This window comes from Bos mutus, chromosome 1 (assembly GCF_027580195.1).
Source record: "Bos mutus isolate GX-2022 chromosome 1, NWIPB_WYAK_1.1, whole genome shotgun sequence".
NCBI lineage: Eukaryota > Metazoa > Chordata > Mammalia > Artiodactyla > Bovidae > Bos > Bos mutus.
Genome location: NC_091617.1, coordinates 12,377,031 through 12,521,209, shown reverse-complemented (window position 1 = coordinate 12,521,209; position 144,179 = coordinate 12,377,031).

Genomic DNA, 144,179 nt, shown 5'->3' with positions numbered 1-144,179 from the left:
GAGATCAAATTGCCAACATTCACTGGATCATAGAGAAAGCAAGGGAATTCCAGGAAAAAAAAATCTACCTCTGTTTCATCAACTATGCTAAAGCCTTTGACTATGTGGATCATAACAAACTGTGGAAAGTTCTTAAAGAGATGGTAATATTCCCTGTCTCCTGGGATTTCCTAATAGCTCAGTTGGTAAAGAATCTGCCTGTAATGCAGGAGACTCCAGTTCAATTCCTGGATCGGGGAGATCTGCTGGAGAAAGGATAGGCAACCCACTCCAGTATTCTTGGGCTTCCCTTGTGGCTCAACTGGTAAAGAATCTACCTGCAATGCAGGAGACCTGGGTTTGATCCCTGGGTTGGGACAATCCCCTGGAGAAGGGAAAGGCTACCACTCCAGTATTTTGGCCTGGAGAATTCCATGGGGTGTATAGTCCATGGGGTCAGAAAAAGCTGGACACTATTCAGCGACTTTCACTTTCATTTCTTACCTATCTCCTGAGAAACCTGTATTTCGGTCAAGAAGCAACAGTCAGAACCCTGTATGAAACAAATGATTGGTTCAGGATTGAGAAAGGAGTGTGACGGGACTGTTTGTTGTCACCATGTTTGTTTAATTTATGTTGATTACATCATGAGTAATGCCTGGCTGGATGAGTTACAAGCTGAAATATAGGTTGCTGGGAGAAATATCAACAACCTTAAATATGCCAATCATACCACTCTAATGGCAGAAAATGAAGAGGAACTAAAGAACCTCTTGATGGGGGTGAAGGAGGAGAGTGAAAAAGCCATCTTAAAACTTTTAAAAACAAAACAAAAAAAACTAACATCATGGCACCTGTTCCCTTTACTTCATGGCAAACAGAAGGGGGAAAAGTTGGAAGCAGGGACAGATTTCCTTTTCTTGAGCCCTAAAACCACTGCAAATGGTAACTGAAGCCATGGGATCAGAAGATGATTACTTCTTGGCAGGAAAGCTATGACAAATCTAGCAGTGTGTTGAAAAGCACAGGCATCACTCTGCCAACATCCATCCATATAGTCAAGGCTGTGGTAGTCACAATGGTCATGTAGGGTTGTGAGAGTTGGACAGTAAAGAAGGCACAGCACCGAAGAATTGATGCCTTTGAGCTACGGTGCTGGAGAAGTCTCCTGAGAGTCTATTGGCCAGAGAGGAGATCAACCAGCCAGTCTTAAAGGAAATTAACCCTGATACTCATTAAAAGGAAGCTCCAATATTTTGGTCACCAGATGCGAACAACCAACTCATTGGAAAAGTCCTTGATGCTGGTAAAGATTGAGGGCAGAAGGAGGAAAGGATGTCAGAGGATGACAGATGGCATCACCCATGCATGGACATGAACTTGGGCAAACTTTGGGAGATGTTCAGGGACAGGGAAGCCTGGTGTGCTGCAGTCCACAGGGTTGCAAAGAGTCAGACACGACTAGGCAACAACATATAGTAGTATGGAGTTCAGTTCAGTTCAGTCACTCAGTCGTGTCTGACTCTTTGCGACCCCATGGACTGTAGCACACCAAGCCTCCCAGGCCATCACCAACTCCTGGAGCTTGCTCAAACTCATATCCATCAAGTCAGTGATGCCATCCAACTATCTCATCCTCTGTCATCACCTTTTCCTCCTGCCTTCAATCTTTCCCAGCATCAGGGTCTTTTCCAATGAGTCAGTTCTTCACATCAGGCAGCCAAAGTATTGGAGCTTCAGCTTCAGCATTATCCCTTCCAGTGAATATTCATGACTGATTTCCTTTAGGATTGTCTGTTTGATCTCCTTTCAGTCCTTGCATACTCCTTGCAGTATGGAGTAAAAAATAGTAACTCACTCCAGTTTTCTTGCCTGGAAAATCCCGTGGACAGAGGAGCCTGGTGGGATATAGTCCAGAGGGTCATAAAGAGTCCTACCTGACTAGCACATTAATCAGGTAAGCAAAAATCTTTATATTCCAAAGATGTGTCTATTGATTTCTAGTTATTGTAAAATCATTTATTTACAAACTGATAACATATTAAAATACTACATTGTTAATGGGTTGACGTTCATGTTGCTCTATGAAATTAAGACTTGATATCCACCTGAAACATTAATAGTTCAGGATACATCTTTCTTATGTATGTGCAGGGTAGAATAATATTGAAGACCAGACACTTTGGAGTTATGTAGAATCTAACCGGAATTCTGACCCTTCCATTGCCTGGTCTTGAGACCTTGCTGCTGCTGCTAAATCGCTTCAGTCATTTCCGACTGTGTGTGACCCCATGGACTGTAGCCCACCGGTCTCCTCCATCCATGGGATTTTCCAGGCAAGAGTACTGGAGTGGGGTGCCATTGCCTTCTCTGCTTGAGACCTTAGGTCTGTGTTTATCTTTTCTAAATTGAAAGCTTCCTCAGTATTGTGATGGTTAGTACAATGTGTCTTTGTGGTACACAGCTGCTCCCAGAGTCTGCTCCCAGAGTCTATCAATTTCCAAATACATTTATGTTTTTTAAAACAAACAAAAAATCCCTACTGATAAAAAAAGAAAAAACTTGAAATATTTAAAATTATAAATGCTAAAAAAAAAAAAAAAAAAACTACTCCTTCCAATGGAGGTAACCCTTCCTTTAGTTATAACTGCTTTCTTTTCAGTCCTTCTGTTAATGCTGTGGTACAGACTTAGAGGCACAGAACACATAGAAAGGTTAATGTTTGTATCACACTTTTTTAGAAATATTACAAATGTTTCATGATAATTAGAACTAATTGTGACAACAGTTATTTTTAAGGAAGAGCAAATGCAAAAAATCATGCCTGATTATAATTATGCAATTCATATGTTTGTCTTTCACTTGCCAATAAAATCATTTATAATCTTCTGAGGATTTAAAATGTATCTATATGAATAAATTTTATATTGGAATTCATGATAAGAAAAATTCTACAAGTCAAACAAAACATATATTAGTGTTTAGTATAGGAACAAAATAAAAGTTTGATTCTATAGAAACTTAGAAAATGTTGAGAATTATTACTATTTTCTAAATAAGCACAATGTCTTAACATAAATGCAATTTCATTTTTATTTATTTGATTTTTAAGTAATGGATCAAAAAATTTAAATAAGATTATTATGCTATATTGTTTCAGCTTGGTTGAGCATTGAGTAATAAGCTGTGATAAGCACGTGGGTTTTTCCATACTTATTGTCAGAAAAGTCATTTTTAGTTGAATGCTTAATAAACATATTCTTGAAATACATCTTTGCTCTTCCTCCTGTTCTACCTCCCTTGCAGCCCCCAGGGTAATTTTAGAGTCCAAGTACGTCTGGGATGCTGACAAAAATCTGCAACTCTAACACACCCATTATCCAAAAGGTGTGGTTTATTCTGAGTATAAATTCACAGTTTTTCCATCTTTGGAATATTTTAATTTTAAAAGGTTCTGAATTTTCTATATTTGGGGATTTTCACTTAAATTATTCTCTCTTATTTAATTTTAACTCAAGCCAGTAAAATAATTATTGGTGCTTATTTATAACCCTTTCATTAAAAATGGAGCACATTATTCATAAGATAAGAACAGGTAGATAAATACAAATATAGATCTATTTTAGAGAATTCCTACAAATCTTTCATAGATTAATTTCCCAGAAAATATTGTTTTAAACACTCCAAATTTAAGTGGAAGTATTATGAAACTATACATATATACATGTTATATAGATAGATATAGATTAGATTTATATATCTGGTTTTGGGTCAATGTTTATGGGTAAAAGCACATATATTTAACCATACATTTTTATTAAAATGATGTGTAAGAAAAAAATCAATAGTGACATTTTTAATATATATATATACTATATATATACACACACACACACACACACACAAAACAGCTCATTTAATAGAAACTTGGTTGTTTGAATGAAAACATTAAATCTAACATAAGTCTAGGCTGAATTGTCCCATCTACCTTATTTACATTTTTATTGTAATTCAATATTCATACTTGATCTATGAGAAGACTTTTTGCTTCATAGTCATACATTTAATAATCTCTAAGCTCTGCCCTACATATGTTAATAGCTATACTTACAGCAGGCTTGGCTTACAAAGGCAATAAATGCAATGATCTACTTTCAAATAAAATGGCATCTATTTTTTGAAAACTACTGCAATTCTACTGAGTATCACGTCAATGAATGTTCAGATGGCAAAAGGAATTGTATTTAAGGAGATGAGAACAGAGGGCAATGTCATTACAACTGTCAAGTGATGATAACCACTGCATAAATTATTTTCATATTCCTTGCTGAGTTTTTTATCCTAGAAACCACTTATAGACTATAAAATTCATCATCCTGTTTCCTAGTGTACATCTCAGTACATCGTAAAAAATTTAAAAAGAAATCTCAAATAAATAGAGTTGGAAGTCCCAAAGAGGAAATGTCTCATACCCTAAGACAGTGGGGACTAACAGAAAGAGAAAGACCTCTTCTTTCCTGGCAAATCTCAGCTAATGAAAAGCCATGGACTATGTTTAAGAGAGCTCACCCAACTTTTCTTCTTTATTAAACTGTTCTTCCCTTGTTCAGGAATTTGCATTTGCTCACCACAGTTGCAAACTCTGAATTGCAACTCTCCTCATCCTGAAGAAACTCATCTTTACTGGAGAAACATATAGCATTTTTTTTTTTTTTTTAATTTAAGTTTATTTATTTTAATTGGAGGGAAGTTAATTTACAATATTGTATTGGTTTTGCCATACATCAACATGAATCTGCCACGGGTGTACACGTGTTCCCCATCCTGAACCCCCCTCCCACCTCCCTCCCCGTACAGCATTCTATTTCTTCAGGTAAACAACATGAACACACACATACAGGTTGGAAATGCTTATTAGGACGGGGATAGCTTAATTTTTTTAAATAGGGCTTTATAACAGACAGGAGGAAACCCAATGTGGTTTCTTTTATACTGACTTCAATTTGGACTGAAAAAGTGAGAGATGATGCTTCTGGCACTTTTTAATTGTGTAATCATTTCCACTGTAATTTTATGAAAATTTATATTATTGTAACAACTAAACACAAGTTATTTAATATACCATATTTTCTTAGTTGTAATAGAACCATATCACATTTTATGTGTACCCGTTTCCTCAGCCAGGGATAAAGACAACATTGTTTTTCTACTTTATTAAAGAATGCTCTAGATTCTTTGGAAACCAAGAGTACATATAGTTAAAAGAACCTTGATTAAAAATAGAGGAAATAGCTTGCCAATTGGAAGAGGTATCACAAAAGTTCAGAAAGTTTAACTCTGAGGAAATTATCAAATGAATTTGCAAGTTTTTACATAGAGTGAGGGCTTCTCTGATAGTGCTACTGGTAAAGAACCCGCCTGCCTAATCAGGAGATATAAGAGACGCAGTTTCAGTCCCTAGGTCAGGAAGATCCCCTGAAGGAGGACATGGCAATCCACTCCAATATTCTTGGCTAGAGAATCCCATGGACAGAGGAGCCTGGTGGACTACAATCCATAGGGTCACAAAAAGTCGGATACAACCGAAGCAACTTAGCATGCATGTATACATGCACATAGAGAGACATATGTGTTATTTTGCCAAGGTTTGATCATACTGTTTTCAGGGTGAATACATAGTTAGTTTCTTTCTTTCTTTTTATTGGAGTATACTTTTGGAATTTCCCTGGTGGCTCAGATGGTAAAGAATCTGCTGCAATGCGGGAGACCCAGGTTCAACCCCTAGGTTGGGAAGATTCCTTGGAGAAGGGAACGGCAACACACTCCAATATTCTTGCCTGAAAAATTCCATGGACAGAGGAGCCTGGTGGGCTACATACAGTCCATGGGGTCGAAAACAGTCAGTGTATTGCTGATCCTACTGGTCATGCCAATTGTTTTGCTGTTCACACTGCTTGCACTGTTCACTGAACCCAAATAGACAAGGCACAAGCTAAGAGGCTAGAAGACTCTGAGGATCCATAAACTGCAGACATGTTTATTCTCTCCTGACTAGTGCAGCAGCTGTGACAGCAGACATACATTACCAAAGACAACACAACCTCTCTCCTGGCTGACGCAGCAGCTGTAGCAGTAGACATGCTATATTCTCTCCTCTCCTGGGTGACCCAACAGACACAGCAGTGATGCAGCAGTAATGCAGCCACTTCTTCAGGTGGAGCTCACATATGGATACCATACACAACCTGAGACCAAGTGAATAGCTCGTGACTTGCATGCACAGTGCTATAAATGACCTCAGCTGTTACATAGTCATTATTTACAAAATGTGGTGCTAGAGGGCCTGGATACACCATCTTGGCTGATTTCCTCTCTCTCCACAGTCCAGTATGACTGAGCAACTAACACATACTTGCTTTACAATGTTGTGTTAGTTTCTGCTATACAGCAAAGTGAATCCTCTCTATGGATATATATACCCTCTCACACTTGAGTGCCCTCTCATCAATTCCACCCCACTAGATCATCAAGGAGCACTGAACTGAACAACCTGTGCTAGCTATATAGCAACTTTGGTAGAAATATAGTTTCTTACCATAAACAGGTGCAACACAGGTGCTTAGGAAAAAATTACTCTTAATGACACAATAAATGGTAATTATATTTAGCCACTAGCAATTAACTATTCTTTTTCCTTGTTGCAAAGGCTCCAAAAGTTAGAGTCTAGATTAATTCAATCTTCTATGCTCAGAAAACTGTCCGTGGATCTGGCATTTAACCTTTTCTCATCAATTAAATATTGTATGTCTCAAACACTGGTGCTTGGATATATTTTAATTTCAATTAGCCAATTCTTACCAAAGATCTTGCATTTTTCAGTTACACAGGAGACTAAGTTTTTCACATAGCAGTGCAATAGTATATTTTATAACTCTTTTACAACTTTAACACATTATTTTATATACATTGTTCTTTTAAATGTGTCCCTGATAGCTCAGTTGGTAAAGAACTTGCCTGCAGTGCAGGAGATCCCAGTTCAATTCCTGGGTGGGGAATATCTGCTGAAGAAGGGATAGGCTACCTACTCCAGTATTCTCAGGCTTCCCTCATGGCTTAGCTGCTAAAGAATCCAGCTGCAATGCGGGAGACCGGGGATTGATACCCTGGAGAAGGGAACCGCTATCCACTCAAGTATTCTGGCCTGGAGATTTCCATGGACTATATATAGTCATGGGGTCGTGAAGAATCAGATAAGAATGAGTGACTTTAACTTTCATTCACTTTCACTCCTTTAAATATTTAAAATAACTCCAATTCATGGGAATTCTTGTAAATGTTTAAAACTTATTGTTAAGTGAGTATACTCATGTCTACTCTGGGCAAGTAAGTATTATTTTTATCATACTCTAGAGAGTCCGTCTCTCTCACAACAAATTTTCTCAGAATACTTCCCTCATTACTTAAGAAAGGTGCAGATGTTTATTTATTTATTTTACATTACAATACTGTGGTGGTTTTTGCCATACATTGACATGAATCAGCCATGGATGCACATGTGTCCCCCTTCCTGAACCCCCTTCCCTTCTCATCCCTCTGGGTTGTCCCAGTGCACAGGCTTTGCGTGCCCTGTTTCATTCATCAAACTTGGACTGGTCATCTATTTCACATATGGTAATATACATGTTTTATTGTTATTCTTTCAAATCATCCCACCCTCACCTTCTCCCATAGAGTCCAAAAGTTTGTTCTTTATATCTATGTCTCTTTTGCTGTCTCGCATATAGGGTCATCATTACCATCTTTCTAAATTCCATATATATGCATTAATATCCTGTACTGGTGTTTTTCTTTCTGACTTACTTCACTCTGTGGAATAGGCTCCAGTTTTCATCTACCTCATTAGAACTGATTCAAATGTGTTCTTTTTAATAGATGAGTAATATTCCATTATGTATATGTACTACAACTTTTCCCATTCATCTACCAAAGAACATCTAGGTTGCTTTCATGTACTAGCTTTTGTAAACAGTCCTGCAATGAGCACTGAGATACATGTGTCTCTTTCAGTTCTGGTTTTCTCCATCTGTATACCCAGCAGTGGGATTGCTAGGTTGTATGGCAGTTCTATTTCCAGTTTTTTTAATGAATCTCCACACTGTTCTCCATAGTGGCTGTACTAGTTTACATTCCTACCAGCAGTGTAAGAGGGTTCCCTTTTCTTGGCACCCTCTCCAGCATTGATTGTTTCTAGACCTTTTGATAGCAGCCATCTTGCTGGCGTGAAATGGTATCTCATTGTGCTTTTGATTTGCATGTCTCTGATAATGAGTAATATTGAGCATCTTTTCATGTGTTTGTTAGCCATCTGTATGTCTTTTTTGGAGAAATGCCTGTTTAGTTTTTTGGCCCATTTCTTGAATGGGTCGTTTATTTTTCTGGTCTTGAGCTGTAGAAGTCACTTGTTTATTTTTGAGATTAATTCTTTGTCAGTTGCTTCATTTGCTATTAGATTGTCTTTTCATCTTGATTATAGCTTCTTTTGTTGTGTAAAAGCTTTTAAGTTTAATTAGCTCCCATTTGTTTATTTTGCTTTTATTTCCAGTACTCTGGGAGGTAGGTCATAGAGGATGTTGCTGTGATTTATGTCAGAGAGTGTTTTGCCTATGTTTTCCTCTAGGAGTTTTATAGTTTCCAGTTTTATATTTAGATCTTTAATCCATTTTGAGGTTATTTTTTGTGTATGGTGTTAGAAAGTGTTCTAGTTTTATTCTTTTGCAGGTGGTTGACCAGTTTTCCCAGCAGCACTTGTTAAAGAGATTATCTTTTCTCCATTGTATATTTTTGCCTCCTTTGTCAAAGATAAGGTGTCCATAGGTGAGTGGATTTATCTCTGGGCTTTCTATTTTGTTCCATTGATCTATATTTCTATCTTTGTGCCAGTACCATATTGTCTTGATGACTGTAGCTTTATAGGATAGTCTGAAGTCATCCAAGTTGATTCCTCCAGTTCTATTCTTCTTTCTCAAAATTGCTTTGGCTATTTGAGGGTTTTTTTTTTTTTTTTTTTTGTATTTCCATATAAATTGTGAAATTATTTGTTCTAGCTCTGTGAAAAATACCGTTGGTAGCTTGATAGGGATTGCATTGAATCTATAGATTGTTTTGTGTGAAAGAAAGAAAGTGAAGTAACTCAGTCATGTCTGACTCTTTGCGACCCCGTGGACTATAGCCCACTAGACTCCTCCATCCATGGGATTCTCCAGGCAAGAATACTTGAGTGGGTTGCCATTTCCTTCTCCAGGGGATCTTCCCAACCCAGGGATCGAACCCAAGTCTCCTGCGAGCCACCAGGAAGATTGCTTTGTGTAGTATACTCATTTTCACTATATTGATTCTTCCAATCCATGAACATGTTATTGAAAGCCACCATCACCAAAATCAGACAAAGATGCCACAAAAAAAGAAAATGACAAGTCAGTATCACTGATGAACATAGATGCAAAAATCCTCAACAAAATTCTAGCAAACAGAATTCAATAACATGTTAAAAAAGATCATACATCATGACTTGGGCTTTATCCCAGTGATACAAGGATTCTTCAACATTCACAAATCAGTTAATGTGATACACTACATTAATGAGTTGAAAGATAAAAACCATACAATTATCTCAATAGATGCAGAGAAAGCCTTTGACAAAATTCAACACCCATTTTTGATAAAAATTCTCCAGTCACCAGGCATAGAAGGAATATACCTCAACATGATAAAAGCCATATATGATAAACCCACATAAAACATTCTCCTCAATGGCAAATGCATTTCCCCTAAAGTCAGGAACAACACAAGAGTGCCCAGTCTCACCACTACAATTCAACATAGTTTTGGAAGTTTTAGCCACAGCAATCAGAAAAGAAAAAGAAATAAAAGGAGCCCAGATTGAGTCAGAAGTTTATTTTTTAATGATTAAAAAACTTACTGAAAAAGTGAAATATATTCACATACATATTATATACAATATAACTTATTATACCTTAAGCACATATATGATTAACTGAGATATCTACCACTGAGTTTATTACAGTGGGATAATTGTGCTGTTGTTATTATTCCTTAAGAGTTTATTAATCATTTTTAGCAACTTTTAAAAATCGATTACCAGCTTGAAATAAATTGTGGTGGGATTATAATCTATACACATAGAAATATGCAAATTCTACAAATCAATTTTCTATTTTTTTCCCTGAATTTTCAGTTTTTAAACATTTACCAGCTCACCAGTGGGTTATTCTCTCAACTTACAGAACTTTCTTCATTCTTTCTGGAGTTATTTCTCCACTGATCTCTAGTAGCATATTGGGCACCTACCAACCTGGTGAGTTCATCTTTCAGTGTCTTATCTTTTTGCCTTTTCATACTGTTCATGGGGTTCTCAAGGCAAGAATATTGAAATGGTTTGCCATTCCCTTCTCCAGGGGACCACGTTTTGTCAGAACTCTCCACAATGACCCGTCTGCCTTGGGTGGCCCTACTCAGCATGGCTCATAGTTTCATTGGGTTAAACAAGGCTGTGGACCATATGATCAGATTGATTAGTTTTCTGTGATTGTGGTTTTTAGTCCATGGTTTTAATCTGCCCACTGATGGGAAGGGCAAGAGGCTTATGGAAGATTCCTGATGGGAGAGACTGACTGAGGGATAAACTGGGTCTTGTTTTGATGAGTGGGGCCATGCTCAGTAAATCTTCAATCCAATTTTCTGTTGAAGGGTGGGGCTGTGTTCCCTCCCTGTTATTTGACCTGAGGTCAAACTATGGTGGAGGTAATGAAGATAATGTTGACCTCCTTCAAAAGGTCCCATGCATGCTCTGCTACACTCAGTGCTCCCAACCCTGCAGTAGGCCACTGCCAACCCCTAGTTCTACCAGAGACTCCTATCCACTCACTGGCAAGTCTGGGACAGTCTCTTATGGAGTCACTGCTCCTTTTTCCTGGGTCCTGGTGAGCACAAGGTTCTGTTTGTACCATCCCATAATCTGTTTTCCCAGTCCTGTGTAAGTTCTGGTGGCTCTATGGTGGGTTAATGGTGACCTCCTCTAAGAGGGCTTATACCATAACCAGGTCTACTGCACCCAGAGCCTCTGCCCAGACAGCAGTCCACTGCTAACTCATACCTCCTCAGGAGACACCCAAACACAGTTCTGTCTCAGTCTCTGTCAGGTTTCTGGGTCCTGGTGCACACAAGGTATGTCTGAGCCCTCTGAGCATCTCTGACAGGTATGGGGTTTGATTCTATCTCACATGCTAACAAATTAATACTCAAAATTCTCCAATTCAGGCTTCAACAATATGTGAACCATGAACTTTCAGACGTTTAGGCTGAATTTAGAAAAGGCAGAGGAACCAGAAATTAAACTGCCAACATCCACTGGATCATTGAAAAAGCAAGAGAGCTCCGGAGAATCATCTACTTCTGCTTTACTGACTAGGCCAAAGCCTTTGACTGCATGGATCACAACAAATTGTGGAAAATTCTTCAAGAGATGAGAATGCCACACCACCTGACTGGCCTCCTGAGAAATCAATACACAGGTCAAGAAGCAACAGTTAGAACTGGACATGGAACAATGGACTGGTTCTAAATCGGGAAAGGAGTATGTCAAGGCTGTATATTGTCACCCTGCTTACTTAACTTATATGCAGAGAACATAATGAGAAATGCTGGATTGGATGAAGCACAAGATGGAATCAAGATTGCTGGGAGAAACTTATAAATAACCTCAGATAAGCAGATGTCACCACACTTAAGGTAGAAAGTAAAGAACTAAACACACTCGTGTTGAATGTGAAAGGAGAGTGAAAAATTTGGTTTAAAACTCAACATTCAGAAAACTAAAATCATGGCATCTGGTCCCATCACTTCATGGCAAATAGATAGGGAAACAGTGGAAACAGTGACAGACTTTATTTTTGGGGGCTCCAAAATCACTGTGGATGGTGACTGCAGCCATGAAATTAAAAGATGCTTGCTCCTTGGAAGAAAAGCCATGACCAAACTAGATAGCTTATTAAAAAGCAAAGACACTGCTTTGCCAAGAAATGTTGGTCTCGTCAGTGCTATGGTTTTCCCAGTAGTCATGTATGGATGTGATAATTGAACTATAAAGAAAGCTGAGTGCCAAATAATTGATGCTTTTGAAATGTGGTGTTGGAGAAGACTCTTGAGAGTCCCTTGGACTGCAAGGAGATCCAATCAATCTAACCAAAAGGAAATCAGTCCTAAATATTCATTGGAAGGACTGATGCTGAGGCTGAAACTTCAATACTTTGGCCACCTGATGTGAAGAATTGACTCAGTGGAAAAGACACTGATGCTGAAAAAGATTGAAGGCAGGAGGAGAAGGGGATGACAGAGGATGAGATGGTTGGATGGCATCACCGACTCAATGGACATGAGTTTGAGTAAAGTCCAGGAGTTGTTGATGAACAGGGAGGCCTGGCATGCTTCAGTCCATGGAGTCACAAAGAGTCAGACATGACTGAGCTACTGAACTGATTCCTGTGGAAGAAATCACCGGAAAGAGTAAATATCCATTTCTTCTAATTTTCTTTACTTCTTGCCTTGAATACAGTATGCATTCACTATTCATCTGACTACGGATATTATTACCAAAAATGTACTCTATTTTGTACTTTTTGGAAAAGAGAGTTAATAATTTTGTCAATTATCACATACTTTTGGTATCTATATATCCAAACATGCCAGTAACAACTTTATCAAGTTTCTGAGATATATCCTGAAATCTAATTTTCCTTCATCATTCAATCTTCTACTTCCTTCCTTGCCCTCCCTCTTTGTTCTTTTCTTCTTATTTTTCTTCCTCTCCTCTCCCCTTTCATTTTCAAGTTATAATTTCCAATCTTAGTTATGTAACCCACTACTGTGGATTTGCTGAAAATCTCTGTAGAGATGATTTCTACTTCAGCTCCAGCATTTATTCTGAACCTTTAAATTCATGTTTCAAATTTGCTGCCAAGTATTAGTGAACATATTCTGCTAGACTATAATTCAATCTGTTAAAAATTAAATATATCTCTATATAATTTATCCTTTCACTTTTGAATGTCCAATATTTTCCAATGAGACTTCAACTTGATTCATTATGTCACCATCTTCCAGAGTATTTTAGCTAAAACAAGAACAAAAACAAACAAAAAAAAAAAACACTTGTCATTCCCTAGCCATTTCTCCTCTACAACATTCTTATTTTCTCAATCACAAGGATATATTATTCTCTCTGATATGTCACATTAATCCCAGGCTATTTACTGCCTTATTACAAATGTTGAAAATTCTACATGTCTTCAGCTTTCCTCATTTGGGTAATTGCAATAATGTCTTATTTTCTCTATTTTCCTGAAAACTAGGCTAATTCTTAACACTGATGGAAAGATAGAAATAGCTCACTTGCATATTTGAAATATCTATTCACTTTCACTTTTCACTTTCATGCACTGGAGAAGTAAACGGCAACCCACTCCAATGTTCTTGCCTGGAGAATCCCAGGGACGGTGGAGCCTGGTGGGCTGCCGTCTCTGGGGTCTCACAGAGTCAGACACGACTGAAGCGACTTAGCAGCAGCAGCAGCATGGAGTATAGCTTACATTTTAATACAAGTCATTCCACTGTTGGCCAAAATTGCTACTGTCTATATGTGAAGATCGTGGCATCCAGTCCCATCATTTCATGGCAAATAGATGGGGAAACAGTGTCTGACTTTATTTTTCTGGGCTCTAAAATCACTGCAGATAGTGATTGCAGACATGAAATTAAAAGATGCTTGTTCCTTGGAAGGAAAGTTATGACCAACCTAGACAGCATATGAAAAAGCAGAGACATTACTGTGTCAACAAAGGTCCGTCTGGTCAAAGCTATGGCTTTTCCAGTGATCATGTATGGATGTTGGACTATAAAGAAAGCTGAGTGCCGAAGAATTGACATTTTTGAACTGTGGTGTTGGAGAAGACTCTTGAGAGTCCCTTGGACTGCAAGGAGATCCGACCAGTCCATCCTAAAGAAGATCAGTCCTGGGTGTTCATCGGAAGGACTGATGTTGAAGCTGAAACTCCAATACTTTGGCCACCTGATGTGAAGAGCTGACTCATTTAAAAGACCCTGATGCTGGGAAAAATTGAGGGCAAGAGGATAAGGGACGACAGAGGATGAGATGGTTGGATGGCATCACCGACTCAGTGGACACGGTTTTGGGTGAACTCCAGGAGTTGGTGATGGACAGGGAGGCCTGGCATGCTGCTATTCATGGGGTCGCAAAGAGTCGGACACAACTGAGTGACTGAACTCAACTGACTGATATGTGAAGTATATTTCTCAATAGCTTATGAATGTATTTTTTTTAATTTTTGATATTTGTGTATTCTATGTTATGTGTAAATATTTATATAAAATAAATATTAGTTTCATATATATTATGAACTGAATGTTTATGATTCCTCAAATGCATATATTAAAACATAATCCCCAATGGTATTTGGAGATGGAATACTTGGGAAATCATGAGACCATGAGGGTACAACCTTCATTCGTGCCCTTGTAAATGAGATCCCAGAGAGCTCTTGCATTTTTTCTGCCATGTGAGATCTCAGTGAAAAGATAGGCTATGAACCAGGAAACAGGCTCTTTCCTGACACTGAATTTGTGGGTGCCTTGTTCTTAGACTTCCCAGCCTCTATAACTATGAGAAATACATTTTTGTTGCGTGTAAATCACTCATCCTATGATTTCTGTTATAACAACCTGAATTAATAGACAATCTGAATAAGACAACATATGATACTTTCTTATATCTAGGCAAATTCTCAAGTTTCCATAAATCCCATTGTAAAGTTGAAATCAGAATTTTTAAAATCAGTTCATAATTCAATGCTTTAAAAGATTTTACTAAACTACAAACATGAGCCCTGATCTTTTTCAATTAAAAAAAAATACTTTTTCAAGATTAAAATGGACATGAGCACCTCCATTCTAAGCTTGTGTGTGCTCAAATATAAATTTATTGTAGATCCAGGCAACAAACTTAAAAGAATGTTACTACAAGATGGCTATAACTGGTGAGGAACTTTGGGAATTTTAATTCTGGTTCTGTCAAAAACCTGCTGTATGACCTTGGCAAGATGACCTATGTCTGTGTATTTTTTATAGAAAAGATCACTGTTTTACCTAAGCACTTTGATAAACCTGTCTTCACTGTACAGTGTAATATATAAGGAAAATCACAGATTTACTGAATATATGGCTCAAAAGAGAACATAAGGGATTGTTCTGTTTATGCTTAAAATCTCAAACTGTGCTGACTATAAACCACTAGTTACAGCATGGTAGATTCAATGTCCATTGTGGATGGAGTCTCAGGAAAGTGGTATCTCTTTTACAATTTAGATATAAAAATTCAAAAAAAATTATTTCCTGCACATTTTGATCATTAGGAAGAATGGTAACAAACTATATATGATATTGTTTGCTCATTTTTCTTCTATTTTTATATACTATTTTACATGTATCCAGCATATTGTTTATTACATTTTTGAAGATGGATTATTGAAAGCATAGTCATGAACTTTTTCTTTAAAGTCAGATTTCACATTTTATCTGTCTTTATATTTATTTCTAACAATATTTGAGACCTTGCCTCCATTTACACTAGAATCTCAACCACAAGCACATTGACTTAAAAGTTCAATAAAACTTAGATTTTGCTCTCAGGCATGAAAGTATTGAAGAATTTAAATCTTAAGGTAATCTTACTTAACTTACATTCACAGAACCTTATTAAGCATGCAGTATTCTTAAAAGGGTGGCTTTAATCAAGTAATGTATCTTTTCAGTAACTTCCATATGTATATTTTCATTATAATTGTGCATCATGTACCCTTAGGTAAAATATTTTAAACATTCATTTGAGTATAAGAAATATTTTGGTTCAGCAGAATTAGTTAATTTTGAGAAAAGTGTTAAGCGAACATGGGGGAAAAATCTGTTCTGGGCATTAAACTCACTTCAGTTCAGTTCAGTCGCTCAGTCGTGTCCGACTCTTTGCGACCCCATGAAATGCAGCACGCCATGCCTCCCTGTCCATCACCAACTCCCGGAGTTCACCCAGATTCACGTCCATTGAGTCAGTGATACCATGCAGCCATCTCATCCTCTGTCATCCCCTTCTCCTCCTGCCCGCAATCCCTTCCAGCATCAGAGTCTTTTCCAATAAGTCAACTCTTCACATGAGGTGGGCAAAGTACTGGAGTTTCAGCTTTAGCATCATTCCTTCCAAAGAAATCCCAGGGCTCATCTCCTTCAGAATGGACTGGTTAGAACTCCTTGCAGTCCAAGGGACTCTCAAGAGTCTTCTCCAACACCACAGTTCAAAAGCATCAATTCTTCGGCGCTCAGCCTTCTTCACAGTCCAACTCTCACATACAAATGTGACCACAGGAAACCATAGCCTTGACTAGACGAACCCTTGTTGGCAAAGTAATGTCTCTGCTTTTGAACATCCTATATAGGTTGGTCATAACTTTCCTTCCAAGGAGTAAGTGTTTTTTAATTTCATGGCTGCAGTCACCATCTGCAGTGATTTTGGAGCCCAGAAAAAGAAAGTCTGACACTGTTTCCACTGTTTCCCCATCTATTTCCCATGAAGTGATGGGACCGGATGCCATGATCTTCGTTTTCTGAATGTTGAGCTTTAAGCCAGCTTTTTCACTCTCCACTTTCACTTTCATCAAGAGGCTTTTTAGTTCCTCTTCACTTTCTGCCATAAGGATGGTGTCATCTGCATATCTGAGGTTATTGATATTTCTCGGCAATCTTGATTCCAGCTTGTGTTTCTTCCAGTCCAGCGTTTCTCATGATGTACTCTGCATATAAGTTAAATAAGCAGGGTGACAATATACAGCCTTGACGTACTCCTTTTCCTATTTGGAACCAGTCTGTTGTTCCATGTCCAGTTCTAACTGTTGCTTCCTGACCTGCATATAGATTTCTCAAAAGGCAGATCAGGTGGTCTGGTATTCCCATCTCTTTTAGAATTTTCCATAGTTTATTGTGATCCACACAGTCAAAGGCTTTGGCATATTCAATAAAGCAGAAATACATGCTTTTCTGAAACTCTCTTGCTTTTTCCATGATCCAGTGGACGTTGGCAATTTGATCTCTGGTTCCTCTGCCTGTTCTAAAACCAGCTTGAACATCAGGAAGTTCATGGTTCACATATTGCTGAAGCCTGGTTTGGAGAATTTTGAGCATTACTTTATTAGCATGTGAGATGAGTGCAATTGTGCGGTAGTTTGAGCATTCTTTGGCATTGCCTCTCTTTGAGATTGGAATGAAAACTAACCTTTTCCAATCCTGTGGCCACTGCTGAGTTTTTGAAATTTGCTGGCATATTGAGTTCAGCACTTTCACAGCATCATCTTTCAGGATTTGAAACAGCTCAACTGGAATTCCATCACCTCCACTAGCTTTGTTCGTAGTGATGCTTTCTAAGGCCAACTTGACTTCACATTCCAGGATGTCTGGCTCTAGATCAGTGATTACACCATCATGATTATCTGGGTCATGAAGATCTTTTTTGTACAGTTCTGTGTATTCTTGCCACCTCTTCTTAATATCTTCTGCTTCTGTTAGGTCCATACCATTTCTGTCCTTTATCAAGCCCATCTTTGCATGAAATGTTCCCCGGTATCTCTAATTTTCATGAAGAGATCTCTGGTCTTTCCCATTCTGTTGTTTTCCTCTATTTCTTTGCATCGATCACTGAAGAAGGCTTTCTTATCCCTTCTCGCTATTTTTTGGAACTCTGCATTCAGATGCTTATATCTTTCCTTTGCTCTATGAAGACTTACATGACCTTTTAGAACTAACAACCAAAGAAGATGTCCTTTTCATTATAGGGCACTGGAATGCAAAAGTAGGAAGTCAAGAAACACCTGGAGTAACAGGCAAATTTGGCCTTGGAATACAGAATGAAGCAGGGCAAAGACTAATAGAGTTTTGCCAAGAAAATGCACTGATCAAAGCAAACACCCTCTTCCCACAACACAAGAGAAGACTCTACACATGGACGTCACCAGATGGTCAACAATGAAATTAGACTGGTTATATTCTTTGCAGCCCAAAATGGAGAAGCTCTATACAGTCAGCAAAAACAAGACCAGGAGCTGACTGTGGCTCAGATCATGAACTCCTTATTGCCAAATTCAGACTTAAATTGAAGAAAGTAGGGAAAATCACTAGACCATTCAGGTACGACCTAAATCAAATCCCTTATGATTATACAGTGGAAGTGAGAAATAGATTTAAGGGCCTAGGTCTGATAGATAGAGTGCCTGATGAACTATGGAATGAGGCCGTGACATTGTACAGAAGACAGAGATCAAGACCATCCCCGTGGAAAAGAAATGCAAAAAAGCAAAATGGCTGTCTGGGGATGCCTTACAAATAAACTCACTTAATCCCTGCTAAATATTTTTGACATGTGAAAATCAAAGATTACACAAATTTATTGAAAAGAGAATTAGTATCTGTAGTAATTCTGGCTTAAAGGCTGCCTTCACTTATTTATGAAACATATATCAGATCAGATCAGATCAGTCACTCAGTCGTGTCTGACTCTTTGTGACCCCATGAATTGCAGCACGCCAGGCCTCCCTGTCCATCACCAACTATGTGAATTTAAAGAAATATATTAAATCACCAACCCTTAGCTCTGAAGATCTTTTAATGAAATTCTTGGTATTGTATTGTTTGGGTACTTCATATTACTACTTACTCATCCATTCACACACTCCTTTTAAAATCAATTTATTGAGGTATAATATATATGTAATGAGCTTCTCAGGTGGCACTAGTGGTAAAGAACATGCCTGTCAATGAAGGAAACTTAAGAGATGCAGGTTCAATCCCTAGGTCCAGAAGATCCAGTGGAGGAGGGCACGACAACCTGCTCCAGTATCCTTGCCAGGAGAATCCAATGGACAGAGGAGGCTGGTGGGCTATTGTCCATAGGTTAGCAAAGAGTCAGACACAACTGAGGTGACTTAGCACACAAACATATATGTAATAAGATGTATCTATTTTAAAGTGATTAGTCTTTAAGTTTTGACAAATGTATTTACTTGCATGGATATTACTCCCATAATGTTTCAGAATATTTTAATTGACTTGAAAATTCTCTCCTTCTCTATTATAGTCATTGTTTCACACACCCTTTGTTCTAGGCAAGCACTGATCTGTTTTCTGTCAGTCTAGATTATTTTTGTCTCTGTTAGAATTTGTTCAGCTTGTTGAATCTGTGAGTTTGTGATTTTTACCTAATCAAGAATTTTAACTGTCAACTGTGCCAGTAATCATTAGTTTCATCATAACTTTCATTTTACTGATGAAGATATTAAGCCACCAAATGATTAGATGGCTTGGCTTCAATTCCATGACTGGCTAGAATCACAGTCACTCTCAATAACCAATTCTTGTAACTCCTTGACCAGAGATTTCTCATCTTTATTAATCTGTATACACCACAAGAATGAAAGTCATAATATGATGAAAATTTCCAAGTAATGATTTCCTCTTATATTATGCTGAATATTATAAAATAAACTCTTCTCAACTTCATATCTTTAAAGGATTTTCTTTGTAAATTGAACTTGCATTTCAATAGAGGCTGGACTTTTAAATATTAATCATAAACTTTTTATTTTACCAACTTGGACTGAATTTGGGGTTGAAATGAAAAGTGAAAGTGTTAGTTGCTCAGTTGTACCTAACTCATTGGGATCCCATCAACGGTAGCATGCCAGGTTTCTTTGTCCAGGAAATTCTCCAGGCAAGAATACTGGAATGGGTATCCATTCCTTTCTCCAGGGATCTTCCCAACTCAAGGACTGAACCTATGTCTCTTCAAATTCTTTACAATCCGAACCACTAGAGAAGCTCTGTGACTACAGTTAGTTATCATAAACATGAAAAATGTCTTCAATGATGCTATGATAACAGCCACCAATCTATTTTCATTTAAAAAGTGACATATTTAAAATCAGACAAAGGATACTGCCTTTTGTTTATGTTTTCAAAATATTTAAAATGTTAACATTTGGTTTCTTTGCCAAATTTACTCTTTTTATGTAACTAAGTTACTGAAAAGTATGTGAAAGTGTTAGTCACTCAGTTGTGTCTGACTCTTTGTGACCCCATGGGCTGTAGCCTGCCAAGCTTCTCTGTCCATTGAATTATCCAGGCAAGAATACTGGAGTGGGTAGCTATTCCCTTCTCCAGGGGAATCTTCCAGAACCAGGGCTCAAACCCAGGACTCCCACATTGCAGGCAGACTCTTTACTATCTGAGCCACCAGGGAAGCCCCAACTAAATTACTAGCTCTCTAAGTCTCTCTTAGTTATCAGAATAATGGCCAAGAAGACAATTCTGGATAAAGCCAACTTGATTCTAAAACTCTGTCTCTTAAAATTAGAATATATTCTGACAACTTTCCTAGTGGCTCAGGAAGTAAAGAATCTGCCTGCAAAGAAGGAGAACTGGCTTCAATCCGTGGGTTGGAAAGATCCCCTGGAGGAGAGCATGGCCACCCACTCCATTATTGAGAATCCGCATGGAGAGAGGAGCCTACTGGGCTACAGTCAATGGGGTCACAAAGAGTCAGACATGAGTGAGCGACTAAGCACATTCTGACAACAAAGTATTTTACAGTATATTAAAACTGAAAATAATAAATAGCAAAGGAAATTATAAGTGTGACAATGAGCAAAAAATATATGCTAAATCATATGTGTACTACTGTGTAAAGTAATAATATATGACATTGAAATAGAGACAATGAAATAATTGAAACAAAGGACAATGAAATAAAGACAAAAATATGTTAAGCTTGTATGTTGTAACACTTTTGTTAAGAAGCATAATGAATTTTTCTTCACTGATTTTTTTTTTACATTGATAATCATTCCCTTCTGACTCTTTCTTCATCTAGAAACTAAAATTGAGTTTACAATAAAAAATATTTTAACTTTAAAAGTACTTACCAAGACCCTAAACTGTCCCATGGCATGTGCTGGGCCTGGTGTATAGCCAGGGAATGTATCTTCTGGAGGAAACATACAGAATACTCACCTAAAAATAAATAATCAAACTATATTTCTTGACAGGAGGAGTAGAAATCTGAGACCTAAAAGTTGAGTGAATTAGGCAGGTAGAGAATGGAGATGAGTACATTCCAGGTAGTAACTTCCCCCAAACCTACATCCCCAGAAGTCAAGCTCCCACTTTTCTCAGAAAAACGGTCATCCATGTAGAAATGACAATCACAAATGAACATCCTTATCTGGAACCTACAGAAGAGATTCATGGGGGAAAAGATAGGAATCTGGGAATTACTTTCAGATTAATTCTGTACTGAATTCTGTACTGTGATGAAATGACAGCATGATGGGACTGTCAGAAATGAAGAGATGGCTGGAAACATGAGATTTTAGCATTTGAAGCAGAAAATACCAAGTCGTAATTCCTAAGGAACTTAACCAGTTAGGACAGATATAGGAAGAGAGACCAGTAAAGGCTTCTGAGAAGAGATGCCAGAGGTGAAGGAGGAGGTAGCAGTGTGAGAGGGTAAAAACAAAAGAATAAAAATGTGTTTTAAAGAGTTATGAAATAATGCCATTTGCCGCAACATAGACAGAACTAGACAGAACCAGATATTATCATACTAAGGGAATCCAGTCAGACAAAAATATCACATCATTTATATATGAAATCTAAAAAAATGATATAGATAAACTTACTTACAAAACAGAACTACAGTCACAGACATAGAAAACAACACAATTTCTAAAGGGGAACACAAGGGATAGAAGAGGGATAAATTAGGAATTTTGGATTAACACATACACACCATACATACATAACAGATACACATATGCCATAACACATACACTATATATATATATATATTTATATATATATAAATAATCAACAAGGACTTACTGTATAGCACATGTGACCACATTCAATATATTCAATATATTCTAATAAACAATAATGGAAAATAATCTGAAAAAGAACATATATATGTGTGCATGTGTATAGATATGTGTATATACATATATACACATATTATATGTATATATAACTGAATCACTTTGCAGTATACCTGAAACTAATTCAACATTGTAAATTAACAACAATTTTAAAAAAAGTAGGATTAATCAACTCTGTAGAATTTTGTGGGAGGTAAAGTGAGAGAAGAAGAGAAAAACAAAGATGAGACTTCAAAATTTGGAATGTTAGAAAGTTATATAGCACTTCTCTTCAGGAGCTATGTACGTATCAAAATATGATTGGAATTGACTGAGAGGTAGAAGCAAGGCGGCAAAGTAGAGAAACCACAGTATATCACTCTCTGGGGAAGTTTGTTGTTCTAGGGAATAAACTTACTGACAGGAGCTAGAAATAGGGTCAGGACAGCTTTAGTTTGCTTTATGAGGACAGACAGTATAACTTGTCCACAAGCTCATAGAACGATCCCACTGGAGAAAGGGTTCAATGTGTAAGAGCAGGAAGGAATAATTAATGAAAGCCACTGGAGAAGGAAATGGCAACCCACTCCAGTATTCTTGCCTGGAAAATCCCATGGATGGAGGATCCTGGTTGGCTACCATCCATGGGGTCGCAAAGAGTCAGACACGACTGAGCGACTTCACTTCACTTCACTATTCCTAAAAAGGGAGAAAGAGCACAATGGAGCTTTTGATCTTGTATAACAGGAGGAAAGAAGTAGCAAAGAACAGACAAAATTGTAGATTTGATGGTGGAGTAAATAGTGATTCTGTGAGAGTGAAGTGTGTAAAGAATCTGTCTGCAATGAAGGAAACACAAGGGATATGAGTTTGAGCCCTGGGTTGGCAGGATCTTCTGGAGGAAGAAATGGCAACTCACTCCAGTATCTTTGCTAAGAAAGCTGTATAAAATCAACACACAGAAATCCCTTGCATTCCTATACACTAATAATGAGAAAATAGAAAGAGAAATTAAGGAAACAATTCCATTCACCATTGCAACGGAAAGAATAAAATACTTAGGAATATATCTACCTAAAGAAACTAAAGACCTATATATAGAAAACTATAAAACACTGGTGAAAGAAATCAAAGAGGACACTAATAGATGGAGAAATATACCATGTTCATGGATTGGAAGAATCAATATAGTGAAAATGAGTATACTACCCAAAGCAATTTATAGATTCAACGCAATCCCTATCAAGCTACCAACAGTATTCTTCACAGAGCTAGAACAAATAATTTCACAATTTGTATGGAAATACAAAAAACCTCGAATAGCCAAAGCGATCTTGAGAAAGAAGAATGGAACTGGAGGAATCAACCTACCTGACTTCAGGCTCTACTACAAAGCCACAGTTATCAAGACAGTATGGTACTGGCACAAAGACAGAAATATAGATCAATGGAACAAAATAGAAAGCCCAGAGATAAATCCACGCACATATGGACACCTTATCTTTGACAAAGGAGGCAAGAATATACAATGGATTAAAGACAATCTCGTTAACAAGTGGTGCTGGGAAATCTGGTCAACCACTTGTGAAAGAATGAAACTAGACCACTTTCTAACACCATACAACAAAATAAACTCAAAATGGATTAAAGATCTAAACATAAGACCAGAAACTATAAAACTCCTAGAGGAGAACATAGGCAAAACACTCTCTGACATACACCACAGCAGGATCCTCTATGACCCACCTCCCAGAATATTGGAAATAAAAGCAAAAATAAACAAATGGGACCTAATTAAACTTAAAAGCTTCTGCACATCAAAGGAAACTATTAGCAAGGTGAAAAGACAGCCTTCAGAATGGGAGAAAATAATAGCAAATGAAGCAACCGACAAACAACTAATCTCAAAAATATACAAGCAACTCCTACAGCTCAACTCCAGAAAAATAAACAACCCAATCAAAAAATGGGCCAAAGAACTAAATAGACATTTCTCCAAAGAAGACATACAGATGGCTAACAAACACATGAAAAGATGCTCAACATCACTCATTATCAGAGAAATGCAAATCAAAACCACTATGAGATACCATTTCACACCAGTCAGAATGGCTGAGATTCAAAAGTCTACAAATAATAAATGCTGGAGAGGGTGTGGAGAAAAGGGAACCCTCTTACACTGTTGGTGGGAATGCAAACTAGTACAGGCACTATGGAGAACAGTGTGGAGATTCCTTAAAAAACTGGAAATAGAACTGCCTTATGATCCAGCAATCCCACTGCTGGGCATACACACTGAGGAAACCAGAAGGGAAAGAGACACATGTACCCCAATGTTCATCGCAGCACTGTTTATAATAGCCAGGACATGGAAGCAACCTAGATGTCCATCAGCAGATGAATGGATAAGAAAGCAGTGGTACATATACACAATGGAGTACTACTCAGCCATTAAAAAGAATACATTTGAATCAGTTCTAATGAGGTGGATGAAACTGGAGCCTATTATACAGAGTGAAGTAAGCCAGAAGGAAAAACACCAATACAGTATACTAACACATATATATGGAATTTAGAAAGATGATAACAATAACCCTGTGTACGAAACAGCAAAAGAGACACTGATGTATGGAACAGTCTTATGGACTCTGTGGGAGAGGGAGAGGGTGGGAAGATTTGGGAGAATGGCATTGAAACATGTAAAATATCGTGTATGAAACGAGATGCCAGTCCAGGTTCAATGCACGATACTGGATGCTTAGGGTTGGTGCACTGGGATGACCCAGAGGGATGGTATGGGGAGGGAGGAGGGAGGAGGGTTCAGGATGGGGAGCACATGTGTACCTGTGATGGATTCATTTTGATACTTGGCAAAACTAATACAATTATGTAAAGTTTAAAAATAAAATAAAATTAAAAAAAAAATCCCATGGACAGAGGAGCCTGGTGGGCATGAACAAGTAGTGATTATTGTTTGATGAATGATATTTACTCTATGAAACATGAGACAAGGTCATTAATTGAAGATGAAGTAAAATTAGCAATTTCCATAGACTGCAGAGGGCATTTTTTTTTTCTTTTTCTTCTTCCTATTCAGCTATGCTAAAACCTGAGACTTTAAATTTCAGACACTAAGAGCAGCCCATTATTTTGGCCTTGAATATGATATAGGAATAGAAAGAAACTGAAGAGAATGTTGGGGATAACTTTAGTGTTATATTCTCTCACACAAAGCCAAATTACACTAGAAGCATTGAATTCAATCTAGTAGCTTCTGTCTGATTCTTTTTTTCATTTGCTTTGCCATTCTGCTTCCAAAAAAAATTGTGTTTCGGTGTACACGTGTGCACACACACAATGTAAGACCATTGCATATAAGCAAGAATATTTCGGTAAGACTAGTTATTTATGCAGAGTTGGGCAGAGGGTTATTCCAAACCAAGAACAATCATAAAGATAATGTTATGTTAAATACCTATTACTCACGTAGTCATCGTTTTCAAAGTGATTTTTAGGTGCTACATTTTTTCACACCCACATTATCATGCCTTTTCAATAGACACAGTCACTTTTTGAAAAACAGGACATCATGTTGTACTTTGTAATATACCATTGGCACCCGGGGTATGTTTCATCAACTGTTCACCATTGGCCTTTTATATGGATATTTTTGGCCTAAAAATAGTGAACAGGTGGCACGGAGGTAAGAAGCCATGTGGGTGTTAATGTGGCATCAATTTCTACAGAACAAGAGGAAGCTTTTCAGAATCTCAGACTGCCAATCTACTTAGTTGGCAACTGTAGTCTAAACTGGAACACCATTTTGAGAGCAGGCATGTTGCCATCTTAACAGATGGCTGTAAGTATTGACAGCCAAGTGATCATGTATGTACATCAGTTGTGGGTGTTGAAAGCAAGCTGTTCATTTAAGAAGGTCAAACAGCAGTCTGTCCAAAGTTCCACAAATAACATTAAGAGTGATAGCTGTCTATTTCTTATATTAGATTAATTTTCTTCTTATTTATGTTCTCATACAATTAGATTATTCAGCTTGAGAATCTTATATTGCAATCAATGGCATTGAAATCAATGGCATAGGACTTAGTGGCATAGCAGATTCCCTCAATATGGAATAAGTAAAATAATTAACTTTGATAGCCAAAAAAAGTAGGTGGGGGGGTTCTTAAGTGTGACATAAAGTGAGTGGGAGTTGAAAGTAAATTACATGAGATATAATTTTCAAGTAAGATGCTTCATTTGGTTAATTTATTTTCAAACAGCCCTCAAGGTTCCACTAAACTGACTAGGCTTAGTATTTATTAATTTTGTAAAATCAGCACATTATAGATGCTGTGAAAGTTCTATAGAGCATTGTTACTACCAGATTTTTATCCCTAAATAGGCTCAATTCACATACTACCAATCTACAATGGCATAATTAGTCATCCAATTTTAAATGAATAATCAAAAATATCACAAAACATACTAAAAATTTCCTCTTGCAAATTACATTCAAGTTTGTTAAGCCAACAATATTTTTGTCAATGAATAAATAAATGCAAACCAATAAGTGGGCCAGGCAGATTCTAAAAATTTTCCCCCTCTAATTACTTCTGAACCTTGAATCCAAGACCTTATGGAATTTCCTCCATTTGAGTACTGGCAAGACTTGTGATCAGTGGAATATGACAAAGGTGATATCATATGATTTCCATTATTTCATTATATAACTTGTAACTTCCATCTTGCTAGTGGGCTCACTTCATTGTCTTTATGGTTTAAATGTTTTGAGGAAGCAAATGGCCATCATGGAGAAGCCCATGTGTTAAAGAATTGAAGATCCAAAAAGCCAGCTAGGAGGTAAGGGGGACCTCTGACAGATAACTAGAAAAAAGAAAAGAAACAAAAGCAAGCAAACAAACACAAATATAAGTCTCCAGAATAGTACAAGTAACTGAGTCCTACAAACAGCGCTGTGAGGTTTGAGCCGGGTCTTCCTCCAGTCAAGCCTTAGATGAACTGCCAACGAATCTGACTGTTGGGAGACTACAGATTTATGAGAAATTTTGAAGCAACATCTTACATTCTAAGTCATTTCACTTGTGTCAGACTTTTTGTTACCCCATGGACTGTAGCCTGCCAGGCTACTCTGTCCATGAGATTATTCAGGCAAGAATACTGGAATGGGTTGCCATTTCCTCCTCCAGGGGATCTGCTGGCCCAGGGATCAAACCCACATCTCTTATGTTTCCTGCATTAGCAGGTGGTTCTTTACTACTAGTGCCACCTAGGAAGCTCAAGGATTCCTGACTCACAGAAATTTAAATAAAAAATTGTGTGTTGATTGAGAACACTTAGTTTGTGGTAATTTGTTAAAGACAAATTCATACTGCTACTGCTGCTAAGTTGCTTCAGTTGTGTCTGACTCTGCGACCCCATAGACGGCAGCCCACCAGGCTCCCCTGTCCCTGGGAATCTCCAGGAAAGAACACTGGAGTGGGTTGCCATTTCCTCCTCCAATGCATGAAAGTGAAAAGTGAAAGTGAAGTCACTCAGTTGCATCTGACTCTTAGCAACCCCATGGACTGTAGCCCATCAGGCTCCTCCGTCCATGGGATTTTCCAGGCAAGAGTACTGGAGTGGAGTGCCATTGCCTTCTCTGAGTTACATAATGTTTATTCATAAATGAATGAAAAATGCAGTGAATGAAGGAATCTGTAGAACTACAAGGGTTAGGAGAATTTTACAGAGGAGATTTTCTTTGAAATGATGCAATAGTTGTTGTCTGCATTACTAGAAGACAGAGAGAGCTATGTTCTATTAAGAAAATACCATGAATATTAGAAATAACATTAAATGATATGGAGATAAAAATGAAAATTGGTACCCCAAATGATACCACACTTTTGCTAACTTTCTTTTTTATATTTGAATCTCATCAAGTTTTGGAGTTATTGGTATGTAGTAGATCCTCAGTATGTTTTCCATATAATTGCAAAAGATGAAAAATTGGAAGAATTGTTTGTGGATGATAGAAAAGAATAATACTGACATGCTAGATAAAAGATGATTTTTTGAATACTTTATTAAATAAGACAATACTTTTGGATAATACTTACCGCAAAAATAACTGACAATTTCTTGATATTTCCTATGAGTGATAGGTAAGTGATTTATATGCATTATATATATATATATATATATATACTATATATATGCATTTTATATGTATATATATATATATATATATATATTGATTAGCATGGTACAAAGATGTTAAACTAATAGTGCAATATCTTTTACTATTGAAAGAAGATGAGCTGAGGTTTAATCACAGAGTTTCTGACCTCAAAAATAAACTTCTTTACCAATAGAAAAGCTACACAAATGATGAAAAAATAGAAAGCATGGATAATAGAGTTTTGAATGAGCAATTGAAGAAAAATAAAAATAATCTTAAAAATACACATTTGTGTTATAATCATAGCTCTTTCACTATAGAATGATGTAATTAAAATTCCTTTCATCTTTAGAATAAGAATGGTTTAATAAATACCTTAAATTTTCTATTCTAAAATTCCATAATTTTAGAAAAACATGTGAGGCTTTTTTGAGATCTGTGAGTTATGAATTTAAACATATTATATATATGTGTATGTAATTTCTACTTTTTTAAAGATTTTGAGTTAACTTTTACCAGAGGTTACATTATTTTATATTGCACTTTTATTTCATTTCCACCTGTTATTTCATTTGACAGACAGTTTTTTAAAATAGTGTGTTTTGAGTACAGTAGAAATGAGGTATTTCATGTCCTAGGAAATCAGGAGAAAATGACTATAAATGTTCCCTAAAGGGATATGAGGAAGGTAAAGAACCGTGCAGAGGGAAGGACTGTGTTTTAAACAGAGGGATGCCTGTCTTCTTACAGAAGGAATAGGAGGAGAGATACAATTATGAATTCAAGTGCCAGAATTTTGTAGAGCTACTATATTATAGCTTTTATTTGTCATATGAAGTAAATATATTGGTTTATAGGGAGAAAAGGAAAGAAAAAATAAAATAAAACTTTGTCTGAAATGACCTAATCATGAACAGTGGATAAGGAATCAAGTTCCTTGAGGATCATTTAAAAAGAATATCTTAGATTAAGAACTAGCTTTCATTACTATCTGAATGTATAGCATAATGGAACCTATTTGATTTTATCCATCAACATTTAGTTGGATAGGAGCAGGTTTAGAGAAATTACATGAAGAGATTTTATACATGAATAGGTATTGCTTGGGAAGTTACAAAATGATAGAGGGACAAATAAGTTAACTGAAAAAGAAATGATCCATGAATTTCAGTTATAGATAATAATAATAATAAAAAGATATATCCCATGATGGCAAAAGGCTATCACTGGAGATTAGGATATTTGGCACAATAACTTTAAGAATGTTTTAGTTCCTAATAATCTAAATGTGACCATAGGATAGGTGACAAAAATGTAATGGGCAAATTTATTTATAGGGGATTTTTTTTAATTGAGAATATTAAACCATTCTAATGGATTAGAGAGGGAAATAGGAAGACAATGGGTGAATAAAGATAATAACCACAAGATAGTATGATTGCACAATGAAAAACTATAGACAGAAGTATGAGCTTCCCAGGTGGCTCAGTGATAATGGATTTACCTCCCAATGCAGGACACATGGGTTCAATCCCAGGGTCAAGAAGATCCCCTGGAGAAGAAAATGGCAACCCATTTCTGTATTCTTGCCTGGAAAATCCCATGGACAGAGGAAACTGGCAGGCTACAGTCCATGGGGTTGCAAAAGAGTCAGACACAACTTACCAATTAAACAACAACATCAACAGAGAGAGTACATCAAAGTGGTACAGTCACCAAAGAACAGTGAATTTTGCAATGATGGAGGATAAATAGTTTGGGAATAAAGAGCAGAGTGATCTTGTATCCCAGTATGAAGTCTATGGAGCATGAAGAATGAAAAGCCTCTTTTTACATGAACTGAAAAGAAAGCAGCATGCTCAGTTAAGAAATAGAGTTGGAAGGAACGTTTGGACCAGAAAGAGTCCAAACTTAAGAGTTTAAGTTTAAACTTAAGAGTACAATTTAAGATATTGACACTGAGCAGAAGATATAGTGTTGATAGTAGCAGCATTAAAGAACTGGGGGGATGGAGAGAAAACTCCACCATGAAAAAAGGAACTTTAAAAAGTTACTAGATATATAAGAATAAAGTACAAGATGGATGTTCCAAGAAACTGATACGTTGAGCCTTGACCAAAACAATAGTGATAAGTGGTTAGTCTTGATGTTTTCTTGAAGAACAGAGAAGACCTTTAGGCCTAGTGAAACAGAGCAGAAGCCTTGTAGTGACAGGCCAGAAATTATGGTATGGAGCTGGGCATTACTTTTCCTGAGATAGTACAGCAAGGCTGTCACCAAGACTCGAATATCTTGCAGACATGAGAAGACAGTGGCTCCATCTGGCCATTACTCACCTCATCCTTGTTGGGGAAGCATTCTGCGGGGTTGGATATATGGATTCACCTGGTTTGTCATTTGGTCAGGGTCCTGCTTTATCTGCAAGAGATGCTTCAGTGATTACAAAATTTTCATTCTGTAAAGTAATCGCCACAATAGTTATCTCAGTGAGTAAGAGAGAATTGCAAAAATATACAGGAAAGCAGGCTGAGGAAAGATTTGTATACCATATCCTTCTACTACCTGATTAGTGTTGCAAATTCAGTTGTAGTAGTCAAACCACAAATGGACACATGATCAGTTAAAGGATCCATGGCATGCAGAAGGAAAGCAGAAACATTAAGCATTCTACCCCCCCTCATTTTTAAAGAAAAAAATATATTCTTTTGATATTAAGAACTGAGAAAATGTTCAGTTCCTAAGAAATGAGCTCTCTTTAGAAAAAAGATGATGGAAAAATGAAAAAAATATTCTCTAATTCATCCCTACAAATGTTAGGAGAAATATTTTGAAAATATATGCATAATATCCTTCTCCATGCACCAATTTGTCATTAAAAATGGAATTACAGATAGTATACAGTAATACTTCATGTGATAATTAAATGAGGCCTTTTTAACTAGCTAGGCATTGAGCAATATATGTACTTTAGCAATCAGCAAGGCACAGGGGCTTCCCTGGTAGCTCAGTCTATAAAGAAACTGCCTGCAGTGCAGGAGACCCAGGTTCAATCCCTGGGTCAGGAAGATCCCCTGGAGAAGGAAATGGCAACCCATTCCAGCATTCTTGCTTGGAGAACTGCGTGGACAGAGGAGACTGGTGGGCTACAGTCCATGGAGTCACAAGAGTAGGACACAGATTAGTGACTAAACCACCAAGGCACGGGGAAGGGTCAAGTTATTTTGGAAAAATGATAAGATCTGAACAAAAGACCTAGTAAAGTTATTAGGGCAGAATGGAAGTATACCCAAGTGTAAGATCTTACCTTCTTCAGGAAACAAATCTATTCCAATAATATAATTAATGAATAGTCATGGTACCAAAATGCTATGCCATGGTGATTGTATGTAGCATTTTAGCTCAGAAAATATTCAAATAATGACCCAGTACACATATATATATATATATATATATTTTTTTTTAATCAATTAAATTCTCACAGAGTCTCATTTAACAATATGGTTATGTTAAAGCCTTCAAAATGAAGGCTGTAAGTTGGACCCTCACATAATGATTGTGTTGGAGTTTTGGAAGATATATAATGAAATGCTTGAAAAGAATTGAATGGTTTTGCTTTTAGAACAAGTAATGATAATCTCGGTTTCAGACAACAGTTAGAGATCAATAATAGGAGTCTGTTGAAGCTACCCTGAAGCCACCCTGGTGTGGGAAATAACACCATATAATTGGAATAAAGACAAATATCCGTTGTCCTAATTGTAATAGTAAGGGTCTTTGAGTTTGGCATTTTCAGAATTAGAATTACTTTGAAACAATTTTTACAGTTTAGAATGGAGAGTTATAGTACAAATTTAAAACTGCATTCTTGTGTATTTCTAGGGAAAAATGTGTCTGATTTTTGAAAGGCAGCATTTTATATGATGATTTGGAGAATGGAGGTTCTGGTCACAGAGACAGGCTATATGACCATTGCATTCATTCCACATTGAGATGAGATGGCCTGAACAGGTGTGATGGAATTGGCATAGAGAACAATGGATGAAGTTGAAATGTACATCACAGAAATTCAGGACAGACATTTGTAACCTGATATCAGAAATCCTGGGGTAGAGGAAGTAGGCAGTGCCAAGTTATAACTTTAAATTTTAGTGCACATATACATCTCTATTGTTATTAGCAGTGGCATCCACTGCATGCATTTGCATGTGTAGACAGAAGATAAGCTTTAAACAACCGTTCAGCTGAATTTAAAATGCTGTTCCACTGAATCTGAAATATCCCAATGTTACTTTAAAAAAAATAGTTGTTATGCATATATATATTCTTCTTTTTTGGAAAAACCAAAGCTTCCTTGGATGGGAAATGGACATAGCTGTGGCAGAGCTCTCCTCTCCTGAGACGCACACACATTGTCTGTCCCTGGCTGCATTCCATTGGAGCTCTTCTTAGAGTCATAGGTTGCTTTTGCTGGTTCCTATGAGATTCCTGCCACACATAATTGAGCATGGATTTTGCACAATTATTCCTCTTGGAGCTACTTATTTCTTGAGGAATACTAGGTCAGCAATCTGGGGAATATTTACTAGGTGAACGGGTAATATATTTGTGGACTAATAAGCCTAGACTCCTAAATACTATGATAATTATGACAACAGAACCACAGTGTACCCCCTAGTCAATGACACTACTACAAATATGGAAAGCAACTCTCGACATAAACACAAGAGCTGATTAGTCTTTGAGTACTAATGATGTTGCACAGATTTGTTGAGGAATAATGCACACAACAAAACTTGCAGAAATACAGAATCATATTCATATTTTGGTACTTAGCTAGTGAAGTTTAAACCAAATACAGACCTCATTGCTTTGCTTTTTTGCTTTAGTTAAATTTATTTCAAATATATAACACTATAACACTATAATAATTAATGTTAGTATGACTTAAAATGTATTCTTGCATTATTCTGGGCTTCCCTGATAACTCAGTTGGTAAAGAATCGGCCTGCAATCCAGGAAACCCCAGTTCGATTCCTGGGTGGGAAAGATCCACTGGAGAAGGAATAGCCTACCCACTCCAGTATTCTTGGGCTTCCCTTGTGGCTCCCCTGAAGAAGGGAAAGGCTACCCACTCCAGTATTCTGGCCCGGAGAATTCCATGGACTGTATCGTCCATGGGATTGCAAACAGTCAGACACGACTGAACGATTTTTCACTTTGCTGCACTATTTTATGCTCAAATGATCCAGCTGAGAGCATCATATAGTATGAATTCCTTCAAAGTGACAAAAATCACTCAGCATTTGCTAAATAGCATTTTTTCCATTGAAGAATAAATTCCATTTCTCTATCTTGGTCTTTTTTTTCTTAGGACTAATTGTGTTGATAACATTCCATGATGAAAATACAATATTTGTTTCTCATAGAATTTTCTTCTTCCAATTTTTAATCATAATAAATCTTTAACCATCTCTAATTGTTAGGAGAGATTAGGAGAACTACTTCAGTAAAGCAAGATAGAATATAGCAGAATAAAGTAAGGAAACCAGAAACATTTATAATAGTCGACAATACAGTCACCAGGATAGAGTCATACAGATTTGTCTTGCAATAGATAATCAAGCCCACATGATATGTAGGAAAAATCCTCAGTATCACTTGATTTAGAATGCTCATTTGATCAGCACTTGTCAATAACAGAGCTAAATTTCAAATCACAATAATATTTCAAATATTAATGATATCAAACTAGGTAAATTTGTGGAGTACTTATGGTCATAAACATTTTGTTCACATGATGAAGTATGCCTTATAGTTCTGCCTGTTTTGATATAAATAAAATGAGACACAAAATCTTAAATGACTTACTCATCCTTATGCATCAAGTGCTCTAATTTCTAAATAAATGTGTTTTTAAAATCTTTTAAATGTCCAAAGGAATAATAAAGCATGATGTAAAATGGTAAAACTTCTTGTGCAGCTTCTAATTCAACTTTTAAGAAAAAAAATGGAACACTAACCATACATTTTAATTCTTTTTTTAAATTTTATTTTATTTTTAAACTTTACATAATTGTATTAGTTTTGCCAAATATCAAAATGAATCTGCCACAGGTATACATGTGTTCCCCATCCTGAACCCTCCTCCCTCCTTCCTCCCCATACCATCCCTCTGGGTTGTCCCAGTGCACTAGCCCCAAGCATCCAGTATCGTGCATCGAACCTGGACTGGCATCTAGACATTCCTCTAAAAATTGGTCTTAGATGCTCTTTTAGAATTTTAGTATTTACAGTGGAGAGATTAGGGCATTTAATAAAAATTTTTATTTTAGAAATGAAAAAATATGCACAAGAAAGCAAAATCTACATACTTAGTTATTAGCATATTTATGATTGAAATGCCTGTCATTAACTGTACAAATTTTTACATGTTTATTTGTGTGTTTAGTTATATGCTCAAATGTTTAACTTATCCAGGAGATTTCCAATGTTTGTAACTAAGAACCCTGATTAACAGGTTTAGAAAACAGGAAAAAATATCCTTTGATCCCAGAATTACCTGAAGCTTTTATTTCATTTACAATAAAGCAACTTAAAAATATTATCTACACTTCCATTCAATTATCTTGATTTTTAATTTCTAATTTAACCAAATTTAGACTCCTATCTTTAAATGCTGGCCATATTTTCCCCTCCCTACAAGGAAATTCAAAGCAGAGTTTTTGATACTATCCAATCCATTACACCCTACTTCTCTTTCTCCATTTATTTTATTTTCCTTAGTAGGTTGTGCCACTAATTACTCAGGTAATCAGGCAAACCTCCTAGATATCATTCTTAGCTCTTTGTTTTCCTTTAACCAACAACCAATTCATTATTGTCCTAGGCAAACCTTCCAAAACTATTTAAGAATCTTAATCACTTTTATCTTGCCAGCTACATTGCTATCAACCTACTTCAAGCCTCATCTCCTCCGACCTGTATTGCATTATTACAACAGTCTGGTAACTGATCTTCCTGAGAGTATCCTTTGCTTTTGACATGGGGGCCAGGGTTATATTATTACATCTAACTTGGAGTCATTAATTTATAAAGAATATTTAAAGCCATAGGATGAAACAAAGAGCTCTTAAGAAATAATTATAATGTAAGTGAAGAGGGATTAAAAAGTTAACACAGATTAACTCTAAGGCATCCTAACATTTAGAGGACAAGAAGAGGATAAGAGACAGAAAAGAGTTCAGAAATAACCAGTGACATAACAGGAAAACCAGGATAGTTGGACTCTTCTAGACGCTCAGATGGTAAAGAATCTGCCTGCAATGCCAGAGAACCAGGTTTGATCCCTGGGTTGGGGTGGTCCTCTGGAGAAGGGAATGGCTATCCACTCCAGTATTCTTGTCTGGGGAATCCCATGGACAAAGGAAACTAGCAGGCTACTGTCCATGGGGTCGCAAAGAGTCAGACACAACTGAGCAACTAACATATCTCCAAGAAACATTAACAAAAGTTTTCCTAAAATCAGAGTATGTTCATTTCTGTCATGTGGTGCTGCATTTTCCAAGGAGATAACTGATATACCTGGATGTGGGAAAAAAAAAAAAAAAACAAGTATATTGGTAACAAACTTTTGTCAAGTTACCAACAAATTTATTTTTTTGTTGTTGTTTATCATCAATGAAATAGTAAGGACAAGAATATTTGTGGTGAAGAATTACTGACAACAAATAGAAACCATATCTATGAGGATTTTGTTTTTATGAAAGGATCACAGAATTGCAGTGGCAGCTGAAAAGAGAGTAGGGTCTTGGGGGGATTTCTGTTTGTCTTCTAAGAAAGGTGCTATTTTGGTGTATTTGTATGCCAATCACACTTGTCAGGTAGGGAGAAAGAAATCAGTGATATAGGAGAGAGAAATAATTTGTACAAAAGCACAATCCTTTATTAGTTGAGACGTGAAAAGGCTCAGGGCATAAGTGGAGAGATAAGCCTGGGGTATGAGCAGGGATTGGTCATCTTTTATAGCAGCATAAATATTTGTGTAGATATTATAGTTACTTGAGAAATAGAAGGAAAAAATAGTGTCATCAGGTGAAAGAAGATTTCAATTAGAGTAAGAAAGGGAACACAAGGTGGAGAGAAGAGATAGAGTAGGTACATAGTAGAATTTTTTGAAGATGGTCTATAAATCCTTGTGAATACAATGAAGAATGTCTGGCAGGGCTCCTGGAGGAGGCATTCACGAAGGAGCTGGGAGAATCCTAATAGCTCACTGTCTGTCTGTGTGCCCAACAGATACTTAGCACAAGAGAAGCAGATACATTGAAATTCTGAGAACAGTAGATAGCCTTCTTCACAGTGTTTCTGCCTCTGAATTAGAAATATAAAATCAAAAATGAAGGAAAACTGGACACCATAAAGAAGAGATGAATAGAAGTAGACTCCTAAAGAATAAAATTCATGAATGATCCTACAAAAAGAAAGAAAAAATTCTGAAAGGAAGTGATTATGTTCATCATAAACTGGCTCTGTGGCCCAACGGATAGCTCATTGGACTTCTAGCTGGCCTGGTTGTGGTTATTCATGTTCAAGATAATTTGCAAAACATTGAAATACAGATACACATTGATTTTAAACTCTCATATAATTAGATGTTTTACCATTTGATTTGTTTTATATATAAGACAGAGGATAAGATGGCTGAACAGCAACACACATGCAATGGACATGAGCTAAAGCAAACACTGTGAGATGGTGAGCGACAGGGAGGCCTGGCATGTTGCAGTCCATGGTGTCACAAAGAGTTGGACATGACTGGGTGACTGGAAAGCAATAATATATATCAAAAACTACCATAAAATTCTTATGAATAAATTAAAAATTATAAGAGATTTCAGTAGAAAATGAAAAAAGCATGAAAATTGTAAGAGAGGTAACCAGTATAAACCGTGGAGGAATAAAATTTGCTAAAACCAGGGATACACAGAATTTACTCCAGCTCCAGTGAATCTATATCTTTGAATGTAGGTAAGCTATATACTGAAAAAGATGGGAATACCAGACCACCTGACCTGCCTCTTGAGAAACCTATATGCAGGTCAGGAAGCAACACTTAGAACAGGACACTGAACAACAGACTGGTTCCAAATAGGAAAAGGAGTACGTCAAGGCTATATATTGTCACCCTGCTTATTTAACTCCCTGGAGAAGGAAATGGTAACCCACTCCAGTATTCTTGCCTGGAGAATCCCATGGACAGAGAAGCCTGGTAGGCTACCAGCCACGCGGTCACAAAGAGTCAGACATGACTGAGCGACTTCACTTTCACTTTATTTAACTGATATGCAGAGCACATCATGAGAAATGCTGGGCTGGAAGAAGCATAGCTGGAATTAAGATTGCCGGGAGAAATATCAATAACTTCAGATATGCAAATGACACAACCCTTATGGCAGAAAGTGAAGAGGAACTAAAAAACCTCTTGATAAAAGTGAAAGTGGAGAGTGAAAAAGTTGGCTTAAAGCTCAGCATTCAGAAAATGAAGATCATGGCATCTGGTCCCATCACTTCATGAGAAATAGATGGGGAAACAGTGGAAACAGTGTCAGACTTTCTTTTTCTGGGCTCCAAAATCACTACAGATGGTGACTGCAGCCATTAAATTAAAAGACGCTTACTCCTTGGAAGGAAAGTTATAACCAACCCAGATAGCATTATTCAAAAGCAGAGACATTACTTTGCCAACAAAGGTCCGTCTAGTCAAGGCTATGGTTTTTCCAGTGGTCATGTATGGATGTGAGAGTTGGACTGTGAAGAAAGCTGAGCAGTGAAGAATTGATGCTTTTGAACTGTGGTGTTGGAGAAGACTCTTGAAAGTCCCTTGGACTGCAAGGAGATCCAACCTGTCCATTCTAAAGGGATGGTGTGGGGAGGGAGGAGGGAGGAGGGTTCAGGATGGGGAACACATGTATGCCTGTGGCGGATTCATTTTGATATTTGGCAAAACTAATACAATTATGTAAAGTTTAAAAATAAAATAAAATTAAAAAAAAGAAGAGAAGTGAAAAGCAAAGGAGAAAAGGAAAGATATACCCATTTGAATGCAGAGTTGCAAAGAATAGCAAGGAGAGATAAGAAAGCCTTCCTCAGCGATCAATGCAAAGAAATAAAGGAAAATAATAGAATGGGAAAGGCTAGAGATCTCTTCAAGAAAATGAGAGATACCAAAGGAATATTTCATGCAAAGATGGACTCAATAAAGGACAGATATGGTATGGACCTAACAGAAGCAAAAGATATTAAGAAGAGGTGGCAAGAATACACAGAAGAACTGTACAAAAAAGATTTTCATGACCCAGATAAATCGATGGTATGATCACTCACCTAGAGCCAGACATCCTGGAATGTGAAGTGAAGTGAGCCTTAGCAAGCATCACTGTGAACAAAGCTAGTGGAGGTGATGGAATTCCAGTTGAGCTATTTCAGATCCTAAAAGATGATGCTGTGAAAGTGCTGCACTCAATATGCCAGCAAATTTGGAAAACTCAGCAGCGGCCATGGGACTGGAAAAGGTCAGTTTTCATTCCAATCCCATCACTTCATGGCAAATAGATGGAGAAACAATGGAAACAGTGACAGACTTTATTTTCTTGGGCTCCAAAATCACTGTAGATGTTGATTGCAGCCATAAAATTAAAAGACGCTTGCTCCTTGGAAGAAAAGCTATGACCAACCTAGACAGCATAGTAAAAAGCAGAGACATTCCTTTGCCAATAAAGGTCTGTCTAGTCAAAGATATGGTTTATAGTTAGTATGGGTGTGAGAGTTGGACCATAAAGAAGGCTGAACACTGAAAAATTGATGCTTTTGAGCTGTGGTGTTGGAGAAGACTCTTGAGAGTACCTTGGACTGCAAGGAGATCCAACCAGTCAATCCTAAAGGAAATCCATCTTGAATATTCATTGGAAGGACTGATGCTGAAGCTGAAACTCCACTACTTTGGCCACCTGATGTGAAGAACTGACTCATTGGAAAAGACCCTGATTTTGGGAATGATTGAAGGCAGGAGAAAAAGGGGACGACAGAGGACGAGATGGTTGGGTGGCATCACTGACTCGATGGACATGCATTTGAGCAAGCTCCAGGAGTTGGTGATGGACAGGGAAGCTTGGCGTGCTGCAGTCCATGGGGTCGCAAAGAGTCGGACAGGACTGAGAACTAAACCGAATGTTCCATTGTATATATGTACTACGTCTTTATCCATTCTTCTGTCAACGGATATCTTAAACACAAAAATAAAGCATTTTAATCTTATAGTACAGTAAAAAAATAAATAAATAAAGGAGATCAGTCCTGGGTGCTCATTGGAAGGACTGATGCTAATGCTGAAACTCCAATACTTTGGCCACCTCATGAGAAGAGTTGACTCATTGGAGGGATTGGGGGCAGGAGGAGAAGGGGACAACAGAGGATGAGATGGCTGGATGACATCACCAACTCAATGGACATGGTTTTGGGTGAACTCCGGGAGTTGGTGATGGACAAGGAGGCCTGGCATGCTGTGATTTATGGGGTTGCAAAGAGTCGGACATGACTGAGCTCTGAACTGGAGCTATATACATGTTTGAACATCCCCAGATAATTTTTCCCAATGACTTGCTTGAATAACTACTGGGTTAAGAAATTTAAAAATATTATTAATAAGACTTGGTGTGAAAAATCTTAGAATTGCTGAAGAATGAAGTATTATTTGAGCTTTGTATTTAAACTGAATTATTTCATCATTGTCAGAAGCATTGTTGTTATTATATTGAGATTAATGATGTAACTTTAGTTATACAGTTAGAGTATCTTAGAGGATAATCTGTCCAACTAGCAAGTGGGGCCATGATTCATCATATTCATTGTTACTTTATCTTTCATTTGTTAAAATAGAGTTGTTGCTATTATTCAATTGAAAAATTTGATGTCCTTTCAAGGGACTCTCAACAGTCTTCTCCACCACCACGATTTGAAAACATCTTTTTTTGGCACTCAGTCTTCTTTTAAGTCCAACTCTTACATCCATACATGACTATTGGAAAAACCATAGCTTTGACTCTATGGACCTTTGTTATCATAGTGATGTCTCTGTTTTTTAAATATGCTGTCTAGCTTTGCCATAGATTTCCTTCCAAAGTGCATATGTACTTTTTTTTTTTTTTTAATTTCATGGTTGAAGTCACCATCCACAGTGATTTTGGAGTCCAAGAAAATAAAATCTCCCATGGTTTCCAACTTTTCATCATCTTTTTGCCATGAAATGATGATACTGGATGCTATGATCTTAATTTTTTGAATGTTGAGGTTTAAGCTAATTTTTTCACTCTCCTCTTTCTCTTTCATCAAGAGGCTCTTTAGTCCCTCTTCACTTTCTGTCATTAGAGTGGTATTTTCTACATATCTGAGGCTGTTGATATTTCCCTCTGTAGTATTGCTTCCAACTTGTGATTCATCCAACCCAGCATTTTGCATGATGTACTCTGCATATAAATTAAATAAGCAGGGTAACAATATACAGCCTCGACATACTCCTGTCCCAATTTTGAACCGATCTGTTGTTCAATGTCCAGTTCCAACTGTTGGTTCTTGACCTGCATACAGATTTCTCAGGAGGCAGGTCAGGTGGTCTGGTATTCCTATCTCTTTAAGAATTTTCCACAGTTTGTTGTGTTCCACACAATCAAATGTTTTAGGGTAGTCAGTGAAGCAGAAGTAGATATTTAACTGCAATTCTATTGCTTTTTCTTTGATCCAATGGATGTTGGCAATTTAATCTCTGGTCCTCTCCCTTTTCTAAATCCAATATGTATATCTGGAAGTTTCGGGTCACTACTGCTGTTATCTTGAAGGTCTTTGATCACTACTTTGACCACATGTGAAATAAGAGCAATTGTGTGGCAGTTTGAATATTCTTTGGCATGGCTTTTCTTTGGGATTGGAATGAAAATTGACCTTTTCCAGTTCTGTGGCCACTGCTGAGTTTTGCAAATTGCTGGCATATAGACTGCAGCACTTCAACAGCATCATCTTTTAGAATCTGACATAGCTCATCTGGAATTTCATCACCTCCACTAGCTTTGTTCATAGTAATGATTCCTAAGGCCCACTTGACTTAACATTCCAGAATGTCTGGCTCTAGGTAAGTGACCACACCATTGTGGTTATCTGAGTCACTAAGACCTTTTCTTGTAGAGTTCTGTGTATTCTTGCCATCTCTTCTTAATCTCTCTGCTTCTGTTATGTCCCTACCAATTCTGTCGTTTATTATGCCCATCTTTGCATGAGTTATTCTCTTGGTATCTCCAATTTCCCTGAAGAGATCTCTAGTCATTCCCATTTAATTGTTTTCCTCTATTTCCTTGTTTTTTCACTTAAGAAGTCTTTCTTATCTCTCTTTGCTATTCTTTGGAACTCTGGATTCAGCTGGGTATATCTCTCCCTTTTTCCTTTGTGTTTTGCTACAGGGCTTCAACATAATTGTAGTAAACAGCCTCCCTCTTGGATCTATTGTGGTTTTTAAAAAAGTGCCTATAACCTTTTCTATGCAATTTACATAAGAACAAATATAAATTTTGTATTTATCTTATTTCAAATTAGCATACATTCATTTCTTTAGTTTATGCTAAGTGAGTTAACCAATTTTCTATTTTTTTTTGAAAGTATAAAAAATATTTCAAAAGTATTTTCTAAAAATTAAAATAATTCCTAAGGTCATTTAATGATATTTCAAAATATATATTTTTATTAACATGTCCAAATTCACTATTAGTAAAAGTGAGATCATTTTAATGTGTAATAATAACCCATCTAATCCTTTGAACTTCACAAGGTAGGTAATGCTATTATCAAAAATTTAGAGGGAGAGAGTGACTTGCTGAAGATCACAATTATCATCATCAGACCAGCTAGAATATGAATACAGGTAGTTTGATGTCAGTGTCCCTGAGACTAAACATCTCATTCTAAATGTGTTGAAAGATTAAAAACAAAATTACATCAAATCTATGTCATTGAGTGTATCAAGAATGAAAATTTACATGTACTCAGAGTGAAAATATAGTATGGATAATAACCACTGGGGAATCTATATGTAAAGCACAAAACTATAAAATTTATAGAAGGTAATGTAGGAGAAACTAATTAATTTGAACTGTGGTGATAACTTTTCAAAGCACCAACAAAAGAATAATACCTGAATGAAGTAATTGATAAGTTGAGCTTCACTAAAATTAAAAACATGTAATCTGAGGAAATAATGTCAAGAGAATGAGAAGATAAGCATAGAGAGGGATAAAATATCTGCAAAAGGCATATATGATATAGGACTATTCTCTAAATATCTGAAGAATCTTTAAAATTCAACAATAAGACACCAAAATAATTTGATTAAAAAACGGTCAAAGATTTTTGAGACACCTCACCAAAGAAGACACACAGATGACAAATCAGCATATGAAAAGATTTTCCACATCATAGGTCAATGGGGAATGCAAATTAATACAATGTTATACTACTGTATACAGTATCCAATGAAGTACTTGGATGCAATCTCAAAAAAGACAGAATGATCTTGGTTCATTTCCAAAGCAAACCATTCAGTAATCCAAGTTTATGCCCTGACCAGTAATGCTGAAGAAGCTGAAATTGAACGGTTCTATGAAGACCTACAAGAACTTCTAGAACTAACACCCAAAAAAGATGTCCTTTTCATGATAGGGTACTGGAATGCAAAAGTAGTAAGTCAAGAGATACCTGGAGTAACAGACAAATTTGGCCTTGGAGTACAAAACAAAGCAGGGCAAAGGCTAACAGAATTTTTCCAAGAGAACGCACTGGGCATAGCAAACACCCTCTTCTAACAATACAAGAGAAGACTCTACACATGGACATCACCAGATGGTCAGGACTGAAATCAGATTGATTATATTCTTTGCAGCCAAAGTTGGAGAAGCTCTATACAGTCAGCAAAAACAAGACCAAGAGCTGACTGTGGGTCAGATCATGAACACCTCATTGCCAAATTCAGACTTAAATTGAAGAAAGTAGGGAAAAACACTAGATCATTCAGGTATGACCTAAATCAAATACCTTACCATTATACAATGGAAGTAAGAAATAGACTCAAGGGGTTAGATCTGATAGACAGAGTACGTAGAGAACTATGGACAGAGGTTGGTGACACTGTACAGGAGTCAGTGATCAAGACCATCCCCAAGAAAAATAAATGAAAAAAAGCAAAAGAGTTTTCTGAGAAGGCCTTAAAAATAGCTGAGAAAAGAAGCCATGTTAAAGGCAAAGGAGAAAAGGAGAGCTATATCCATTTGAATGCAGAGTTCCAAGGAATAGCAAGGAGAGATAAGAAAGACTTACTCAGTGATCAATGCAAAGAAACAGAGGAAAACAATAGAATGGGAAAGACTAGAGATCACTTCAAGAAAATTAGAGATACCAAGGGAACATTTCATGTGAAGATGGGCACAATAAAGGAAAGAAATAGTATGGATCTAACAGAAGCAAAAGATATTTAGAAAAGGTGGCAAGAGTACATAGAAGAACTATACAAAAAAGATTTTTGTGGCCCAGATAAACACAATGGTGTGATCACTCACCCAGAACCAGACATCCTGGAATGTGAAGTCTAGTGGGCCTTAGGAAACATCACTATGAACAAAACTACTGGAGGTGATGGAATTCTAGTTGAGCTATTTTAAATCTTAAAGGATGATGCTGTGAAAGTGCTGCACTCAATATGCCAACAAATTTGGAAAACTCAACAGTGGCCACAGGACTGGAAAAAGTCAGTTTTCATTTCAATCCCTAAGAAAGGCAATACCAAAGAATGCTCAAACTACAGCAAAATTGCACTCATTTCACACACTAGCAAAGTAATACTCAAAATTCTCAAAGCCAGGCTTCAACAGTACGTGAACCGTGAACTTCCAGGTATACAAGCTGGATTTAGAAAAGGCAGAGGAACCAGACATCAAATTGCCAAGATCCATTGGATCATCAAAAAAGCAAAACAATTCCAGAAAAACATTTACTTCAGCTTTATTGACTACGTCAAAGCCTTTGACTGTGTGGATCACAACAAACTGTGGAAAATTCTCAAAGAGATGGGAGTACCAGACCACCTCACCTGTCTCCTGATAAATCTGTATGCAGGTCAAGAAGCTACAGTTAGAACTACACATGGAACTATAGACTGGTTCCAAACTGGGAAAGGATTATATCATGGCTGCATATGGTCACTCTGCTTATTTAACTTATATGCAGAGTACATCATGCAAAATACAGGGATGGATAAAGCACAAGCTGGAACTAAGACTGCTGGGAGAAATATCAATAACTTCAGATATTCAAATGACACCACCCTTATGGTAAAAAACAAAGAAAAACTAAGGAGCCTCAGGATGAATGTGAATGAAGCGAGTGAAAAAGTTGGCTTAAAATTCAAGATTCATTTTAATGGCTGAGTAATACTCCATTGTGTATATGTACCACAGCTTTCTTATCCATTCATCTGCTGATGGGCATCTAGGTTGCTTCCATGTCCTGGCTATTATAAACAGTGCTGCGATGAACATTGGGGTACACGTGTCTCTTTCCCTTCTGGTTTCCTCAGTGTGTATGCCCAGCAGTGGGATTTCTGGATTGCTGGAACCTATTATACAGAGTGAAGTAAGCCAGAAAGAAAAACACCAATACAGTATACTAACACATATATATGGAATTTAGAAAGATGGTAACAATAACCCTGTGTACAAGACAGCAAAAGAGACACTGATGTGTAGATCAGTCTTATGGACTCTGTGGGAGAGGGAGAGGGAGAGGGTGGGGAGATTTGGGAGAATGGCATTGAAACATGTATAATATCATGTATGAAATGAGTCGTCAGTCCAGGTTCGATGCACGATACCGGATGCTTGGGGCTGGTGCACTGGGACGACCCAGAGGGAGGGTATGGGGAGGAAGGAGGGAGGAGGGTTCAGGATGGGGAACGCGGGTATACCTGTGGCGGATTCATTTCGATATTCGGCAAAACTAATACAATATTGTAAAGTTTAAAAATAAAATAAAAATTAAAAAAAAAATTCAAGATTCAGAAAACTATGATATTGGCATCTGGTCCAATCACTTCATGGCAAATAGATAGGGAGACAATGGAAACACTGAGACTTTATTTTTTTGGAGCCCCAAAATCATTGCAGATGGTGACTGTAGCCATCAAATTAAGAGACATTTGCTCCTTGGAAGAAAAGCTATGATCAACCTGCTGCTAAGTCACTTCAGTCGTGTCTGACTCTGTGTGACCCCACAGACGGCAGCCTACCAGGCTCTTCTGTCCCTGAGATTCTCCAGTCAAGAACGCTGGATTGGGTTGCCATTTCCTTCTCCAATGATCAACCTAGATCATGTATTAAAAAGCAAAGACATTACTTTGCCTACAAAGGTCCATCTAGTAAAATCTACGGTTTTTACAGTGGTCATGTATGGATGTGAGAGTTGAAGTATAAAGAAAGCTGAGCACCGAAGAACTGATACTTTTGAATTGTGTGTTGGATAAGACTTGAGATCCCTTGGGCTGAAAGGAGATCAAACTAGTCTATCTTAAAGGAGATGAGTCCTGAATGTTCATAGGAAGGACTGTTACTGAAGCTGAAACTCCAATACTTTGGCCACCTGATGCAAAGAACTGACTCACTGGAAAACTCTGATGCTGGAAAAGATTGAAGGCAGGAGGAGAAGAGGCCAACAGAGGATAAGATAGTTGGATGGCATCACTGACTCCATGGATTTGAGTTTGAATAAGCTCTGGGAGTTGGTGGTGGACACGGAGGCCTGGCATGTTGCAGTGCATGAGGTTGCAAAGAGTCAGACACAACTGAATGACTGAACTGAACTGAACCTATTCAGATCAGATTAGATCAGTTCAGTCGCTCAGTCATGTCCGACCCTTTGCCACCCCATGAATCGCAGCACACCAGGCCTTCCTGTCCGTCACCAACTCGCGGAGTTCACTGAGACTCAAGTCCTTTGAGTCAGTGATGCCATCCAGCCATCTCATCCTCTATCGTCCCCTTCTCTTCTTGGCTTCAATCCCTCTCGGCATCAGAGTCTTTTCCAATGAGTCAACTCTTCGCATGAGGTGGACAAAGTACTGGAGTTTCAGCTTTAGCATCATTCCTTCCAAAGAAATCCCAGGGCTGATCTCCTTCAGAATGGACTGGTTGGATCTCCTTGCAGTCCAAGGGACTCTCAAGAGTCTTCTCCAACAACACAGTTCAAAAGCATCAATTCTTCGACTCTCAGCCTTCTTCACAGTCCAACTCTCACATCCATACATGACCACAGGAAACACCATAGCCTTGACTAGACTAATCTTTGTTGGCAAAGTAATGTCTCTGCTTTTGAATATGCCATCTAGGTTGGTCATAACTTTCCTTCCAAGGAGTAAGCATCTTTTAATTTCATGGCTGCAGTCACCATCTGCAGTGATTTTGGAGCCCAGAAAAAGAAAGTCTGACACTGTTTCCACTTTTTCCCCATCTATTTCCCATGATGTGATGGGACCGGATGCCATGATCTTTGTTTTCTGAATGTTGAGCTTTAAGCCAACTTTTTCACTCTCCACTTTCAATTTCATTAAGAAGCTTTTTAGTTCCTCTTCACTTTCTGCCATAAGCCTGGTGTCATCTGTATATCTGAGGTTATTGATATTTCTCCCGGCAATCTTGATTCCAGCTTGTGCTTCTTCCAGTCCAGCATTTCTCATGATGTACTCTGCATATAAGTTAAATAAACAGGGTGACAATATACAACCTTGACGTACTCCTTTTCCTATTTGGAACCAGTTTGTTGTTCCATGTCCAGTTCTAACTGTTGCTTCCTGACCTGCATACAGATTTCTCAAGAGGCGGATCAGGTGGTCTGGTACTCCCATCTCTTTCAGAATTTTCCACAGTTTATTGTGATCCACACAGTCAAAGGCTTTGGCATAGTCAATAAAGCAGAAATAGATGTTTTTCTGAAACTCTCTTGCTTTTTCCATGATCCAGCGGATGTTGGCAATTTGATCTCTTGTTCCTCTGCCTTTTCTAAAACCAGCTTGGACATCAGGAAGTTCTCAGTTCATATATTGCTGAAGCCTGGCTTGGAGAATTTTGAGCATTACTGTACTAGCATGTGAGATGAGTGCAATTGTGCGATAGTTTGAGCATTCTTTGGCATTACCTTTCTTTGGGATTGGAATGAATACTGACCTTTTCCAGGCCTGTGGCCACTGCTGAGTTTTCCAAATTTGCTGGCATATTGAGTGCAGCATTTTCACAGCATCATCTTTCAGGATTCAGAATAGCTCAACTAGAATTCTATCACCTCCACTAGCTTTGTTAGTAGTGATGCTTTCTAACACCCACTTGACTTCACATTCCAGGATGTCTGGCTCTAGGTCAGTGATCACACCATCATGATTATCTGGGTCGTGAACATCTTTTTTGTACAGTTCTTCTGTGTATTCTTGCCACCTCTTCTTAACATCTTCTGCTTCTGTTAGGTCCATACCATTTCTGTCCTTTATCAAGCCCATCTTTGCATGAAATGTTCCTCTGGTATCTCTGATTTTCTTGAAGAGATCTCTAGTCTTTCCCATTCTGTTGTTTTCCTCTATTTCTTTGCATCGATCACTGAAGAAGGCTTTCTTATCTCTTCTTGCTATTCTTTGGAACTCTGCATTCAGATGTTTATATCTTTCCTTTGCTCCTTTGCTGTTCGCTTCTCTTCTTTCCACAGCTATTTGTAAGGCCCCCCCGACAGCCATTTTGCTTTTTTGCATTTCTTTTCCATGGGGATGGTCTTGATCCCTGTCTCTTGTACAATGGAACGAACCTCATTCCATAGTTCATCAGGCAGTCTATCTATCAGATCTAGGCCCTTAAATCTATTTCTCACTTCCACTGTATAATCATAAGGGATTTGATTTAGGTCATACCTGAATGGTCTAGTGGTTTTCCCTACTTTCTTCAATTTAAGTCTGAATTTGGCAATAAAGAGTTCATGGTCTGAGCCACAGTCAGCTCCTGGTCTTGTTTTTGCTAAGACCCAAATCCAGAACATTGACAACACCAAATACTGGCAAAAATGTGGAGCAAAAGGAAATCTCCTTCATTCTTAGGGGAAATATAAATGCATATGGTTAATTTAGAGAGTTTTGAAGTCTCATATAAAACTAAACTTGTTCTTGCCAGACAATCTAGCAATCTAGTATTTACCTCAAAGAGTTAGTATTTAGATGATATAGTATTTACCTCAAAGAGTTAAAAATTTATGCCCCCAAAGGACCCTTACATGGATTTATGGATGATTTATTCATAATTGCCTAAACCTTAAAGCAACTACGATTTCATTCAATAGGTGAGAGACACATCTAGACAGTGAAATATTATTCAGGACATAAAATAAATGAACTTTGAAATTATGATAATACATGTTTTAAGCCAAACAACAGGGAATAAGCTTAAATGCCTATAATTTAGTACAAGAAGTCAATGTGAAAACAGTATATGCTGTATAATTTCAACTTTATAATATTTGGGGACAGGAAAACTATGGAGACAGTAAAAAGGTAAATGGTTGTCAGATATTCAGGCAGGGAATCAGCTCAGTTCAGTCATGTCTGACTCTGTGACTCCAGGCACTATAGCACACCAGGCTTCCCTGTCCATCACCAACTCCCAGAACTTACTCAAACCCATGTCCATTGACATGAGTAAAAGCACTTTTATTTGTCTCTCTACAGTTAGCATAACCGAAAGATAATCAAATTTTCATAGCTTATTATGAGTCATAATTTGGTTCAAAATCAAACATATATATTATTTTTAGAATCGAATGCTGTTGGAATATATGACCAGATTTAAGAAAACAAATTAAAATGTTTTTAATAGAATGCTATTATTGTATTTTTCTGATAATTCTGATACAGATTTTTAATACCAAAGTTATTGCAGAGTAGAAATAAGTAAATGAAAACCCATTACCATAATCTTGTATAAAAAAATGAAAGACAGAGCTCATTTCATTTCTGTACATAATGAAATTTTATTAACAATATTGTTTTTCTGTGAGGGGGCAGAATTAATAATTATAATCTAAATTAGATTAATACAAAAGCTTAATAGTAAATTTAAAAATATAATATAAAAACTATGAGACTCAAATGATTACAAATACATAGACTTACATACCTTTTACAAAATATAAGCACATGTATGAGCGGTTATATGTATAAATGCAAACATTTATACATACTCTATATCAGTCAGTTCAGTTCAGTCACTCAGTCATGTCCCACTCTTTGTGACCCTATGGCCTGCAGCACGCCAGGGCTCCCTGTCCATCACCAACTCCTGGAGTTTACTCAAACTCATGTCCATTGAGTCGGTGATGCCATCCAACCATCTCATCCTCTGTCGTCCCCTTCTTTTCCTGCCTTCAATCTTTCCCAGCATCAGGATCATTTCAAATGAGTCAGCTCTTAACATCAGGTGACCAAAGTTTTGGAGTGTCAGCTTCAACATCAGTCCTTCCAATGAACATTTAGGACTGATTTCCTTTAGGAAGGACTGGTTGGATCTCTTGGCAATCCAAGGGACTCTTGAGAGTCTTCTCCAACACCACAGTTCAAAAGCATCAATTCTTTGGCCCTCAGCTTTCTTTATAGTCCAACTCTCACATCCGTGCATGACTACTGGAAAAATCATAGCCTTGAGTAGAGGACCTTTTTTGGCAAAGTAATGTCTCTGCTTTTTAATATTCTGTCTAGGTTGGTCATAACTTTTCTTCCAAGGAGTAAGTGTCCTTTTATTTCAAGGCAACAGTCACCATCTGCAGTGATTTTGGAGCCCAAAAAAAGTCTGACACTGTTTCCACTGTCTTGCCATCTATTTGCCATGGAGTATAGGGACCAGATACCATGATCTTTGTTTTCTGAATGTTGAGCTTTAAGCCAAAATTTTCACTCTCCTCCTTCACTTTCATCAACAGGCTCTTTAGTTCTTCTTCACTTTCTGCCATAAGGATGGTGTCATCTGCATATCTGAGGTTACTGATATTTGTCCCAGCAATTTTGATTCTAGCTTGTGCTTCATCCAGCCCAGCATTTCTCATGATGTTCTCAGCATATAAGTTAAATAAGCAGGGTGACAATATACAGCCTTGATGTACTCCTTTTCGAATTTGGAACCAGTCTGTTGTTCCATGTCCAGTTCTAACTGTTGCTTCCTGACCTGCATATAGATTTCTCAAGAGGCAGATCAGGTGGTCTGGTACTCCCATCTCTTTCAGAATTTTCCACAGTTTATTGTGATCCACACAGTCAAAGGCTTTGGCATAGTCAATAAAGCAGAAATAGATGTTTTTCTGAAACTCTTTTGCTTTTTTGATGATCCAGCAGATGTTGGCAATTTGATGTCTGGTTCCTCTGCCTTTTCTAAAACCAGCTTGAACATCTGGAAGTTCACAGTTCACATATTGTTGAAGCCTGGCTTGGAGAATTTTAAGCATTAGTTTGCTAGCGAGTGAGATGAATGCAATTGTGCAGTAATTTGAGCATTCTTTGGCATTGCCTTTCTTTGGGACTGGAATGAAAACTGACCTTTTCCATTCCTGTGGCCACAGCTGAGTTTTCCAAATTTGCTGGCATATTGAGTGCAGCACTTTCACAGCATCATCTTTCAGGATATGAAATAGCTCAACTGGAATTCCATCACCTCCACTAGCTTTGTTCGTAGTGATGTTTTCTAAGGCCCACTTGACTTCACATTCCAGGATGTTTGACTCTAGGTGAGTGATCACACCATTGTGATTATCTGGGTCATGAAGATCTTTTTGTACAATTCTTCTGTGTATTCTTGCCATCTCTTCTTAATATCTTCTGCTTCTGTTAGGTCCATATCGTTTCTATCCTTTATTGAGCCCATCTTCACATGAAATGTTCCCTTGGTATCTCTAATTTTCTTGAAGAGATCTCTAGTCTTTCCCATTCTATTGTTTTCCTCTGTTTCTTTTCATTGATCACTGAGGAAGGCTTTCTTATCTCTCCTTGCTATTCTTTGGAACTCTGCATTCAAATGGGTATATCTTTGCTTTTCTCCTTTTCTTTTGGCTTCTCTTCACTTCACAGCTATTTGTAAGGCCTCCTCAGACAGCCGTTTTGCTTTTTTGCATTTCTTTTTCTTGAGGACTTCCCTGGTGGATCAGACATTAAAGCATCTGTCTACAATGCGGGAGACCCAGGTTCGATCCCTGCGTTGGGAAGATCCCCTGTAGATGGAAAAGGCAATCCACTCCAGTACTATTTGCCTGGAAATCCCATGGATGGAGGAGCCTGGTAGGCTACAGTCCATGGGGTCGCAGAGTCAGACACAACTGAGTGACTTCACTTTCACCTTCTTGTGGATGGTCTTGCTCCCTGTCTTCTGTACAATGTCATGAACTTCTGTCCATAGTTCATCAGTCACTCTATCAGATCTAGTCCCTTAAATCTATTTCTCACTTCCACTGTATAATCGTTAGGGATTTGATTTACGTCGTACCTGAGTGGTCTAGTGTTTTTCCATACTTTCTTCAACGTAAGTCTGAATTAGCTAATAAGGAGTTCATGATCTGAGCCATGATCTGAGTATATATATATATACTCTATATATCTCCCTCTATATACCTGAATTTATAAACACAATCTTTATCAGTATCAGTAATAAAATTATAACTATATATTTTCAAATATGTGTATTTATATAAATCATGTGAATATCCATAAACCTATATGTAGCACATATTTTAATATACACACTAATATATAGTGTATAAATAATACATATATAATATTTATTTTCCTAGATTTACCAACACTTTTATGTGTTCATTTTTGTAGCATTAAATTTCAAGTAAATGTTATTGCCTTCATTATATATGCCAGATTTTTCTAAATTTTCTACAATAATTGTGTACTACATTTATTATTCAAAATATTTTTTGTCATTTCCTAAACACCACTTTCAAAGATCAATATAGGTGAAGATGAAATCTTTGACCACATCATGGTGGTTCTGTATGAATTTTGATATGTATGACATGATTAAAATTCATTTGGCAGGTATTATTTATTTTAAAAAAGAAGAGAGAGACAGACACATGGGGACAAGAGACAGAGAGTTGGAAGCAAAATGTAATTCATAGATCTCAGTGCTGGGAGAACTCTTAATTTATCCTGCTATGTGCCTAATTCTCACATTATAAAACTTAAAACTACTTTAATTAATTTCAAACTTTTGTAAAATCAATAGGAATTCTTTATCCTGTTTATATAAGTGTAAATATAAGTTGAAAAAAAATTTTAGGGAAGAGATTTGCTCCATTCCCTTTTCCTTGAGCATTTACCTCAGAAAACCAGTAATTGTAATTATTTCCCTATCTTCATAAAAAAAGTGTGATAATTTACAGGGATCTAAAATGAAATATCATTTTCCTTTTCCTTATTAGCTAGACAATAGTGATTTGTGATAACTTTTTCTCTAAATTTGCTTTTCTTAGTCCTTATTAATAATCAGTGCGTGCAGTTAGCCAAGGCAGCAAATATGATGTCCTCCTAAACCACAGTGACATCACTTGAGACATGACTTTCAGTTGTCATTATTTGTCAATTCTCATTATGTTTGAGACAATATTATGGTGTTTAAAATTAATATTCACAGACAAAGGGGTCATAGTAGCAGAGTTATTTAGAACAGAAAAATAAAAGATTATAGTCACAGAAGTCAGGATATTAATTAAATGTGAAAGCTAAAAGCATTTTGCTATGATCAAAAAGAGTTTGAAAATTGCATAATTAGAACTTCATGGATTAAAAACATACTCCTCATTTATATAATTCATGCACACATAACAATTCATAAAATATGTGCAAATGATCAATATTATTTTCCATGTGTGAATGAAACATATGAGTAAAACCTTATTAATAGCTAGAACAGTAATATTACCAAATCAATCCCATTCTTTTCTCTGTAATAAATAATTGAATATTAAAGGAAAGACTTGTCCAATCGTAGTTCTTGCCCTCTAAATCACTATGTTTATCTTTAAACATATTGATCAAACAAGTTATTTAGAATCAAGGAGAATGTTTTAATGGGCATTTCTTTTCACAACCTTTTAAAAATGTTTTATATATTGTTGAAATAGCTAAATATGGCTGTATAATAATGCCTTAATGAATATTTATTCACTAAATACATTTGTTACCTGAGCTGTACCTGCTATTGATGTCTACAGTTTGTTGGTCATTAATATTCATAAACAAATCAAAGTTAAAATTTATTTAAAAAACTGAACATATTAAGCATGCATTTGTTAATTTGAATTTGTGAACTTTTACCATGCGGTTAGTGACATAATCTTGAAGTGAATCAATTCTGACAAAACAATAAATGGATTAAATAGGTGGTAAACATAATAAATAGCAATAATTAAATCAACTAAATTTCTGAAGGAGATCATAAATAGTGACACTCAATAAAAGGAGGAAATGTTTAGTTACACATTCTTCCTTTCAGAAACAAATTACTGAATGAAATAGTTTGTAATTGATATAGTCATTGTCTTAATTATGACCCAATTTTTGCTGATTAAAATGGACCCAAAATATGAGTGACTTAAACATGATATTTGTGTTATCTCATTTAGCAATCTAGATATAGAGATTTCAAGACTTGTATGAAAGTTCCACTGCAAGGCTATGCAGGGACCTGCATTTCTGCTGTGGTTTTTCTCTGCCATCCTTTTCATGTTTCCTTCATCTGCTGGGTTAATGTTATCTCATTTGCATGTCTCATGTAGTAAGGAAGAGGAAGACTAGAGGAACCATTCCTTCTTTAGGAAAATATCACCAAGTAAACCACCCTTATGGCAGAAAGTGAAGAAGAACTAAAAAGCCTTTTGATGAAAGTGAAAGTGGAGAGTGAAAAAGTTGGCTTAACGCTCAACATTCAGAAAACGAAGATCATGGCATCCGGTCCCATTACTTCATGGAAAATAGATGGGGAAAAATTGGAAACAGTGTCAGACTTTATTTTTTTGGGCTCCAAAATCACTGCAGATGGTGACTGCAGCCATGAAATTAAAAGACGCTTACTCCTTGGAAGGAAAGTTATGACCAATGTAGACGGCATATTAAAAAGCAGAGACATTACCTTGCCAACAAAGGTCCATCTAGTCAAGGCTATGGTTTTTCCTGTGGTCATGTATGGATGTGAGAATTGGACTGTGAAGAAGGCTGAGTGCTGAAGAATTGATGTTTTTCAACTGTGGTGTTGGAGAAGACTCTTGAGAGTCCCTTAGACTGCAAGAAGATCCAACCAGTCCATTCTGAAGGAGATCAGCCCTGGGATTTCTTTGGAAGGAATGATGCTGAAGCTGAAACTCCAGTACTTTGGCCACCTCATGCGAAGAGTTGACTCATTGGAAAAGACTCTGATGCTGGGAGGGATTGGGGGCAAGAGGAGAAGGGGACGACAGAGGATGAGATGGCTGGATGGCATCACTGACTCAATGGATGTGAGTCTGAGTGAACTCCAGGAGTTGGTGATGGACAGGGAGGCCTGGCATGCTGTAATTCATGGGGTCGCAAAGAGTCGGACACGACTGAGTGACTGAACTGAACTGAGCTGAAACCACAGTATTATTCCTTCTGTATAATTCACTGGTCCTAGCCACATTGTCACATCCAACATCTAATGCAGGTACAGAGCAGGAGCTTACTTTTATAGAAAAGACTATGGTCAGCACTTCCCACTCCAAATTTAAAAAACTCCCCAGTTGCTCAGATGGTAAAGAATCTGCCTGCAATCCAGGAGACCTGAGTTCAATCTCTGGTTGGGGAAAATACCCTGGAGAAGGGAATGGCAGCCCACTTCAGTATTCTTGTCTGGAGAATCCCATGGACAGAGAAGCTTTGTAGGCAATAGTCCATGAGGTCACAAAGAGTCAGACACCACTGAGCAAATGGCACTTTCACTTTTTTCAAGATAATATAAAAGAAAGAAAAAAGAAGGAAAGAAAATCAAACAAAAAGACCCACAAAACTGAAAAATGTAACCCCCAAACACAGGCTTCTCAATACAAAGAGGAAAAGGAGATAAAAATAAAATTGAGGGAAAATTAGCAATCTCTGGGACCATCCCCAAAATAAGGAGAGAGAATACTAAAATAGGTTACTTGTAATTCATGTGAAAATTCAATAAGATTAGTTTAATACACTGTAGTGACTTACTTTAAATACCAATACATTTTTTTTTCCAATCAAAAAACAGGCAGTCAATTGATTTTAAGATTTGAACACTGAAAGTAATTCTAACAGGCAATGGTATTTTAGAAATTAAAAATACTCTGAAACTGAATAGTAAGTATAACATGGATCAGAGGATAAAATATGCAGAGGGGAATATTTTACATATCATAATTCAGGGTGACACATGACACATTATGAAAGATCCTCAGTGATGAAAACTTTCTTTAAACTTTTACCTAAGAAAAATGACTGAAATAGAGTACAATTATTCTTTATTGTATGAAATGTTTCAAAATACAGAATTAAGTGATTTTGATGTAAGGGCATTATGGTATAAAATTTTCAAAGTAATATCTAAAGTAAAATTCTATATAATACATTCACATCTAATCAACATTGTAGTAAAATTTTAACTTTCATATCTCTTGAGGATATATGATCAAAAAAATACCCACATGCACAGCCTGATTCTCCACCATCGTCTGATTCCTCACCACAGCACAGGGGAAGATAACATTATAATTCCCATTCTCAGTTCTAAATTGTTATATCATGGTTATTGCCACATCAAGGGAACTCTCCTTCTGATGGTTTTTGAAAAGGCAAAAGGAAATCTTTAGGGTGAAATGTTATGTGTCTTGACATGAGGTAGATTACATGGTTTTATACATTCTTCAAAACTAATTACACTATACAAAATTTAACTTTTCATTTTATTTTATGCAAATGAAAAGTCAATGAAATAATTAATTCCAAAGTGTGTAAGGGGTGAGGGGTAAAGGATATGATTTATGAATAAGTAATTTTCTATCTCAATATATAGATTTAGTTTAACTATATGTTGAAGCTTTGAGGCACTTTTCTTTTGAATGGTATTACTTAAAAGACAATAATACCTTCATGATACTTAAATTATATTTAATTTAACTTTATTATACAATAATTTAAAATTTATTATAAAAGAGATAATAGACTATGAAAGTTCTTAAAATGAAACATTACTACTACTTAATAGTATTCAAAGTGTTATTGTCCATTCTAATAAAATTATTATTATAACAATAAAATCATCTCAAATATTTAAGCATAAGTGAATAAATGGCTTGTTTCCTAGCATTACTGACCAACAAACAAGCTCATGTGATGATCATTATATGAAGTTCTTCTCAAATATCTCAAATATCCCAAGATACCAAATTTATAATACTCACACAGCAGAGATGTATTTGAAAAGTAGATTTATAAAGTAGAGAAATCTTTAAAAGTAATATTTTACACTTACAATTTTGCTGACTAAAAAATGAGTTTAAAATAATATAAAAATTTAATAAAACTTTGCCATACATGATACTATAAAGAATTGCAAAGTAATGACCTTTCCATTGAATAATTATATATAATTTTATTGAATCAATAATTCTTTAAATTTTTAAAATTGCATTTCCTTGATTTTAATATTTATTAGTGAATATAATGAAAATAATATTTTATAAACTAGACCCCTTAAAATCCTTTCTCTAGAGTTTATTTCATTTCCTTGATTTTAATATTTATTAGTGAATATAATGAAAATAATATTTTATAAACTAGACCCCTTAAAATCCTTTGTCTAGAGTTTATTTCAGGGGCTTACCATATAGAAGAAGATAAACTATAATGAGATCCTTTGATCATTTCTGGAGCTAATTCTCTCTGGTGAGCCATAAAATAAACTGACCTTATAGATAAATATTCTCTAAATTGCATTCCATTTTAACACTATTATATATCCACACCCACAAGAGTCATACCATATGAAAAGAAAACATCAATATTTTAGACCCCTAATAATCTTCTGCTTTACATAAGTCAATATGTTTCAGATGTACACTGGTCACTCTGGGAAGAAACACAGATTTAAACTTACATCAAATTAACACTAAGTATTGTATATCTTGGGCTTCCCAGGTAGCACTAGTAAAGAACCCACCTGCCAATGAAGAAGACTTAAGAGACATGGGTTTGATCCCTGTATCAAGAAGATCCCTTGAAGGAGGGCATGGCAACCCACTCCAGTATTCTTGCCTGGAGAATCTCATGGACCGAGCATCCTCGAGGACTTCAGTCCATAGGGTTGAAAAGAGTCGAACATGACTGAAGCGACTTAGCATGCAAGCACTGTGTATTTTATTTACATATTCAAAATATTTAATGAGCTTACTGAGTCAGTCAATGTTTTCAGTGTTGTGAACAGACCATAAAACAAAAGTATAGTCCCTGTTTTCATAGTTTATGCATGTTTGAGAGGGATAACCTGGAAATAAAAAGAAAATAATAAGTATGCAATATGTCAGGTATGTAAGTGCTATGGATCTGCCTGCTATGCGGGAGACCCAGGTTCGATCCCTAGGTGATCTCCTGGAGAAGGAAATGGCAACCCACTCCAATATTCTTTCCTGGAGAATTCCATGCACAGAGGAGCCTGGCAGGTAACAGTTCATGGGATCGCAAAGAGTCAGACATGATTATGAAACTAACACAATGAAAGAAAATCAAAATGGTTAAAACATGTGTGAAAGAGGTAGAGGTATTATTTGTGAAAATTTATTTGATTAAAATGAGAAAACCGGCATACAGATGTCTGGTTTACAACAAAAACATATTCTTATACTCACAGGTCTGCTGTTATCTGTGAGGGTCAGCTGACCTAGCTGACCCTAGCTTAACCGCTAGCAGACTGGGAGTTCTACTTTAGGAGGGGAGCGGGGTGGCTTTAGCTTATAACGCGATCTCCTTCATTAGTCCGTGTTTGGACCTGCAGGTGAAGCATGTTCCTCAAGGGCCAAATGACGGATGGAAAGTCAGACCATGGTAACCTGTTTTAGGCATCTCTTCATGTCAAATATGTTCACATTCCACCAGCCAAAGCAGGTCATGTGGCCAAGTCTAACAGCGTTTGAGAGACATATATATATATATATTTTTTTTTTTTTTGACTTTCACTGGATGCATTTTATTTATTTATTTATTTTTGGTATAAATGTAGTTTTTTAAATTTTATTTTATTTTTAAACTTTACATAATTGTATTAGTTTTGACAAATAGCCTATTATACAGAGTGAAGTAAGCCAGAAGGAAAAACATCAATACAGTATACTAACGCATGTATATGGAATTTAGAAAGATGGTAACAATAACCCAGTGTATGAGACAGCAAAAGAGACACTGATGTATAGAACAGTCTTATGGACTCTGTGGGAGAGACATATATTTAACCCACAATGAAAGAGCATTGTAAAGCCACTTGACAAAGGATTTGGGTCAGTTATCCCATTACACAAGTGAAAAGTATAGAACTGATCCTTCAGTATCCTGTCATTCAGAAAGTACAGGATATTTTGAGCGCAGTAAAGACTATTTTTCATTCTGAGTGAGATTTCTAGGCTTCTAATTACAACATCTAAGTTAACCCTCCTTTTTCACAAGAAGTGGCATGTGTGTATATATCAGGATATTTTTTCTTTTTTTTTTTCATTATTTTGTTTGCTTATAGAAGTGCATGGGTCAAAAATAATATTAATTTATATTGTCTATTTCCTTTTCACTGCAAGTTGATGTGATCCTTTTAAAAATGTATCAGTTTATAAACCACTCCATAGATAACACTCACACCCCCAAATCTCATCAATAGTATCCCCTTTTGATTTGGTCTCTCAGTGATACTACTGAGAGAAAATTCTTAGAAATCCCTTTATTTAACAGAAAAGACCTGTGTTACTACCTTGTGATTTTTAGAGGGATTTCTGTCTATCTGGAAGGTTGTGTGAAGTATCATCTTAAATCTTTTAAGGTCTTAACATAGGAAGCTATGGTTCTACCATGGATTGAATCCTTGCCTGAAAGCTATTTCTTAATTGGAGAATGATTTGTCATCTGGAAAATTTGGCAACAAGATACAGTTTTAATTTAGAATTCTACAAACTCTGACTTTTAAAATATGTAACAGTTCATTCTTTATTTAAATTTTATTTAAAGCAGAGAGAAAAGGCCAGGTGGCATCTTCAACAATCTGCCTGGAGATCTCTTTATGTGATTAAGTTAATTAGATATGATTTCTATTTTGCACATTCAGGCAAACATATTGCCAAATTCCCTGGAACTATATGGCAAGTCCCCTTTCCTCTAGTGCCCAATGCCACTTCCCTTAATCTCCTTTAAGCCTTTTACCAACAGACTCCTCCAGGCCATTTAGGCTGCACCTATACTATTTTAATACTATTCTAAAAACCTTTTAGGCTTTAATTATTAGTAATCTCAAGACTTAAAACCAATTTCATATGAATTAAATTTTGATTATGACAGATACTACTTGCAGTTTGCATTTATTTACAAGTGCATATCATATCACCCCAAAATTCTATTCTTTAAACAATCGTATTATTATGATTACCCATACTTTGTGTCAACAATTCAGAAAAAAAAGAATTTCCATCTGCTCAATAATTTCAGAAGCTACCCCTGTGAGACCTCAATTTCTGGGCAAAAGAATTGTGTGAAGGCATTTTCACTCATGTCTAGGATTGATGCTGGCAGTAATTAGGTATTTCTACTGGTTCTGTCAGCCAGAACACTATTTCACATATTTTGGGCTTCCTTATACCTTGGTAGTTTTGGATTTGTTACATTATCACTCAGGATTCTAAAGTTCTCCAGTTTCCTTATATGAACCAGCCTCCTTGGTGGCTCAGATGGTAAAGAATCTGCCTGCAATGAGGGAGACCTGGGTTTGATCCCTGGGTTAGGAAGATCCCCTGGAGAAGGGCATGGCAACCCACTCCAGTATTCTTGCCTGGGGAATCCCCATGGATAGAGGAACCTGCTGGACTACAGTCCATGGGGTCACATAGAGTCAGACAGGACTGAGTGACTAAGCACAACAGACCAGCTATAATCGAAAGTGTACCACTCAGATTCACAGGAAGAATTATAGACCCTCATCTTTTGATTGAAAGAATGTAGTTACATTGTAAGAAGCACATGCAAGATAGGAGATATTCCTATGAATATCTATAGAACACAAAATCTACCCAGTTCAATCTTCTCACAGAGATTACATCACTTAAGCAAAGGCAGCAGAAATTATTGTGTATTGAGCATGTATATTAGGGAGAGCATTTTCCTTGTTTTGCAACATTAATCTGGTGTTATCTATCATTGACTAGAGGGCTTCCCTGATGGCTCAGTGGGTAGAGAATATGCCTGCAATGCGGGAAACACAGGAGACGCAGGTTCAATCCCTGAATTGTGAAGATTCCCTGGACAAGGAAATGGCAACCCACTCTAGTATTCTTGACTGGAAAATCTCATGTTTAGAGGAGCCTGGCAGGCTACAGACCATGGGATCACAAAGAGTCAGATACAACTGAGCAACTAAGCACATGCACACACACACACACACACACACACATACACATACACATACACATATCGTTGAGTAGAAGTTACAGGGGTGCAAAGTACAAAGAGTATCATATCACATAGAACACCAAACCCCTGATGCATTTTCAGTGTTGATTTCTGAATTATGTCTTTGATACCACAGTTCAATTGATACCAATACAATTGATCAATTCCCTCAGTCTTATAGATATAATGATTTATGTGTCAATTTGACTGGGCCATAGAGTGTCCAGACATTTGATCAAGCTTTATGTGTCTGAAATGGTGTTTCTAAATGAGATTAACATTTGAATTCATAGAATGAGTAGAGTGGGTTGCCTTCTTTAAGGAGGGTGGTTCTCATCCAGTCATTTGAAAACCAGGATAGAATAAAAAGGCTATCAGAGAACTTTTGTGACTTGAACTGAGACATCTGTCTTCTACTGACCTTGGACAATGAATCACAGTGTAGACTCATAGTTTTCAAGTCTTCCAATTCGGATGAACTTAAACTATCAGCTATCTTGGGTCCAATTCTTGGGCTACCTGATGCAAACAGCTGACTTATTGGGAAAGACCCTGATGCTGGGAAAGATTGAAAGCAGAAGGAGAAGGGGATGACAAAGGACAAGACAATTGGATGGCATCACCAACAGACATGAAGTGGGACAAACTCCAGGAGATGGAGAGAGATAGGGAAGCTTGGAGTGCTGCAAAACATGGGGTTGCAGAGTCGGACACAACTTGGCAACTGAACAACAACAAACCCTGGGTCCCTTACTTACTGACTGAAGTTTTGGGATTTAGTCATGTGCACAAATTCCTTGTAATTAATCTCTCTCTTTCTCGCAAGATAGATGGATGATGGATGGATGAAGAGATAGATCTCCTACTGGTTGTGTTTTCTTTGGATAATCCTAACTAATATCATAATGTAATTAAATTCTATAATTCTGGAAGGAAAAATGAAAATTTTAAAACATAAATTATAATAACTGTATGTTTAAAGTCATGAACAAAAATAGCACATTTTTAGTTGTCTTAAGGGAAATAAAATCCCACTTCACACAAACTGAAAAAAATATTTCACTCCTGCTAATGTAGAACTTTTTTATTTGTTAAGCCATAATAGACTAATATTGACTTTTCAGTATTGAAAAAAAGTGGCATTCACTTTTCATGTTTCTACCTTGGGAATATTACACAAATTACACAAATAAATTGAGGAGTAAATTTATAAATGTACATGATTTATGTCTGTTGGCCTCATTTTGTAAGAGAATATTTTCAGACTATCTTACTAACAGATAACTTACTCATTTCACAAATGATTAATAATAGTTGAAAGTTTTCAGTATATGATTATGATCACCAAATAAGATTTTATCAGAATTAGACAAGTTTGCAACATATAGATGAAGAACCAAATTTAGGAAATGGTGAGAATAGTTTTTAAATTATTATAATAAACCAAAGTTATAGAACTGAGAAATATGTATTATAAATATCATATAAATATAAATTATGTACTGTTATATATCAATGGGACTTTGTTAGGGCTTCCCTGGTAGCTCAGAGAGTAAAGAATTCATCTGCAATGAGGTAGACCTGAGTTTGATCCCTGGGTTGGGAAGATCCACTGGAGGAGGGCATGGCAACTCACTCCAGTCTTCTTGCCTAGGAAATTCCCATGGACAGAGGTGCCTGGTGGGCTACATTCCATGGGGTCGCAAAGAATCAGACATGACTGAGGGACTAAGCACAGCAGAGCACAGCATAAGCGCAGGACTTTGTTAAGCTCTTTACAAAACTAAAATCATTTAACTGTTATCATCACTCAGTGTTACAAGCGTTATTAGTATATATATTATATATACTTATATATTTTATATAATATAAAATATATATATACTTAATATAATCTAAAATATATATAAATATATATTTTATATAACTAATATATATAAAAATATATTTTATATAACTAATATATATAATATATATTTTATATAACTAATATATATAATATATATTTTATATACTAATATGTGTATTAGTATATAAAATTAGTATATATTTTACAGACAGAAAACTGCCACATAGAGAGTGCCCAAAAGACCAAAGATAATAAAAGCATTTTATTGTAAGTGCCCAGTATACGCTGTGTTGTTATTCATTGGATGACAGTATTGATACATTTCTAGGATAAATTTTTTTTTTTTTTTTAAACTTGGCTGGTGTATAGTTGTTTTGCAATGTTTTGTTAGTTTCTGCTGTACAGCGAAGTGAATCAGCTATATGTGTACATATATCACCTCCTTCTTGGGGTTCCCTCCTAACTTCTCACCCATCTCATTCATCCAGGCCACCACAAAGAATGGAGCTAAGCTTCCTGTATATAGCAGGATGACTTTTATTTCTAACAATTGAAAAGAAATGCTTTTGAAACCTTATCATGGCACCTACTTCTTGTCGCTTTTTAGTGAATCCCCATTGCTAACGATGTATGACAAGGCCTGGGTCCTGCTTCTATTCCTACTCACCAGTATCTTTCCATATGCTCCCTTGCCATCTCTCCCTACTTGGGTACCTCACTCTTTTATCATCTTTTTGTCCACTGTGGCAATGTATTATTTAGCCTCAAAATCTAATAAAAGTAAAATAAATGCATGAATAAATGAACTAAGTAACACATCAAATGAAGATACTCTCTTACAAAGAGAAATCCAGGTTTCCAGAGGTGACTAAAATGATCAAATCTCATTATATGATTCAAATGTCCCTTTCCACTAACACATTCTTTGGGTAGCAGCAAGAATGCTAACCAGTATGACTACAGCAGGTTTGTTAGGAGGGTAGCAGATGATGAGGTCAGGAAGAGATTGAGAACTTTTGATGTTGGAAATATGGTTTACTATTGCAAAAAGTAGTTTCTCTGCAGAAAAAAATAAACTACTGGGACATTTTGATCAGAGGATATGTAATAGCTGATTTTAAACATGATTTCTGGCCACTGAATTGAAGAGAGACTGAAGAGGATCATGGATACAAGTAAGAAGAGTTTTAGACAGATACCCTAGTAATTCCAGGTGGCTTCGGACAGGTTGATAGAGTCAGCAGAGGTGGGAATGATTTTGGACATGTTCAAAGGGATTAATGAGATAATAGTCTCTAACAGAGTCCCTGTGAGTTACCAGGTGAAATAATAAGAGAATTTAGCACTGCTTGGCAAATAACATGATATTAGTGAATATGGGTGAGTGCTGGTTAGTCATTATGGACTTGGTGAATTTATAATGAAACTAAGGAAGCTTATACTTCAGAACCTTCACTTATGAAGGTCACTTTTATGGCACTCATGTTTACACATTGGAATGATGCTAAAGCTGAAACTCCAGTACTTTGGCCACCTCATGCGAAGAGTTGACTCATTGGAAAAGACTCTGATGCTGGGAGGGATTGGGGGCAAGAAGAGAAGGGGACAACAGAGGATGAGATGGCTGGATGGCATCGCTGACTCGATGGACATGAGTCTCAGTGAACTCCAGGAGTTGGTGATAGACAGGGAGGCCTGGCGTGCTGCGATTCACGGGGTCGCAAAGAGTCGGACACGACTGAGCGACTGATCTGATCTGATCTGATGATTTTTCTTAACGAGGTTCCTCAAATTTATACAAGCTTTAGGCCACAAAATTTGAATTGCCTCAGTAAAAATATTAGAAGGATAAAAAGAGAAGGAGAAGGTGGAAAAGAGTAATACTTACAAAACTAAGGATTGGGAGAATGAACTGGAAAACTGCATCAGAGTGAAGTTTTTAAAGCCTCAAGTAAGATACATGAATTACAAATGTAAATATACATATTTTTAGCCTATCAAACTTTTAAAATATAGCCATTTTATAAATAAGGCACTGGAATGGATTAAATGACTTTCCCAAACTCTTGAGAAAGAATATGAAAAAGCCAGGAAAAGACACAATTGCAAAAATTATAATCGCGTATCCTTTTTAATAGATGATTCTTTTCTTTGAACTCATTGCCCTTTTTCTTTCTGTCTTTAAGATGATTCTTTTTCGTGTACTTAGCCATTTTTCTCTGTTTTTACTGACACAGTGATCTGTGCTTTCCTGAGGGGTTATTTTATACCGGAGTATGACAGCTCCTTTCAAAAGATGTTTAATCAAATTGTGACAGTCATTGATAATTATTTAGCACCTGTGTCTGTCTTGGAATCCAGTGACTTCATAGAATGTATATAAATTCTGGGTCCTTTAAGTTTTTGCATCATTTAACATTTCAGTGAGAAAAGGTCTCATTTAGTCACTTTTAAAGACTTTGGGCAGTCTTCCTTTATTCTTGGACACAGAAAACATAGGGTTAAACCAACAAGAAATTTAACATTTCTCCTTTCTAACATTTTCCACATTTTGGCTTCTTTGAATCTGCTGAATTAAGGATCAGGGATACAAACATTATCACTGAGAGTTAAATAACTTCTGAAAAATCAGTATTACAGATAATCAAAAGGATTTTGCACATTTGAAGCAGAGAAATTTAGCTCTGCCTGAAGTTGCAGTTTGTTCTTTTATCTAGACTGTATTTGTAGTGAAACACAAAAGTGTGTATTGATGGCTGAGTTTGAATTTTTGGAAAATAATAGCTTGTGCTTACATAAAAATAAATAGTTTATATAATTTTATTCTCATTTATCACAGTGTAAATGGTATATATAGTAAATCAAATAATTATTCAAGTATCTAAATAAAATAAAAGTGGGTACTAGTAACCAACACTTGTAGCATTTATTGATGCAGGTGGTATTTTTAGTGTTATATGTTACTTAAACTTCTCAACAATCTGTTGAAGTACACAGAATTATTATCTCAATTTGCAGATGAGCAAATTAGGTATATAGAATTTAGCTGCCTGCCCAAAAGTTACATCACTGCCAGGTGCTAACAGACAGAATTCATTTCAGGCTCTTTGGTTCCAGAGTCTACACAGTATCCAGCTGTGTGCTATTCTTCACCAAGGTGCCTTTCACAGCAGAGCTCAGATGAAATGAAACTGACGGGTGAAAGTAGCAGATATTTCAGAAGGTTAAAAAAAAGAGAGAAAGAGACACAGATATTTACTGTCAGATGGAATCAACTATATCATTATTCAGATGAGAATTAAATAAAGGTAAATATTTGAATGTCAACAGGGTTAAATTGATCATAGTTGTTAAAATGTCATTGTAGTATTATGGAATAATTTTCAATAACATAATATTGGATAATATAATCTCAAAAAAATTTTTTTCTCCCTTACTGTCTTAGTAAAGCTGTGCCCATTTTGAATAATAAGAAAAAAAAAACCTTTTCATAAACAATGTTTTTTTTTTTTTTCTGAATGTTTCTACTCCTTGAAGTATGTTCATTATAAGTCTAGACTAGAAAGATTGATTAGAATATTCACAGATATATTCCTATCAAATGCTGTCTACATGTCATAATTTTCTTTGCAGTTTCCTAAACATGATCAATTCTTTCCTTATCCATTTGAAGTGTCTTGATCATTGTCTCAACAGGCTCACAGATCCTGCTATACTTGTTTGTGTCTATTCAGAATAGTTCTAGAAACAAGACGGAGGTTCTATTTCTACTCTGTTTGTTTAATAGAACTTATAGTATTACTAACCATAACCCTCAAGACCAATATCTATGAAGTAAAGCTGACAGTAGTACGATACCATTAAGACAGCAGGATTAAGTGTGGGATGGAATGTGAAATTAGTGTACACGAGAGGAGGGCACATTTGCAGGACTGGTAAACATACAGCAAAAGATCCCATAAGAACCCTGCTTGTAATTTAGAGCCATTATAGCCTGCGGTCTGTTCTCTCTGTCCATCCCACTATCGCTTCTCAGCCATCTGGCTAAGATCCAGTGAAGCATCTGTTCACTCTAACACCTCTCCCACCTGGCGCTCATTCCACTAGGCCTGGTACTTCTCCTGGCATTTGTGTTTTAGACTCACCAAGAATCCTTTTGCATTGTTTCCCAAACTTTACTATGCCATGTTCAAAGGATATATATATATATATATATATATATATACACCTTCCTGGTGGCTCAGATGGTAAAGCGTCTGCCTACAATGTGGGAGACCTGGGTTCAATCCCTGGGTCAGGAAGATCCTCTGGAGAAGGAAATGGAAACCCACTTCAGTACCCTTGCCTGAAAAACCCATGGACGGAGGAGTGTGTAAACTACAGTCCATGGGGCTGCAAAGAGTCAGACATAACTGAGCGACTTCACTTTCACTTCATATATATATATATATATATATATATATATAAATTATATATAAATTATCACCACACCATGCAGAACTTAGCTCCGTGCCTTTAAGAGAAAGGGTGGAGTTCTAACCATAAGACCAGTAGGGAATTTTTCAATTGATATTTTAATGCCATAATTTAGACAAATACAACATTATCAAATAAAATATGAACATGAATGCTATTTTCCTTGTGGAAACGAAGTTGATTAGCCAAGAAAGACTAAAGGAATGCAAATAAATTAAAATTTTAAGGTTTTAAAAAAAGGCATGGACAACAAAATGTAAATATTGCAAATAAGGGGTAAACTTTTGAATGAATCTTGACTTCAGATTCCTGTGCCACTGACAAAATTTTCAGGATACTTTAAAGAAATGGAAACTCACAGATCTTTTTTGAAAATGTGTTACTGGTGAGGTGTATAGGAACAATATGTGTTTGAACCCCAATCAGTTGAACCCATATTAAAAAAAAATCCCTTTACAACATTAAAGAAATGTCTCTCTACTAAAAAAGATATTAACTTTAAATCATCCCAAAACCATAGACATCTCATAACTCATTACTGGACATTTCATTGCACTCCAGAGAGAAGAAATACAGCTCCACCCACCAGAACACCGACACAAGCTTCCCTAACCAAGAAAACTTGACAAGCCACCTATACAAACCCACACACAGCGAGGAAACGCCACAATAAAGAGAACTCCACAAACTGCCAGAATACAGAAAGGACACCCCAAACTCAGCAATTTAAACAAGATGAAGAGACAGAGGAATACCCAGCAGATAAAGGAACAGGATAAATGCCCACCAAACCAAACAAAACAGGAAGAGATAGGGAATCTACCTGATAAAGAATTCCAAATAATGATAGTGAAATTGATCCAAAATCTTGAAATCAAAATGGAATCACAGATAAATAGCCTGGAGACAAGGATTGAAAAGATGCAAGAAAGGTTTAACAAGGACCTAGAAGAAATAAAAAAGAGTCAATATATAATGAATAATGCAATACATGAAATTAAAAACACTCTGGAAGCAACAAATAGTAGAATAACAGAGGCAGAAGATAGGATTAGTGAAATAGAAGATAGAATGGTAGAAATAAATGAATCAGAGAGGATAAAAGAAAAATGAATTAAAAGAAATGAGGACAATCTCAGAGACCTCCAGGACAATATTAAACTCTACAAAATTTGAATCATAGGGGTTCCAGAAGAAGAAGACACAAAGAAAGACCACGAGAAAATACTTGAGGAGATAATAGTTGAAAACTTCCCTAAAATGGGGAAGGAAATAATCACCCAAGTTCAAGAAACCCAGAGAGTCCCAAACAGGATAAACCCAAGGCGAAACACCCCAAGACACATATTAATCAAATTAACAATGATCAAACACAAAGAACAAATATTAAAAGCAGCAAGGGAAAAACAACAAATAACACACAAGGGAATTCCCATAAGGATAACAGCTGATCTTTCAATAGAAACTCTTCAAGCCAGGAGAGAATGGCAAGCATACTTAAAATGATGAAAGAAAATAATCTGCAGCCCAGATTATTGTACCCAGCAAGGATTTCATTCAAGTATGAAGGAGAAATCAAAACCTTTTCAGACAAGCAAAAGCTGAGAGAATTCTGCACCACCAAACCAGCTCTCCAACAAATACTAAAGGATATTCTCTAGACAGGAAACACAAAAAGGGTGTATAAATTCGAACCCAAAACAATAAAGTAAATGGCAACGGGATCATACTTATCAGTAATTACCTTAAATGTAAATGGGTTGAATGCCCCAACCAAAAGACAAAGACTGGCTGAATGGATACAAAAACAAGACCCCTACATATGTTGTCTACAAGAGACCCACCTCAAAACAGGGGACACATACAGACTGAAAGTGAAGGGCTGGAAAAAGATTTTCCATGCAAACAGGGACCAAAAAAAAGCAGGAGTAGCAATACTCATATCAGATAAAATAGACTTTAAAACAAAGGCTGTGAAAAGAGACAAAGAAGGTCACTACATAATGATCAAAGGATCAATCTAAGAAGAAGATATAACAATTATAAATATATATGCACCCAACATGGGAGCACCACAATATGCAAGACAAATGCTAACAAGTATGAAAGGAGAAATTAACAATAACACAATAATAGTGGGAGACTTTAATACCCCACGTACACCTATGGATAGATCAACTAAACAAAAAATTAACAAGGAAACACAAACTTTAAATGATACAATAGACCAGTTAGACCTAATTGATATCTATAGGACATTTCATCCCAAAACAATGAATTTCACCTTTTTCTCAAGCGCACATGGAACCTTCTCCAGGATAGATCACATCCTGGGCCATAAAGCTAGCCTTGGTAAATTCAAAAAATAGAAATCATTCCAAGCATCTTTTCTGACCACAATGCAGTAAGATTAGATCTCAATTACAGGAGAAAAACTATTAAAAACTCCAACAAATGGAGGCTGAACAACACGCTTCTGAATAACCAACAAATCACAGAAGAAATCAAAAGAAATCAAAATTTTCATAGAAATGAATGAAAATGAAAACACAACAACCCAAAACCTGTGGGACATGGTAAAAGCAGTCCTAAGGGGAAAGTTCATAGCAATACAGGCACACCTCAAGAAACAAGAAAAAAGTCAAATAAATAACCTAACTCTACACCTAAAGCAACTAGAAAAGGAAGAAATGAAGAACCCCAGGGTTAGTAGAAGGAAAGAAATCTTAAAAATTAGAGCAGAAATAAATGCAAAAGAAACAAAAGAGACCATAGCAAAAATCAACAAAACCAAAAGCTGGTTCTTTGAAAGGATAAATAAAATTGACAAACCATTAGCCCGACTCATGAAGAAACAAAAGGAGAAAAATCAAATCAATAAAATTAGAAATGAAAATGGAGATATCACAACAGACAACACAGAAATACAAAGGATCATAAGAGACTACGATCAAAAATTATATGCCAATAAAATGGACAACGTGGAAGAAATGGACAAATTCTTAGAAAAGTACAACTTTCCAAAACTCGATCAGGAAGAAATAGAAAATCTTAACAGACCCATAACAAGCACGGAAATTGAAACTGTAATAAAAAATCTTCCAGCAAACAAAAGCCCAGGTCCAGATGGCTTCAAAGCTGAATTCTACCAAAAATTTAGAGAAGAGCTAACACCTATCCTGCTCAAACTCTTCCAGAAAATTGCAGAGGAAGGTAAACTTCCAAACTCATTCTATGAGGCCACCATCACCCTAATACCAAAACCTGACAAAGATCCCACAAAAAAAGAAAACTACAGGCCAATATCACTGATGAACATAGATGCAAAAATCCTTAACAAAATTCTAGCAATCAGAATCCAACAACACATTAAAAACATCATTGTACCCAGCAAGGATTTCATTCAAGTATGAAGGAGAAATCAAAAGCTTTTCAGACAAGCAAAAGCTGAGAGAATTCTAAACCACCAAACCAGCTCTCCAACAAATACTAAAGGATATTCTCTAGACAGGAAACACAAAGGATATTCTCTAGACAGGAAACACATGACCAAGTGGGCTTTATCCCAGGGATGCAAGGATTCTTCAATATCTGCAAATCAATCAATGTAATACACCACAATAACAAATTGAAAAATAAAAACCATATGATTATCTCAATAGATGCAGAGAAAGCCTTTGACAAAATTCAACACCCATTCATGATAAAAACTCTCCAGAAAGCAGGAATAGAAGGAACATATCTCAACATAATAAAAGCTATATATGAGAAACCCACAGCAAACATTGTCCTCAATGGTGAAAAATTGAAAGCATTTCCTCTAAAGTCAGGAACAAGACAAGGGTGCCCACTTTCACCATTACTATTCAACATAGTTCTGGAAGTTTTGGCCACAGCAATCAGAGCAGAAAAAGAAATAAAAGGAATCCAAATTGGAAAAGAAGAAGTAAAACTCTCACTATTTGCAGAAGACATGATCCTCTACATAGAAAACCCTAAAGACTCCACCAGAAAATTACTACAACTAATCAATGACTATAGTAAAGTTGCAGGATATAAAATCAACACACAGAAATCCCTTGCATTCCTATACACTAATAATGAGAAAACAGAAAGAGAAATTAAGGAAACAATTCCATTCACCATTGCAACGGAAAGAATAAAATACTTAGGAATATATCTACCTAAAGAAACTAAATACCTATATATAGAAAACATAAACACAGGTGAAAGAAATCAAAGAGGACACTAATAGATGGAGAAATATACCATGTTCATGGATTGGAAGAATCAATATAGTGAAAATGAGTATACTACCCAAAGCAATTTATAGATTCAATGCAATCCCTATCAAGCTACCAACGGTATTCTTCACAGAGCTAGAACAAATAATTTCACAATTTGTATGGAAATACAAAAAACCTCGAATAGCCAAAGCGATCTTGAGAAAGAAGAATGGAACTGGAGGAATCAACCTACCTGACTTCAGGCTCTACTACAAAGCCACAGTTATCAAGACAGTATGGTACTGGCACAAAGACAGAAATATAGAACAATAGAACAAAATAGAAAGCCCAGAGATGAATCCACACACATATGGACACCTTATCTTTGACAAAGGAGGCAAGAATATACAATGGATTAAAGACAATCTCGTTAACAAGTGGTGCTGGGAAATCTGGTCAACCACTTGTAAAAGAATGAAACTAGAACACTTTCTAACACCATACAAAAAAATAAACTCAAAATGGATTAAAGATCTCAATGTAAGACCAGAAACTATAAAACTCCTAGAGGAGAACATAGGCAAAACACTCTCTGACATACATCACAGCAGGATCCTCTATGACCCACCTCCCAGAATATTGGAAATAAAAGCAAAAATAAACAAATGGGACTTAATTAACCTTAAAAGTTTCTGCACTGTGGCGGATTCATTTTGATATTTGGCAAAACTAATACAATTATGTAAAGTTTAAAAATAAAATAAAATTAAAAAAAAAAAGCTTCTGCACATCAAAGGAAACTATTAGCAAGGTGAAAGTACAGCCTTCAGAATGGGAGAAAATAATAGCAAATGAGCAACTGACAAACAACTAATCTCAAAAATATACAAGCAACTCCTACAGCTCAACTCCAGAAAAATAAATGACCCAATAAAAAAATGGGCCAAAGAACTAAATAGACATTTCTCCAAAGAAGACATACAGATGGCTAACAATCACATGAAAAGATGCTCAACATCACTCATTATCAGAGAAATGCAAATCAAAACCACTGTGAGGTGCCATTTCACACCAGTCAGAATGGCTGCTATCCAAAAGTCTACAAATAATAAATGCTGGAGAGGGTGTGGAGAAAAGGGAACCCTCTTACACTGTTGGTGGGAATGCAAACTAGTACAGCCACTATGGAGAACAGTGTGGAGATTCCTTAAAAAACTGGAAATAGAACTGCCTTACGATCCAGCAATCCCACTGCTGGGCATACACACTGAGGAAACCAGAAGGGAAAGAGACACGTGTACCCCAATGTTCATCGCAGCACTGTTTATAATAGCCAGGACATGGAAGCAACCTAGATGTCCATCAGCAGATGAATGGATAAGAAAGCAGTGGTACATATACACAATGGAGTATTACTCAGCCATTAAAAAGAATACATTTGAATCAGTTCTAATGAGGTGGATGAAACTGGAGCCTATTATACAGAGTGAAGTAAGCCAGAAGGAAAAACACCAATACAGTATACTAACGCATATATATGGAATTTAGAAAGATGGTAACAATAACCCTGTGTACGAGACAACAAAAGAAACACTGATGTATAGAACAGTCTTATGGACTCTGTGGGAGAGGGAGAGTGTGGGAAGATTTGGGAGAATGGCATTGAAACATGTAAAATATCATGTATGAAACGAGATGCCAGTCCAGGTTCGATGCACGATACTGGATGCTTGGGGCTAGTGCCCTGGGACGACCCAGAGGGATGGTATGGGGAGGGAGGAGGGAGGAGGGTTCAGGATGGGGAACACATGTATACCTGTGGTAGATTCATTTTAATGTTTGGCAAAACTAATACAATTATGTAAGGTTTAAAAAAAAAATCTACAGAACAAGTCAAAGCATAAGAATAATAAATGTTTTTCTTGAGTCAGAAAAAAAAAATAACTTTGTTCCTAGCACTCAGTAAAGTGAAGTGAAGTGAAAGTGAAATCTCTCAGTCATGTCTGATTCTTTACAACCCCGTGGACCATACAGCCCATTAAATTCTCCAGGCCAGAATACTGGAGTGGGTAGCCATTCCTTTCCTCAAGGGATCTTCCCAACCCAGGGATCAAACTCAGGTTTCCCACATTGTTGATTCTTTACTATCTGAGCCACTAGGGAAGCCCTTGATACATAAAAAGGTAACATTGTAAGTATTAATTAGCAATTATTACTAATTGCTAACTAATTAGCAATTAGTATTAATTGCATGTAGCAAATTGCATACTTATAATTTTAGATTAAAATAAGTAAAATCAAATGCTTGAGATAAGTTTATATTGTTATGTCTGATTCCATTCTTCAGTTCAGTTCAGTGGCTCAGTCGTGTCTGACTCTTTGCGACCCCATGAATTGCAGCACGCCAGACCTCCCTGTCCATCTTGAACTTCCTTAATTATTTTAGGTAAGAAGTCTTCTGTTCTTTGACATTAATTTTATATACCAGACACTCTTCAAGTGACATATTTGGTTAAGAGGCAGGACATTAATAGGTAAAGGTGATTCTTTAAAAAAATGTGTTTATGTGTAAAGGACTAAGAAAATCAACCCCTGATAGGAGAATTCTAAATGTGTACATGTTTATTGAGGGGGAAGTTATTGTTCTTACACTAAGAATTGACTACCATCTCTGCCTCATGAGAAAGGCATCCAATGTAATTTAAAAAAAAAAAATGCTAGACTAAGCCAAGTCAACGAAATGATACTTGGATTCATTTCTCATTTCTGATCAAAATAAAGATTTTGCATACAGAAAGAAGGATCTTAGAGAATAAAAATTAAGCAAACTTCAAATAGAAAACATGACAAGGAATGTAAAACCACTTCCTTATTCCTAATTCTTCATGGTTATCTGCTGAGATTTATATTAAGCCTTGAGCTACATTAATATGTTCTCAAGTTTAGGATATTTTCTATGAATTTGTGTCAGATTGATATTTTTACTAGATCTTTGAGTTTTTGCTGATTGGGAATTTAATATATTTTACAACTTCTTGATCCATCAATTGTACATAGTTTTGTGGATTTAGGTCATACCTGAATGATCTAGTGGTTTTCCCTACTTTCTTCAATTTAAGTCTGAAATTGGCAATTAGGAGTTCATGATCTGAGCCACAGTCAGCTCCTGGTCTTGTTTTTGCTGACTATATAGAGCTTCTCCCTCTTTGGCTGCAAAGAATATAATCAATCTGATTTTGGTGTTGACTATCTGGTGATGTCCATGTATAGAGTCTTCTCTTGTGTAGTTGGAAGAGGGTGTTTGCTATGACCAGTGCATTTTCTTGGCAGAACTCTTTTAGTTTTTGTTCTGCTTAATTGTGTATTCCAAGGCCAAATTTTCCTGTTACTCCAGGTGTTTCTTGACTTCCTACTTTTGCATTCCAGTCCTCACACACTAGTAAAGTAATGCTCAAAATTCTCCAAGCCAGGCTTCAGCAATATGTGAACCGTGAACTTCCTGATGTTCAAGCTGGTTTTAGAAAAGGCAGAGGAAACAGAGATCAAATTGCCAACATCTGTTGGATCATGGGTAAAACAAGAGAGTTCCAGAAAAACATCTATTTCTGATATATTGACTATGCCAAAGCCTTTGACTGTGTGGATCACAATAAACTGTGGAAAATTCTGAAAGAGATGGGAATACCAGACCACCTGATCTGCCTCTTGAGAAATTTGTATGCAGGTCAGGAAGCAACAGTTAGAATCGGACATGGAACAACAGACTGGTTCCAAATAGGAAAAGGAGTACGTCAAGGCTGTATATTATCACCCTGCTTATTTAACGTATATGCAGAGTACATCATGAGAAACGCTGGACTGGAAGAAGCACAAGCTGGAATCAAGATTGCCGGGAGAAATATCAATAACCTCAGATATGCAGATGACACCAGCCTTATGGCAGAAAGTGAAGAGGAACTAAAAAGCCTCTTGATGAAAGTGAAAGTGGACAGTGAAAAAGTTGGCTTAAAGCTCAACATTCAGTAAACGAAGATCATGGCATCCAGTCCCATTACTTCATGGGAAATAGATGGGGAAACAGTGGAAACCGTGTCAGACTTTGTTTTTTGGGCTCAAAAATCACTGCAGATGGTGACTGCAGCCATGAAATTAAAAGACGCTTACTCCTTGGAAGGAAAGTTATGACCAACCTAGATAGCATATTCAAAAGCAGAGACATTACCTTGCAAACAAAGGTTCGACTAGTCAAGGCTATGGTTTTTCCTGTGATCACGTATGGATGTGAGAGTTGGACTGTGAAGAAGGCTGAGTGCCAAAGAATTGATGCTTTTGAACTGTGGTGTTGGAGAAGACTCTTGAGAGTCCCTTGGACTGCAAGGAGGTCCAACCAGTCCATTCTGAAGGAGATGAGCCCTGGGATTTCTTTGGAAGGAATGATGCTAAAGCTGAAACTCCAGTACTTTGGCCACCTCATGCGAAGAGTTGACTCATTGGAAAAGACTCTGATGCTGGGAGGGATTGGGGGCAGGAGGAGAAGGGGACGACAGAGGATGACATGGCTGGATGGCATCACTGAGTCAATGGATGTGAGTCTGGGTGAACTCCGCGAGCTGGTGATGGACAGGGAGGCCTGGCTTGCTGCAATTCATGGGTTCGCAAAGAGTCGGACATGACTGAGCAACTGAACTGAACTGATATTGTGGATTTATAGTGAACAACTGCACATAATTTTTTAAATTCAGTTTCTATCAAAAAGAAAATTATAGAGTTTGAGAACAAATGCATGTACAATTTATTAGTCTTTATAATTCTTCCAGGTTTATAATACAGCTTACTGTAACAAGTTGAAGTAAAAAACCCCATTTTCTATCCATGATTGGAATTAAAATTAGGCAAGATTTAACTGTGCTGATGCTCTTTTAAACAATTTGATAAAACACTGTCCTGTATCAAATAGTTTGAAAAAAAGTGTGCTAGGAAAGAACACTGGGACCTTTGCTTGGTTCTCTCATAGATAATATCAGTAATCTTAGAAAAGTTAAGGCTACCCAGATTCAGATGATTTGAGTAGTGTCAAACAATTCATGCAACTTACCCCTCTAAGTTATAAGTATAACCAAACATTCATTGTCACTGTTTTCTAAAGTGCACATGATTACTCTGCTGAGCTTTCAAAATTTGCCACACAGAGTTTAAAGAAAGGAGATTCAATTCTACATCGTTGCCTTAACCTCTTCAGAAGATTGTGAAAAAATAATATTAGGTGGTCAACATGTGCCAGTTTGCTACTGCTGTTATTAGGTTGCTAAGTCCTGTTCAACTCTTTGTGACTCCTTGGTCTGTAGCCCGCCAGGCTACTCTGTTAATGAATTTTCCCAAGCAAGAATACTGGAGTGGGTTGCCATTTCCTTCTCCAGGGAATCGAGCCTGCGTCTTCTGCTCGGTAGCTGGATTCTTTACTACTGAGTCACCTGGGAAGTCCCAGTTTGCTACACCACTTAAGAAATTAGTTGTGATTTTATGACAATATGATCAAAGACATCCACTCTGATATACTATCTCATGTAGAAAATAAAAAAAGATATAACAAAGTAATTTAGTAATTGTTTTTTTCCTTCCTTAGTAATTGTTTTTTTCTTTCTTAAGTGTATTTATATCTTATGGAGAGAAAAGGAGAGAATTTTCATCTGTTTGTATGTTAAGGTGTGTATTATGAATGAAAGTGCATAATTAACTCTATTATGATTGGTTGTTTTGTAAATGGGGCTTCTCAGGTGGCGCTAGTGGTAAAGAATCTGCCTGTCAATGCAGGAGACATAAGAGACAGCAGTTTGATCCCTGGGTTGGGAAGATTCCCTGGAGAAGGGCATGGCAATCCACCTCAGTATTCTTGCCTAGAGAATCCTATGGACAGAGGAGCCTGCTGGGCTACAGTCCATAGGGTCACAAAGAGTCAGACACAGCTGAAGTGACTTAGCACACATGCACCTCTTGTAAATTAAAGGTATTAAAAATAAAGTACAAGCTATAAGTGGAAGAGAAGTTGGGCTTCCCTGGTGACTCCTGCAATGCAAGAAACCCAGGTTTGATCTCTGAGTCAGGACGATCCCCTAGAAAAGTGGATAGCTAACCACTCCAAATTTCTTGCCTGGAGAATTCTATGGAGAGAGAAGCCTGGTAGGTGTCATAAAGTCTATGGTGTCACAAAGAGTCGGACATGACTGAGCAATTAATACTTCACTAATTTAAAATAGCTATAATTAAGTAATCCATCAAGTATTAACTTTATCATGTTAAAAATATAGCTCATGAAACCTTGGTATGTTAGTCTAATTCACCTTTTGTTTTTTCCCTGTGTTTTTAGTTTCCTTTCAACCTGATTTATTTGCATACTTTGTAACCTGTCTAGACAGCTTTCTGAAACAGTATATACATTTTTAAGTAAATAAGTATAGATTGTTTAGAACTTCTATTATTCACACTGTCTAGCACTCTTGCATATTTATTTTGACATTTTAAAAAAAATCTCAATCAAGTTGAATAGGAGAGACCCTACCTTTACCTTTATATAGACTTAGTAGCTGGCTTAATTCAGTTAGCTTAATCATAAAACTTTGATTCACGAAAGAGTTACAAATTTTGAAGCACTGACTGAAAACCAGATTGAGGAATTCAGTTTAGCTGCTCAGAGAAACTGGCACATTCGCACTCTGAAGGGCAGTGAGGTTGGTCAGTGTGACCCCAAGAGCATCTGATGCTGCCGGAGGTGAACTCATGGGACTCAGAGGACTGGCTATGTGAGAAATAAAAAGAGATAGAAGCTGGGTTTTTGGTGATATTGGTAAAGAGGCTAAATCCAACTGATCTTTGCCTTAACTATTTTAAGTTAGCAAAAGGTACCAAGCATTTTTGTTGTTGTTGTTGCTTAAAGCAGTTTGAGTTGTTTTTCTTTTTTTGTCACGGGAAACATAGAGTTTTATCACAGACAGATAAGCACAAGATGACATTGTTGATCTCTCACTTTTCACTCCAGAGCTGCTTTCTCAGCTTGAGTGGAAAGTGATATGATTTATAGGCACAGAGCTGTTCGTCTTATAATGTTCTCTTTTATGAAGTCTCACATTCATATGCCATACCCAAAACAAAACAAACAAAACCAAAAATGACTCAGATGTTCCTCAAAAAACACCCTTTCTTTCTATCTAATTGAAGACAAATTTTCAACTGATGGTGTTTACCTTTTCACTTTAGCTGATAGGAACCTCAGACCAAATTTACAGCATGCCTCTATCCTACAGGAATAATGGCGATGCTCCCTTCAAGGAATTCACTTTACTTTGTGTTCCATATGTAAATAATATCCATATTTCTCTTCCCTCTCCCTTAGCCTTTTTTAAAATTTCTATTTCATTGTATGCATTTGTGTTAGGAAACAATTATTCTTGGTGGTCAATTGGAATAACAATACATAAGTAAAACAAACCAAAACAAAAGATAAACACTACAAAAATAACATAAATATTTGTCAGTCTCTTAGAACTCTGAGTTGTAAGTGACAAAAATCTATTATTTTGAGAAATAAGCAAACTGTTTTGTTTTCCTCAAGAAGTCCAAGGTTGACGTAACTTCCAGGTTGCTTTAGTCATCCATTTAACAATATTTTCAAGATGTAGCTTCTTTAAACATCTTTTTTTTTTTTTTTTTTTTTTTTTTTTTAAACACGTGAAATGTTTAGTTCCATGATCAGGGACCGAACCCATGCCCCATGCAGTGGAAGGTGCAGTCTTGACCACTGGGCCACCAGGGAAGTCCCCTTTAAACATCTTAATTGTGCCATTCTTAATTTGATTTCACTTTAATATAGGTAGCAAAACAGTTGCAACAGTTCTGGCTAGCCCAGCCTATTAGAACACATCCCAGCAAAGGAAAGACAGCCCTTTCTGTTAGTTATCTCACTGGAAAAATAAAGCATCTTTCCCAAAGATGCCTCATTTCTCAGATAGAGTTTAACACTCACACTTCTGAAAGAGTTCCATTCCAGGGAAATTAATTATTATAATTTTCCTGGAATTCAGTTGAGCTTCTGTTGAAATTAAAGCATTAGTCATGGCATTCATCACTGCCTGTTTCTCACTTCTTAAATTCATTTTCAAATTCATCTTCATGCTATTAGTATTTTTATACCACTAAAGTTTGTGCTGGATATTGCAGAACTGATTTTCTCAAAATAAGAATCACCCTTAAAGCAGAGACACATTTAAGCTATTATAATTATTTTACACTTTAGAGTGAATCTTCAGTGTTTTCACAGCTGTTAATTCAAATAATATTTTGAAAACTTGCAATATACTAAGTACTGCTTTCTCTTTTTGTTAGTAGGAAATTATAAATGATAGGCTGTCTCTTTAAGGAGATATAATTCCTAATTAATTATTCAATTCAACAGATACTTTTGTGCATCCCACTTGTATCATAAGCTGTGTTAAAAATTGGACAGTGGACATTTACCAAAAAAAAATATGGCCCTTGAGAAGTAGATATTCACATTTTCTTCTCCTCAAAAATCCTAAACTCCCTTTCATGTTTTATAAGATCATGGCAAATGGTGCATTCCTATATGCTAAGTTGCTTCAGTGATGTGCAACTCTGCGATCCTATAGACTGTAACATGCCAGCTTCCTCTATCCATGGGATTTCCTAGGCAATAATACTAGAGTGGATTGCCAAGCCCTCCTCCAGAGAGTCTTCTGGACCCAGTGATTGAATCCACCGCTCTTACATCTCCTGCATTGGCAGGCAGGTTCTTTACCACTAGTACCACCTGGGAAGCACCCGTGGCAAGTGGTTAAGTTTTGCTAAAAAGCAAGCTAGCTTTGATTATAGTGTGGGAGTTGACTAGATAGGAATGAAGGTGGAGTCAAGAAAAGAGTTTAGAAGCCAAAGAAAAACAACTACATGATTCCATTTAGATGAGATATGAAAAATTGTCAGATTTATAGAATCAAAGAGTGAAATGGTGGTTTCCAGTGGTTGGTGGAGAAGTAAGAACGGAAGTTACTAATTTATTGACATAAACCTTCAGTTAATCAGAATCAATAAGCCCTGGAGATCTATACAACTTTGTTTCTATAGTCAACAATATTGCATCATATTATTAAACTTTATTAAGAATGTAGAACTCATGTTAACTGTAACTATCAATATAAAGTCAATAAAGTTGTTTAAAAACTTCAGTATAGGTGCCAGATTAATACCACTGCACATTCTATCCAACTGATTTTTATAGTTCACAACCTATTAACTTCTACAGTGAAAAGAGGCACCCAGCATATGGGCACATAAATACATGTGTGTGCATACTGACACACTCACACTATCATACATTTGCACAATCATGCACATACATAATTACCTTCAAAGAGTCTTATGTATATATACACACTCCTAAACACACATACTTACACACACATTTGTAAATACCATGTACTCACACACATATTTACCCATGCACACTCACACATGTAAAGCGCATATATCCACACTTATATACATTAAGACATATGTTCATACAAGTATACATATCTTCTAAGTGCTATGCATAAATTAAACATTTTTACTGAATCCACACTGGAGAATAAAGTGGCAACCCACTCTAGTATTCTTGCCTGAAAAATCCCATGAACAGTGGAGCCTGGTAGGTTACAGTCCAAAGGGTCACAAAGAGTTGGACACAGCTGAGTGACTAAGTATGCACTGAATCCACACAGCTGTGGGTTAGGCACTGTGAGTTAAGTATTACTAATTCCACTGGACATATGAGGACGTTGAAGCTCAGGAAAGTGAAGAATTTGTTCAAAGTTATGCAGTTAGTACATGGGAGAGTGTGTCTGCTTCCAAGTGTGTACAGATGCCTGTAGAATTAGAAACAAACCAACTCACTATGCTGTTGACCTCTTAAAGACGTCACTAATTCTCAGTTCAGTCACTCAATCATGTCCGACTCTTTGAGACCCTATGGACTGCAGCATTCCAGGCTTCCCTGCCCATCAACAACTCCCAGAGCTTGCTGAAACTCATGTCCATCAAGTCAGTAATTTCATGCAACCATCTCTTCCTTTGTCACCCCCTTCTGCTTTCAATCTTTCCCAGCATAAGGATCTTTTCTAAGGAGTCAGTTCTTCACATAAGGTGGTCAAAGTATTGGAGTTTCAGCTTCAACATCAGTCCTTCCAATGAATATTAAGGACTGGTTTCCTTTAGAATTGACTGGTTGAATCTTCTTGCAGTCCAAGGGACTTTCAAGAGTTTTCTCCAACACCACAGTTCAAAATCATCAATTCTTTGGCTCTCAGCTTTCTTTATAGTCCAACTTTCATATCCATAAATGACTAAATGGAAAAAAAAAACATTTTCACTAATTCTACCTTATTTTTAATTGACAGAACTCAAAGCATACTTCTTTGAAATGCTCCCACTTAATTTTTGAATTTTGTATAATATGTGGGAAAGTTAATCCACCTATTGTGATTCATTTACACCAAACCCTCCAAATACTCTCTCTTAAAGACATTTGATGTTAATGAAAGTCTTTTGAATTTTTCAGGGAGATTTTCCATGCTTTATATGTGTTAAACATAGACAAAACCATTGTTCCAAACTCAGGGGGATTCAGAATTATGTTTGAGATGAACTTCTCTGTTCTTTTATTTTGAAGATCATTTTCTATGCATACTCAGTTATTTGAACAATTAAGAACTTGATTTTTGTAAACAAACAACTAATTGTAACAGACTATATGAATTATGATACAGATCTAAATTAATAATAATAACAATAAATATATATTGAGTACTTGCCAAGAGAGCAGTTTTGATCAGAAGAGAACATTAAGTCCTAGGTGAATAACAGAAAGGAGATGAAATTCCATATTTACCTGAGTGTGGAAGGAAGATATTGATGCTTTTATTTGCATATGAGAAGGATATTTTGTTTCCAGTAAGCTTTCCCATTAGGATTCACTTCATCCAAATTGTATAGCTTGTCCCCCTGGGAAGAATATTCTAGTCCCTAATAGTCACTAGTATTTGAGTTTTTCCCATACTTGGTCTCACCCACAATGGTGTTTATTTTGTTGCTTTTTTGTAAGAATAAAATCTTAGAATATAACAAGTCTGATGTGGGGAACTGAGGTTTTGAGGGAAGAATATTAATTTACCTGGTGATACCAAGTTTAGGAGTTTTTTCTCCATCTTTTCTGCAGAAGGACATTACACATTTCACCAAAATGTTATTTCCAAGGCACATGTTGGGGAAGGATTCACTCCTTCCTGGGATATCATTTCACTTTTCAGTACTTAGAAATTCTCTTTTCCTAAGCTTGGAAAAGACAGGAACAAGGCACCTGTTTCCAGGAATCTAAATAGCAGGGACATGTAGACAATCTTATTAGAATAATGTGTATATGAGTGCATGCTTGCTCAGTCGCTGTTGAGTCATTTGGGATCCCATGGACTGTATGTAGCCCACGGGGCTATTCTGCCCATGGGATTTTCTAGGCAAGAACACTGGAGTGGGATGCCATGCCCTCCTGCAAGGGATCTTCCCAACCCAGGGACTGAATCTGTGTCTCCTGCATTAGCAGGTAGGTTCTTTACCACTGTGGAAGCCCTATTAGGACAGTAGGGCTCAGAATAGGAGCAGAGTAAAGTAAGACCTTAGAGTATTTACCTCATCTATACAATTTGATTACTGTGTTTAACTTAGAGTGTAATTAAATGTTTTAATACAGTATGCTGGATTTTCAAAAGAAATTATAAAGTGAAAGTAACTAATAAGACTAGGCGAGGTGTAGTAGCATTTTTTTTTTCTCTTGAAAAAATATCTGAATTTCTGTTGTCTCAAAATTTAGCTCTCCAGTGAACTTCTTGGTTTTTCTATTTTGTGTCTATTACTTATAGGCACAGTATTTTGCACAAATTAATAACAATTTTTATAAATAAACAAAACCCAGCATTTAATCACCGAGTCACCAAGTCCAACATTTAGGTCATGTGTGACAGTCCACATAATCTTCTTCTGATGAAGCAACTCACTTCATTAAAACAAACAAGACTATAGAAAGTGAAGTCCTATATATACTGTGGAAAAAAAAAAAAAGCCAGGCTGGATATGACACAGACAATTTATTTTCAGCAAGAAAACATTTGACCATTTTGTACCTATAAAAAGTTCAGTAGGAGAAATTAAATTATTGACCCTGAGACACTTACTTTTAAATGGAAGAGTAGATTTACCTTACTAACTATTAATCAAGGTAGAGTGGGTTGATTTGAAAAAAAAAAAAAAAATCCAAAGCAAACCTGAAGATTGAAGTCCTCAGTCCCCTGCACTGTGAAGTTAAAGTAACGATGGCCTTGCTTGTGTATAGTTTGTCTTAGACATCGGCTCCAGCAAACGACTTTGGCAAGGCCATCATCATAAACAGTGACAGCAGAAAATGTGATTCTTCATCTTCTCTCCAGATTATTTTGCTGCAACAATCTAGTATTGCCTGTGGGCATATTTCATCACTGGCTGAGGAATAAATTGGAAAGATGTCTCTCTCTTGCCCACATCAGAGCTTCTTTAAAATAATAAGTGAGAGAAACAGAGAAAATGAGAAAGGGAGTGGAAAGAAGAGGGAAAGGGAGAAGGAGGTGGCAAAATAGAGAAATAGAAACTTTGAGAGGAAAAACTAAATTGAATGAAAAGGCAGAGAACTGAGATATGTAGAAATATGTACATATGCAGACAAATTAATAATTTGTAAATCCCAATGAATAGATCATGTTTCTAAATATTAAATGATACTAAATAATAGCAAGTGATAAATCATTGAGCAGTAAAATGTTAAATGAAGAGGGCCAAAAATTATCTGCAAGCTGAAGGAAAACCAAAAGAAACAAATATGATGCAAAATAAATTGTCATAGAAAATTCAATAATTAGGAGATCGATACACCTAGCTTCATTAGTTTTGAAACTCAGTCAATTTGCCAGAAGCTTCTAACTTCTTTAGGAAAGAGCTCCTGATCCCTAATAGAAATATCTATGATCATCCTTGTTCTGTCGCTAGTTTAAATAAGGGTAAGTTTTTATTATCTCTATTCATTCCCTCTCTCCTGCCTTTTTCTCATTCTTTATCTAGCTCTTGATTTTGTTCTACCTCTTTCTATTTTTTAATTCTGCTTTGACTGAATTATTCCCATTTCCAATGAACAGAAGAACCAGCCTCAAGATTTGGTCTATTCAGAAATGTAGAACTGATGATATGCTGTGAGGGTGATGACCAATACATACAGGCTAAACAAGACTGTCCTAGTGGACACTAATGTGATGAATTATTAAGAGATTGGGAGATAGGGTGCTAAATCCAAAACAAAATTAAGGTAGTTATAACTTAGTCATAATATTGTACTATAAACTCTGAATTATGTGATTAAATATACGAGTAAATAGGAATTATTAAATTATTGATATGAAGGTGAGAGAATCATATGCATCAAACACACACATCAATGCACTTCAGCATATTCAACTACATGCCATTAATATTTGAAAGTGAGCAAATATTGAGATTATGTTGGCAGAGACCCAGTTCTTGGCATTGCGTTTAAGAATTTATGATTGCCCATTATGATCTAAAATACCACTATAGGCTTGGTCTAATAAACATGATGAGTAGAATAAGGGAAGAGAGATAAGAACTTGGTAATATGTATTTTTATTGTAAGATATTTAGAATACCATAGTACCATTGAGTAGAGAACATAGTTAGGACTTCCCTGATGGCTCAGTCAGTAAAGAATCTGCCTGAAATTCAGGAGATTTGTGATTGATCCCTGGGTAGGGAAGATCCCCTGAAGAAGGGTATCTACCCACTTCAGTGTTCTTGCCTGGAGAATTCCACGGACAGAAGAGCCTGGTGGGCTACAGTCCATGGGGTTGACAGTTAGACACAACTGAGAGACTAACACACTTTCAGAGAATGTAGTAGAAATAAGACATAAATAAAGCAATGAAAACATTACAGTCCACTGATGATTCTCATCATAATCCACCATAAGGCTTCTTTATAATTTATAGCATGTATAAAAGTAAAAATATGCAGCTTAATTCCAGCATGAGGTATTAGGGCACAGTGGTCTTAATTGGAAGGAGAAGAATAAGACAAGAATTCACTGTTTTACAGTTCCTATGTAAGTGTGTTAATTCATTTACTTTGGTAATTCCTCCTGTCTTTGTTTGCTAGGGAGAGTCTCCATTGATTTATAATGAACTACATATTTTCTCCTGTTTAAGACCTGCTCAAGAATTCCTTTACTAAAACTTTGTTTTGATTCTTTGGGGGATCCCATATTTTTCCCATAAATTACTTTATTTGGCTAAAGATAACCTGATCTGTTTCTATAGTTGTGAACAAATAATTCAAAAAGACATAGACACAGTAATAACTATTAGTTATCATTGATCTAAGGACTGCCAGAAGACTTGCCATCATACTTCTGTATAAGTAATTTGCTTGAGGAAATCAATGTACTGTTTTGCTTCAGGCATAAAATCAGGTTAAAAAAGAAAGCTTGTAGGGAAGTGAAAGATCTTTTTATCCTCTCTAAAATTATGATGGTAACTAAACAATCAATTTTCTTATCAAATGATTATATGACAGTTCCTATAAATCTATTCTTTTCATTGATATGAATTACCTTGTAGATTGTGACAGTAAGCCACAACTGTGAATACAGTTTGTGCCTTACTTGAAGATAAAAATACAATATTTGTGTCTAATACCTTGAACTGCTCTTCTATTTCCACATTTCTCTTATGATACCAAAAATCATGCTGATCATATTAAAGATTATGCTCATGCAGCTTTGACTTTTCCTCTATTATGTTTTATTTCTCTCTCTCTACACACACACACACACACACACTGCTTGTTAAACTAGAGTGTAAACTCTGGAAGAGCACAAGGGTGCTTTCATTTGCTTTTGTCTATTTTTTCATCTTTTCCTTTTCTAGCTTTGCACCCTAAGATGTTTTTAATTTATGATTATTTTATTTTTCACTGGAGTATAATTACTTTACAGTGTTGTGTTACTTTAGCTGTATAATAACGTGAATCAGGTATAAGTATACATACATACCCTCCCTCTTGAGTCTCCCTCCCATCTCCCAACTAGGTCATCACAGATAACCAAGCTGAACTGCCTGTGCTACTAGAGATATCACTCTCAGATCTTTGCTCTTTTCTCTTTGTAGGTGCCAACATCTAGAAAGTAACCAGAATGAGGAGCTTTGCTCTCTTTGTCCAGTAATGCAGCCATGTTAATCCCCATCGCCCTCAGTACCTCCAGACTCCACTGTACCTAGTGCCTCTTCTATTCACAACATCACATACAGAAGGATGGTGACATGTGCATCTGTACAAAACATGCTAAAAATGTTTGTGTGCATAGGCATGTTTACTCAAGTAGTTTTTTTTCCTTAATTGAAGTGTAGTTTAATATATACTATATATTATAGGATATATTATATATATTATAAATATAGTATATATAATATATACTATATATTATATATAATATATATAGTATATATATTATATATATAATATATAATATATATAGTATATAGAAGCATAGTCTAATACTATATTAGTTTTAGATGTACAGTATAGTGATTCACTTCTGCATTTGTTTGTTTCTTTTCCTCAATACCCATTCACTTCAAAAGACGACTAGTACCAAGTCATCATTCAATGCTGCTGCTGCTGCTGCTAAGTAGCTTCAGTCGTGTCCGACTTTGTGCAACCCCATAGATGGCAGCCCATCAGGCTCCCCCATCCCTGGGATTCTCCAGGCAAGAACACTGGAGTGGGTTGCCATTTCCTTCTCTAATGCATGAAAGTGAAAAGTGAAAGTGAAATCGTGTCCGACTTTTAGCAACCCCACGGACTGCAGCCCACCAGGTTCCTCCATCCATGGGATTTTCCAGGCAAGAATACTGGAGTGGGGTGTCATTTCCTTCTCCCATCATTCAATAAATACTTGTTAATGAACAAAACATGTTACAAGAAACTGGTCTAAATCATCTAAGGGTTATATATACTGAGATTTTCCAAATCTTCCTGCAGAAGCTCGTCTTTTTCCACTGGTTCATTTAGATGAATTGTTTGGTATACGAGATTGAGGATTGCTCCTGCCAATTAATTAGAAAAAAATATCATAAATTAATTCATTGAACAGCATTCAAAAATTTCTTACTATGAGCAAGTTACTTTGGAAGACGCTAGGAAAAGAGGTTATTATTGCCTATCATTGCCTATCCTTGTCACCAAATGGCTGCATTTGTAGAAAGATGGGCAAAAGTTTTATGTCATAAGTTTATTATGTTAGAGGTATAGGAATAAAGATGTAGGTTGATATAAATAAATGTATATATGGAAAGATGGCTGGTGAAATAAATGGATAGATAGATGACAGAGTGATAGATAGGTAGGTAGGTAGATAATAAAAAGCAAAATAGAAAGATATATGTGACAAAGTGGTTTTTCATCCAAGTGTTCACCATACAATGAATTATTAGATTTTCACATCTTTCAATGTAAAAGCTAAATACTTTATTCCTTGAATCAATGGAATAATAGTGGTTGAATAATGAAGGCCAGTGATAATGATTCCTCAAAACTTTAACAATCTAATTTCATATTCAAATACTGATCATGTTGGTTAGCCTATGTAATAAAAATTTCTGGTCATAAGTGGCATTTACTATTAGCTTCTAGCAAACTCTTTTTCAATATGAATTCCAATTATGGATATTCCAATTGTGAAATATCTATGAATATATGAAGTAAGAGGAAAACTCACAGCACATACACACATGCATACAAACTACACAAACTAAAGTTTGCACTTGATCTATGGTTAGATTCTAGGATATACATTTTAACTCTATGATTCATTGAATCGGAAAAAACAATTTTAAGTTCACCAAAGCTAGCCTTTAAAAACAGAGCAAATCAAAAACTTGCAGGATGTAGAAAATCTCATTGTCTCTCTTCCAAAATCGCTACCTTTGAATTAGAAACTCTGGGACTATAGTGTTCAGAAAAGAATTATGTAGCCAACACTCAGCTATGTGGGATCTTCTTTTTGAGGTAGCTAGAAAACGTTGAGCTCACTTCCTATGACAAATTGCTATGTAATGGCTCTCGTATCTCTAGTATTGGTAAAGAAAATTGTGTGGCCCTGTGGTGAATGAAAAAGTATTACATACAGGGATGTAAGAATAGCTTTTTTATTGAGCAGACTGAACTGGATAATTATGTTTAAGGAGAACAAGTGGTCATCAAAATAACTGATCCCATAGGCTAAATATGTTGTATACTAAATTATGATTAGTTACATATTTGCATTTTTTACCTCAGCAAATCCAAACTAATCAGAATCTATATTAGAAATGAAATGAAGTTTTTGTTATTATTTCCTTTATTTTATGGTTAAAAGTTGCTAGGAAAAGTGTTAAAGTATATTTATCAAAAGCATGGGATCTGGAGTAAGGCATCTTGTTCTAAATCCCAGCTGCATCCCTTCCTCATATAAAGTTTAGAAAATCAGTTTGCACCTTTGCACCTCAGATTCATCGTGTATGATACATGCATAATAATTATGTTCCAGCTTGAGAAACAAGATGGAAATTGGAGAAACATTCATAGGGATGAGACTCTGTGGACACAGGTGGAGGAAATGACTCACTACATGACAGGGCTGGGAATGGAGGAGGAGAATGTGAGAATTTTTAGGCATCTAGCATTTTTGCTTCAGTGGCATTAACAGAGATGACAGACATATGCAACAAGCAAGGAGGAGAGTGGCAGGATACATATTGGAGGAGTCAGCAAGGGCCAGATCAGCGCATAGTAATGTAAGACTATGCGTAGGGTAATGTAATGTAATTCTCCCTTTTTCTCTCTGCCAACAGACAACTAAGCCCTCTGACCTGAAGCTAGTCACATTAGTATTCTTCTTAGAGCTGAATTTTCCGATTTTATTTCGGCCCTTGGGTATTGGTATTTGCTGTTGCTAATCCCTAAAAGGCCCTCCCTCAAGTCCTAGAATGATGACTTCTTGTCACTCAGGTCTCAACTCAAACTCTGTTCCTAACATGACTGTTAGGACTTTGTTACCTAATATTGTCTGTCTTTGCTGCTATCATCCTGTCCTGTTGGAGTTAACACTATTGGAATTTATCACCTGGAGTAAAAAATGGCAACCCACTCCAGTATTCTTGCCTGGGAAATCCCAAGGACAGAGGGGCCTGGCAGGCTATACTTCATGGGCTCACAAAGAGTCAGACATAACTTAGCAACTAAACAACAATAATTTGAATTTATGTAAATAACTGTGGGAAAATGCTGTGTGTGTGTATTTATATATGATTGCCGGGAGAAATATCAATAACCTCAGATATGCAGATGACACCACCCTTATGGCAGAAAGTGAAGAGGAACTCAAAAGCCTCTTGATGAAAGTGAAAGTGGACAGTGAAAAAGTTGGCTTAAAGCTCAACATTCAGAAAACAAAGATCATGGCATCCAGTCCCATCACTTCATGGGAAATGGATGGGGAAACAGTGGAAACAGTGTCAGACTTTCTTTTCCTGGGCTCCAAAATCACTGCAGATGGTGACTGCAGCCATAAAATTAAAAGACGCTTACTCCTTGGAAGGAAAGTTATGACCAATCTAGATAGCATATTCAAAAGCAGAGACATTACTTTGCCAACCAAGGTTTGTCTAATCAAGGCTATGGTTTTTCCTGTGATCATGTATGGATGTGAGAGTTGGACTGTGAAGAAGCCTGAGTGCTAAAGAATTGATGATTTTGAACTGTGGTGTTGGAGAAGACTCTTGAGAGTCCCTTGGACTGCAAGGAGATCCAACCAGTCCACTCTGAAGGAGATCAGCCCTGGGATTTCTTTGGAAGGAATGATGCTAAAACTGAAATTCCAGTACTTTGGCCACCTCATGCGAAGAGTTGACTCATTGGAAAAGACTCTGATGCTGGGAGGGATTGGGGGCAGGAGGAGAAGGGGAGGACAGAGGATGAGATGGCTGGATGGCATCACTGACTCGATGGACATGAGTCTCAGTGAACTCTGGGAGTTGGTGATGGATAGGGAGGCCTGGCGTGCTGCGATTCATGGGGTCGCAAAGAGTCAGACACAACTGAGAGACTGATCTGATCTATCTATCTATATATCTATATAGATATATTATCTGTAGATTTTGCTATGTGTAATCGGAATACCACAGAATCCTTGGATGTATCACATGGTTTGTACAAATGAAGAGTATGATTTCTATTTACCTATGGTATCCAGGTTCTAGTTGTGAATTCAGTACTAACTCCTCACCGCTGTCTTCCTGTCTTCTCCCAGCTCTGATCCATATTCACTAACACCTTAAGGGCAGCACTGCATTTGTTCTGTGGTGGAAAAGTGAAGGAAGGCTCTAGGCATGGTTTCTTATCTCTGCAGAACTACTGCTATTTCCCTCTCTCCCCAAACTCTTCACTAGAATGAATACTTTGCGATTTGTTCCCACTTTGTAAGTGCTTGGTCAGATTCCTCTGCAAGAAGATTCACAGATTTCAAATCTCTGCAGCCTCTGAGTGTTTCATACTGTCTTATCTGTTTGCCCCAGATCTCACCAGATCTGGTGAGATACTCTTCAGATACTCAAAAAAGATTGTTTTTACATGTGCTCAGTTATGTTCACCCCAGGTGAGCACATACTCTCATCTCCTTTCTTTCTATAGTCATCAACTCTCCTTAGATTTTTTGAGCTAGTTGGTTACAGCCCCACTGCAAATTTCCAGTACATTTGTGAATTTGTAGTTAGTCTGGTGGATGGTGACTGCAGTCATAAAATTAAATGATGCTAGCTCCTTGGAAGAAAAGCAATAACAAACTTAAACAGTGTATTAAAAAGCATCACTTTCCCAACAAAGTTCTGTACAGTCAAGGCTATGGTTTTTCCAGTAGTCATGTATGGATGTGAGAGTTAGACCATAAAGAAGGCTGAACACCAAAGAATTGATGCTTTCAAGCTGTGGTGCTGAAGAAGACTCTTGAGAGTCCATCGGACAACAAGGAAATGACACCAGTAATTTCTAAAGGAAACAATCCTAAATATTCATTGGAAGGACTATTGTTGAAGCTCAAGCTCCAATACTTTGGCCACCTGATGTGAAGAGCTGACTCACTGGAAAAGACCCTGATGCTGGGAAAGATTGAGGGCAAGAGGAGAAGGGGCCTACCATAGTTGGATGGCATCACGGACTCAATGTACATGAGTTTGAACAAACTCTTGGACATAGTGAAGGACAGAGAAGCTTGGTGCATTGCACTCATGGGGTTGCAAAGAGCAGATCCAATTTAGCAACTGAACAAGTTAGTCTTCTCTTTATCATTGGGAACATGAAGTTTTCTACATTGGAGACTAAAGGCCAAAGGCTCCGTGCAATTATTATATTTTTTTTTTTTTGAGAAATCTCCCACAGCACATGCTTTATTTGAGCAGACCTCCCATCCCCAGCCCATCAGTTCATCTGTAGGCCAGATTCTTCTTTCAAACACCCCTTGTGCACTCATTAAAGGAATGACCCGCATCACTTTATTGTTGTAGTCCATTTGCTAAGTCATGTCAGACACTTTGTGACCCCATGGACTGCAGTATGCCAGGCTTCCCTATCCTTCACTTTATGCTTCCAGTAATAAACCCGTTAGTATAATCATGATCTCTCTCATATCTGTCTGCTCAACGAGTCTGAGTTTTCCAGGATTCAACTTGAAATATCATCATCTTTATTATTACCATCATTATCATCATTTCTCTAACAGTTTCTCTTTAGTCTACGTTAAGTTGACATCAACTTTTCTACCTTATCATTCATTTATAATAAAAATATTAGCTTTTTTGTTGTTGCTCTTCTATTATTAATGCCATTACCTGTTTTCAGAATTTCACTGAGGTTTTTCAAGGGAACTAAAGTAGGCACTTTATTCAAAACATCATCCTGAACAGAGTTCCCTATGAATTGGGGGTTTGAGGTGAAGTGAAAGTCACTCAGTCATGTTTGACTCTTTGTGATCCCATGGACTGTAGCCTGCAAGGCTCCTCTGTCCATGGGATTTCCCAGGTGAGAATACTGGAGTGTAACCATGTCCTTCTCCAGGGGATCTTCCTGATGCAGGGATCCAGCCTGGTTCTTCTGCATTGTGGGCAGATTCTTTCCTGTTTGAGCCACCAGGGAAGCCTGGGGATTTTAAGACTCTCCTAAAATCATCCATCCTTTAAACCACCCTTTCTTATGTTTTAACCTCTAGTCTAAAACTGTATTTTTCTTTATTCTCAATTCTATCTTGTTGGGCTGTCACAATATCTCAGGATGAAAAGCCCTAGATATGTTTCAGAGAAGCCCATTCTGACTCCACGTTGGAACTGTTTCTTTGACTTTGTTTTTGTTGCTTTTGTTATTATAATCACACTTAATAGCTTGCCTCAGAGAATTCTGTCCCTCTGCCTGACTATTAATCTAAAATGCCTTTGTTCAGAACCCTGTCCATCTGTGGATGGCAAGAAAGAAGAAATGAGCATATCCCCTGCCTGAAGCTTGCCTTTCTACAAGTTTGCAGGATTAATGGCCTTTTTACTTTGCTTCCTCACCTCTCCTCATCTCTGATTCACAAAAGAACCTGTCATATATATATATATATATATATATATATATATATATATATATGTATATATATATTCTGACTCCATGATGGATCTGTTTCTTCGACTTTAAAACTTTGTTTTTCATTGCTTGTTATTATTTGTGCTTAGTCACTTCAGTTGTGTTCAATCTTTGAGACTCCATGGACTGTAGCCCACTAGGCTCCTCTGCCCATTGGAATCTCCAGGCAAGAATATTGGAGTGGGTTGCCACCCAACCCACTCCATATTATATTACATGATATTATGTAGTACATATTAATTATAATATTATTATATTATATATAAATATATTAGTATATTTATATTATAATATATTGTACAATATATTATTGTACATTAATAAATACTAATATGTTGTATAACAATTATTTATAATAATACAAGCTGAGCACCGAAGAATTGATGCTTTTGAACTGTGGTGCTGGAGAAGACTCTGTAGAGTCCCTTGGACTGCAAGGAGATCCAACCAGTCCACTCTGAAGGAGATCAGCCCTGGGATTTCTTTGGAAGGAATGATGCTAAAGCTGAAACTCCAGTATTTTGGCCACCTCATGCAAAGAGTTGACTCATTGGAAAAGACTCTGATGCTGGGAGGGGTTGGAGGCAGGCGGAGAAGGGGAGGACAGAGGATGAGATGGCTGGATGGCATCACTGACTCGATGGCATCACTGACTCGATGGATGTGAGTCTGAGTGAACTCCAGGAGTTGGTGATGGAGGGAGGCCTGGTGTGCTGAGATTCATGGGGTCGCAAAGAGTCGGACACGACTGAGCAACTGAACTGAACTGAATACAACCCCTATTTGCGATCCCATAGACTATAGCCTACCAGGCTCTTCCATCCATGGAATTTTCTAGGCAAGAATACTGGAGTGTGTTGCCATTTCCTTCTCCAGGGGATCTTCCAGACCCAGGGATTGAAACCCGGTCTCCCGCATTGTAAGCAGATGCTTTACCATCTGAGCCACCAGGGAAGCTGAGCCATATTATAATATAATATAATATAATATAATATAATATAATATAATATAATATAGTATATATATATATAACTGGTGAAAGTAAAATTCACTCAGTCATGTCTGACTCTTTGCAACCCCAATGACTGTACAGTCCATGGAATTCTCCAGGCCAGAATACTGGAGTGGGTAGCCTTTCCCTTCTCCAGGGGATCTTCCCAACCCAGGAATGAAACTGTGGTCTCCTGCATTGCAGGCAGATTCTTTACCAACTGAGCTATGAAGGAAGCATATAACCGGCAGTCTGTACCTTTCAACCCTCTTTACTTGTTTTAGCCATCCCTAACCTTCTTTCTTTCTGTCAGTCACTAGTTTGTTCTTTTTATCTGTAAGTCTGTTTCAGTTTTGCTTTGTCTTCCTTTCTTTTCTTTTCTGAACCTGCAGTATATCATTAATAGCATCTGTGCTTAATTCTGCTTGACACTCATCATTTTCATAACATAGTAAAATGATTTCAAATAGAATATGACATTAAGCAAAAAAGGATAAATCATGTAAGTATTTAATTATCCATTCATGAAATAAAGAATTCTTTTATAAGCATAAAATCAAGGAAGAAGAGCAAGTTCTAAAATTGATGTATTTTACAGTATAACTTAACACAATAATTCTGCATGTTTAAATGCACTACTAAAAATATTGAAATAAATAAATAAATTTAACCAAGGTGGTGAAAAACTAGTATGATGAAATTGTAAGATGGATGTTTGATGAAATAAACTGAAGACACAAATGAATTTAAATATGTTCCATGCTTATGAATTAGATGAATTAATATTGTTAAAATATCCATAATACCAAAGAAATGTATAAACTCAATGCAGTCCCTATCAAAAATCAACAGCATTTTTTTTTACAGAACAATTAATCCTAAAATTTTTACAGAACTGCAGAAAACCTCTATTACACAAAATAATTTTAAAAAGAACAAAGCTGGAGGTATTATATGCCCTGATTTCAAACCATATCACAAAAATATACTATAAAAACATTAAGGCATTGCCATAAAAACAGGCACATGGATCTTTATTTTATTTAGAGAGCTCAGAAATAAGACCTATGCAAATATGTCTTATTAATGATATAGCAAATTATACAGTGATATAGTAAATTAGTGATATAATGAACAGCTAATCTGTCAACTTCCACTGTCAATGAAAAAAATTGTGAAAGACTGGAATTTCAATATGTCTAACAACTATGTGTTCTTATTAAAGCAAAAAGTCTGGAAAAGCAGCCCATCCATTAGAAGGAGACTCAGTGTAACTGTGAATACAAAAATAACTCAAGTACTGGGGTATAATATTCAATTTTGGTTATTTTCTTCATGGAATCATGAAGTAAGCTCTTATTGGCATACTTCAGTTAAGTTCAGTTCAGTTGCTCAGTCGTGTCTGAATCTTTGTGACCCCATGGAATGCAGCAAGCCAGGCCTTCCTGTCCATCACCAACTCCTGGAGTTTATTCAAACTCATGCCCATTGAGTTGGTGATGCCATCCAACCATCTCATTCTCTGTCATCCCCTTCTCCTCCTGCTGTCAATTTTTTCCAGCATCAGGGTCTTTTCCAATGAGTCAGCTCTTCACATCAGGTGGCCAAAGTATTGGAGTTTCAGCTTCAGCATCAGTCCTTCCAAAGAATATTCAGGACTGATTTCCTTTAGGATGGAGTGGTTGGATCTCCTTGCAGTCCAGGGGACACTCAAGAGTCTGCTCCTACACCACAGTTCAAGAGCATCAGTTCTTCTGTGCTCAGCTTTCTTTATAGTCCAACTCTCACATCCATACATGACTGCTGGAAAAAACATAAACTTGACTAGATGGACCTTTGTTGGCAAAGTAATGTCTTTGCTTTTGAATATGTTGTCTACGTTAGTCATAATTTTTCTTCCAAGGAGTAGTGCCTTTGTATTTTATAGCTGCAGTCACCATCTGCAGTGATTTTGGAGCCCCCAAAAATAAAATCTGCCACTGTTTCCCCTGTTTCCCCATCTATTTCCCATGAAGTGATGGGACCAGATGCCATGATCTTCGTTTTCTGAATGTTGAGCTTTAAGCCAACTTATTCACTCTCTTCTTTCACTTTCATCAAAAGGCTCTTTAGTTCTTCTTCACTTTCTGCCATAAGGGTGGTGTCATCTGTGTATCTGAGGTTATTGATATTTCTCCTGGCAATCTTGATTCCAGATTGTGCTTCATCCAGCCAGTGTTTCTCATGATGTTCTCTGCATATAAGTTAAATAAGCAGGCTGACAATATATAGCCTTGATGTACTCCTTTTCCTATTTGGAACCACTCTGTTCCATGTCCAGTTCTAACTGTTGCTTCCTGACCTCCATACAGATTTCTCAAGAGGCAGGTCAGTAGTCTGATATTCCCATCTCTCTCATAATTCCCATCTCAGAATTTTTCACAGGCTTTCAAAAAACTTTGATTCACAACAGGATACATTACATAGATAATGCTCTGGGTTTGGGAGTTAAAGAGGAGAACCAACAAAAGATACTCCAATTTGAATATCATAAAGGGTTACTTCAACAGAAATCACATACACTAATATATAAAGAGTAACAGTTATATAAGAGAAGCTTATTCATTTGGTTTTCTCTATGTGTCAAATTTTTGACGCTGCTCATATATTTCATTTATAACCAGAATAAAATGTTATTTAAAAATAGCAAACACAATTTTATCAAACTTGATGCTTACAAATTTAAAGTGATTTATATGGTTAAAATAGAAAATTACTATGAAGAATTAATTTAAATTAATTTGTTAAAATAAGAATTTAATTACTATGCATTTCAGAATAGTGCTATTTTCATTGGATAACATATCAATGTTAAGCAGAATTGCCAGCTGAATGCAATTTTCCAAACCTATAGTACACTCAAAATTTTTATAATTAGGGGGTTATTAGAAAATGAAAAATATAAAAGAATGCAGAACTCAATACATTTGTATAACTAAAACCACAGTTGCTGGACTTTGCAGCTTAGCATATATTTCAGATATGTTTATGGACTATAATGTTTTCTTTCTTATTTTCTGAAAAAATAATTTTTTTTCAAACAGATGAAAACAGAGTTTTCATCTGTTTGAAAATAATTTGGAATTATAGATTTCCGAGAAATAGGGAACTGCCAAACTGTTTCTCAACTTCTGTTTTTCTTTTCTCTTATAATTTTCCCATTAAGAAAAATACTTTCAAGAGCTTTGTTTGGCATAAAACTCATTTTATCCCATCCACACACATGTATTCCAGGTAATAAATGTTGTAGACTATTGTCTGCATGGCAATTACCTCCTTTCTCATTACTCCTGGTTTTACTGACTTAATGGTCACTCAGATGGCAAAGAATCTGCCTGCAATGAGGGAGATCTGGGTTCAATCCCTGAGTCAGAAAGACATCCTGGAGAAGGGAATGGCAACCCTTTCCAGTGTTCTTGCCTAAAGAATTCCATGGACAGAGGAGCCTGGCGGGCTACAGTTCATGGGGTCACAAAGAGTCGGACATGACTGTGTGACTGACTAACACTCGTTACTCTGGAGGGCATCTAAACTTTGGAACAGATTATATCATCCTAATCTTTTCTGTTACCTCTTTTAACGAAAGGATTCAAAAAATAAATGTATTCAAAAAAGGAAGTTTTGAATATGTACCATATGAAGATAACATTTCCCTTTTCCCTAAAACTCAATCTGGACCTGCTTTCCCTCTATCCCTTTGGCTTGAGTAGTATGCACACTTTCTAGGTATTTCCTTCCTGGTCTCTCAGTATTGTCTGGGGCCCAAGGACCAAAGACCTCAGTCTGGGTATTTGTCACTCCCTGGTGGGAGGTCAGATCCTGTTCTAGCCTTACCATGTGCCAGTGTCTAAGTTGTTTGGAAGCTGACTTCTAGTTGTTTGGAAGCTCATCCTAAAGGATTTAGCAAGGGGAGATATATAAAACCAGAACCTTGCTTTTTATTTTTATTCCTCCAGTACCAATGATTTTTGTCTTATCTGTTTCATTAAAAAAATTATTTGATCAGTGTCTAGGTTACTTTGGAATTTTAGCTTCTCATTAAAACTTCTACCTTATTTATTTTGGGAGATGATATAAATGCAATATAAATGTATTCATCAAACAGCAAAGGCATCTGCCTTTATTATATAATGTTTCAAAATTAACCATTTACAAATCACCAGTGCATAATATTGAATTATTCTTGGACATTAAATATTATAGAGGCCTGGAAGATTCTCTTTGATTAAACTAAATTATCAGCATCAGGCACATTTCAGAAATATAATTGGCACTCAAAAAATAAAGTAAATAAGTGAATGAATGAATGAGTGGAAGAGTAATAATTATAAAATGAAGAAATCAGTCAGTGAATAAGTCTTTTTTGCAAGCATTGAGATTGATTTTAACCTTAAAAACATCATTTAAAGATGTTTTTAAGGTCTTAGACTGTATTCTTCTAGATTACCACAATTGGAGCTTCAGTGTTTTTTTCTATGTGTACTACCTACATTTAAATCAGACAAGCAGATTATAATGAAATACATACTATATCAGCAGGATAAATATATAATGAATCAAATAAAATTGGCTTGGATTGATTGAACTTATTTATTTATAATACTCATTTGGATATTTCATGTGTGAGATAGGAAACTGCTTTCTGGGAAGGCTTTCCCCCTAAATTCATTTGTTTTCTTGTACTCAATTTTCTCAAATATTTAAAAAAATCTCATTGTTTAGTAAACTATATGTTTGTTTTAATGAGTCATTCATACAGTATACCATTGGCACATTGGTAAAAATATTTTATAAGCTAAAATTATGTCACAAAAATGTTTGTATTGTTTTGTTGAATTTGTAATTGTGCCTGTAATATGTCAGTAGGATATATTTGAATATCACTGCCAAATTTTAATAGCCTACTCATTTATGGGTAATAAACATTATACTTTGAGTTAAATCCTTAAAATATGAAAATTTTAATCAACATCTTGATTCCATAGAGTTTAAATTTTTAATTAAATCTGAGAAAATATGATTTGTGGAATTTCCCAGTTTTAGCATTTGAAAGATAGGTGTACCTTACAAATGAATGCTGGTCTCTTCTTATGTCAAAATAGCAATCTACTCTTCTACTCTGTGCTATGCTGGGCTCTGCTAAGTCATTTCAGTCGTGTCCAACTCTTCACAGTCCCGTGGACTGTAGCTCCCCAGGCTCCTCTATCCGTGGAATTCTCCATCAAGTATACTGGAATAGGTAGCCGTTCTCTTCTCCAGAGGATATCCCCAACCCAGGGATTGAACCCAGGTCCCTTGCAATGCAAGCGGATTCTTTACCTAGTGGCTCATCTACTCTGCTAAGTTGCTTCAGTCATGTCCGACTCTTTGCAACCCCATAGACTGTAATCCGCCAGGCTCCTCTGTCCATGGGATTTTCCAGGCAAGAATACCAGAGTGGGTTGCCATTTCCTTCTCCATCATCTACTCTAGATGTTTATTATTTTAGAAGGAATAAATTCTTTTAAAAATGTAAAGGGAATAAATTCTTTTAGAAAATTTTGATAACATTCCTCATGTTATTGCTAAACTGTTTTTATATCTTGAGTGTGTTTTCTATATTCAGAGTATCTTGTTCTTGCCTCTTTTCTTGCATCTGAAAAATTACCTTTATATACCTGTTTAGATTTCATAGTCTACAGCTGGGAAGGTGTGAATACCTGATTATAGAACTTGGCCAAAACTCTGTGTTTTTGTTTCCTCACAAGAAAAAAAAATGAGAATAATGATAATATTTTTATTGCATTATTATGATGAATAGATAAAATAATATGTGCAAAGCAAATAGAAAACTGCCTGCAATATAGCACACAATGCATAAGTATTCCTATTATTTTTAGCTCTATTTCACTGTTCTAGGTCAGGTCTTCATCATGCCTTATTGAAGGTGATAATTTCCCTGTGAACTTCTCTATTCCCATTTTTTAGATGTTCTGTTAGTACAAGTAGCTTACAATTTGACATTTTAGCAATTAACATTCAAGTACATTACTTACGGGCAAATGAAAGCAAAAATGTTAGTCGCTCAATTGTGTCTGACCCTTTCTGATCCTATGGACTGTAGCCCACCAGGCTCCACTGTGCATGGAATTCTCCAGCCAAGATTACTGAATTGGGTTGTCATTCCCTTCTCCAGGGGTCTTCCAGACCTAGGGCTGGAACCCAGGTAAATGATTAATATTTTTCAATAGTTTCAAGAATAACTAGTTTTTTCAACAACCTATAAAAATGCCTTGGAATAAAAGGAAGTGTTAAAAAAGAAGACTTTCAGACAGAGGAAAAATATCATATGACATCCTTTATATGTGGAATCTAAAAATAATGATACACAAGAAGTGAAAAGAAAAGTGGAAGTAGCTCAGTCATATCTGACTTTTTGTGACTCCATGGACTGTAGCCCGCCAGGGTCCTCTGTTTATGGAATTCTCCAGGCAAGAATACTGGAGTGGGTAGCCGTTCCATTCTCCTGGGGATCTTCCCAATTCAAGGATCAAACCCAGGTCTCCTGCATTGCAGGTGTGTTTTTTTTTTTTTTTTTACCACCTGAGCCACCAGGAAAGTCCAATAGAAATAAATTTACAAAACAGAAAGAGACTCACAGACTTGAAGAACAAACTTATGATTGCTAGGGAGGAAAGGATTGTTGGGAAGTTTGGGATGGAACTGTACACATTGCTATGTGCAAAACAGATAACCAACCAGGATCTACTGTATAGCACTGGGAACTCTGCTCAGTGTTGCGTGTTGGCCTGGATGGGAGTGGAGTTTGGGGGGAGTATGGATCCCTGTATATGTATGGCTGAGTCCCTTCACTGTTTACCTGAAATTGTCATAACACTGTTAATCAGCTATACCCCAATACAAAATAAAAAGTTTGCTTTTTTGTTTATTTGTTTTGTTTTTAAGCAAAAGAGATGATTTTGTATTAGGATATTTTTGCATTGATTTCTACCGCTTAATTTCTACTAAATTGTTATGAGCCCATAGGCATATCATTTCAATTTCCCAGAGAAAATTATATTCACTTTAAAATTGAAGAGTAACTAACTGCCAGTCTCTTAGATAAATGAGTATTAGTAAACTAAATATATGAGTTTTAAAATAAAACTTAGCACTGTTTATAATAGCCAGAACATGGAAGGAACCTAGATGTCCATCCCCAGATGAATGGATAAGAAAGCTATGGTACATATACACAATGGAGTATTACTCAGCCATTAAAAAGAATACATTTGAATCAGTTCTAATGAGGTGGATGAAACTGGAGTCTATTATAGAGAGTGAAGTGAGCCAGAAAGAAAAACACCAATACGGTATACTAACACATATATATGAAATTTAGAAAGATGGTAACAATAACGCTGTATACGAGACAGCAAAAGAGACACTGATGTATAGAACAGTCTTTTGGACTCTGTGAGAGATGGAGAGGGTGGGATGATTTGGGAGAATGGCATTGAAACATGTATAATATCATATATGAAATGAGTCGTCAGTCCAGGTTCGATGCATGATACTGGATGCTTGGGGCTGGTGCACTGAGACGACCCAGAGGGATGGTATGGGGAGGGATGAGGGAGAAAGGTTCAGGATGGGAACACATGTATACCTGTGGCGGATTCATTTTGATATAGGGCAAAACCAATACAATATTGTAAAGTTAAAAAATTAAATAAAATTTAAAAAAATAAATAAAACCCAGAAAAAAAAAAAAAAAACCTCAAAGCAAGTTTTCCTTATGCAGCATTCAATGACTTTTAAGTATTGCTATTGTTGCAATTGTAGTTTTAATGTTGTGCACTTTTCATTAAATGATATATTAACCTTCTAGGTCTTGTTTGTTTATGTATTGACATGCATTAGTAAAAGTGTTATCTTGTTATGTCTCACAAGATCAACTGCCCTGTGATATTTTATAACAGAATATTCAAGTGATTCCATTCATATAGCTATATTTATATAATATGCATATGTTTTATATATGTGCTTCTGGAAAAAATTAATTGTGCATCAAGTACCACAACTTTTACATAGCATAAATGAGCTGGAAAAGAAAACTTAAAATGAAAGTCAATGAATGAATCAAAAATAATTCTCTGGAGAACTACTTTTAATGTATATTCTATTCTAATTGTTTTGATTCATGATTACTTCAGACTTTCATATCCAGATACTTTCAGTTCACATCAGTCTATTCTAAATTAATCTCTGTATTTTAAAAATATGAGAAGATGGTTTAAAAATGGCATTTATTTTATCATGATAAAATATATACACATATATATCACTATATATACCTATATACACATATATAGTGATATAGACACATAATAATATATATTACATATCACATATCATAATCACTATATACACTACTATACTATATATAGACATATATTCATATATATGTATTCTTCTCTGGTACCCTAGTCATTATTGGCATTGAAAATTTACCCTTTCAGGGTGTTTCTTATTCTTAATCACATTTTTTAAAATTAATTTTATTTTATTTTTAAACTTTACATAATTGTATTAGTTTTGCCAAATATCAAAATGAATCCATCACAGGTATACATGTGCTCTTGACCCTTACAACCACTACCTGAGTTGGACAGTGTTGTACTGAGTGATCCATGACTCTGGGTATTCTCAATTTTTGGTAATCCTTTAAGAATTGAGATTGATTCACACAAGCAATAGAATACATTGGAAATGATGCCATGTGACTCCCAAAGACAAGGTGTAAAAGATATTGAGTCCTCACCTTGGGATGTCACCTACCATATTATGAGAACACTTTCACAGCCCTATGAAGAAGTCCGGATTACTAGGCAATAACTGAAGCTTCTAAAAGCAACCAGCATTAATTAGATAGGCATGAGATGGAGCCATCATGGCACTGGATCTCCCAGCCCTAGATAAACATTCAGATGATACAAGCCACACTTTAGTCAGCAGTAACAGGAGAAACCTTGATTCAAAATCACCCAGCTAAACTGCATCCTAATTTCTGTCTATAGAAACTCTGAAATATCACTTTGACTTATTGCTTAAATATTGTGTTTAAGTTATTTATTTACTCATTTCTTGGGCCCCAAAATCACTGTAGATGGTGACTGAAGCCATGAAATTAAAAGATGCTTGCTCCTTGGCAGAAAGCTATGACAAGCCTAGACAGAATATTAAAAAGCAGAGACAATACTTTAATGACACATGTCTGTATAGCAAAAGCTATGGGTTTTCTAGTAGTCATGTATGGATGTGAGATTTGGACCATACAAAAAGCTGGGAACCAAAGAATTGATGCTTTTGTATTGTGGTGTTGGAGAAGACTCTTGAAAGTCCCTTGGACTGCAAGGAGATCAAACCAGTCAATCCTAGGGAAAATCAGTCCTGAATATTTATTAGAAAGACTGATGCTGAAGCGGAAGCTACAATACTTTGGCCACCTGATGTAAAGAACTGACTCATTAAAAAAGACCCTAATGCTGGAAAACATTGTAGGCAAGAGGAGAAGGGGATGACAGAGGATGAGATAGTTGGATGGCATCATCAATTCAATGGACATGAGTATGAGCAAGCTCCAGGAGTTGATGATAGACAGGGAGGCCTGGCATGCTGCAGTCCATGGGGTTGCAAAGTTGGAAATCACTGGGCAACTGAACTGAACTGACATAGTTTATTACACAACTATGGAAAGTTAATTCAGGAAAGAAAGCTGATTATTCCAAATTTTTCACATGACTGAATTGAGGTTTGATATATTCTATTCTTTTCTCAATATCATTTGAGAAATTGAGGTTTGTAATGGAATGGGGATTTCAGTACAGGGAATTTTTCTTAGACAAGAAAGCTTTACAAACGCAATTGATGAAAATTGCCCAAAGGAGTCCTTTGAAATGGCATTATGTTGCTTTAATCACATGCTTCTTATGTTCCCAGTACTCATGAAATACTGAAAATTATATAAATAAATTCAATTCTCCATTTTGCCTAATTTTACTCTTTGGCTCTTAAGAATTGACCAGTATTGGACAGACTTTTTCAAAAGGCAGTTCATTTGCATGTTGTTCTTGTTCAGTTGCCCAGTTTTGTCAGATTGTTTGCAACCCCATGAACTGCAGCACACCCCGCCTCCCTGTCCCTTACCATCATTTGCATACCTAACTCAAATGTGTGTGTGTGTGTTTGTGTGTGTGTGTCCTCAGTCATGTCTGACTCTGCAATTCCATGGACTGTAGCCTGCCAGGCTCCTCTGTCGATGGGATTTCCTAGGCAAGAATATTGGAGTGGGTTGACATTTCCTACTCCAGGGAGCTCTAATATTTACACACCTTTAATTCCTTACTGATTATCAGAGAATTTCTATCCTTGCTAGGAAAAGAAAGATAGGTTATTAGTATCGCAATTTTAATGCACCAGAGAGCCATGAAAGAAATAAGAGTTTATGAATTAAAATTTCAGAGAAATATGCATATTTCTGAAGCTAGTTGGTAATCTAAGGTCATTTTCTTCCCTCAAGTCTTCACTACAAATGTGCTGGAAAGAGACAAATGAATTGGTAACTGCAAAATAAGGCAATGGTTTGCTAAGACTTAAAAAAAATAACCTAAATAAAGTGGGGCAGTTCTAAACAGCATCACCGACTCAATGGGCATGAGTTTGAGTAAGCTCCGGGAGTTGGTGATGGACAGGGAAGCCTGGAGTTCTGCAGTCCATGGGGTTGCAAAGAGTCAGACATGACTGAGCGACTAAACTGAATTGAGCTGAAACATTTCATTAAATCAGGAAAAAGCTTAAATCTGTGAAAGGCTAATTTTAATTGAATTTTGCTTGAGAAAAATAGAAAAATCCATTTTTATTTGTTGAGTATTTTTAAGATTTTAATTTGCTGTCCATGTTTTAAGTAATAAGATTCAGTTTGTGATAACTTCTTTGAAGGTTTGTTTGGGATTATAATATTTCTAAGTTTTATTTATGCATAGAATCCTGCTTTAATTTCACTACTTTTTCTTAGAATAAGTGCTACCGTTACTTGTACCATCTTAATATTAAGATTATGTTATCAGATAACAGGTTCCTCTCATTGTTATTCAGTCAACTAGTCATGTCCAAATCTTTGTGACCCCATGGACTACAGCACCCCAGGCCTCTCTGTCCCTCACTATCTCCCAGAGTTTGACCAAACTCATGTCCTTTGAATCAATGATGCCATCCAACCATCTCATCTTCTGTTGTTCCCTTGTCCTGATGCCCTCAATACTTCCAAGTAGCAGGGTTTTTTCCAGGGGGTCAGCTCTTTGCCTCAGGTGGCCAAAATATTGAAGCTTCAGCTTCAGCATCAGTCCTTCCAATGAATATCCAGGGTTGATTTCCTTTAGGATTGACTGTCTTGATCTTTGTGCTGTCCAAGGGACTCTTAAGAGTCTTCTCCAGTACTACAGTATGAAAGCATCAATTCTTTGGTGCTCAGCCTTCTTTATGGTCCAACTCTCACATCTGTATATGACTACTGGAGAAACCATAGCTTTGACTATATGGTCCTTTGTCAGCAAAGTGATGCCTCTGCTTTTTAATACACTGTCTAGGTTTGTCATAGCTTTTCTTCCAAGGAGCAAGTATCTTTTAATTTTGTGCCTGCAATTACCATTCGCAGTGATTTTGGAGCACAAGAAAATTGAGTCTGTTGTTAGCCTTAAACTTTATTCTGTATCCTAAACTTTTTTAAATGTTTAATAGTTTGTTGATATCCAACAGGTATATCATATTTTTATATTTTATATTCATGTCATTTATCTTGTATCTGAGTACTTTTTATGCTATAGTACATTTTAAAGTCAGAATGACCCTGTGCCTAACTCCAATGAATATATTGTGTAGACAAGTAGTGTTTTGACTATAAGGTGAATCAGAAAGTAAATTTCCTCCTAACATACCTTATTTTAAAAGCTGCTGTTGATTTATTTACTTAATGGTTTTTGATACACAGGGTTGCTATGGATATTTAGCCTCAGTTATTGCATTTTGAATTTATTTTCTACCTAGAAATGTATCCTGTTTAAGCCAGAAAAATTATATGGGTTATGCTGAGTAACTTTTCATCATGTATAAGTGCTAGACCACCAAAAATGCTTTAATTTGTGGGCTAGATTAAGAAGTGACATGCTTCATTGGTTGTCATTTTGTCAGGAAAGTGAGTAAGAGACTTAAGGGTTAGGTTTTAGGAACAAAAATTAGTCTCTCCCCTATTGCTGGAGTGATAAAACCATCGGCCTAAATCTGTCTCACAAATAATAGGGTACTATGTTGCCTGAAAAGTAAATGCACCTGGAATCAAAAGGATTATAAAGCCTGTGAAAAATGAGAAAGTAATGCGTAAAACATGAAAATATCATAGAAGATATATAAAACCCCGTTTTCATGGGCCTATAATCTCTGTTAGTCACTTCAGCTCTGCTTATTTTATAGGGTCTTTGAGAATCAACATTTATAAACGAATACCCTTTGCAGGCTGGTGAGGGACTAGTACTCCACTGTTCTCCTGAAGAGACCCCCATAGAGTCAACAGAAATATATTAACTTCTTTGAGGCTTAAAGGTATCAATTCTCATCACTAGAACAAGGATACTTGATACTGAAGAGAACTGATGGTGAGCAAGTGTGGGACTGTACATAGGGTCTAAACCCATTGAGGTTTCTTCAACAATATCTTAATTTTATTGACATTTGATAAAGAAATTGTGCCAATCAAGTCACTAGACTTTCCTGTTCTACAGCTAAGAAATTGAACTTTCTAGAAGGTTCAAGTAATTTTTATCAACTTAGGTTAATTATCACAGGTGAGAAAAGTCCCTGAAAGTAAAATGGTTTTTCTTTTCAGTGTTTAACTGCAGTAATAATCAATAATTATTTCATAATGATATATTTTCCCCTGTGCTATGAGGAACTGTTTCCTTAATGTCAACTGAATCACACTGTGTATAATGAGACTTAATATCAAATTATAAGCAAATAGAGAATTTCAATTATGTAAAACAAAACAAAAAAATTCATTTCCTTATTCCAAGGCTTTCAATGATCTTTCCCTTATTCCAAGGCTACATGCTAGATGTCTTAATACAGTTTAAAAAGCCCTAGATAATATGTTCAAAACCCTCCTGTGTTTGTTTGTTAAGCCACAGCATCACTGACTGAACCTTAAGACTTTTGAACTTGACACACTTCTACCACCATACAGATTCTGACCATGCTGTTTCCTTAACTGAGAACAGCTACCTTTTCTATTTCCATCCTTTATACTCATTGTTCACTTTCCTTTATACATATTGGGTTTAATGTCATATCCTTCAGGGAAGACTTCCCCAAATTTGCAATTTCTCTATCACAAACATATCACAAACATTTTGTCAGAATAATTTTACAATTACTTTGTATATGAAATAAATTATTAAAAGAAAAATTAAAAACTTTTCTATGAATATATAGTTTAGAACAAGCATCTGTAGTATGCTTTCTACAAATGCTGGTTTCATATTTTTTTATCCCTATTTTATTCTAAATTCTAGGTATTTAGGAATAATGTTTACTGTCCAATGTATCTCTAATTCTTAGGGCAATATCTTACATGTAGTCAGAATTTAATGAACTTTTAATGAATCAAATAATCCAAGTACCATATTAAAATAATATTGCCTATCTTTAATCTGCTAATCAAGAAAAATGATTGAAAAATCAAGAAAGCCATACTCTACTTACTTTCTCTCTATTCAATCTCATATATTGAAGACTTTAATTTACTGACTAGAAGAGTTATTAACATCATATTTCCATAATTCTTAATATTCAATATGAATTTGTGATAAGTTATAGTAAGAGAGATACACATTTTTACTCACACATTGATTCATCAAAGAACTGACCAGGTTGACATGAGTGCTGTCCAAAGGATAAAAATTCTTTCAGAAACATACATAGAAAGTTTTAAATCTAGTGCTTGAAATAGTTCTTTTTGCCATTTATATAACTATTCAAACTTAAAATGGCTAGGAGAAAATTATTTTCCTTGTAAAGTTTTCCTTATAGTATAGTTATTTTTAAATTTAAATGAAGACAAACTGCAGATGTAATGGTCAGTGCATGTTTATGCCTTTTTATGTAGCTAACTTCCTTGGACAGACAAAACTTACCTAAAGGACAATCAGCATAGTTAATATCATGCAATCTAGATTGTAATTAAGCTTCACATTTTAGCATCTTAAAATATAGTCTTTTATTGCTCAATTTCTGATTAGGAGCCACATCAATTCAACAGCTAAAATACAGCAATGATCATAAATCAGATGGTTATCAAACAGCCTTTACACACACGCTTCATTCCATACAAATAGGAAAATGTCAATCCACTGCTAACATTAGTTACAGAATTTGAGAATTTCCAGAGAGAGAAAGCAACATAGAATTAAGCACAGACATTTATTCACCGTCATATATGACCACAATTTATATACTATTGTGGTATCAGTTGCATAAAATTGTGTGTGTGATGTAATTTTCTTTAGCTGGTTTCTAAATGTCATAGTTAGATAATACTTTTTTTTTTCTAATTTAAAGAAAGCATTGCTACCTTTTAAGATGGTAGTGCATTTCATGTCTCTTTTAACAACTATTTTTCTATGTTTGTATATGTGTAGGCACATCTTTAGTTTTACTTTGTGTGATGCTGAAATCATGTTCATTTAAAATCACCCATTGAGAGAGATCATAAAGTAGCCTCTGTCAAAATATCTCTGTGATATATTTTAAATATGAAAAGAAAATTGGCATATTTCAGTATATCTTATTTTAGTAAGAATATATTTTTTCCACATGTAAGTTACATGTCCCACTTACATAAACACCTGTTCTGGCTGTTGTTTCCACTTTAATGAGTTTGGGGAGGTTTATATCTCTGAACTGAGAGTAGTTTTATCATTTTGACATTTAATTTTGTTTCTTTTTATAAATGTCTTGTAAAAAGAGAATCATTTAGCATCTGTTTCGTTATCTACCAACATCTGTCTCAGTTACCCACTGTAACAAAAAGTATACACATCTTAAATCACAGATTGATTCAGTATTTGAAGTAGAGTTTTAATATCACACATTTCAATAAAGCATTACTGTAATATGTTAGCACAAAAATATTTTCTGTCCATTATTTTATGTGTGTGTATATATATATGCTGCTACTGCTAAGTCGCTTCAGTCGTGTCCGACTCTGTGCGACCCCATAGACGGTAGGCCACCAGGCTCCACCATCCCTGGGATTCTCCAGGCAAGAACACTGGAGTGGGTTGCCATTTCCTTTTGCAATGCATGAAAGTGAAAAGTGAAAGTGAAGTCACTGAGTCGTGTCCAATTCTCAGCGATCCCATGGACTGCAGCCTACCAAGTTCCTCCGTCCATGGGATTCTCCAGGCAAGAGTACTGGAGTAGGGTGCCATTGCCCTCTCCGATATATATATATATATGTATGTATATATATATATATATATACATACATACATATATGGGCTTCCCTGGTGTATCAGATGGTAAAGAATCGGCCTGCAATGCAGGAGACCTGGGTTCAATCCCTGGGTTGGAAATATCCCTTGCAGAAGGGAACAGCTAACCTACTCCAGTATTCTTGCCTGGTGAATTCCACAGACAGAGCAACCTGGCATGGGGTTGCAGAATCAGACATTACTGAGTGACTTTCACACACTAATATACATATATATAAACTACATACATATAATGAGAGAGAAAACATTTCTCTTTGTAATAACATATATGTACACCTACTCCAGTGTCCTTCCCAGGGACGGCGGAGACTGGTGGGCTGCCATCTATGGGATCGCACAGAGTCGGACACAACTGAAGCTACTTAACAGCAGCATATACATGATGCTTTTGAACTGTGGTGTTGGAGAAGACTCTTGAGAGTCCCTTGGACTGTAAGAAGATCCAACCAGTCCATTCTAAAGGAGATCAGCCCTGGGTGTTCTTTGGAAGGAATGATGCTGAAGCTGAAACTTCAGTACTTTGGCCACCTCATGTGACACATGTATGCCTGTGGCGGATTCATTTTGATATTTGGCAAAACTAATACAATTATGTAAAGTTTAAAAATAAAATAAAATTAAAAAAAAAAAAAAAAAGAGTTGACTCATTGGAAAAGACTCTGATGCTGGGAGGGATTGGGGGCAGGAGAAGGGGATGACAGAGGATGAAATGGCTGGATGGCATCACCGACTCGATGGACATGGGTTTGGGTGAACTCCAGGAGTTGGTGATGGACAGGGAGGCCTGGCGCGCTGCAATTCATGTGGTCGCAAAGAGTTGGACACAATTGAGTGACTGAACTAAACTGAACTGATATACATGTATTACAAAAATAAACATTTTACACATGTAAATTATATAAAATTAAATTATGAACATTATACACATGCAGTGTATAAATGTGTATAAATGATAAATATTATACACATATATATTCTAGATTTACATAAAGAAAATATTTGGAGATTTGAATCAGTTATTTCAATACTGAGGGGCAATTCTTCCTTTTGAAAAAAAAAAACAGAATTGACATACTTTTAGTAGTGATAAGTTTGAATGGTTTAAAAATAAAGATGATTCAGTTATATTCAGTTAAAGACACTTAAATGTATGAAATTGTCAAAATAGCTTCTTTCCCAAATAGGGTATTCAAAACTCCACAACCTGTTTATTCATTCAGCCTTTACTGAGGTGTACCTCCATAATTGGACAGTCCTTCATTCAGGGTTGTTTATATGAAACTGATTTGCAAGTGAGCAAATTAAGTAATAAAGTTCTAGTAGGGAAGGAAATTAATTTTCAGTTGATTCAAGAGGCATCTAAATTTCAAGACCAGCTGTAGCTTGAGTTTGGGGTGCAAAAGGGGCATTAATGAAGCCTTCAGCATTAGTAATTGCTCTGTAGCCTCTAGGGCTCAGTGAGATACTGTCAGTCATGACTATTCCTGTCTGGGTTTTTTAACATTCATCATGTTGAGACTGGGGCTGCTTCTCTGGCCCCTTAAACAGTTCTGTGAGCTGCTCATTTATTTTCTTTTTTCTTAATTTGCAGAGTCCCGCTGCTTTTGGTGACAACTAAAACCCTGAGGCACCTGATGTGAAAACTCTGGACACCTGATGCAAACAGGGGGCTCGTTAGATAGACCCTGGTGCTGGGAAAGACTGAAGTCAGAAAAGGGTAACAGAGGGTGCAATGATTGGATGAAAGCACCAATTCAATGGACAATAACTTGGGCAAACTCCAGGAGATGGTGAGGGACAGGAAGCTTTGGCATACTGTTTCCTGTCCATGGGGTCACAAAAAGTCAGGCATGACTTGGCAACTGAACAACAACAGCAAAACCCTGAGGGTACCAGATATAGATACACATGTAATGTGTTTATATGTGCTATAAAAAATTAATCAGGAAAAAGGTACAGAAAAGTTATGGGGCTACAATTTCAAATATGGTGGTCAGGGCAGGTTAGACTTAAGAATATTCATGGGTCTAGATGTTTCAGTTTGATATAAGAAGGCAGTATTTCAACAGATTTGAATGAAATATGAAAATGAGCCCTAATATATGTGGATAAAAGCCTTCCACACCCAACTAAGAGAAATGTAAAGGCCCTGAGGTAGAAATAGACTTGGTGTGCATGAAAGAGTATATATTGTTTAGAATATTTTTCAAATAATAGAAAATATTATAAAACAAACATTTAGATATCCATGTTATTTATATTTAGTGCAAGATTAATCAGTTCAATTAAAAAGTCATAATATTCTATGAATTAGATATCGTCTTGGAATAATAATTAACAAAACAAAATGAAAAAAGTTAAAAGAATCAGCACTATATTTAGTGTAAAACAAGTCATTGTACACAACCAACTACAGTAATCTTGCCTGGAAAATTCCATGGCCAGAGGATCTTGGTGTGCTTCAGTCCATGGGATCACAAAAAGTTGGACATGACTGAGAGACTGAGCACACTCACACATATAGAACATAACCATCTTCAGTTGAGTTCAGTTCAGTTCAGTTGCTCAGTTATGTCCTACGCTTTGTGACTCCATGGACTGCAGCACACCAGGCTTCCCTGTCCATCACCAACTCCCAGAATTTACCCAAACTCATGTCCATTGAGTCAGTGATGCCATCCAACCACCTCATCCTCTGTCGTCCCCTTCTTCTCCTGCCTTCAATCTTTCCCAGCATCAGGGTCTTTTCAAATGAGCCAGCTCTTCACATCAGATGGCCAAAGTATTGGAGTTTCAGCTTCAACATCAGTCCTTCCAATGAATATTCAGGACTGATTTCCTTTAGTATGGACTGGTTGGATCTCCTTGCTGTTCAAGAATCTTCTCCAACACCATAGTTCAAAAGCATCAATTCTTAGGCGTTCAGCTTTCTTTATAGTCCAACTCTCACAACCATAACATAAACAAATAAACATCTCAGACTTACTTTTGATTAAATAGTAATTAGTATTTACTGAATATATGAATCTTCCCAACCCAGGAATCAAACTGGGGTCTCCTGCAATGCAGGTGGATTCTTTTCCAATTGAGCTTTCAGGGAAAACAGTGAATATATGAAAACCACAATCACAGAAAACTAACAAAACTGATCACATAGATCACAGCTTTTTTAACTCAATGAAACTGAGGCATTCCATGTAGGGCCACCCGAGATGGTGGTGAAGAGCCCTGACAAAACATGGTCCACTGGAGAAGAGAATGGCAAACCACTTCAGTATTCTTGCCTTGAGAATCCCATGAACAATACGAAAAGGCAAAAAAAGAAAAAAAGACACTGAAAGGTGAACTCGCCAGGTCACTAGGTATCTAATAAACTACTGGAGAAAATCAGAGAAATACCACCAGAAGGAATGAAAAGGCTAAGCCAAAGCAGAAACAATGCCTAGTTATAGATTGTGTCTGGTAGTTAAGGTAAAGTCCAATGCTGTAAAGAAGAATATTTTATAGGAATGTTAAGTCCACAAATCAAGGTAAATTGGAAGTGGTCATACAGGAGATGATAAGAGTGAACATCAACATTTTAGCAATCAGTGAACTAAAATGGATGGGAAAAGACAAATTTAATTCAGATGACCATTATATCTACTACTGTGGGCAAGAATCCCGTAGAAGAAATGAAGTAGCCTTCATAGTCAACAAAGAGTCTGAAATGCAGTACTTCAGTGCAATCTCAAAGAAGACAGAATGATCTCTGTTCATTTCCAAGTTTGCCATGCAATATCACAATAATCCAAGTCTATGCTGCAACCACTAATGCTGAAGAAGCTGAAGTTGAATGGTTCCATGAAGACCTAAAATAACTTCTAGAACTAAAGTCCAAAATAGATGGCCTTTCCATCATAGGGAAATGGAATGCAAAAGTAGAAGGTCAAGAGATATCAGGAGTAACAGTCAAGTTTAGCCTTGAAGTACAAAGTTAAGCAGGGCAAAGACTAACAGAGTTTTTCCAAGAGAACGCACTGGTCATGGCAAACACCCTCTTTCAACAATACAAGAGATGACTTTACACATGGACATTACCAGATTGTGAATACTTAATTAGATTGATTTTATTTGTTGTAGCCAAAGATCGAGAAGCTCTATAGAGTCAGCAAAAACAAGACCGGGAGCTGACTGTGGCTCAGATCATGAACTCCTTATTGCAAAATTCAGACTCGAATTGAAAAAAATCAAATCCCTTATAATTATACTGTGGAAGTGACAAATAGATTCAAAGGATTAGATCTGATAGACAGAGTGCCTGAAGAACTATGGATGGAGGTTTGCGATATTGCACAAGAGGCAGTGATCAAGACCATCCCCAAGAAAAATAAATGTTAAAAGGCAAAATGGTTGAGGAGGCTTTACACACAGCTGAGAAAAGAGAAATGAAAGGCAAAGGAGAAAAGGAAAGATACACCCATCTGAATGCAGAATTCCAAAGAATAGGAAGGAGAGATAAGAAAGCCTTCCTAAGTAAACAATGAAAAGAAATAGCGGGAAACAATAGAATGCAGAAGACTGCTGCTGCTGTTGCTGCTAAGTCACTTCAGTTGTGTCTGACTCTGTGTGACCCCATAGATGGCAGCCCACCAGGCTCCCCCATCCCTGGGATTCTCCAGGCAAGAACACTGGAGTGGGTTGCCATTTCCTTCTCCAATGCATGAAAGTGAAAAGTGAAAGTGAAGTCACTCAGTTGTGTCTGACTCTTCAAGACCCCATGGACTGCAGCCTACCAGGCTCCTCCATCCATGGGATTTTCCATGCAAGAGTACTAGAGTGGGGTGCCATTGCCTTCTCTGTGCAGAAGACTAGAGATACCTTAATGAAAATTAGAGATACCAAGGGAAAACTTCATGAAAAGATGGGCACAATAAAGAACAGAAATGGTATGGATGTAACAGAAGCAGAAGATACTAAGAGGTAGCAAGAATACAGAGAAGAAATGAAAAAACGCTTGCTCTTTGGAAAAAAAGTTATGACAAACCTAGACAACATATTAGAAAGCAGAGACATCACTTTGCTGACAAACATCCATCTAGCCAAAGCTATGGTTTTTCCAGTAGTCGTGTATGGATGTGAGAGTTGGACCATAACACTGTAGTGAATAGCCATTCCCTTCTCCAGGGGATCTTCCCAACCCAGAGATCAAACCCAAGTCTACCACATTGCCAGAAGATACTTTACCAGTGAAGCCACCAGAGAAGCCCAATATAGTATCGCATGATTCTTATTTCTGGCGCTTACTATGTAGACAGAAACTGTGGAGGATTCTCTTCTGCCTTCAAATTAACTTGCATTGTCTGCTGTATTTGCAACTGAGGCCATGACTAAACAACAGCTACAATAGCATAAACATATTACACTTTTCAAAGTCAGAAAAACAGAAAACAAATCTTCTAACGTTGGAAAAACCCATGCTACTTAACTTCTAATGCCTGGTTGTCATTTGCTCTCATAGTTCTACAGTCAACAGCTGCCAAGTTTTGTCTTTCTGAAACTCCGTTCAGAGACAGGTTGCATGCTCATCATGTATATATTACATTATACTATATTATATTTTATATTACATTACATATATGTCTCATATATATTTATTCTTCATCCTATACACAACCTTTTGAAAATCTGATAAATATCACCCTAATAAAGTTGATGCAAATTCATGTAAGCATGGTTTTCATGGAATGTATTTCATGGCATTCATATTTAGTCTTTATTATTAAATTTAAAAACAGACATGTGCCTTTGTTACTTATGCATCAAATATTATAGAAAACTTAGGAAAAGTGAAACTAGTCCTAACTAGTCCTATTAATGTTTTTCAAAGAAAATTTTTAATGATACTATAATTTTTCTGTCATTTTAAATGTTAAAATTTGAAATGGTCTTCTGTTTTTGTTTTTTGGCCACACTGCCTGACTTGTGGGATCTTACTTCCCCAACCCAGGGATTGAATTGAGCCATGGCAAATCATGGTTTAATTTGTTTTTATTTCTGACAATGTTTTCAGAAGAGAAATCAAAGGAAATTTGAGATCATTTTGTTTTTTGCCCCTTGTCCAGATTTCCTCAAGTGAATTTAGACATTTATAATAATACATCTATTTCTATGACAGAGTCACAATGTTGGTGAAGATGTATCTAATTACACAAAGGTCCCTATTTATACTTGTAAACAAAAGTATCAGCAGAAATATTAAAAAGTTCAAAATATAACTATAACCTTATAAATACAGGTAAATTAATTTAGGCCTATAACAATCTGCTGCTGCTGCTGCTGCTAAGTCGCTTCAGTCGCGTCTGACTCTGTGTGACCCCATAGATGGCAGCCCACCAGGCTCCTCTATCCATGGGATTCTCCAGGCAAGAACACTGGAGTGGGTTGCCATTTCCTTCTCCAGTGCATGAGAGTGAAAAGCGAAAGTGAAGTCCTTCAGTCATGTCTGACTCTTCGAGACCCCATGGACTGCAGCCCTCCAGGCTCCTCCGCCAGGGGATTTTCCAGGCAAGAGTACTGGAGTAGGTTGCCATTGCCTTCTCCATATAACAATCTATACCCTTCTAATTTTTGCTAATATGTTTCAATTTCAATTTGAATTTTTTTTCTACAGAATAAAATGTGAACTAGAAAAACTATATACTTTCAGATCAAACTAAAAGCTGAGTTCTATGAAACATATTGGATCATGTCAATAGAAATGGGGTACAGCATAATGTTGAAAAGAATAAAGATCAAAAACTAACAAATTATTGATATATTAATGAACATTAGAAAATAAATTGTGCTTAATTCTATCCCATGAAGAGGTCTATTTCTTTCAATTTGAAAAGATGAATGAATTTAGAACAAAGAAAAAATTTAGAGGTGGTGTCTTAAAAATATGACTTTGCACATCTTTTTTTTTTTTTTTTACTAAAATTTGCACTTTTCCTCACATTCTAAACATTATTGCTTATTCATATACACTTTAAATTGGGATAAATGTTTGTCACCATAATATCTGGATATTAAAATAAAAAAAGCATTAAAATTTTGGGGGTGAGTATGGCTTAAAGAGAATGATGTATTCTAAAAATATTTATCAATACAATTTTGTTTTTTCTTCCTAATTCTGTCAAATATTCCCCTAAAGGTGAGAAATGTAGTACATACGCAAGGTCAATAATACATGTGATTTAGCAACATGAAACAAAAAATCAATTTTTTGCTTTATATATAGCCAGCATTAGGCAATACCATGACCATTCTGGGTTGAATGATCTCCATTATTCAAGGCAAAGTGAAATTAAACATCAAACTAGAAGTCATGCCTATTATCATTCATGTCACATTCATAAAAGCTATACTCAGTTTTAAATATTACTTCAATATCCATTGCCTAATATTTCTCCAAGAGAATAAAATTATAATGCTTTTCAAGTTTTGGCACACCCTGTTTCCAAAACTGAACTAAAGGAAAGAATTGGAGCAGCAGTGGATTTATTTGACAAGCTAATTGCAATTGCACAGTAAGCCTGTCTGATTTCCAAGGACAGAAAGGTTAATGGAGTATGCTTCTCTATATTGGACAATAGCTGCGTTTCTGTTACTGAAATAACTATGATTTTGTCTATTAGTAGTTGCATTATTCAAGCAGCAAAGTATATTTGAAAGGAAAGCTTAATCATTATAAAATACACCCATTTTAGAAGATATAGTTCACAAACCTATGCTGAATACATAATACCATGTTCCTGTCAAACAACACAAAGTCCACAGCTCTTATTTTCTCTGTTAAAAACTGTTTTGATTTCAACTTAAATGTATTTAGAGGGACAACACAACCAGAGAACATTTTAGACAAGTGGTATTTAATCTATTATTAATACAATGCTGCCATGAATGAGGAACAAGAGACCTTTTTTTTTTTTTAATATATATAAAATTCAGCTCCAGTTGAAAATATATGCAAAGTATATGTCGATGGCAATTTTCCAAGATGACGATAAAGTTTGCAAATCATGTGGCCAGAAAGTAATGTTCAGTTGAGAAATGAAATTAAGTTAGGAAAGGGCAATACATAGGCACAAACATCACTCTAACCTTTTTAAATTGAAATAAGGAAAAAATGAAGACTTTAAAAAGTTGAGAGAAGAGCAAAATACAATTATTTCTACAATCAACTTTTATTAATGTTTAATGTCAGTTTACATGTGTTTGTAATATCTGTAAGTTTTCCATTACTCTGGGGTTTATATATATATTTAGAAATAATATCTACTATTTTCTTGTTACAAAAATGATACAAGCTCTTGGAGGGTGTACTGGGGGAGAATGGATACATGTATATGTATGTCTTTTTCCTCCACTGTACACCTAAACTATCACAATATTCTTAATTGCTTATACCCCAATACAAAACAAAAAGTTTAATGTTAAGCAAAATAATAATGCTGAATCATGCATTTATCACTTCAACAAACATTTGTTAGGACTGACTGTGTGGCGAGGATTACTGCAAATTTATCTTTGGACAAAGTAGTGAAAAGCTTGCTCTTGTAGAATTTGAAAAGAGACTGTAGGAGAGACAAATGAACAAACTGAGCATCAGTAACATGATAATTGTAAGAGCTAAAGAAAATAAATAAAAGAGGTAGAAAAGGTATGATAGATCAGAACTAGGCAGGAAGTGGTTGGATAGCTGAGTTAATGGTTCCATAGACAGTACTTTAGAACCTATAAAAATGGTAAGAAAGGAATCTTTCAAAATCTCCAATTATGTTTTATTCAAGGTCAGTCATTTTGTACATTTTGATGGAGTCTCTTAAGTAATGGATTTTCAGTACACATACTTTCAGAATGCAACATTTACAAAATGAAAATAATACCTGCTGCTGCTAAGTCGCTTCAGTCGTGTCCGACTCTGTGTGACCCCATAGACGAGAGCCCACCAGGCTCCCCTGTCTCTGGGATTCTCCAGGCAAGAACACTGGAGTGGGTTGCCATTTCCTTCTCCAATGCATGAAGGTGAAAAGTGAAAGTGAAGTCGCTCAGTCGTGTCCGACTCTTCAAGACCCCGTAGACTGCAGCCTACCAGGCTCCTCTGTCCATGGGATTCTCCAGGCAAGAGTACTGGAGTGGGGTGCCATCGCCTTCTCTGGAAAATAATACCTACATATAGCATTTTTTGAAGTATTTCATTGAAAACAACTTTTCTAACATTGCATTTGATTTTTAACTCATATTTAAAGACTTTGTTAAATAATATAAATTAACTTAAAATATGCAAAAATTTTCAAGTTCTAAGTAATTATATTATATCTAATATACTCTATAATATTAATATATAATATAATTCATAATATTCTATAATCAGCAATTTTATAGTTAAGATTTTTTTTAGAAATATGTTTGTATATATTTCTTGTTTTTCAGAAAAATAAATAATTCAAATGGTATATTGGGTCAAGATATATGATCATTTTAATTCTTTGATACATACTGTTAGCTTGACTCACAGCAAATGTTTTTTAATTCATTTATTACCAGTAGAACATGTAAGTTTCTCTGTCTTCTCTCTGAATAATGAGACATAGATGGCACACGATACCACTTTGTATAAGACTTTGCTGCTGCTGCTGCTGCCGCAGCTAAGTCACTTCAGTCGTGTCCAACTCTGTGCGACCCCATAAGAGGGCAGCGCACCAGGCTCCCCCATCCCTGGGATTCTCCAGGCAAGAACACTGGAGTGGATTGCCATTTTCTTCTCCAATTCATGAAAGTGAAAAGTGAAAGGGAAGTCGCTTGGTTGTGTCCGACTCTTCTCGACCCCTTGGACTGCTGCCCACCAGGCTCCTCCATCCGTAGGATTTTCCAGGCAAGAGGACTGGAGTGGGGTGCCATTGCCTTCTCTGGTATAAGACCTTATGCCTATGCTATATTTAAACACATGTTTCAGTAGATCAGTAGAGTTTCTGCTAACATTACCACATTCTGACTGTATGAAAGAATTTCTCTATGAGAGTAATTCATTACTCTTGTTTTATTTTACAAAATGATGGAGAAGAACCTCTATAGAAAATAAAAGCATCAATTTAAGTTTTTAGAGTCAACACATTGCATAACTGCCTCATGAATTTCTGAGACCAGTTGATAATTTTCTTGTGTGGCTTTTGTATTAGTTTGCCAGGGCAAACTGTTACAGTAGTAACAGAAGTACTGACAACAGTTCTGGCTAACATAAAATTAATAATTTTAGCTACTCTGTCTTTTTGGCATGAAGAGATTTTGTATTATATTGCAGACATTCTGCCTTACCTTGGGTATTTTCAGAAAGTAATAAGAAATGTCATTCAAGGATGTTTGAAGAACTGGAGATCAGAGAGCAAAAAGTCCTTTGATCTTCCTTTGAGTAAAGGGGATATCAAATTGGCAAATGCTATTATAATGTACAATAGCAATCCAATTAACTAAAAATAAAATCAAATACTGGCATGATGCATAAGAGAAAATTTAGTTTATTATTATATAACCTTAATAACAATTCAAGCTTTACAGGAAAACTAAAAATCAACTGGATTATTCAGCCTTTCAAGTCACTGCTGAATATAACTTCTGTCTATTGCTTTAAAGTTGTGCTAAAAAATTCACAGAATAACTTTTTAAAATTGAAATAATCAATAATTTTTTTTTGCAGTTCAGCAATAGTCATTTGACATTAACTGCTATTGAGAATATTGGAGCAACAATGATAGTTAATCTAAAATAGTCCTACATCCCTTAATAGCCCCCAACATGACAATAGCCAAGATGAATAGTATTTCAAATAAATATGCAATGATGATCTAAGTCTTTAAATAATTTCACTTTATTATATTTCAAAACAACAATTTATTCATTAAAGCATATGATATAGTCAAACTGTAGATGAACTTGTTAGCCTCGTAGCTTCAGAAAGCTCAATTCATTCATTCAGCACATATTCTCTGAGTTCCTACAAGGTTCCAGTTACTATAAGTGACAGGGATACTTGAATGTTGGAAGAAGCCATCTAAAAGACATGATCACCAATTGACCCTAGATACAATAATATCAAACAAGACAGTTTGTAGTACTGAGCCTCCAACAAAGCCCTTAGTGATCTCAACTCCAAGTGTAGTTTCCTTCACATGGTATACACAGTTGGTCTGTATGGCAAGTAGCATATGGCAGAATTAATGGTATGTCACTGCTAAGAATAAATTGTAATTGTTCTTGCTCTCATCAGTCACTCTTGGGAAACAAACTTCCTTGATGTAAGCAACCTTGTGGAGAAAACTAATAAAATATGAGGAAATAAAACCTCTAGACAAGAGCCAGCAAGGAAGAAGGCTTCCAACAATCACAAACAGACAGATTCTCAAACCTCAGTAGAGCCTTGAGGTGACTGAACCATCAGCCAAGAGTGGGCTGTGATCTCATGGAAGATCCAGAGCCAGAAATTCTCAACTAAGCCACTCCCAGAAACCTGACCCTCAGAAAATGTATGAGAAATAAATGCTCATTGTTTTGAGTTGCTGTGTTTTAAGATAGCTTATTACAAAACAAAATAATATTTCTACATATTTTGATATCAGAATCTGCATGTTAAAGAAAGAAACTGGAAATGTGGGTGTGGCTTTGAAACTGCACAGTAAAATTTAAGAAGGATAGTAAAAGTCTAAGGTATTTTGTTGAAGCACTTAATAGAGAATTTGTACAGTCTTTGTTAAGTCTAGGAGAGAGGACTTACATGAAAGTGGGGAAAATGTTATTAAAAGTTAGGGAAAGTGGTTTATTATAGTATAGTAGCAGAAACTTTAGCAACAATACTATAGTTAGAAATAAAGTATGATATGTGTAATCAAGCTAAGGCAGTCAAATGCTGAGGAAAGTCTGAGATTTTTTAGCCTGTTTAAAAGGTAACAAATTTAAAATGTAACAAATTGTCAGGGCACAATCTCACTCATGCTACCAGAAGCCATCAGACAAAGGACTATTTTATTCAAATCACTGCATACACCAGGCATGCCTGCTAAGTTGCCTCAGTAGTGTCTTACTCTTCGCAACCATATGGACTGTAGCCTTTCAGCTATTCTGTCCATGGGATTCTCCAGGCAAGAATACTGGAGTAGGTTGCCAGGCCCTCATTAATGGGATCTACCCAACCCAGAGGGATCTCACCCTGTCTTTTATGTCTTCTGCATTGGCAGGAGGTGCTTTACCACTAGCATCACCTGGGAAACCCTCATGTGCACCATATTTGCTTCTGTCCCTCTTGCTCCCATGTTCTCCAGATCCCACAGGTAATGGCTTAGAGTGATGCTCATGCATGGAAATTGTGTCACAAATGATGAGCCACAAGCTTAAGAAATTCTCCACCTTATAAGAAAGCTGAATGCAAACTGTGTTATGCAGAACAATTCCCTTCCTCAAACAACTCCAGAACATGTGAATATATTATATTAAATGATATATTCCTTTAACATGACGAATATATCATTGTTTATTAATAATGGGCCTCTACAGGTGAGGTTACATTAGGAATCTTTAAACAGGGAGCATATGCTGGTGGACCCAAAATAATCAGAAGGGTTCTTATATGCGAAACAGTGTGATAGAGGAGTCAGGGTCAAGTGTGATATAGCATGAGGAAGATTGGACCAGCCATTGCTGGCTATGAAGATGGATAAAGTCCATGGAATGGCAAGACAACAGATTCTCCCCTGAAGCCTTCCCAGTAAGTCTCATTTTAGACTTGTGACCTCTAGAACTATATTATTTTTATGTGATTTCAAATCACCCCACTGATGATAATTTATTACAGCAGCCTAAAAAAAATTATTGGGCTTCCCTGGTAACTCAGATTTTGGTGCCTTGAAGTAGTATGATGCACTAAGAAATATCTAAAAATGTTAAGTGACTTTGAAATTGATCAGCGGTCAGAACCTAGAAAAAATTTGAGGAGCATTCTAGAAACAAATTGTCTTGAACAGAATTTTTGGAGAAATGCGGACATTTAAGATTTCTGGTGAAGGCTCAGAAGAAAATGATGAGCATGGTGTAGAAAACATGTATCATTTTGAACTGATTGTAGATAGATATATGTGAACCTTAAAAGTGTTCCTGGAGAGGACTCAGATAGAAATGAGAAACATGTTATTGGAAACCAGAAGGGAGGTATCCTTCTTATTCAGTGGCAGAAAGCTCGACTGAACTCTGTCTTGCAGTTAACTGTGTCTGTGCAAAGTATAATGTGCATGTGATAAACTTGGGTATTTAACTGAGGAAATTTCCAAGCAAAATATTGAAGATAAGGTTGCTTCCTGCTGCTCATAGTAAAATTCAAGAGGAAAACAGTTCAGATACATTGAACTATTAAGTAAAAGGGAATATAACTTGACAATTAGAAAAAATATCAGCTCATACAGGTTGCCAAAGATGCCAAATTAGCAGGTTCACCATCAGAAGACTGTTCTCTAGACAGAATGCAGTCCATGGGGCTGCAAAGAGTCGGGCATGACTGAGCAACTAACTCTTACGAGTCAGTAGCAAAGATTTCGATTCTTGCACATGGCATTCTGTCTAGAATATAACTCATTCTGCACCTTAGTGATTTTATCTGTCTGTTACACCCTTGAGAAGCAGCCCATCAGGCTTCTCTGTCTATGGGATTTTCTAGGCAAGGATACTGGAGTGGGTTGCTATTGCCTTCCACAGGGGATCTTTCCTGACCCCGGGATCAAACCCCGGTCTCCTGCACTGAAGACAGATTTTTTTACCAACTGAGCTACAAGGAAAGCTTGCTACTGCCTAGGAAGGAGCAAAAGGTCATTGTGTTCACCCCTAAGAAGACACTCTGAAGGTGTGGGAAACATGGATTACCTCAGCCAACTAGGAGGGAAGAAGCCAGGAATAGAGATGAATTATTCATGAAAGGTCTGTGGTGAAGCCTCTTGTCTAATAGAGTGAATCCACCTGACATACATGGGGGATTCTCAAGGGTATAATAGGTTTTTTTTCTTATCAACAGAAACAGTGTTAGCTTGAACCAAAAGGAACAAGGAGAGGATGAAATGAATAAAAGGAAGCTGTTGATGTCTCAAAATTCTGTAGCAGAAAACAGACAGATAAAATCACTAAGCTGCAGAATGAGTTATATCCTAAAACATAAAGGTTAACTGTGAGGGTGGAGGAGCCATGACCCAAGAAACATCTGAGAGTCAAAGAAAGCTAATGCTTTGAAAGATAATGTTGTTTACGTAGCTGCATTTCAGTCACGTCTGACTATGACCCCATAGACTGTAGCCAGTCTGGTTCCTCTGTCCGTGAAATATTTCACGCAAGAGTACTTAAGGCAACCTAGATGTCCATCAGCAGATGAATGGATAAGAAAGCTGTGGTACATATACACAATGGAGTATTACTCAGCCATTAAAAAGAATACATTTGAATCAGTTCTAATGAGGTGGACGAAACTGGAGCCTATTATACAGAGTGAAGTAAGCCAGAAGGAAAAACACCAATACAGTATACTAATGCATATATATGGAATTTAGAAAGATGGTAACAATAACCCTGTGTACGAGACAGCAAAAGAGACACCGATGTATAGAACAGTCTTTTGGACTCTGTGGGAGAGGGAGAGGGTGGGAAGATTTGGGAGAATGGCATTGAAACATGTAAAATATCATGTATGAAATGAGATGCCAGTCCAGGTTTGATGCATGATACTGGATGCTTGGGGCTGGTGCACTGGGACGACCCAGAGGGATGGTATGGGGAGGGAGGAGGGAGGAAGGTTCAGGATGGGGAACACATGTATACCTGTGGTGGATTCATTTTGATATTTGGCAAAACTAATACAATTATGTAAAGTTTAAAAATAAAATAAAATTTAAAATAAAATTAAATAAAAACAAACAACAACAACAAAAAAGAATTGGTAAATCTTTTTTTTTTTCTCCTATACTTTCCTATTTTGAATGGGAATATCTATAACTGCTGCTGCTGCTGCTGCTAAGTCGCTTCAGTCGTGTCCGACTCTGTGTGACCCCATAGATGGCAGCCCACCAGGCTCCAGTCCCTGAGATTCTCCAGGTAAGAACACTGGAGTGGGTTGCCATTTCCTTCTCCAATGCATGAAAAGTGAAAGTGAAGTCGCTCAGTCGTGTCTGACTCTTAGCGACCCCATGGACTGCAGCCCACCAGGCTCCTCCGTCCATGAGATTTTCCAGGCAAGAGTACTGGAGTGGGGTGCCATTACCTTATGCCTATCCCACCTCTGTATTTTGGAGGCATGAAACTTATATTCCACAGGCCCACAGATAGAGTGGAATTTTGCCCCAACATGGATGACACCCAAAATCTTACTCAAATTTGATTTAAATGATGAGATCTGGGGCTTTTGACCTGATAAAAAGTGAATGAGATTTTTGGACTTAAGTTGATGCTATAATTGGTGGAGACTTTTGGAGATGTGACTATAGGGTGATTTTCTTTTGTATGTGGGATAGAACTGAATGTTTGAGTTCCAAAATATAGACTATGGTTAGCAAAATCATAACCTTGCAAAAATGTCCGTGTCTTAATACCCAGAATTTGTGAATATTTACCTTACTTTGTGAAAGTGACTTTGTAGTTGTGACTTTGAAGGTGAAAGGGACCATGAGCCAAGGAGATATATATATATATATATATATATACACACACATTTATAACTTAAGAAACAAAGGTTGTTACAGTAGCAATAAGAAGCTAATACATAAACCGACAAAATGATTGTCACAGTGGAAGATGTGATCTTTAATATCTCTTAACATCTTGGGATGCAAATCCTGGAAGAAGATACTACCTCTATTTTCCAAATCTGTTTGCTATGCAGACAATCCTGAAAAGATGTCAGAGGTGCAGAAACACCAGAGATCCATGGAGAACTGTCTCCCACTGAGGAGAATTCCAATCATAGTGTTGAAAATACTGCCTAGTTTCTCTTATAACTTATACTAATACATAAGAGGAGTGAGATAAAACAAAGGAGCATTGTTAAAATATTAAATATTGATGGCTTTGAAACTTCTCAGCCCTTTCAGATGGCAAAGATGCTAAAATTCTAAAGAAAGATCAAATTCATGACACTGTGTGTGTGGGGGGGGGGTTGGAACAGACCATTGATAAAGCTGAAAGTTATGACTGAAAATCTTTCACTGAGACCTTAGAAAGATCAAAGTTTACTTCAGATGAAAGACTCTCCAAAGAGATAAAACATGTGCCTCACATATCCTTTCGATCAAACATTAGAGGTTTTAAAATACTAAAGGTCATTGTCCCTCAACCTTCCCAGTTGAAATGCAAGGTAGAGATCACTTATCTCCAAGAGATCATAAATGTGGCTTTTTAACTAATGGTAGGAAACTCAATAAGATTCACAAATTTTAAGGAATTCTGTATTCAGAAACGTTACCAACTTTGACTTTCTGAAAAGGTCACAGAAAGTACAAAATGAAGAGAGACCTTTTGACTCACAAATGCTAGTAACAGTAAGCAGACCGAGAAGGAACAGGTGTTGCCTTTCATGAAAAAGGAAGCAGGACTCAGGGTGGAACCAAGAACCTTCAACAATTATTCCCTGGCCTTGAGACCTAATCACAACATGTACAGTTCTTGCCTGGCTGGATGTTAGGATTGTTTTGAAACAATGTCTACTTTTTCCTTCCTTTTTCTCCCTTTTTGAAGATGTTGTCTGTGCTAATCTCACCGTCATCAACTGCTGTCACTTTTCACAAGTGACAACCTGTTACTTAAAGTCATGAAGAACTGTACTCAATGACTGTATTTACAGAACCACACCCAAGAGTCCATTCATTCTGAACCTGATTTAGGTATAGGAGTCTGGACTTGAGTTGACTCTATAATAGGATAAGACTTTAGGGGGACTTATGAGGAGGTGAATGTGTTTTGCCTGTGGAGTATTACCTGGAAAACTGGTTTGCCTCTTGGTGTATATGGATCCAGAAGACACAACCAAATCAAAGGTTGGGAGAAGAAGGATTTATTACTTGCAAGTAAGGAGAATACTGGGGATCTTCCCCAAAGTAGTGTCTCTCCAACAGCAACACTGAGGAAATTTTAAGTTAAGGGCACATGCAAATTCATAAAGGGACTTGGGTAGTCTATGGGGTACAGCTTTTGTTGACTGAAGTCATGAGGTTCAGAAAAATTCCACATCATCATTGCTTAGGTTCCTGTTAATCTGGTGGTTTAGGCTAATCTTTACCATTGAAATAGAACTGGGAGTCTTTACAAGTGATGTATTATCTTTGTACTATCACTTTTCCTGCCTAATAACGGTTTATTTCTGTATGCTTTTGTTTCCTTAAGATCATTAATTACTGAGACCTGTTTAAGAGCAAGTGTTGTGGCCAGGATAAAATCACAAAATGGCTTAGGCCAAAAATGGCTTCTCTTATGTCAAGAAAGCCATGCCTTGTTCTCTTTCTTTGGGTACCCCTTGATCTCCGTGATTATGGGAGGAATACCAGTTACTGAGAGCCAGACAAGACTGTGATAGCCAGCCTCCAGTAGGCCCTCCAGGGCTCCCTGTTTGTTGTTCTCACAGATTTGTAGAGACCCCTCCCATATATTACCAGGGTTTGCCAATGTGCCAATTAGCATATGGCAGAGCATTGCTTGCTCTGACTCTCTCTCACTCTCTTGCACCCACTTTTCCTCCTATCTCCTCTTTCTTCTATTACTCTCTCTTGCAGAAATATGTTGTCAATTTGAACAGACATATGAGGAGACCTATTTGTTGAGAAACTGAGACTTCCTGGAAGAGCCTGTGAGGAAGTCAGGACTGCCAACCATCAGGTGAGTGGGCTTGGAAGCAAATTTTAAAGCAGGGGCCCCAAACCTTTTTGGCACCAGGGACCAGTTTCATGGAAGAGAATGTTTCCATGAACCAGGTGGTGGGAGCGGCTTGGGGATGATTCAAGTGCATTACATTTATTGTGCACTTTATTATTTTGATTATTACATTTATTGTGCACTTTATTTCTGTTATTATTAATCAGTTCCACATCAGTCCATCAGTCATTAGATCCCAGATATTGGGGATTCCTATAGTAGTTAAACCGTAGTTAAGACTTGAAATGGCTGCTGCCCCAACTAAGAAGTTTATTTGACTCTGATCTAAGGCCAGTCAGCTCAGCCACTGCTAGATTCCTGACTGTCAGAAACTGTGGAAGAAAATAAACATTTGATATTTTAAGCTATAAAGTGTTTGGTTTGGTTTAGTCGCCAAGTCGTATCCGACTCATGCGACCCCATGGACTGTAGCCTGTCAGGCTCCTCTATCCATGGGATTCTCCAGCCAAGAATACTGGAGTGGGTTGCCATTTCCTTCTCCAATGCAGCAACAAATGGCTTCTTCAGTTTTATTCTAAGTTTTCCAAGTTGACTTACTTCAAAGCTGTAATTATAGCTTTAAGAAAGAAGTGTTCTCAGATTTATAGAAAATTCAAAACATTGTTAATGGAAAATATTAAAATAGTATGTTACATCCATAAAAATCAAATTAATGGCAAAACTCAAATAGATTAGTGCAAAAATGATTCTAAATAACACCGAATGTTTTTTGTTTTTACTTTTTATTTGCAATCATTTGTTTCTGTACTGCTGGTTTTGCTCTTTCTCCTTGAATTAAAAAGTAAATAAACACTAAACTGCTGAGTACATGAAACATTAAAATGTGATATATTTCTGTCCTTATTTCATAGGAAAGTGGTAAACATATAAATACTTCTGAATAGATTTTTAATTCATTTTAATTCAACAACAAAAAAAGTCCTTTTTTTGTTGTTGTGGAAAAAAGAGGGGTAAATTTATATGAAATGAAGAATCATGTGAGTAATACATTAATAGTTTTATTAATTTAAAAATCAATTTAGAACATAAAAATCAAATAGTGATTTTACTACAGTTTATCATGTAGTTAGAATGCAAAGAAAGTAAAGAAAAAAATTTAATTAGAAAATGTTTTTTTTCTCCCCTCTGTGGTAATAATTTCTTTGAATATTTATAATGCTTGGTTATAACTAAATATGGAATTTAGGAAGATTGGCAAGTTGTCCTATTTATACTGATTCAAGCAAAGCTCTTTCAAATTCCTGAGATCTCATATACTATTTTTGCTATCAGCTGTTGTTGTTTAGTTGCTAAGTCATGTTAGACTCTTTTGCTACTCCATGGACTGTAGCCTGCCAGGCTCTTCTATCATAGTAGTTTCTTCTCCAGTGGATCTTCCTGACCCAGGAATCGAACCCAAGTCTCCCTCATTGCAGGCAGACACTTTACCATCTGAGCCACCAGGGAAACTATAGTATTTCCCAGGCAAGAATATTGGAGTGGGTTGCCATTTCCTTCTACAGAAGATCTTCCTAACCCTGGGATCAAACACGCATCTCCTGTGTCTCCTAAATTGGCAGGTAGATTCTTTACCAGTGAGCCACCTGGGAAGACTTTGCTGTCAGTTGTCAGTTACTTTTTCTGTTAGATGCTATAGTTTCATTACAGTTGATTTTTCATTGCATCTTAAACTCATTACAATGAAATTCAGTAGTCTCCTTTAAGCTGGATAAAATGAAATATGAAAATATTTGAGTTGCCAGAGCACAAATACTATTTAGTGTAAGAGGGAAAATTTGAAATGTCATTCAGTTCAATTCAGTTGCTCAGTCGTGTCTGACTCTGCAACCCCATGAATCACAGCACACCAGGCCTCCCTGTCCGTCACTAACTCCTGGAGTTCACTCAAACTCATGTCCATCGAGTCGGTGATGCCATCCAGCCATCTCATCCTCTGTTGTCCCCTTCTCCTCCTGCCCCTAATCCCTCCCAGCATCAGAGTCTTTTCCAATGAGTCAACTCTTCGCATGAGGTGGCCAAAGTACTGGAGTTTCAGCTTTAGCACCATTCCTTCCAAAAAACACCCAGGACTGATCTCCTTTAGAATGGACTGGTTGGATCTCCTTGCAGTCCAAGGGACTCTCAGGAGTCTTCTCTAACACCACAGTTCAAAAGGATCAATTCTTCGGAGCTCAGCTTTCTTCACAGTCCAACCTTCATATCCATACATGACTACTGGAAAAACCATTGCCTTGACTAGATGGACTTTTGTTGGCAAAGTAATGTCTCTGCTTTTGAATATTCTGTCTAGGTTTTCTTAAAGATTTTGCTTTCTTAAATTGTTTAGTTACTTAAAATCTTCTATGTACATACTTATACCATTTTAGAAGTCCTGTTTCAGTACATCTTATGAAAGACTAATAAGATGTAAGAGTTCAATAAAAATGGCAAGATATACAAACTTTTTAAAATAAATTCAAATATTTATATTGTTGAAAGACTATTTAACAATGTAAAATAAGAAGTCCTGATACACTCAACAATATAGAAAATCTCAAGAACATTATATTAAATGGAAAGAAAGTGGACTTCATTTATATGAAATTCTAAAGACCAAAACTGAAAAAAATGAACAAAAAACAGATAAGTTATTATCTGGATGTAGGATGGAAGTGACTGACTTTAATTGATAGGTAGAAATTTTTTGAGATGATGGTTACAGTTATCAAAATCCATTAAAATGTACACTAAAATTAAGTTTAGCAATAAAGGAAATATTTCATCATCTCATCATTAAGACACCATTGAAAGTAGCCTTTCTGCATGTATTTTTAGAGAATATTTCTCAGGTAGTATATGTTTATATCAGAGAATGAGCTCTGTACTATCACATATATTTTTAATCTCTTTTTTTTCTGAAACTTTTTTTTTTTCTTCCTCATCTGGGGTTTACTGTAAGGTCTCAAGGTATCACGTGTGAGCACTAGTTGTTCCAGGAGAGAACAGCAAAGATAGAAAAGAAATAATGACCTAAAGAAGTCAGATATCAAATTTCAGACTTCCATTAGGAAAAAAAAGGAAAGAAATCCCTTTGTGGAATCCAGTGCAGTAGATGATGAGAAAGAAAAAAAAAGACCTTATCCAATAAGAAAAATGTTGTAATTTCTGTGTTATTTTTGAGAAATCTTAATATGTGTATGCTGTTTTAGTATTATTTTCATCACAGATACTTAAAAGAAAATTATATTCTTATATATAAAGAGGTATACTCTAAATATTAATAACTTAGCTATTCAATTATTCATAAACATGCATTCTGAAACAGTGACATAACTATTACACTAAATGAAGTCACTCAGTTGTGTCTGACTCTTTGCGACCCCATGGACTGTAACCTACCAGGCTCCTCCATCCATAAGATTTCCCAGGCAAAAATACTGGAGTGGGTTGCCATTTCCTTCTCCAGGAGACCTTCCCCACCCAGGTATTGAACCTGGGTCTCTCGCATTGTAGGCAGACGCTTTACCATCTGAGCCACCAGGGAAGTCATAGTTACACTAAGGCATACATTTAAATATTTAAATATATTGTGAAAAACTTGATTTATCAGTATATTAATAGAATACTATAATAATAGTATATAATAGAACTGCTATATATGAGGTTAACCTACCTAGATATGGTCAGTTAACTCTGCAAGAATTAGAACCACAGAAACCAGAACAAATTAAAGGTAATATGTTTCAGAAAACTTAGAATAGCAGAAAATTCAGGTGATTAAAATTATACATTTTATTAAAATCATGGATGATTCATAGTCAATTAACCTTTTCAAATTAAATGACACAATCCAAAGATAGCAAAACATTAATCATAAACTCATATGTGTTTTACTCAAACTCTCTTTGATGTATATGTAAAATGAATTCCTAATAGGGACAACTTTACATGTGCTCTTCCTTGAAGAAAGACTGGTTTTCTCACATCTGGTAGAGGACACACCCTCTACCAGTTGCTACTCATGGTCAACATTTTCTTAATAAGGAAATTATAAAGAAGCTAAAAAGGAAGGTATTACTTCTTTTCAACCAGAAAATACCATTCTGAGCAGGTAGCAGGAGATAGTGTGGATACTGAAATGTTGAATTTCTTGAGGCATGTGGAGAAAATAAGAGGCAAAGATGAAGCTTAATATAATCCTTGTTATTATTTAGAGCTGAAAATGTAAGGAAAATTTGTTTTTCAAGTAGTTAGCTGTCATATGTTATTTTAGATTAAGAAATGGAATGAGGGAAATGAATAGTGAACTAGTAACTCAATACTTATCTGAAGTAAAAGTATTGAGTTATTAGCTATTGTCTATCGCAAAGAGTCAGACACGACTGAGCGACTGAACTGAACTGAACTGATTGCTCATTTTATATACAATTATTAGAACATGGTCAGGTCTATAATATTTACAATGTTATATTTTCAAAGTCTTAAAACTTGAAAATTTCAGAGGTAATATTAAAATCATTTTCATTTCAGAGTACAGTTCACCTTTAAGTTAAAAAATCATCCTGCAAATAACAACATTCTTTTCTTCTCCCTGAGTTCTTCCTTGTTTCCCTGAGTAAGAAGCACTTTCTCACAAATGAGAGAATTGAAATTGAGACTTCGATCAAAGGGGTTAGCTTCCTCAGAGACATGAACTATAAGATAAAGAAATGTATTTAATTTTGTTCCTCCTTCTCTTAAATGGGAGTTGAGAAATGCTTCTGTCCAGAGATTGATCCCAGCCTTTCTACAATCAATATCTTAAAGGGATGTGACCTCATAATTGAGAACTTATACCATCATATTCTGCAACTTACTTTTATGAACTTCTCACAAGGGAAGAATGAGTTGTTACAGACATTTTTCTTCTCTTCTGCTAAACACTAAGGATCTCAACCTCATAGCTGTTAAAGAGTCATTAGAGGCAGTGTAGTTAGATAGTCAATAATATGTATCTTAATTGTTTTATAAAAATGGAAAGGAGATAAAACTAATACACTTGGGTAATAAGCACTGTATATTTTGCAAAACCTATTACATTTTTATATAATTTGTTTCTCACAAAGTTTTAAAGTGGTATAATAGAACTTCTATTTGCTAGGAGATAAACCAGTTATGTACAATTTTGATGGAACCACAAGAGATTCTGAATAATCAAAATAATCTTGAGAAAGAGAAAAACTGGGCACATCACATCCCCTGATTTCAAACTATACTGCAAAGCTATAGTATTCAATAGACTATGGTACTGGCACACAGAACAATATAACAGAATTAAGAGCCCAGAAATAAATCCAACATATATAGGTTAAATTAATATACAGCAAAGAAGCAAGGGACATACAATGGAAAAGTGATAATTTCTTTAAAACATGGTGTTTGGAAAATTGGACAGCCACATGCAAAAAAAAAAAATGCCACTAGACTACTATTTTACACCATACACAAAAATTAACTCGAAATAATCATTTAAGTATATGATCAGAAACCATAAAATTTCTAGAAGAAAACATTGGTGATAAGCTTACTGTCATCAATCTTTACTACAAAGGCAACCAAAAAAAAAAAAACAACTAAGACTACATAAAACTAAAAAGTTTTTTATTTATAGCAATGGATACCATGAATAAAATAAAAAGGCAACCTACTTAATGTGAGAAGATATTTGCAAACAATATATCTGATAAGGAGTAAATATTCAAAATATAAAAGCTCAATACAACCCAGTATCAAAAACAAAACAAAACAAAACAAAAAAAAACTGGATTTAAAATGGGTAGAGGATCTGAATAGACTTTTTTTTTTAAGGAGATATACAAATGGCCAAAAGACATATGAAAAGGTTTAAAAATGACATATCATCAGGGAAATGCAAATCAAAAGCACAATGAAGTATTACTTCACATCTGTCAGAATGGCTATCATCAAAAGATAAGAAATAGCAAGTGTTGGTAAAGGGAACCCTAAAAGGGAACCTTAGTAGACTGTTAATGGAAATGTAAATAGGTACGACTGCTATGGAAAAGTATGGAAGATTCCTCCAAAAGTTAAGAATAGAATTGCCATATGACCCACATATCCCACTTCTGGGTGGAATGAGGAACACAAAACACTAATTCATAATGATATGTGCATTAAAAGGTTCTTGGCAGCATTATTCATGATAGCCAAGATATGGAAGCAACCTAAGTATCCATCTACAGATGAATGGATAAAGATGTGATATAGATAGATGGACAGATCTTAATAAATATATAAAACTATTATATATGTATATATATCTATATCTTATATGTTGTCCTTGTTGTTTAGTCCCTAAGTCGTGTATGACTCTTTTGTAACCCCATGGACTGTAGCCCAGCAGGCTCCTCTGTCCATAGGATTTTCCAGACAGGAATACTGGAGAGCATTGCCATTTCCTTCTCTAAGGAATCTTCCCAACCCAGGGGTCAGACCCACATCTGCTGCACAACTCCTGAATTGCAGATTCTTTACTGCTGAGACACCTATGTATATCAATCAGTCATTTAAAAAAAGACGTGAAATCCTCTGTGACAACTTGGATGAACCTTGAATACATCATACCATGTGAAATAAGTTAGAAAGACAAATACCATATGATTTCACTTGGATGTGGAGTCTAAACAAATGAGTGAACAAAATAAGATGAAAACCAACACAGAGATACAGAGCAGATTATTGGTTACCAGAGAAGAGAGCTAGGGAGTAGTGGAAATGGATGAAGGAAGGCAACTGTATGATGATGGATATTGTCTAGACTTGTGGCATTATAACATTGTAGTATATACAAAGGTTGAATTATAATGCTGCACACTTGAAAATTATATAATAAAAATATTAGATGAAATTAAAAGTTCTGCATTAACAGTTGAACAGTGATATTAACAATGTATTTTTAGATAACAAAGAGAAAAATGCAAAACAGTATATGCATTGTGTTAACTTTTATTTTAAAGAACTATTTTAGCAACAGTAAGCAGAATGACAAATCAGAAGTCATGAAATTGAATATCTAAAGAGAATTGTTGACAATTAAGTGGGAAAGATAATGAAGCAAAAGAGTTTCTGATTTGATATCATTATCAATTTGCATATTCTAACACAAATTAACAAAAAATAGAAAAGAAAATTTCAAAGGAATGCAGAAAAATAAATGAAACAAGAATATATCAACATGATAACATAGAGTGAAGGAAATATAAATTAATACAAGTAACATTGACACGTATTGTCAGTCTAGTGAAGTCACTCAGTCGTGTCTCACTCTTTGCATCCCATGGACTGTAGTAGACCAGGCTCCCCAATCCATGGGATTTTCCAGGCAAGAATACTGGAGTGGGTTGCCATTTTCTTCTCCAGGGAATCTTCCTGACCCAGGGATCAAACCCATGTCTCCTGTATTGCAGGCAGACACTTTAACATCTGAGCCACCAGTCTACAGATGTAAAAAGGAAATACAAATATGTTTTGATTTATATTTGTTATGGTATAGTGATATTAGAGCCTGGTGGGCTGCCGTCTATGGGGTCGCACAGAGTCGGACACGACTGAAGAGACTTAGCAGCAGCAGCAGCAGCAGTGATATTGAAGTAGTACTTCCGAAACTATTTTTAACAAATGAGTAAATATATTAATATTTTCTAGGAACAAGTTTCTCATTGTGGGAGAAGAGGAATACACATAGATAATAACAGAAGTTTAGATTGAAATTAGAAGTATCAGAATAAACTCATAACTTAATAAAACAAAATAGTACTGGTATATACATAACTATATATTATTATGTATGTATATGTGCAAGTAACAGATATGTGCCTACATATGTGATTCATATATACATGATTCATATATTAATATATATGTATGAAATGTCAAAATAACACATAAGGCAACTTGAGGCTTCCATTGGCTTAATTGTAGAAAATTTGAAATTATATGAATAATAGCATTTTATTTTGAAGTTTTAATTAAAAACCTATTAGTCTGTATTTAGATTAAAAATGACATCATTGACCTACATATGAGTAGACAACTGTAAACTTTTTTTTAACAGTATATGAAAAAAATGAATTAAGCTCCATTTTATCAGTGCTCAGTGTGTAATTGAACTCTGACTTCTCTCAGAAGACATATGATATCACACATGAAGTGTGTGAAATCACTTCATGTAAGTGTTCTGTGATTAAAACAGGAAGGCCACGTATATGGTGAAATCTTATTTTGGTAGTTTTTGTAGCAGACTCATTTCAACATAAAATCAGGCATCTTGAGAACAGCTATATTTTCACACTTTACCCACACTGAATAATGTCAGTTTGCTTCCTGAAGAAATTCAGACTGCCTTTCTATGAATTTGTCATTCTCTGTCTCTGTAAATTTAGTTTATCTGAAGTCTTCTTTGTTATCTGTTCTCATGTACCTGAGCAGTTCTGAAAGTTCAGGGCATTAGATTTAGGATGTCGAATGACTTTTTAAAGAAAATATTCACTGAAATCGGTTTTTAGGGTGTGAAATTGTAACTTTGAAGATCATTTTAATTCCCCACTGACAATCTAGGAAACGTACTCCTGTTGAGGCTTGTGGCTCCATCTTCGAGTGCGCTACTAATTCCCTCAAGGAGGGCATGGTGAGAAGTGCTTCTCCTTTTCTCTTTTGATTGTAAGAATGCTTTATATATTTTTCTCACTGAATATTGGAGTTGGGACATCCATAATTCACACACCATGATTTTTCTCAATAAAAGTTTGTAGGGTGAAATATTCCTGACAGTTAAATGTTCTTAAGGCAAAATTTTCAAAGAACTTTGAAATTCTGGTTAGCTTTACTAGAGGCAAAAGTCTTTTAAGAAGAAAGAGCTTGTCTTCTCATTCCTGGGTCAGAAGCACTGCGATAAGTATAAAGAAGACATTCTAAGTGTAAATACAGCTATCCATCAATTCTAGTTATAAATTGTTGAGCCTATTTACACAGAAGCTAAAAGTTTACCAATAGAAGACCAGCTACATTTTCCTTTTCTCTGCAGACTCTTTCTGTACTGTTTTTATTGTACTCTCTGTATTTATTTGAGCTTCTTTCTATAGATTATGCTTTTGCCTTTTAACTGCATTCAAATACCTAACCTCTAGTTTATATTTTTAAATATTTATTTTTAAAGAAATTATTCCACAATTGTTTTCATGGATGGCAATTGATAAGATGTTTAATACATATTCTAATGTATGTTAATGAGGTTAAGTTTGGGAAACCAGTCAAGAATCTCATGAGCTTTCTTCTGTTTTTGTATCCAGCCTCACAATGATTATATTAGCTATTTTATTTTACTATAGCAAGAGCCTTCCCAGTAAAATGTAGAACTATACTATAAAATGAGGTTAGAATTATAATGTTTAATTTGTCTAATCTAGGGTTTTCTCTTTAATGGTTATGATACAGGATTTACAAATGCTAATAATTAAATTTGTCTAAAATAATTTATACTATTTCAGAGTAAACTTTATTGGGCTTCCCTGATAGCTCAGTTGGTAAGGAATCTGCCTGCAATGCAGGAGACCCTGGTTCTATAGCTGGGCTGGGAAGATCTGCTGGAGAAGGGTTAAGCTACCCACTCCAGTATTTTATTATCCTAATGTAAATATATTTTCAAGTTTGTACTTATTTAGCGCATCTATTTTCAGAGAAGGCAATGGCACCCAACTCCAGTACTCTTGCTTGGAAAATCCCATGGATGGAGGAGCCTGGTGGGCTGCTTTTCATGAGGTCACTAACAGTCGGACATGACTGAGCCACTTCACTTTTCAGTTTCATGCATTGGAGAAGGAAACGGCAACCCATTTCCTTGGAGAGTCCAGGGACGGCGGAGACTGCTGGGCTGCCATCTATGGGGTCACACAGAGTTGGACACAACTGAAGTGATTTAGCAGCAGCAGCAGTGCATCTATTTTAAGTTATATTTTGTTATGAATTTACCTCCTGTTCAAGAAATGTCCTCCTGTAAAGTTCTTCCTGTCACAGATTCTAAGAGCTGTTTTACTTATTGGACTGTCAGTGATTTAAAAAAGAAGTGACAAAGATAGGGAAAAGTGTAGAAATTTGAAACCTAGAAAAGGAAAAAAAGTGTTGAATGTTAAAAAAAAATTCAATAATGAAGGTCACGTGTGTGTTTGTCGGTCAGTCATGTCTGACAGTTTGAGATGCCATGGACTTAGCCCTCCAGGCTCCTCTGTCCATGGAATTATCTAGGCAAGAATATTGGAGTGGGTTGCCATTACCTTCTCTAGAAGATCTTCTTGACCCAAGGATCAAACTCAGGCCTCCTACATTGCATGCAAATTCTTTACTGCCTGAGCCACCAGAGAAGCCCCAATAAAAGTCTTGGGGTAAGAGAAACATAGAAGTTTGGAGTTGGGAAATTATGTCAGCCTTAAAGGGGGCAAGCACTGGGATCTGAGACATTTGTGATGGGAAGGGAAGAAGTGATAATGGGGCACTTTAATACAGGGCAGCAGTGACATTTTTCATAATTTCAGAGAAATATTGGGTTGATCAAAAAGTTTATTCAGGTTTTTCCTTAAGATATTATGAAAAACCCAAATGAACTTTTTGTCCAACCCAATATAAACGAGGAACTTGAGATGTTTAAAAATAACTGTAATGAGAATAGTGTTTTTGATATTATTAAACTTATTTGTATCCATCTCTCTTTTTAAAGCAGATTCAACCCAGTGACCCCCATCTTAAATACAAATCATATGCTCTGTGCATAAGATTTGTATAGTTCTAGATGTGAGAAGGCAATGGCAATCCACTCCAGTACTCTTGCCTGGAAAATCCCATGGACGGAGGAGCCTGGTAGCCTGTAGTCCATGGGGTCATGAAGAGTCAGACCCTTACTGAGCGACTTCACTTTCACTTTTCACTTTCATGCATTGGAGAAGGAAATGGCAACCCACTCCAGTGTTCTTGCCTGGAGAATCCCAGGGACGGGGAGCCTGGTGGGCTGCCATCTGTAGGGTCGCACAGAGTCAGACACGACTGAAGCGACTTAGCAGCAGCAGCAGCAGATATTGTAAATATTGTTGGCAGGAGAAAGAATTTGTTAAATCAATTTAATGCCTATTTGACTTGTCAAATATTATACCTGGAAGACTGAAACTGGAATCCTCTGAAAGTATAAAGAACTTTCCAATTTTACTTAGGAATATCTCCTATGAACCATCTTATACCATTATTAAATGTTATCATATCATCACTGAATTTTTTTTTTAATTACCCAATCAGTTTGGGCCCAGGTATGATGGAAAGAAGAAAGTGATGTGATGTTGTGTGAAAGACCATGTTCACATATTATCATGTTCCCATACCCTTCTTGTGATTTCTCCTTATCATTAAGTATATTAATGAATTAACTAGGTTAATGGACAGTGGTAAAGACTCTGCCTGCCAATGCAGGAGATGCAGGTTTGATCCCTGGGTGGAGAAGATCTCCTGGAGAAGGAAATGACATGACAACCTGTTCCAGTATTCTTGCCTGGAAACTTCCATGGACAGAGGAACCTGGTGGGCTACAGTCCATGGGATCACTGACATGACTGACTGGGCACAAGGTTAATGGAAGCCAGGATCTTTATCTAAATGGAGAGAATTGCTGGATAACAGATAGACTTGTGTGCGTGTGTGTGTGTGTGTGTATGCGTGTGTGAGTATATCAATGTTTATCTCTGTTTGCTTACCTAAATCAATTGATTTGGCCATCCCTGAGAATTTCTCACCTGTGTTCTTACATTATTGTTTAATTTGGGAAATAATAAGCATTATTTGTATAAATATTCCTCTTCTACTTTTATTTTCTTAAAACTTTCTCTAGTGTGACCAACAGCCCCAGTCCTGTAGGGAGTTATAGATGTTATAGAGAATTCTAACAAACCGGTGATGAAGAAGAAATGTCAAATTTTCCAGAGTGATAAATGCCTATCACCTAAAGAGAAGCATGAGGAATGAAAATAATCATGTTGAAAGCAAAAACAAAATAGAATGATGTTTGCAATATATTGAAGACAGCAAAATTAAATTTAGAATTACTTATGTAGTAATGTACTTACTCACTTAAACGTGACGGTGAAAATAATTTTTCAAATTAAAAGAAATATTTAGAAAATTTACATAAAAGTTATTTTCTGAGTGAACTTCAGAGGAATTATTTAAGCAAGACCAGAAATAAATCTGGGAAAAATTGATGCTATATGAGAAGTAAAAGAAAGTAAATTACTTAAGACAAGTGTATCTTTACTTTCATGAGATTTATCAGAGAAAGTGAAAGGATGAGAGGAAAAAGGGTAAAAATTTATTGATAAAATTAGAAATTCTAGAGGATACTAATGATTGGCAATTGCCTGAGAGTGGAAAGCAAAGAAAGTATGTGCTAAAGAAAATCTATGCTTTCTTATTTTATAGGTATAGATATAGTTAAGAGGTATTTTAGGAAAATAGACAAAGAGATTAGTAGTTTGCATGTAAGACAATGCTGGCCTGGACTTCCTGTTTAATGAGCTATTATTATACCACTTTGAAGTTGTAAAGATTCACATGTAGGTTTTTGTCCACTGGAGATATAAATAATTTCTTTTTGGTAAAACAAATATCACAGAACATTATGATTTATAGTTTTATAAACCTTGTTCTAGAAGTCAAAATCTCATACAATGATCAAACTTTCAAAAACTGGTGGCTAATGCTTCACTTTGCTTTCTAAATATTGTTCAAAATTTCTTCTTTGACCAATTCTAACCCAGATATATATAGGGAAGAAGCGTCTGTGGAATATCTTTTTGACGTATGCTGGTTAATACCTGGGAGAAGGAAACGGCAATCCACCCCAGTATTCTTGCCTAGAGAATCCCGTGGACAGAGGAGCCTGGTGGGCTGATGTCCACGGGGTCACCCAGACCGGACACGACTGAAGCAACTTAGCATGCACGCATGCATTGGAGAAGGAAAAGGCAATCCACCCCAGTATTCTTGCCTGGAGAATCCCAGGGACAGAGGAGCCTGGTGGGCTGCCGTCCATGGGGTCACACAGAATCAGACACAACTGAAGTGACTTAGCAGCAGCAGCAGCAAGTTAATACTATCAGAGCAGTAAATAGCTTCACATTATTCTTAAAAAAAAGAAAAACCCAGATTTTCTTTTCCATTTTAAATGCTCATGTAAGCCTGTTCATTTTAATTGAATTTATGGAATATCCATAATTAATATTTAAATATAGGTTTCCCAGTTGACACAGTGATAAAAGAATTCACTTGCTAATGCAAGAGACACAAGAGACTGAAGTTCAGTCCCTGGGTGAGGAAGATCACCTGGTGTGAGATGGCAGCCCACTCCAGCATCCTTGCCTGGAGAATTCCATGGACAGAGGAGCCTGGCAGGTTACAGTCCATGGGGCTGCAAAGTCAGAAACAACTGAAGCGACTTAGCAAGCACACACAATATCTAAATACAGAGCCTCACTACTCTTTATTAATTTAAAATATATTCTATATATAGGAAAGAAAAAAATATATATATATTCTAACAAATGCCCTGTACACTTTGAAGTGATTTATATCATAGATACCATTGGCTTTATTCAGCTAAATATTCAGCTTATCATGATTACCTGCTTCATTAGCCAGATAGTGAATGAATAGCGCGCTTTGCGCATCAAACACAACAATCAGTTAATAACATTTCAATATAAAATGTTATTCAACATCACAATTCATTATGAAAATATAAACTAAATTGCAAGATATCACTTCTTTCTCATAAGAATGACTATAATCAAAAAGACATAATGTAACACATGTTGACAAAGATGTGAAGAAACCAAAATCCTTATACATCACTAACAAAAGTATAAAATTCTGTGACTAATATGGAAAACAGTTTAGCAGTTACTCCAAAAGCTAAAAGCAAAACTAGAATGGATCCAGTAATTCCATTCTTAGGTATCTGTCAAAGACCAACACAAACATTTGTCTACAAAAAGACTTTCATGACAATGTTTATAGAAGCATTAATATTCACAATAGGGAAAATGAGTATGCAATTTATTGTCTATCAACTTGTTTATGGTTAAGCAACATGGTATTCCACAGCATGGAACATTACTAAAAAAAAAAAGTATTGACATATGTTTTGAGGATGAACCTCAAAACATACGATACCAAGTAAAGGAAGTTGCATGGGACCACATATTCTGTAAATACATTTATAGGAAATGTTCACAAAAGGCAAGAAAGAGACATAAAACAGATCAGGGGTTTCATGGATGGGGGATGGAAGCAAGAATTAACTGTACATGAATAAGATGAATGAAAATATGCTGAAATTGGCTTAATTTGATGGTGTAACCACTCAGGAAAGTTACAAAAAATTCTTGAATTGTCCACAAGAAATCCTTAATAGTATAATTTTTAAAATACATCTCAGCAAAGTTGTTAAAAAATAAAAAGATTATGCCTAGAATATTTTCATGTTGTGTTTCATTTTCTTCTCAACAACAGCTTCCTCAAGATGGAAATGTTAAAGTTTTGAAGAAAAATAAATACGTTGCTATAATCACCATGCATTATTATACCTACGTAATTTCTACACTATTTACAGATTAACAAGAAAATATCATTGTATTTACATTTAAATGAAAACAAAACCAAGCCCCTCCAACAATAATTACAATATTAATATTAAACTTTGGTGAATGTTATTGTATGTAAATTATCTTTATAAACATGGTAAAAATGCCAAAGAAAACCATCTGCTACTAACAGAGTATACAAAAGTATAACAAAAATAAACAAGGAAAAAGTAGACAACTCAGAGGAAAATAAGCAAAAATTATGAACAGATAGGTCACAGATAGAAAACACTGAATAGTTAACAAGTATGTGAAGAAACACTCAATATGGCCAAATAACAAGAAAATGAATTTTAAAACAATAGTAAGATTAAAATTTATATGGATCAGATTGTCTAAATTAAATAAAATTTACTATATGAACATGTGTTAACAAAAATAAAGAAAAGGGAATTTTCATTTTCTGAGGATTATGCATAACTTAGAACAGCCCTTATATAAAGTAATTACAAATAACTTACATAAATTATTAACTTATATAAGAAGAACATGGAGAAGGAAATGACAACCTGCTGTAGTATGCTTGCCTGGGAAATACCATGGACAGAGGAACCTGGCGGGCTACAGTCAATGGGGTTACAAGAGTCATACACAACTTAGTGACTAAACCACAAGTCATGAATGTGAAGGTTAATTTCAATATTGTTTTTTGTTTGCGAAGATATGAGGCTACCTTGAAGATTATCACAGGGGGAGTGGAAAAAAATTGAAATATGTTAGTTGAATCTGAGAACTATGCAGAATTTGGATGTGTTAGCCTATAAACACAGATAAATATGGATCATTATCAATAACCTAAAAGAAAATAAGGTCTATAGCACCACAGATTTATTTATATAAGGTAAATTTTCTGTGCACATTAAATATTATGTATTTTATTTGAATACTTACCTATTTGTAGGGACCAAGAGTAGGCCATCCCAAAGTGTGCCATAATAGCATACTGATTATTTTTTACTTAAGAAATTTTCAATGTTAAGAGGGACACTTGGATGCTCCTTTCTGTCTTCTTGAAAGCAGGAAATGAATCTCTCATGTGCAAAGTCCACTCTCTGCATAGGGAGGTAGAAGGACATAGTTATTAACAAAGAGGAAATCCCCGGGGTCCTGTATAAATAAACCTTTTGACTTTAACTTACACCTCAAACTCAAATTCTGTTTAGATTCTTCACTACTTGGGCAACCAAAACTTAAGTTTCTTTGTCCTGTCAATTCCTCAAACATTTATTATTTCTCTGTGTAATAAGTATCAAAGATGCCTATTTGCCCACTTTTGTGGTCTCATTTCTGTGTGCATGAATGAAAATTTCTTTTCTCTTGCTCATCTGTCTTGTATCAATTTTATTATTAGTCTAGCCACAAATACTCAACATAGGTAAACAGGGACATTTACCTCTTCCCAAAAC